The sequence below is a fragment of the Rhodamnia argentea genome, chromosome 7 (assembly GCF_020921035.1).
Source record: "Rhodamnia argentea isolate NSW1041297 chromosome 7, ASM2092103v1, whole genome shotgun sequence".
Taxonomy (NCBI): domain Eukaryota; kingdom Viridiplantae; phylum Streptophyta; class Magnoliopsida; order Myrtales; family Myrtaceae; genus Rhodamnia; species Rhodamnia argentea.
In genome coordinates this window covers 12387999-12530602 of record NC_063156.1, presented here as the reverse complement: position 1 = coordinate 12530602, position 142604 = coordinate 12387999, and the positions used below count along the sequence as shown (strand labels likewise).

Below are 142604 nucleotides of genomic sequence, written 5' to 3'. Positions count from 1 at the left end.
AGAGAGAGAGAAAGAGTTTTAACAGCAAGTTTACCTCAGCTGCCTGTTGCCGAAGACGCTCAGCGCGCCACACCGGGTCCCACCACCGCTGCTCCCCGCGGCCGCCGCGGCCTCCTCTGCCGCCTCCTCCGCCACCGCTCCGGCGGCCTCCGCCGCGGCCGCTGGCGGCGCCGCCTCCTCGGCGGCCGCCCTGGTAGTTGGGGCGGTGAGACATTGCTGAAGCGGAGAAGGCGAATCGAGGAGGGAAGGCTCCGGAGCGGAGGAGGAGGGCTGGAGCGGCGGAGAGCGAGGCGCGCGGACGGACGGAGAAGAGAGTGAAGAGGATCGCAGGGAAAGCGAACATACGTACCGCACTGAGGTGGAGAGTCCGGGACGGCGTTATTTATACTTTCCCTGGAAATGGAATTGATAAGATTTTCCCTTTTTAAGATGAAATATTAAAGAATCCATAACACTTATCGTAAAAATATAATCGAATTGTAAAAAAATTTAAATAGTAAAATAAATTCCTAAAATTGCCAAATTTATATAATAAGAAAAATACAATCAAACCGCTTCAGTGATCCACTCACAAGTTTTTCGGATTTCTTATCTAAACTCAAATTGATATGCTTGCATGCATCTTCGCTTGAGAAGATGCTAGAGATATTTCTCTACGATGTTTTACTCTGCTCGACATAATTAGAATTTTATCGTTATTATTCATACCTCTCTAGATTATACATATATTTACCTTTAATTTTGTATATTTTTTTAATTAATATGTTACCTTGGATAATTATCTACTGAATGCTATGAGACTCATGTACTCTTCAATGTTCAATCTGGAAATATACAAAAACTTCACATTTCTTATTTTCGCATTAGTTTTATCTAGAATTTCGGTCTATTCCTTCTTTTTCCCTTTAGAAGAAAAGTGAGTAAAACCTTTGTAATTCAGGAAGGGAAGTTTTGCTTATAGGTCAACAAAGCAAAGAAAAATGGTCCAAATATTTTTTTTTTTTCAGATTTCTTATTATGAAAAACCTCAAATTAGTACACATATGATAAATTTACCTAAAGTTAATTTTTTTACCACGACAAACTGGTATACTTATGACAAAATTGGCTGGCTACCATCAATTTCTTTTTGTTCGTATTTTACCAATCATTGGATATAGCTAGAAATCACTCACATAATCGATATAATTTTTATAATTTTATAATAAAGTGAATATTAAAAAAATTTAAAGACGTGAAAGTTGGTTGGCCGACCCTAAGTGAGAGGGAGAGTGGGTTTTCAAAGCTATTCATATTCTTCTCCCGATGCACAAAAAATTACCAAAAAAGTTCTAAATCTATTGTAATTATGTCAATTCAGTCTTTTTTACTTTTTGGCCGCTTGAATTCCAAATTTTTTACAATTAAGCCAATTCAGTCCACTTTGCTTGCCAGCACTGACGTGGCATCGTCCATGCTAACATGAATAATTTTAATAATATTTTAGTAATTTTTATTTTAACTTATTTCTCTTATTTTTTGTCTTTCATTTTTTTTCTGCCTACTACTACTGCAGCCAGCGAGGGCTTCACGGCCCATGCCCGGCTTGGGCAAAGCAGCCTCACCAGCAGTCACGCCCCGCGAACCCTAGCCCTAATCCACCATCTACCTTCTTTTTTTCTTTCTGGAAATTATTTTCCCTTGTCTTTGTGTCGTCATTTAATTTTTCTGGTAGTAACAATCCTTGTCTGAAAAATTGACATAGAAAAACGACATATTTGTACTCGCTACGATAGGGATTGCATACAAAAATTTTGTGTAAAAAGTACTTTTTGCTTTTTATTTAACTTTTTCATGTGTCGTAATTTTTAATGTGATATAGTTAAATTCACGCAAAATTGACGAAGTTTATTCTATATTAAACGGACTTCGGCAAGATCATACCCTTCGATCTAATGTTAATATATAAACCGATCTATTTACGTTATCAAAATTATCGAGTAAGACGACGATGAGTTTTTTCCATGAAAAGTAGGTTATTGGCTTTGATGCGACAATCGGTGTCTCCATCCCTTTTTTGTAAGTTCAATTTATCGGAAATTATACAAGAGAGAAAAAAAAAAAAAAGGAAAATATTTTCGAAGAATTGACACGCTTTTGCTAAGTATAAAATAATTTTAAAAAAGGGTACAAATAATTTTATACATAAAACTAAGCAATCCCTCGGTGGTCGGCCCTTGCTAGAAGGGACAGCGAGGGCTCGCAAGCCGTCGTGAAGTGGCCGACGGTCGACGGCCTCCTATCAACCCTTAATAATAATAATAATAATAATAATAATAATAATAATAAGACAAAAAAGAAAAAAAATTGATACATAATAAAATAATGAAAGGAAATTCCACGTCAAAGTCGACAGTGCCATGAAAGGCAGCCACGGCAGATGGCCGTTGTCCATATCATCAAACGCTTTCGAAGAGTCACCTCCTCCGATATACCACAACCACCACCGACTCAACTCCACTTTATCTCCATCCCCAGACCTCACAAAACCCTTTAAGGCTGCCTCAACTCAAAACCATCCTTCTCAGCCGGACACAAAGGATGGCAAGTTCTCCTACCTCATTTCCGACGTCGTCGCTCCGCCCGCCGCGATAATCGTCGGCGCAAAGTAGCATATTCATAAGTGAATGGAGAGAGAGAGAGAGAGAGAGAGAGAGAGAGAGAGAGAGAGTTTTGTGTGTTGCGTTCCTTGTTCCTTGGTCTTTGGCAAAGAAGACGAAGACGAAGATGAATAAGAACCCGACCTTTCGTTGACTTTAATAAAAAAAAAAAATCAGTCCAAAGAAAGCCATATATGAACTAAAATTTACTAGAAAGGTTACACAGGACGGTTTACCGGAATTTATTGCACGTTTTGGCATTAAAGCGAGCACTGTACAAAAGTTATGATGCCCGTGATTTCATTTTCATTATAGTGGACCCTTCGTATGCTATATGCTCCTGCATAGATACAGTTTGTTTTCCGTAAGAAAATGGGACATAATATAAATTTCGAAAGTGAGAGGTGTGGTGCGCAACATGAAAGTCAGAATTGTTAGCCAACCTTTTAGAAATATTGACGTCTAATTTGGTTTCTAAAGTCTTCTGCATTAAAAATAAGGGTACTTTAGTCATTTGAAGGGTGGGCAACAAATTTGAAAGTCTTGACCATAAATGTAATGTTAGATGGCACAGTGGAGATTAAGTTAATATTGCGACACAATTCGGTCACAAACTATTTGCCAAATGTCCCACAAGAGTGCATGCAATTAGAAATGTTCTAAAGTTGGTCGGCTACCATCAATTGCTTTTATAGTTTTGTACCTGCCAAAAACCAAACATTATAGAGGACAATGTGTGAATCATATTGGGTCTCGTATCAGCTTTGCTGGTTTCGTTCGGACCAAACCCCGCGAATCAAGAAGCATGACTCAATTAGGTGCGTAATGTCGTTCGAAGATCTCGAATTGCTTGATTTCTTAGTGTTTGTTGTTCTTGATAGGCTATTGCGTTAGAATCGGTTCTTCAATTTTTGAAACCTGAAATTTACTATGCATATCCCGGAACTTAGAATCTACACTGTCGTAGATTTCAATATCTGTTCTAAGGTCTACTCAAGTTCCACCCGTATTCTTAATTGAGCGATTGCGGTGAATCATCACTTGTAATGATTACAATTTGCTGTTATAATCTATCGACCACAATTGATATTTAGTCATATGAAGAGTATGAAACATTGCCAAAATAAAAGTCTCGATCATGAATGTCACCAAAAATGGAAACTTATATTAATGATTCCAGAGTACGCACTTAATATCATACCATGGAATACCGTATGCTTGCATGAAAATATAAAATAAGAAAAACACAAAGACGGGTTCCAAGAATCTAGATCCCGTCCGTCGGAATTGATTCACTAATATTTAAAACCCGAAACCTACCCTACATACCTCAAAACCTGGAACCGGATAGGTTCCCACCGATCCCGTTCTCCGGTTCTCAATTTTATTTTGAAACCATGCTCACTCATAATCTACGGGAGGTCATTTTGGATTGACCCTTAACTTGAGTCTAACTCGTTATTTTTGTACAGCTGGTGGGTTTTGCGGGCTAGGCGTGGCTCAAACCCATTCACGTGAGTCCTCGTAACTAGAGACCCTTATTCGGGCCTCGTCTAAAATAGTCTCCGGCCCTTGAGGCACGAGTGGTTCCGTTCCACCTCGTAATCAGATCTAACCGTGAGTCGTGATTTGAATGTCGTGTTCCGAGATTTTGATCCGCCACGTCTCGAGATCGACCCCGACCTTCTTTTTAATATCAAAGTGTGGATATATATGAATTTCGATTATTTCCATACCATTTTGCAAGTGTTTTCGTGTAATAGCATCCAAAGTGAGACGAGGGCATTCCACGTGAGCCTTCGCACGTGCATAAGGACATTCAGAAGAAGTATCGGAGATAAGTCCGAAACCCCGGATCAGACCAGGTCTCTTCTTCGTCGTCTTCACTTCACTAAACGGTTGACATTGACAAGGCCCCCGCGCATCACCCCCAGCCCCCACGCGCTTTCCCACTCGGATTCTCGCCGCCCTCGCCTTTTCCCGGAATCTTCCCTTCCCCTCTCCCTTTTCCCCGGAAAAATTTTACTCCGCCAAGAAAGCTCCTCGCCACCTGTCCCCACCCCACTTCTCATTGACTTCTCGTCGTATATCTTCTCTCGAGAGAGAGAGATCTTGCAACACCCACGCTTATAACATCCAAGAGTTTTCACAGGAACACGACGAACCTTCGCTTGTCAATTCGTTCCGTCAATCAACGCGCGAAATCCCAATTCGTTGCCCGTCGAGAGCGACCCGGAACGCCGCACCACCCGCCAGCCATGAACGACCTCTTCTCCGGCTCCTTCTCCCGCTTCCGCGGCGACCGGTCGCCGCCCAGGGCCGCCTCCGACCGCCGCTACGACGTCGAGATGGCTGCTGCGGAGGCGACGACGGCGGCCGCGGCTTCCGGCGGGGTCAACCTGGACAAGTTCTTCGAGGACGTGGAGTCCATCAAGGAGGAGCTGAAGGAGCTGGAGTCGCTCCGCCAGAGGCTCCAGTCGTCGCACGAGCAGAGCAAGACGCTGCACAACGCGAGGGCCGTGAAGGATCTCAGGTCGCGCATGGACGCCGACGTCACGGCCGCCCTCAAGAAGGCCAAGGTCGTCAAGGTCCGCCTCGAGGCCCTCGACCGGTCCAACGCCGCCAACCGGAGCCTCCCAGGCTGCGGGCCGGGATCCTCGTCGGACCGGACCCGGACCTCCCTGGTCAACGGGCTGAGGAAGAAGCTGCAGGACTCGATGGAGAGCTTCAACGTCCTGAGGCAGCAGATCTCGTCGGAGTACAGGGAGACCGTCCAGCGGAGGTACTTCACCGTCACCGGCGAGAACCCTGATGATAGGACGCTCGATCTGTTGATCTCAACAGGTAAATTTTACAATATACTACGACACTAGGTATGCCAATATCGCGAAAGGATCGCGCTTCCATGTTTGAGCTTGCCTCGAGCATACACGTGCTGTTCAAGAAAAGCCAAACGCAGTGCAGATTTGAGAATGTATACGAAATTGGGGACAAATTAACCATTTCCGAAATTGAGTTTTGGCATGAGATTGGTGGTGTTGCTAAATTGGAAGCCGTCGAATCGGGAACTGGAATTGGGTATATCTAGCATTTTGATTGCTGTTTGTAAGTTGCTTGTGGAACAATGTCATTCTGTTCTGTTTTGAGGATCAACCACGGCTCTTTGTGCACTTTAGAACTCACACAATGTAGGGACTTAGAATAATTTCTGCAGTGAAGAATCATGAAAATCAAGGCAGAGGAGCTACTCTGTTATTCACTATCTCCGTTTCCTTTGTAATGCAGGACAGTATTTGAGCTTCATCATTGTAATTCTTACGCATCTCTGATTCTTACGCAGGCGAGAGCGAGACCTTCTTGCAGAAGGCCATTCAGGAACAGGGCAGAGGGAGTGTCTTGGACACGATACAGGAAATCCAGGAGAGGCATGATGCCGTCAAGGACATGGAGAAGAATCTTAAGGAGCTGCACCAGGTGTTCTTGGACATGGCCGTGCTGGTGCAGTCTCAGGGCGAGCAGCTGGACGACATCGAGAGCCAGGTGGGGAGAGCCAACTCATTCGTGCGAGGCGGGACCGAGCGCTTGCAGACCGCTAGGAAGTATCAGAAGAACACGCGGAAATGGACATGTTATGCCATCATAATTTTGCTAGTGATAGTTTTGTTTGTGGTGCTGTTTACCGTGAAGCCATGGCAAAAAAATAGCAGCGGCAGCAGCAGCCAACCAGCACCAGCGCTATCGCCTCCACCTCCAGCTTGAGGTTCCTTGGGTTTTTGGTTGATTTAGTGATATACATATTGTTCTACGGCATTGTATTTTTGACACTCAAGGCTTCCCTGTTTAAATTGATTGCTTTATTTTTTTCGCCTTCAGTTGTATGATATTGGATGTGGGTTAGCTCATCTTTTCGTTGAACTACACTCTGATTTTCATTCAGTTAATGGCAAATGTTTGAGTGATTTGGGAGGAACTTGACGCCAATTTTTATTTGAGCTACATCCTTTGCATTTTCGAAATTGCAGAAGGCGTAAGGAGATTCGTAGTTTCATGGATATTATCCGAAAGGCCAACCGGCTCTACTGCTCTTTGAAGGATGTTTCCTTCCAACTCCACCTATTTTTCACTTCTCTTTCCATTAGGTTTGTTCTTCATTGGGTTTGCACGTGATGTAGATAGATAATTCTCGATCTTCGTTAGGTTTATTCGGTAGTCTCGCCCACAGTGCCGATGTTAGATTACCCTCCTATTCCATCAGCCAGAAGAAGATCACACCTCTTGACCGTCATGCGCCCGTAGTCTCAATTATAGGTATGGTTGCAACTGAACCTACCAAGAGAATATATTAGTGCCCATCTCATCAGAATGTAGACTTGTGAAGCTATAGCCGTTGACTGAGCGATGAACGACGGTCATCGTCAGGGGCTGCTGAGACCTGACTGTTGTTGCAACTGGTGCTTACACATGAATTCTTCTGCCTAATCTTTGCTATTTCGTATGTCCTGTTCCTTGGGTCATAAAATCTGGAAATCCAATTGTCCTGCAGTGTATCAAGCAGCTGCACGAGCATGAAATGCATCGTATTTTCGAGATTGCATCACTGACTTGTGCTCAGTAGAGAAGGGATATGCCTGAAAGCCGGGCTCTAATGCAAATAATCAAAGTAAATCAGCCAGAAACCAGAACACCATGTGCAGAGCATTGATGTCTTTTTGACAGGAAACGCACGTTTGACATGCTCTTATTACATCAACATCCAGCAAGGGAAACCTAAAATTGTCGCTTTTTGATATTGTACTTTTATTAGGCATCAAGGTCTCAAACGCCTCAAGCCATCCTAAATAGCATGGTCAAGACTACCTCGATGCACATGAGCCAAGGATGATTTGCCTAAGACAACCAAATGGTTCCAGACCAAGAAACTCAGTGCAAAAACAGTAATTGCGACTAAGCCTCGACTTATGGTTGCTGCTAGGACGTGGCCATGGCACTGCAACTAGCCCCGGAACCACTTCCGTTGCCCTCAAACTACTTTGAGGTTGCAGCAGCTATCGGCTGCTGGCGCCCAGTTTCCGGGCATAACTATGTCGTGCCCTGCATTATCCACACGCAGATGTGGGTGAGCGCATGGTCGGACGTGATTGGTCAGCAAGCGATGCGGGGAATACAGGCTGGCCATCTCCAAACCAGTAACGTTGGTCCTGTTGGTATTTCTCACTTTCGTTGCATTCGAATCTCTGCTCCCAGATTGCTGAACTTCCGAGCTCTGAGGACCTTTTGGGCACGGCGATATTCCATCACTGCCAGTTTTCTTCATGCTTACTGCTGTTTCGTTCTTCAGGGCTTTTGTATTTAAGAAGCGACCTCCGCATCCCCTGGGGCGGCGCATAGCATGAAGATGGCGCGACTTGTGCATGTATGGCTGTCAATAAACAGAAAGAGAAGTGAATATGATTTGAAGTGCAACAATATCTTCCTAAGAAGCAGCGACATACTTGATCACAACGCATCACAATCCAGAAATGTTAAAGAAAGATGGTCATTATTCTACGATATATCAGACTAATGACAAATCATCGCATAGTGTAATCTTCTACCAAATCCAATTAAAGTAAAGCCTCTAACGCAGAACGTAGTATTAATCACCACGCTTAAGAACTCGCAAAATGTTTGGGACAAGTCTATTATCTTGTTCTTGTGGATAAACCTGACTCAAAACTAACAGTTATAACATTTGGCAGGTTGTCCATAGGACATGAGTTAGAGGAAAAGTTATTACAGCTATGACTTGCTGTTTCAATCCTCCCATTTCTCATCCTCAATTGCAGATGGTGACGACGGTATTATTACTAACATAGTGGAGATACCATATGGAGGTAGTACCTTGCGGGCTCTTCCAAAGTTCTCTGATTTCTCCTTTGCGCGGCACTTGAGACGGGTGAGGATCCTTTGATACTGCTTGGCATTCACGTACCTCGGTCCGTCTTCTGCTGTCAAATTCAGTGGAAGCATGATGCGGCCCTAGATGGGTTGAAGAGCAAACCATGCCATTATAAGACTTCAAAGAACCTCAATGCAACCGAAAAAAGACCAAACTTGCATATCCATGAAAAATGCACATGACTTTGTACTGATATCGCATCCATTAGGATGCGAGTAAAGAAATCCGATTTGAGTATGATACGTCTAAAGGATTGGGACTGACTGTCTAGGAAGCAAAAGATTGGGTTGTGGAAGACTGAACCTACTAACTAGTTGATAGATGAAAACTGAACATGAACGGACCTGGCATTGAGCTCCATAAAGAGGGAATAGTCCGAAACTCTGATCTGCATTCGAATATTTCGAGGACATCTGGAATGATAATCCATGCACAGAAGTAGCTTATTTAGCATCGGCAATATGAAATTATAGATAAAGAATAATATCAACGCTACTAGCACAGTAATACCATCGGTTGGCCAAATTCACAACGGAGATTAGAACCATATTCCGGTAGAGCTGACATGGTTAGCTGAGGTTTCTGCCAGTCGATGGAGCATTTGCTTTCTCCTGCATTTAACAAGCAACATCAGTCATATTTCATGATCGAGACACACGATAACGTAAGATCATTGCGCAAAGGGTTTCAACTATGCAGCAGTGTCGCTGTCATCCCGACACAAGAATAACTTGACAGCAATTGCAAGACTCCGTACACTGGCTGGTTTTGAGAGAACTGGATTATGCTTAGAAAGGCTTGCCCGGAACTCAATATGCCATTAGGAAACTCCTCCGCCTTGTGTTATGAGCGCCACATGCAGCCAGTAAAAGGAACTGCATCGGTATGGTTCCCTTGTATTGTTAAGTTATATCTCGAGTTTGAGCCTGTTTAAAAACACGACTTGGAAGAAGTCTAGCTTGTGTTTTGTATGTCTTCTGACTGGGAATTTATCTCCAAGCAAATTTAGTGGAGTCCAAAATTTTGTGGAGTCCGATCTCGGATTGAAGATAAAAAGAAAGAAAATCGAGTATTTTTTTTTCAATTTGAGATATAAAGTCACATACGAACATATGAAAAATATATTTCTGTTGGGTTATTACACACTCAAGAAAGCAAGAGTGTTTAGTGTTCATCAATTTTTAGAGTGAGTACGTTGCCAGATATTGTGAAATAACACTTTCTTTGGGAGTAAATAGGGTTACGAAAACACTTGAGTGATTAAGCGAATGTAAACTCTGTATTCTCCAAATTCGAAATGAATTTCTTGATGGTTGGCTCTCCACAGAGTGTAGGTACCAACTTTCGAAACAATCACATAAATCTCTAGTATTCTTATCATTCATTGTTGGTTTCTCTGGTAATTTGCTCTTTTCGCGTTAGACTTCGATTATATCATCCATAAGTTTCGCGTTGTTTCATAACAGTTGGTATCCGTTGGAATATAGACATATTAAATCACGGCTTCTTCTATAAGCTTAAGCTTTTAAAGTAATTGGCTGTGGTCTCATCAAATCTTTCATTATATCATAGCAGAAGATCCCGAATTCACACTTTTCAAGGCCCTATTTGCCTCCCTAATTTATATATCCACGCTTAGTACTAGGCAAAAGACCGGACTAAGCGTAAGGGGGAGTGTTGGAATATAGACATATTAAATCACACCTTCTTCTATAAGCTTAAGTTTTTAGAGTAATTGGTTGTGGTCCCATCAAATCTTCTTAAAGTATAGAAGAACATAATTCAACTACAAAATGCCAAGATCGGCTAGCTTGAGTCCTCGGTGAACTAGATAGAGAACAAAGACTTGTTTTTTACCCTCATAGTAATCTTTTTCATTAGTCTAGGTGGTCAAAGATCTTCGTGGAGTTAAGGATGGCATTTACGACGAAGGGTATGTAGATGACCAGCACGAGGGTGTTAATCGCGATCAAGGTGCCGACGGCATTCACCGTCTCGATACCTCCACAAGAAACCCGTTTGGGCTGATTCTTGGCTTGATTTTGTGCAATATTTCAAGAATAATAATAGAGAAAAAAAACATTCTTTAAAATCAAAATTATATTCCAACAAGATCAGAGCTAAGGTTAAGGTTTCGAGATAAAGATGAACATAGAGGGTTGCGGTGGCGAACAAAAAAGCCGTTCTAAATCGAGGTCCAACATTCAGAACTGTTGATGGGACACTAATGAATAGATTGTTCAAAGTACAAGGGTGAATGAGCTAAGTTGGAGTCTGCAGGCAATGGTTGCATTTCTACTATTTAATGTTTTAGGTATGTTGATTATGTGTAAGCAATCTCACGAGTTCATTAGGTGATGATTGGGTGTTTGACTCTAGTTGTCCTTATCATATGACTTTTCATAGACCTAGGGTTACTATCTATCAATGCATAAGGGTAGTAGAGTGTTTAAGTAAATAGTGCTGCTTGGGTTTAGAGATTGGGATAGCTCAAACTAAGGTGTACTATGGAGTGTTGATAACATTAACCGATGTAAGGCATGTATTGGAGCCGAGAAAGAACCTTATCACGTTATTCCGTTGATGGGTTTGGATATCAAATCTTTTCTGAAAATAAGGTCTTGACTCTCAAGGTGTGCTTATTGTGATGTGAAAGAACATAAATCGTCGGTTGTATCTCCTCTAAGGAACGCCAGTGATTAACTCAACCGCTAGATTCTCTAAGGCTTCAGGTCAAAACACGATGCACTTGTGGCACATGAGTCTCAAACACATAAGTGATAGGCAAATGATGGTTTTGAGTCAAAAGGGTCTATTCGAAGGTCACCGAACCGAGAAACCGCACCTCGGTGGACACTGCGATATTGGTAGTTAGTCTATAGCGAAGTTTAGTACATCAATTCATAGATACTCAGAGATTACATGGCGTACACTCAAACTTATGGGAACCCTCAAGTTCTGTCAAAGGGTGGTGCCAAATATATTGTCCTTTATTGATGATGCTTCGGGAAGCATTTGAATTTGTCTTCTAAATCACAAGAATGAGGTGCATGGTGGGTTCAAGGTGAGGAAGGCGAAAATGAAAAGGGAGATAAGAAGGAAGATCATGTACTTAAGAATTGATAAAGGGTTGGAGTTAAGTTCATATGAGCTTTGCTAATTTTGCATAGAGAAAGGCATAATGAAACATTGTACTATTGCTAACACTCCTTGTAGCTAAATGGAGGTGTAGAATTGATGAAGGAGATTATATTGGAGGGAGCTCGCTCTTTACTCTCCAATGCTAGATTAAGCGAAGATATATAGGCCGAAGTAGTGAATATACCCGATCGAGGTTGTTTAATTGCCTTGCATAAGCTCGTGTGAGTAATTGTGCGATGGAGCCAAGAGCAAAGAATTGCATATTTCTAGGTTGTGCACATGATATGAAGTGACACAGGCTATGGTGCACTAAGGTAGATTCACTTGAGTTTATGTTCCGTAGAGATGTTTCTTTGAGAAATTTGCTCTATTTCAAAAGGGATATAATGGATTGCTTACAAAGAAAAATCTAGGTAATATTCAGATATAAGTAGAGCCTTTGGGAGAGTCCGGATATGCTCAGAGGGCAATAGATGTAATAGTATCTTTAAAGTCATTAAATTCCATAGGAGCCGATAGTTGTTTCATGGTCACAATTGATGAAACTTCGAGGTGATCGGTAGAGGTGACTGAGTAGAGTGGCAATTGTATGCATATGTTGCCATAAAAAAAAAGTTGGTTGTAGCAAAGACAGCTTCTAAGTTTGGAGATTTGAGAGTGAAAACTAAGGAATATTGCAAGTAACTCAAAGGTGTTACGTCGGAAAAGCATCAAGACACTTCAACATGGAGTTGAGAAGTTCCAAATGTTCTCTACTTGCTGCATATTGTAAATTGTCTTGATTTATGTGTATTGGGATGGGGGTCGAGCACTTGTCCCATGCTTCAAATGATAGTTCTATGGGTTGTCCGAATCATGATGTGGATTATACTAGGCTTGATCTTTCATAATGGTTAATCTAGGTTTACATTGAGGTATGTTTCATATGATGCACTTCAGGCAGTAACTAGGTTTGCAAATGTGGTGACTTGTGCCTTTACTTTGAAGGATGGTTGATTTTTGAGTAGTTATGCCTTTACTTTGTGAGTTGTGCGGTGAGTTGGAAGGCGTCTTTGAGAGATGATAGTTTCATTGGCCACTGAAGCGAGAAACAAGGTGACAACAAAAGGAGTTGAAGAGGCGGTATTAGTGTAATGACTTGATTAGTGATGTTTAGCATTGGACATTAAGTTGATGCGGTATTGGGTGGAATCTAGTTATTGTTCACAAATAATTGAGTTCCTAGGTGACAGATATTTTGCGTCAGAAAGCCAAGAATTTTGTAGACATGTAGACCGAGTTCATTCCTTTAGACAAGTCCGAGTTGTACTTGGCTTAATAGACGTTTGAGATGGTTGAGTGCTCGTGACGTTGGGAGAACTAGCATTGTTGATGAGCACTATGACTTGGCTATAGATGACGAGCCAAAGTGTAAGTTGTTAAACCATATCTCCAATTCGAGCTTGTAAACAAAAGTTGACTCGGTAGAAGTCTTGTCAATATTTTGGATGTCTTCGAGATTTTCTGATTTAATTCACAAGTTGCATAACAACATACAAAAACAAAATTCTACTTGGTTATTAAACACTAGAGCAAACAAATAAATGTGGGGTTTTTTCTCTGTGAATTTCCTGAATAATTTTCTTTTTTTTGTGGGCCTATGATATAACACTAATGGATGTTGCTTTAGGTGTAGTTTAGGCCTTAGAAATACTTGAGCGATTATTACTTTTATATTCTCCAGATTCATAGGGAATTTCTTGGCCGGCTCTCCCTATGAAGCAAGTACCAAACTTGGACCAAACAACATAAATCTCGGGTATTATTTTTCTATCAATTCTCGTTTCTTCATCTCGTGTTAGATTTAAATAGTAGAATGCGTTAGCGTCTGCTAATTTTACAACAAAAACATGTATGATATTCAAATTTCTTTTCTAGTGGATGGCATCACCTTTACCTTCTAAAGATGTCATTCCATCTTCCCAGTCTAATAGGAGTGGCACAAGTGATTACAACTACAAACAAGTGAAATCAGGGGTAAAAGAAGGCACCGGGAGAGAAAAAAGCTAAAGTATCCTGAACTGCTAAGTCAGGCGGATGAACAGAATCTCAAGAGATGCTCAATCGACAATCTTACTATACTATCCGAAAGCGTATAACTTAACGTACACAAACCTCTAATGTAGGTCGAGTATAATTTTTGTACTTACAAATTGCCATCAGATGGCATCGTCGTCGATGAGCATGCCACCTGAAGCATGTGCTCGCTATTGGCGTAAAAGGGTTCCCCTAGACAGCAGCATTTGCATGCATATGATGTTTGCTAAATGACCGGAAAATGGGCTGCTCACCTCCTGAAGCACGAATGACGCAGAACTAGAGGTGCATAGAGCATTAAGGTTTGCTCTGATTTTGCTATACTTGCTTCTACCTAGAAATATTTCTGAGAGGACTAGGTTTGGTTCTGCACAGTCATTGTCCAGTCGGATACGTGATGGACCATCTAGCAAGTATAGTTCTACCCAATTTTTAGGAGTTGGATTAGGCCTTTACAGAACAAAGCCATTCATATACACTGCCAATGAGGGGCATGTCACTGAAAAGCATACTGATCGTGGAACATGACCTAAGTTCTTTGTTGTGACAACTAGTACCCTTTTACTCGACTTCTTGATTATCGATTTAGAATCAGACCAATGAGTCAATAAATTACTGTGGATCGGCAAGCGGAGTTTTATTTTCTCCTTTCTTGCATACTGATATGCTTTGTCGAAACCGTTCCAACTTATGAGTGCTCCACTGATTAGGATTACATGGACGCAATACATTTAGCTGTACATCTACGAATCCATGACACAAACAAGAAGAACGTTCACACTAACTAACAAAAAATCTCTGAGCAATATCCTGTGAAGTATATCCTTAAACCATTGAAGGATCAGAATTATAACTTGCATCGTTAGGCATGACAAGAATTATACCTCGTGTTCCCAAAATGGTACCTTATGATGCTCTAGTTAGTATGTAATGTCTATCAACGGCAGAACTCTGACAAGATTAGGACTGGCCCCAAAAGTGCGATCAGATTACGCTAATTGCAAGGTTATTACATGGCTATTCTTCTGTAGGAGAACTTAACTAATACAGTATGTGAGGAACTATTGAAACTATGGGAGATGAAATTAAGGCGCAGTGCATCAATTCATATTTGTGTAGTGAAGAAGCAAGAGAATTATATTTCAGTAGCATCTTTCGTTCTTCTTCTTCCTGATGAAACATCCAAGTGAAGCAATCCATTACACTAAGGTATCTCTTTTACCTTTTAACTAAAGTAATGTCCTAGCATCCTTGTTTCTATCCATCAATGTAGTCTATTTCTGTGGCTGAGTTAACAACCTTGTGAAATTAGTAGTCACTAAGATAAGCTTGACAAGAAAACAATAGGCAAGCAAGACATCTCTAATTTGATATACATGCAGTCAACGGTTGCTTCGGCTCCACTAAATAGAAGCGAAATCATACTAAGATATGACAAGCGACATTTCAGAGACTGAAATATATTCAAGATGAGTTGTCATAAACTTTATGGTCAAGGATAGCCGAAAGGGGTACCGGTAAAGATGGCGAATTGAGCCGTATCTGGCCTGTCGGTGCTTTCTTCGACAGCTTGACTCGCTTTTTTGAATGGAGGGAGGAACTCTTCGGAAGCATGTTGTTCCACTGATGAAGAACTCAATCGACCAAAGGATTCACTCTGAGGAGTTTGTGAGCCATAGAGCACCAACCAAGGCGCAAACGCTAGCGACGGCCACTGTGTATTTGAGTTATTGCGAATCATTTCATGCTCTTTGAAAGTCATGGCTTGGATTGCCAATATATCTTCCCAAATATAGCAAGGATGATCCTGTTTAGTTTACAAATAGGGTTTATTTTGATTTTACTGCAAATCAGGACCTGCAAATGTTACAAAGTCAACTTTTCGGATTACTTCACAAATGGAGTTGAGAAAAGGCAACAAAAAAGACACAAAAAGACTAGGATACTTGACAAAGTGAAGGAGCTTTAAAATTTACGACATGGGTTTCTAATTATCTCGAATCCTGAAGTAATAAGCACCCAAAAGAATTGGCCTGATGAGAAAGTTGAGCATGAACTAAGGAAAATAAACAAGCTATCACGAGGAAGTAAGCGGCAAGGCCGTTCACCAACGAAGCTGTTCTCTACCGAAGAACTCAAAATCACTGAGAAAAATCAAACGAAATAGAGAAAACCCAGAAAGGAATTTGAACAAGAGTCAAAAAGAACATAGTCTCTGGATAACTGCGTGAGAAAAACGGCAGAAATCTCACACAGCATGGAATCCTGGAAACAGAAGCTCGAGAACACAGATTGAAGATTACAGTAAGACCCCATCAACTGTTCCTACGGGACGATGTCAAAAGATATGAAACTAGAGACGAAAACAGACGTACTCAGGCATAAATGGAAGGAAGCAGGAACAGCTCCAAGCAAGGAGACACCTATTCGTTAGGAGCCATGTCGTACCGTTTGAAGCAAAACAAGAGAGAGAGAGAGAGAGAGAGAGAGAGAGAGAGCCTGGTTCGAAGGGAGGAAGAGAGAGAGATAGAGAGAGAAAGAGAGAGAGGCCGACAAAAAGCGTCGCGAGTGTGATGCGAAGTAGCAGACGACCATCAGCCAATGAGCTTGAGCTTTCATGCACTTGCATATATCAATGCTCATGAATACTATACCCAGTAGTATACTCTGTCACTGCTTTAATGAAATGACATTTTCCCTTCTTTCTTTCTTACTATACTTGCAAAAAAAAAATGGGTGGTGTTGGAGGGATGTGGGTGTGGAGTTGATCCAGTGGAGAGGTGGTGGCAGATTTGTTTAATGGGTCTTCTTCAAAAAGCATTCTCTTTTTGCATCATTTTGCAATAATCATTTGTTCTGAGCAAGTTGGGTTGTGATTTTTGGCTCTGGTAAGAAACTTGAGGAAGACAACTCGAGGTGCTTTGCTGAGGCAGCAGATGCAGTCAAATTGCAGAGCTAGCAAAAGTGGATTCATGTTGCTTTTAATGTGAAAAGTGAAGTGATTGTTTCGACCCGCATATGATGCGTCACTTAGATATTCACGACATAGATTATATGTGCGTACATTTATTTATGAGATAGTTATAATTTTCGTTGATAATTTTGTGTAAATAAAAGGTTGAATCGTATAAATAGTAGACATTATGAATTGATTTTTGGTTTAACCTAAATCCGTCTTCCCAATCTAATCAGATGCAACTCATCCGCATCTTATGTACAACTCAAAATCAAAAGTTTACACTAAAAAGTGAAACCGAGGTGCCTCATGCTTAACGAGAATTACTTGAAATCTCCGTCTCTTAATCACTTTACCGGTCTCTGAATTTTACCTCGCCTAGTGTCATTCCCTAATATTCAAGTTTATTTTGTCACCAATATCTGTGGGGGAGAAATAATTACTACAAGGTGAAACCCTAAAGAACTGGAGCAACAATACCTATAATTAGCGAAACCCTAGCTAATATCTTCTTATAAAATATCAAACAAACGTACAAAAACATAATGGGACTAAAATTAATAATGGCTCAGCTACGTGCCAACCAATGTAGGGAGAAATTCCCTTGCACCCTGGGAGAGGACAGCATCGGATTATCCTTCCACCATCACTCGTCGGCCGCCTCGGAAGTATCTTTCCTCCCCAGTTTTGCTTTATTTTATGTTGTGAATGTTTCAAGGTACGATGATATGTTCAAATGCTTTGGGTATAAAACAATTTCCCTATTTTTTTTTCTTTTGGGGTCTGATAATATTTTAAAATGCTTTGCTAAATTCTAAAAGCAGGCTTTGTATGACTAGAATGGGATTCATGGACGAATTACTTCCTCACGAATTGATCCAAAAAATAAATGCAAATTTTACGTGACATATCATATTCGATTGCTGGACTTTATAGACTTTTTATGGCCATCATATCGTAATTTCATTCATACATACATACATACATACATACATATATTAAGGTTTTCATTAAAATGTGAAAACTTGCTATCTCTTTCCATTCGCAAATATGACTGGTACGCAAAATGCATCTTGGTCATTCATATTCGTTTGTCAACTAGCATATATCATGATCATCTTTTCAGTCGAAATATATACCATGGTTTTACGGGGTGACGGAACTTCATTAAAATTAACTTCCTTCCTCAAAATTAAATCAAGAACATATTCGAGTTGCCGTATGCAGGGATTATAGAATATACGCCTCTAGAATGCGGGCCCAATAGCAGTACAAGGGGAAGAAGAGATGAAGAACCCGACAAAGGATGACTACTCTAGGGAATTTTGCAACCCTAATAGCTTTTTCCGAATGCAACGTTGCAGGTCGACGAACGAAATGGATGGCGATGAATGGATTGTTGACCGATTCATCCCCGGACCGGGTCAACTCGTTGGCCATTCCAGGTGGTTTGATTGGCACTGTAGATTCTTTCGGGCTCCAGGAATTTCTGCTGCTGCAGGAGGAGGAAGGAAAATGGATGAAAACGAGAGACAGTGACCAGGTGCCATTAAGTGAACTGCCAAGTCCTTTTCGCGCATATGTTTGCGGGGAAAAGGTCGCGGATTGGCTCGACAGAGCTTTCATAACGTCTCTCCGTTTACCCCGTCCAATTCAAAGTTGTTGCCGTTTGTCGAACATTAGGAAACCCCCACCCTCCATTCATTTTGTTGGTACCGACATCATAATATACCTAACTTCGGTTCGTTTTGTAATCCGGCTTTTTTTTTTTTTCTTGTTTAGTCAAGTACGTCAACTTTTCATATACATGTCAATGTGAGGCCTCGCTTAAGATCGCCGATGGACAATGTCGTTATGGACATCGAGCACGCTAAATAGCCATTGGCTTTCCACTTGAGATGATGCCACGTCAGCGGAGACATACTAGATGGCTGAAAAATCATCCATGTTGGAATTTAACATCGAAAAACTCTACTAACCTCTATCAACATTCGATTGTGAAATTGCCCAAGAAATTCATTGAATCACCGACGCGTCCTCGATCGAATCTTCAACCCGCGATGATCCGATATAATCACTGTGGAAGATATTCATGTTCTACAATGTAAATGCCGATCCATTCTCAAAATAACGATGGATTGTGTTTTGTGTGTTCTTGAGAGAGGGATAGAGAAGAGAAAACGAATGTGACTTTTGTACGTTATTCTTTCTTTCGAAAGTTTGTTTTCTCGTGCCCCTTAGAAGTTATCTAACTTTCTCTTATAAATAAAAAGACTGCCATTCGAAAGCACCTCTTCGTAGGGCTTCTCAAACGGTGGATCACTATTGCATTGTTTCATTGCACACCCCATCATGTACGTAAATATAACAATCCTCTCTCTCTCTCTCTCTCTCTCTCATCACCCAACATAAAAATGGATCAGCGCAAACTTTTTTAAGCAACCGACTAAACTTTTGCAGAAAAAGCGAGCCGTTTTAGCAAAATCACATGACATGGCAATTTATTTAACCTTTATAACCAAATTTGAAAAGTTGAGATACTTAATGGAATAATAAAAAGTTTAGGTATTTCATTGTGAAAAAGGCAAAAGTTCAAAATACTTGCCCTGTTATCATCCATCTTTAATTTCCTTTCTCCTTTTAAATCATTATCTTCGAATGAACAATATGATATTGGGACTGTGACACAACCGGCAATTTGATGGGACAAAACTATGTGTTTTGCTTAAGTTTGTTATTTGTTTTTTTCTTTTCTTTCTTTTTGGTTATCTCGAGTCTTATCACCGTCCATCTCTCTCTATTTATTATTCATGGTGGTTGCTAGAGTTGAGAACAGCTATGGTTAGGGGTGAGTAAGACGAACCGATCGGATCGGCCGTTTAGGTCCGTCCGTTCCCGATTCCATAAAATTCACCGGTTCGATTTCAACTGGACTGCTCAAATCGGATCAATTATTATTTACTTATTTATTTCATAAATGTAAATCTCATAATTCATCATTTATTTTTATTATTATTTCTAAAATGTAAGATTAATTTTAATTAATACATTAAAATTAAAATCCGTAGTTCACACCCCTACTAATAATTCATCGATTCCATTGAATCGCTCGAGAACCAAACTAAACTGGTCGATTCGGTTCAATCTGATCCCGAGTCATCCTGTCCAATCCCACTCGGGAACTATGAACCAGACCTTTCCAATCCTAGAAACCAGAAATTGGTCCTTCCGATCCGATTCCCGATTCTTGGGTGGGACCGGAGTAGACCAAAAACTCATCACCCCTAGCTGCGGTGACTCTTTCAAGGTCGATAAGCCCCAGGACCTCGGATCGAGGTCGCCTTACTTGGAAGCTCAACATTGTTCTGTGGTCACCGACAACCACGACAACTTCATCGGGGTTGCACGAGCTGCGTGATGATGCCAGCCATCCAGATCTACGCCTAAAGGCGAGCTGACTCGTGCAATTTTGATGGCCCCAAGTTTGAGAGCCATGGAGGAGTGGCTGAGCAGACATTTCATCAAACAGCTTCTTTGCGTGCTCCGCTTTCGAGAACTTCAAATAAAGATCAACCAAAGCGGACCTGATAAACAAATCCAGCTTAACCCCATCAACAATACCTTGCGAATGCAGCAAAGCGTCCAACTTTTGATCGGGAAAACCTGAAATAGCAAAGAAATAAGTGAAGTTGTCGGGCCGCAAGTCAGTGTTCTTCCTCGAAGTGGGGAACAAGGAGAAGGACAAACGAGGCGAATTTGTTATTAGAATAGCCCCTGATGACAACGTTGAAGCGGAAAAGGTTGGGCTTTGAGACTGAAAGAAAGAGTTAGGGAGCATTGTTGATGCCCTTGAGGTTGCCGAGCTTGTGGGTGAGCTTGGCGTAGCTCGACATGTCAAACAAAGGTTGAAGATGAACAGTCACCAGAAAGAACGAAAAAAAAAAAAAGAAACGAAAATTCGCAAAAATTAGTCAGAACGGAGTCGTTTTGTCCACATTAGATTGCCAACCGTGCGCAAAGGACAGCTTGAACAGCCGACGTTGACCGGGACTGCCACGTCACTAATTTTATGGGAGAATTAGAATTGCACGCAAATATTCAGCATTGAATTGAATTAAATAAAAAGTTTAGAATTACGTTGTGATGGATAAAATGAATTTTAAATATGAAAAAAAAAAAACTAATCGTCCCGATTATTAGGTACTAAATCTGAAGTCTCTCTTACCACAAAAGCTACAGTAACCATTATATAGTAGTAATGATCTTCTCTATGCAATAACTGTTAGAACATTTATATATTTATTTTCGTTATTACGGCATGACATGATAGTTACTTCATTTAGCATGGAGATAAAATCGTATATATTTCCTCTAAATCCTACTTCGAGAAATACCGATTACATTAGAGTGTTATGCCGTATTTTCCCAATTAAACACATAAACTAAACTATTCGATTGAATGCTCAATTAGTAAACTTTAGACAGGTCCTAAGATAAAAAAGATGCCACTTTCTAATATTAACTATTGATAAGATAACTAAGGAAAAAAAAAAAAATTCTCTCCTCCTTCTTCCTCTTCAATATCAAGACTAGCTCATCTCACAGCTTAGGCACACATCCTCCACCGGCCACGGCAAGGAATACCACCGTGCAACCATTGCCGCCACCGGCCGTCATGTGCCACCTCCCGTTAATCGCCACAATCCGAACTGGTCACCACCACTAACCCTTAATGAGATCCCAACGCCTCCCTCTCTCTCAACCTCGATCTCGATCTCGACCTCGATGTCACCTATCAACAACTTTGCTAAGATCCAAGGCTTGTTAACTCGCCAAGTCCTTCCTTTTTGGCTTGACATACTTACCACCAATTATAGATTTTCTGAAAAACCATGATAGGTAGTACTAAAAATAACATATAATTTATTAAATGATGCGACATATTGTTCATGAACATTTAAATAAATAGGCCACGTTTGATTCTCGATAACAATTTGTTACGAGTAATAAATTTTATCTTAATAAATTTATCATTTCTCTATTCCGAAAGACTCGATATTGTCTCCACTCCAGGGCCATACTAGGACAGCCTTGTTTTTTTCCGATATATCTCATGCTCGTTATCTTGTCTCGCTGCTTTTTTTTTTTTTTTCGTAGACTTTGAATGCCATATTGATAAGCAGATAACGAAAAATACTATTCACTATATAGGAGCACGGTCAAAATTGAATTTGAGTAATTGTAATGTAATTTATCATATAAATTGAATTTGTTTTTAGTTTAACCAAACATGAACTAAATTACTTATGGAATTCCCCGACCAGCCTAATTACACAATTTTTTTTTTATTTCTAATTTTTTGTAGCCCATCTAATAGGGGTAAGCAAGATGGATCAACCGGATCTGGAACCAATAGGACCGGACCGGATCGACGGGGTTTGGTTTGATTCTAAAAGTCATCGGTCCGGTCCCAGGTTCTTCAAGATAGAACCGCTGCCTGGGCGGTCCGATTTCAATTTCTAGTGGGGAACCGGATTGATGGACTGTCCACCCATATAGACAAACTTTTATAAAAAAATTTATATGATGAAGATGATGACTTTTCAGTAGGGGTGCTTGTGGGAGCCAATTTTAGTGATTTTATGAGGACAATTGGTATGCATAGATGTATATTGCTATCTAGAATTACAGCTTTGTCCTTCTGAGTGTCCCAAGCTAGCCCTCCCACAAACACCTTCGTGTACATGGCGTCCCCGAACTGCCCTGTCAAATTCGCTGGAGTCATCTTCTTCCTCTCCCTCTTCCTTCTTCCACAAGGATCTCTATGTATGCACGAACCCGCGAAGAAAGGTCAGCAAAAAACAAAAAAACTCGGATTTCTTATTTTTGTTTTCATTTTACTTTTTATTTTTATTTTATCGATTCCATTGAATTGAAAAATTTTATGAGACCACCGCCAACTGTTCTAAAAGCTTAAGGCGATAGAAGAAGGCATGGTTTAATACATATTTATTTATTCCAATACGGACCACCCGAGAATCAGATCGGATTGGTAATCCAGTCCCCGATTATTGAAGGAATCGGACCATGCTCGCCCCTATCATCCGAGGGCGCGTTTGTTCCGCGAAATATAAATAATTTAAAATATATATTTTTAAAAATGATCGCTTATATCATTTGAAACAAATAAAGGAAAAATATTCTCAACATTTACGAAAATGTTTACACATAAATTATTTTCGATAATAAAAATATTTTTCCTTCATTCATTTTTTTTAATAGATACAAACAATTATTTTTGTGAAAATATTTCTCAAATCATTAATCTTCCGCCAAACAAAGAAAGCCTAAGTATGCGTTTGATTGACGGAAAACTCTATGATAAAGGAAAATATGGAAATCATTTTTCAAAAAAATAGTTAGTTTTCCTATGTATAGTAATATGTGACTGAAAATATTTTTCGGCATTTGGATGTCATTAAAAAAAAAAATTAATCTCTTCTCTCTATCCGAGGAAATTTTTTTAAATTTTTAAATAATCTTTAACTTTTAATTTCTAATTTTTTTTCTTTTTTTATTTTCTTTCTCGGCCGGTGGCAGGCTATGGTGACAATCGGTGACCAGGCACAGGTGAAGACAAGCTCGCCCAAGGCTGGGCGCACCGTAGAGTCACCGACTTTTGGCGAGGCTGAACCTTGCCGTCATTGCGCGTGCTCATCCTCACATGTGCCGATCGCCTGCAGAGAAAGAAGCAAAAAAAATAATAATAATAATAAATAATAATGTATTAAAAAATTCTAGATGAATAATTCCGAAAAGTGTTTTCACCTCTTTAGATTTAGAAATTCATTTTTCTAATTTTATGCATGAATTTTTCATTTATCGGAAAATGTTTTACATTGATTAAGTTATTTTTGACAATCAATTCCCGGAAAACACTTACTCCCAGACAAAAGCGCCCTAGAAGAGAATGATAGATCAAATCATGTGGCCGACCTTGCACCAAAGATATCAAAAGATTAAAAATATTTAAGTACAGAGCTGGCCAAAACAAAGTACACAGATTGAAAGAAGTAAATGATTGTACTTGGAAACCATTATGTGACAGAAAGGACCTGGTCCCCTATGCAGATTTACATGCATCATATCATGCAGAGAATATGCTTATAATCAATATTCACTTCTGGAGAGAGAGATTAAAAGGGGGAGAAGTATATTATAAGTGACATAAGTTGCGTCTGACACACACTTTAGTGCCAAAACTTTTAAAACGATTACTTAAATGCTAATATCGGAGAAAAATAATCACCCAAGTGGCAAATCGAAAAAATTCTAGCTAAATGATATACGTTACTTTTATATTTAAATTTATTATTTGATGTAGATATTTTTTATACAATTCTTGCCATGTGGACTTTCACGTTGACTCTAAAAATAAAAAAGTAATAGAAGTAAGAAATTAAATAAAAAATAAGATAAAATCTTAAAATAAAATAGAAAAAAAGGGGTTGGGGAAGGAGGGGGGGTGGGGGAGGTTTCCATTTAGGCACAACTCTCGCTGCTGCTGCCGCCTCCCCTACCTTCACCGGCAAAGGCCGACGAGAGTGAGGTTTTGGCCAGCGGGGGTCGCCGAGCCCCGGCCAATTGCCGGCAACCATTGTTGACAGCAGGCGAAACCTCGCCCAACCTTCGATGAGGCTGAACCTCGCAGATCTGGAAAAGGTCGAGCCTCGCCCTCGCCCTCGCCGATCTAGCCGAGTTTGGGACGAGCAGTTGCTCGTCAAGTCGAGTCGAGGCACTCACAGACTCATCATCTCGAAAAATATCAATTTTCAGATTCAATGGTCGACGCAGTTCTGAGTGCCAAGTGTCAACGGTCTGCTTGCGAAGAAATTAGCAGTCTCATCATCTCCAATCAACTCCCTGCTTCCCGCTAACACTAGCAATTACAGGCCCACAATTACACAAACTAGCTTCCTCATTCTCGCTTGCAGTACGCTCTTATATGACCTTGGCCAGATCGGCGAGGGCTGCACAGCCATCGTTGCCTGAAGGAAAGCCCTCCCCTTTTCTTATTTTTAACTTATTTTTTTCTATTTGATTTTTTTTTTAATTTTTTAGTTTAAATCCGCGTGGAAGTCGATGTGTATTTCAAGCGAGCCACGTCAGCTCAGATATTAATGTAAAAGAAAAAAGCAATATAGGATTTCCGGCAAGCAAATCGGAATTGACACTTAACTAATCGTTTTAAAAAAAAAATTGCAGTTAAGTAATCGTGTTGAAAATTTCGACACTAATGTAAGTATCATACACAACTTATGGCACTTGTATTGTACTTCACCTTATTAAAAGGATTAAGAAGAGGGTCCACATTACCATGTTCCAGGCAAATCCTCCTTATTAAGACCACATCATTTAAGTTCAATTATAATTTGTTTTGCTCTTTAACTTTACCCGATTTGGTTAGTAATCTCTTGGATTAAACCCCCAAATTTGAAGGATGAGACAAAAATGAGTTCCCCAACCAGCTGGAAACCAGCGAACTTGGGATGAAAGACAAATTGACTTCTCGATTCTTTGCTTCTTGAAAGTGGTTGGCATGAATTAAAAATTTGGGATATGGACTTCACGCTTGATCGTGATTTAATGCCCAAGCTTCTGTTTGTCCCACAGTGCGTACTTCGACTTCGACCACCATGTCCACCATTGTGCTATTTCTTGTCGATTGTCACATTATGATAACATATTTTTATAACTCAAATATTCATCTAATATATTGAGATATAATTAAATTTTCTCATTTTCTAACTTAAGCACACCTTTTTTTTTAATATAAGTTGCACCACTTAAACGACCGCTTGAAAAGTTAAAGCATCAAAACGAGTGCCAAACGAAAGTTATGACAATGTTGATTGTCTTTTCTTTCCTTTCTATAAGCAATTATTTTATCAAATAGCAATATAAATCTGAATTTATAGCAAAAAAAAAAGAGAAAATAGAAATAAAAACAACAAGGCAAAAAATAATTCGAAAAAAAAATTAAGATATTATTAAAAATGGGCCACGTTAGCACCGACTGATCAAAGTTGACCCGATGGACTGAATTAACACAAATCCAAAAAGTTTGGGACTGAATTTGCACAAAAAAAAATATTTGGGACTAAATTTGCAAATGCAAAATATTTAGAATTAAATTGGCAAAAGCACAATAGGTTTAGGACTTTTTTTAACCAAAAAAAACAAAAATCTTTTGATACTTTCCCCCCGGCAAATGCTCCCGTGGGGCTTTACTAACTTGAATTTGTGTGATCATTTCAAAAACAATTTAAGTTACACGCATTTAACTTTCTTGATTTGGAGATTAATGTTTAAATATCCTATTAGTTCTCTCTTTAAATACTTGATTTCTAACGATCATTCCGACCAAACGAGAAAGGATGATACGCACACTATCCGAAGGACATGTCCCCTCTACAGAACTAGCATTGACACGGCGGAAACAAGAAACACACGAGTCGCCACTCGCAAACACCCATGTCGTGAGGGCAAACACATAATAAACTCTCGATATTAATTCAAAAGGACAAAATGTTCTGATAAATTCTATAAAAAAAAATCGTATTTTTGCTAAAAAGAATCCCAATCATAACTCCTAAAAAATAAATAACATCCACTAATTAATAAAATTTAATACCTACAATCTAATCACTCAATTATTTAAAAGGAAATGGCATCATCTAAAGCATTTAAATAAATGTAAAAGCCTACAAATAGGAAATTGGGATGATACTCCGATCCCGCGTCAAAAAAATCAATCTAGTCAAGTTTATTTCATTCGATTTCTTCATGATGTAGCATACCAAAAAACAAGTTTCTCAGCACAATAGTCAAGTGAAATAACAAGACGATAACGGGTTCATACCGGAACCGTAACGACAATACCGGCCTCGTGCAGTTCTTTCCTTTTTCTGTTTTTCTCTTCATTTTGCCGAACCGACGGTGTGATATTCGAAGGCTCTATTGCTGCGCGCATAGGTCGGTGGATCGATATGCTTAGTTGTTCTTGTTCGCTATGCATACATAGAAAGTTCTTGGATTTCAATCTGATCATGAGCTATTAATTTGGTCCTATCCATGTTCCCTTCCCCTTTTAAAGATTGCCAAACTCGGTCAAAATGATGCATGTCTGGCATGATTTCAAAAACGAAATCTGCAATCCGCGCAAGGCCAAGGTGTATCCAAAGAGCCTTTCATTGACCTACCCTGATTTTTCTATGCTGAATAAGAGAAACCCAAAAGAGAAAAAAGAATCTGCTCAATAACTAATATGACCTAGGCATCCTGAATCGCAAATCTATCTTCCCTAATCCAGAATTTTCGCCATTTACGGGCGCCGAACTTGCCAATTCGATTCTCACTTGCCTCAATTCAACAATGCCAGGATATCGAATCACCCTCCTCGAGTACCCGATAAATACGCCGCCGTTTACATGTCTGGGGGGCAAGAGAGTCCACATTGAGAATCAGCCAAGATGAGGAAGAAGGTTAAGCTCATGTGGACTGTGAAAAAGAACGCTAGGAGGGCCTATATCAGAAAAAAGCAGTTGGAATTGGCTAAGGAAGTGAGCGAGCTTAACAAAGAGTGCGGTGTGAGAGCATTCGTTATCATCTATGGTAGGGGTGAGAGCGAACCGGTGATATGGCCATCTCGCCCGAAGATTGAAAAGTCGCTGAAGTGGTTCCAAAGCTTCCCAGAGGCGGAAAGGTACGAATTAATGACGACCCGAGTCTTACGTCCGCGAGCAAAGAGCCATGCGCCAAGGGCTCATTGCAGGCCACAGCAGCACCAAGAACTAAATGACGTATCCTCGCCGTACAATGTCGACTCCCAATAACTTTGGGAGTCGGAATTGCAATGACCTAGATACTCTCTTGCATGGTTAGGTTTGTAACGGTTATTGTCATGCTTGGTGTTGACAACGCAATGTCCTTAATCAAATAAATTTCCTTTTATGATGACTTGAGACTGACAGTAGACGATCTTAAACAGAGTTTGCGTTCTCCTTACAAGTGACCCGCAAAACGTTGGACCAGCAAACATATCTATCGAAGGAATATTTCCCATCTACACTGAAAAGGACAGAAATTATAACATGGCTAAGGACTCTTCCTCTAGTCATGATTTGTGCCGCAAGTGTACATAATTATACTCACAGCACTAAATAATCCTTCCATCATATATAACTCCACTCACTTCCCAGCTATTTTTTTTTTCTTAATATTCCAATTACTTAGCCAAAAAATATCCATGATGTGATCTTGTCATGGAGGTCAATCTGACCCATTCTAATGCAAAGTATGTATAACAAATATGCTTTAATGTTCCTAAAAAGATGGCAGGGTAATATAAAATCGGTCTATTTCCGACATCATATCCATAGTTAGCGCATTCATCCTAGTTAGAAGCTCCAGCTCCGTATCAAGGTCACGATCAATATCGTCACCATCCTCAATATCAAATACCACTTCTGAAAGCACAATCAGGATAATGAAGCGCTCAGCTAATTTTCCTTAGAAATGACCAAAGAAGGGCTTTGTTTCGCAACCCTATTTGAAAGGGGCTTCAACAAGGGAATCACATTTACCTCTAATAAAGTTAGTTTCCACAAGCATGAGTGTCACTATAAGGATCGAATGGATTAGAAAAAAGTTCTTCAAGAAATTGCCTAAACGCACAAAACTGCAATAGCAAAATCTATACTGTGCATCCAAGGTGTTAACTGATATATCACCAATAGCTATCTTAGATGTGCGACTTACCAAGTCAAAAGAGAGAATAACGAATCACCAAGCCATTTTCCTTTCCCACTTCTAAATTCTCAAACGATAACACCACCACAGAAAGACGTCAATGAACTATGGCACCGAACAATGCGGTCAACCAACAAAAGTTAAACAAAAATGAATAGTTGATTGGCTGGATTTACTACAAGCCATGAAAAGGAGTTATAACTAAGTATATTCAATGAGAATTTGGTGCACATGTGCTACTCAGAATTGCCAAATCCAGGAACAAAAAATCATTTGCTTATATCCAGGGACAAAAATGGCCTTACTTTTCACATATCCAAAAACAAAGAATAAGTAATCTTAATCGAGGAAAAACCACCGTTATCATTTCCATCCAAACTATCCTATGTGGCAGATGACGTGGCCAATGATGCATACATGACACATTTAAGAGCTGATCTGGAGAATGATGTGGCAAGCAGCCTTTTCCACGTGGATAGGAAAGACAAAGTTAACCATTCTAATCAAAACAAAGTAAATGGAAAGATGAGGACACAGATTGAAGGGGAGAAAGGGAAGGGGGTGTGGCTGGCAACATTGGTTGATGCCACTGTCAGCCATAGGAGATCCCATGGCACGAGCCACGAGCTTGACCACGTGGTCGGCCATGTGAGCTCGACCTTGAGCTTGCATCCACGCAATTTCTGCACAGAAATTTCATGGGGTCCCATGGCCGATCTAATCGAAAACTGACGTCACCCAACCTTGATCTAGAGGCAGTGACAACCGCTGGCCTAACATCTGAGGTCAGCAACAGTCACAATGATGTTGCGCACAAAAACAACTCTTCAAGCGACGATCTTCAATGACCATGGTGCACACAGACGACTCTTCAAAGGATGCGTGATCATATCAGGAAGACGATTCCTTTTCTTATTCTCATCTATTATTTCTTAAAACTTAGGTCTACTTCTTACATCATTTAGTTTTTAACTTGTTGACTTAATTTTAAATTTTAATAATAAAAGTGCCATGACAGCACGCTACTTAAGCACCCTTACCCACTTATCCACCACATAAGATAGTTTAGACGGAAAAGATAATGGCGACAATTTGCCCCTTTTTTTTGGTTGATAACAATTTGCCCCTTGGGTAAGCACGTTATTATTATTTTTTTTTTTTGGGACATTCGAAAGTGAGGCATTTTTGTCCCTGGACTGAGTATGTGATTTTTTTTCATAGATGAGAAAAAGCTCCATGAGATGGTTTAGACATGCAAAGTTAAACCTTCATATGCTGGGATGTGCAAACTTATAACGTGGATGCAAGTTAAAAGGGGAGAGGGGAAACATAAAAGATTTGGAAAGAGACTAGAAAAGATCTCAAGTATATGGATCTTGACAATATAAATAAAGGGTTGCTCTTGTTATTGCTGTGATGGTCATCAAATAATTTCAATTAAAGTGATTCATGATGAGAAGGATCAAGTTGAATTAAAAACCGTACCTGTTTTAGTGAAGTCATTAAATCAATTAGACAGACACATTCATTATAGTAAGTACTATTATTACCTTCATCACTTCGTTGCTTGGATATCTAAACCCAAGGAAGTTTCTACTAACAATCTGGCAACAAAAAATTGGATATACATTAGTTCTGATGACATTAGCTTCAAGAAAACATTAAGATGTCAAGGGATCCCTCAAGGCATGCTTCGAGCTTGGTTCTTGCCACTTGTGAAATTAAAGAACTTGCCATCAATATAGTCAAAATCAAAGTGACTAAAAAGTTTCTTAAAGCAGTAGTTAACAAGATCGTGTTAATCAAATATCAGATGATCCATTTATCAAATTGAGAAATAGAGCATAACATTAAAAAAAGAAAAGCAACTCTAATCAAGTAGCTTTCTCCTTCTCCCTTACCATAGTTCAGATATTTTTCTTCTTTCCTTTTTTTTTTTCTTTTGGCCGTTCATAGTTACTGAAAATCTTGACAGTCACCTAACTCCTTTATAAAGACCTGAAAACAAACCATGAGAGTCTTAACCTTTCTCTTGACTAAACATAGAAGCTTACTCGTAGTCATAATTTTCAGCAGGTTGCCAGACTGCAAATGATCCAAGCAATGATCAGAGAACAGGTTCCAAACATGAAAATTTGGCTGTTCAGTGTGTTGAACATAGATGTCCCTAGTGTCTTGAAATTAAGACTTCAACTGGACTTCCTAACATACTTCTCTATGTTTATCACAAGGTCAGTATTCCATGCATTTCCATTATGTGGGTATTTCACAGGGTTGACGAGCAAGATGTCCCAAAAATAGCCAATACCATTATGAACATGGTCCAAACAACTTCAACTCATTAAGCAGCATACATAAGTTGTCAACAAGTCCTCACAGTAGCAGGAGGACAAAAAAAATAAGTGGCGACAAAGAACTACAACATCATACTTCAGTGCAAGAATTCCAACAGAAATAGGGAGCTAGTTATGAACATAAATGTACAACAAGATCGCGTCAAGCACGAGAGGATCAAAAGAAAGTTGAGCACATTTAGAATATTTTGTTATACTGACTAGTTAGAGAATCTTTTAGATTTGAATAAAGTCCATAGAGAGAGTATTGACGAAGTTTTTCAACTTCATACCAAGAATTGAGTACTGAGAAGTGCTTATCTGTCCCTGAAAATGCCAGTTGAATACCAAGGCTGCAATCTACAGAGCCTCCATGGCTTTTACAGTCTGATGTTTTGAGTGCACAGTCTTGATTATTAAGGCAGACAAAGTTTGAGTTCCCTGAACATGAAGAACACCCATCTCTTTTCCAGTACAGGTTTTGCAGCCTTCCCTTCTTAAACTCAAGCACCTGCATCAACCACAGATCGGCCGCTTTACTGGATGTTTAAGTAGAGTGATTATGACAGACGCCAAAAAAGGATCAGAATCTTTTGCTTACAAGAGTAAAGCTGGTTACGGTGTACGTGCTGTTGGCAACAAAAGCAGGGAGAGACCTTGCAGCATATTTTCGACCAGCAAATGCAACCATGTATCCACCACTATTGTCCTGAGAAGAAAACGATGCATCTGAAACTGTATGTATCATAAAGTATGCGCACTTTTAGATTTTGCCTTAAGACATGCAAAAGGTTGATGATAACACAGGATAGCGAAAGAGAAGTTCAAATTCTGGCGCTACCGGTGACTGTGTCTGAAATGGACAAACTCATTGACCAAACTTATAATATGAAAAATCAATGGAGAATGAAGAAACGGTAGCAAATTGTTCGCTAGGAGAAAACTGTAACGAGATAGCCAATCAATCGCTCCACTATGGCACTTGGAGCTAGTGGTGATGTGCACAAAAATATGCTTTATGCAGTCTAGTAGTTTTGTACAGTTTCAGAGTACTTGTAACCTCCTGTCAAAACATTCTGAAAGACATTAGTTCCACTCTGCATCTTTGACAGGGTTTGAAAGAACATCACATATCCAGAACAACAGAGTCTCCAGTTTTTTCCTTTATAGTGGTTTATCAATGAATGAAAACTTCAGGATACAAAAGCCAAGCAAACTACCTATCCACACAGTTAAAAGGATTCTTAAGTTCAAATCTAATGAGTTAGTCATTCATCTTGAACCAGATTTTTTTCCCAAGTTAGCAGCAAGAGAACACCACAAATTGAGTCAAAAACAAGGAATGACAAAAGGATGAACTTACAGTCCTAACCTAGAAAGGGCTTGTTATCCTGATCTGAAACAAAAGACCAAGAAAGATTCTGAAGGATCACGAAGCATCCAAGGACATAATATACCCAAAAAATTAGAGGAGAAGCTTCATACGAACTCATATGCCCTGCGGGTTCCTAACTTACAAGAAATGCTATCACCTTGCGAAGATGCCAGACCTAACAGAGAAACAAGACATAGGCCACAAAATCCACAGCCATGCCGTCCAATCTTTCTAAATTGAATCAAGACTCAAGATGCATAATCAGCAGAGAAGCCTAATTAAGATAATATTTTCGATTGTGTAGACACCAAGAGTGGCATATGGTTATCAACACGAAGTTCGAAAACAAAACAGTTAAACAAACTCTAACCAAACAAATTTAGACAACAAACCATGAAAACCACCAAGTTGTGGTGAAATCATTCCATTAGACAACAAACCATGAAAACCACCAAGTTGTGGTGAAATCATTCCATACTCTGTCCTCTGTGTGTGCATATATGCGTCTGTATGCACGGGCGAGTGCGTGTATTTTAAATGATTTGGGTAAATTCCCAATTAACAGCTCTTTAAAGCAAAGTCCAGCTAAAACGAACTCGCCAACTTCCTAAAATCATCAAAGAACTACAAAGGCACAATTAGAGAGAAGCATATGCAGAAGCAAGCACAAAAATTTTAGCAAATTCCACAGCTCATTCAGAAATCACATCCAATTAACCAATCATATGAGCTAACTAAAGAAAAAGGCAAACCCCAACGAAGCAGCTTCCGGGCTAAATCGATAGTGACCGTAGAGGAGGATGCAACTGACCGGAGAGAAGGAGGAGGTGTTGATGGTGAGGAGGGAGATCTCGTCGACCTTGGGCCGGAAAACGGCGATCGGAGAACTCGAGGAGGAGAGAGAGAGCCTGTTGTCACAGGGCGAGAGCTGGTGGGTGCTGTTGTAGAAGAAGGAGGTCCTCGGAGCGAACGCTATAGCGAAGCTGAACCCGTCCGATCTCTGTACGGTGGTGTCGGAGCACGGCGAGTACACGCCGTTCGTGTCGCCCGATTGAACAGCCGCCAGCCACGACGAGGCCGCGAGGACTAGCACGGCGTTCACCAGGAGATTGGAGGGCGACCCCATGGTCGGTCGGAGCTTGGCGGGACGACGGCTGGGTTTCACTTCGCTTTCGGCCGAAGTCAACGATAATCCTGCGAGTTTCTATGTCTTTGTTGTCCTACTTTGGTCTGGTCTGGTCTTGTCAGGAAGTGAAAACCTACGATGGAGAAGACGACGGCGGTCGAACCAAGGTGGGCCTGCATTTGGGCCGTACAGGCCCATATTTCACTGACTCTGGCCCGGTACGAGGATTGAGGACTCCTAGACAACAATACATCATTCTCTTCGAAGACCATGAAGAATTACATCCGTTTGTTTCCCATAATGTTACAATTCTGAAAAATATTACATGTGAAAATGCATAAAAAATAGTAACATTCTTCGATATTTGACTAAAAAAATAACAGGAATTTTTCATCGCTTGGAAAGGAAAATGGTAATATTTTCAATATTTGGCTGAAATCTGTAGACTCGAGCATCGGCACGTGATACCGTGCCCGGCCTCCATGGACCTCGGTGCCAAGGACCTAGAAATGAGCGTCTATGCCCAAGTGTAGAGTTTCCGATCCAACATTGTTATTGAGTCATATTTTGAAAAATGATTTTCAATTTTTTAAAGAGGAAATCATTTTCCTAAATGTAGGAATAGGATTTCAATTGATCCATTTTCCTAAGTGATCCAAACAAAATGAGAAAAATGTTATCGCGGAAAATATTTTCAGTGAAACAAACGAAATATTGAAAGTTAAATTGAGGGTGGTACATTTCGTATTGAATATATAAAGTTTCAAAGTGAAGAGGAAATTTGACTTGCTCAACTCATCTATGTGATTCGATCAAAAAAAAATCTCATCTATGTGAGATTTTGACGTATTTACAATTATGATCTTTAATGATTGGGATTGATTTTCTTTCCGTTGTTTCATCTTTCCCCTTTATCTTTGAAGATGCTAAATCCTTGATTCTAAACAATAAACGTGCAAAAAAACATGCCCAAACCTAACTTGTATCACCGATCGGATGATGCATCATACAAGGGACATACTATATTGTCCACTGATTAGATGTCAACTTTGCATTTCGAGAGTTCCCTTGCTTCTATTCCAATGAGAGCACGGTTCGTTTTTCTCTCTTTTCTGTTAGTTTCTTACTGGTAGAATGAATAGGGGAGAAGTTACATTGTTTCAAGGGTGATAACTCACATTTCAAAAGTAATTCAAGTAATAACTCCCTTTGCACTTATCAACAATGAATGGGGGGATGCGGTAGTCTATATGGGCAGGCCACCGTAACCCCCCATGGAACCCAACATGTCCGTATCGAAAAACGAAGAACACTTCTAACAACAATGTCGAACATGGCAAAAACGATTCAATTAGTGTATGTATGATCAAGAAAACAAATTATTAGCTACGATACCATTGAAGGATACTTAATCCTTAATTCTAAACAATAAATGTGCAAAAAAACATGCCTAAACCTAATTTCTATCAACGATCGGATGATACATCACACGAGGGACGTACCGTATTGCCTACATATTAGATATCACCTATGCAATCTCGAGAGTTCCCTTGCTTTGATTGCGGTTCAACAGTAGAATGGGAGAGCGTCGTTCGTTTTTCGTTTTTCTCTACTTTCTGTTAATTTCTTACGGGCAGAATGAATAGGGGAATAGTTAGGTTATTTCAAGGGTGATAACCCACGTTTCAAAACTAATTCAAGTGATAACTACCTATGTACTTATAAAAAATGAGTGAGGGGGATGCGGTAGTCTACATGGGTGGACGACTGTAACCCCCCATGGAGCCCAACATGTTCATACCAAAAAACGAAGAACACTTCTAACAACAATGTCGAACATGGTGAAAATGATTCAATTAGTGTACGTATGATCGGGAAAACAAATTATTGGTTCCGATACCATTGAATGATACTTAATCCTTGATTATAAGCAATAAACGTGCGGAAGAATACGCCTAAACCTAATTTCTATCGCTGATCGGACAATACATGACGCGAGGAACGTACCGTATTGTCCATAGATTAGATGTTGCCTATGCCGTCTCGAGAATTCTCTTGCTTCGATTGTGGTTTGATGATAGAGATGAGAGCGTCATTCGTTTTTCTCTATTTTCTGCCAGTACAGAATGAATAGGGGAGGATTTACGTTGTTTCAAGAGTGATAACCCATGTTTCAAAACTAACTGCCTCTACAGTTATCTATAGTGAGTGGGGGATTGTCGTAGTCTACATGGACGGACCACCGTAACCCTTTATGGAACCCAACAATCTTCCACTAGATAAAGCCATGTCTCCACTGACTTTCTTAGCACTTTTATCCCCTGCCGACCTTTGCGTCATCAATGCCAAGCAACTCCGAAAAGAAAAACAAGATGTATAGAAGGATAATTGATGAAACAGCTTTCGATATACTATGTCGGCTCTGCACAAGCAAATTAAAAATGTGAGATCCTTGCTAAAAGCTTAAATTGTTAGATGAATGCACGTGATGCATTAATTACACTATTAAAAAAAGAGCCTCGCCATGTTGCAACACAGTCAATAGTTTCTCGATTCTACTAACATCTTCGGAGCATAATAAATCTTCTTGAATCACGTGATTTTGCAGCCTTGACGCAGTCGTTAAATTCTATGATAAAGAAACCTAACAAGCCCCAGGAAAAGCAAGAAGAAGCAAGAAGGTGCAGCACCAAGTGGCTCCAAACTCGACGCCAAACCACATCACGACGGGGCATATTCGTGTCGCCGTTTGCTAGAAGCGGCCATGCACGAGCTGTAATAACGTGCACGTAACCTTTTAATAACAAAAACAACACTTGCAAGTAATGAGTTGATCAAAGTAGTAGGTACCCTTTCATCGTCGTCTGATGTTTTGCCTTTCTCACTTTCTTTCTTGGATTATTATAGCATCTTTAATTTTTCGAGAAGAAAGTAGCTAGTCTGACAAGTATTGTGAATTATTTCGCTTACACGATTTCTCAATCAATTAGCGTTTTAAACAAAACACGCGCTGATAATACGTAGATGTACGATTGGGATTGTACCGTCCATGACAATCTGTGGTTAGACGTAGATTTGATCGAGCTCTAGCGGCGGACATTGAGCTCGACCTAACTCCGGTCGACCTTGATCAAGATCCGGTCGAGCTCCTCCATCGGCGGCGGTGTCCAGCTCAACCCTTGGTCGATCCCGGCCATGTACTGGGAGGAAAAGCTGCTGAGAGATTCTGAAACTTCAAATTGACATATCTAATGATAATCACTCTAATTTTTCTGTATGTATATCCCAAGTTCGTGCAATAAAGAAAAGGCTTTGCAGGCGCAACCCCACATGGAGGCCAAAAAGCGTTGACGTACCAAAGGAGAAAAACCTAACTGATCTTCGTTTTCTATTCACAAAGTACTTCTTTCGAAGCAACTAGACTTTTGACATTTTTGAATTCATACGCATTTGCCCCAATCCAATCTCCATCATTACGTGTTCATACCATTGACTTTCGAATTCTTAATCTCCCAAGCAAAGGCCCCTTGCTTTGTGCCGTGGCCATGGCTGACATACACCCCCCTTCAAGCCGATCTCACCACCATATTGACCGTTGAATCGCGGGCCGCTTGGGGAGATGAACGCAACCACCACCGGCTCAGGCGGGTTCCTCAGCGGCAACAACATCGGGGGCCTTGGCTACGGCATTGGGGTCTCCGTCGGGATCCTCCTCCTCATCACCACCATAACCCTAGCCTCTTACTTCTGCACCCGGAACCTCCAGACGATGACGGCCTCCTCCTTACCCTTCGCCGCCAACCAGAGGGTGCGGCACCTCCACCGCTGGACGCCCCCGCCCGATCCGGAGCAAGCCGTCATCATGGAGGTGGGCCTCAACGAGGCCACCATCGCGGGCTACCCGAAGCTGCTCTACTCGGAGGCGAAGCTCGAGAAGAAGGGCTCAACTGCGAGCTGCTGCACGGTCTGCTTGGCGGATTACAAGGGCGCCGACATGCTCCGGGTGTTGCCCGACTGCGGCCACTTGTTTCACCAGAAGTGCATTGACCCGTGGCTGCAGCTGCACCCTACGTGCCCGGTGTGCAGGATGTCGCCTCTGCCGACCCCGCTCTCGACGCCGCTCGCGGAGGTGGTTCCGCTCGCAAGTAGGAGAGATTGAACCATATATAGATCCTCATGAAGAAGGGTGTAGGATTCTGAATTAAACATGTTTATGGACGAATTGGTTCCCCTGTAAATGAACTCACCTTCTTCTCTGTAGGGATATTCATTCTTCTTCTTCTTCTTTTCCCAGCTTATACTGCAGTTTTCCTTGTGCGATTAGCCTCATATTCTTTTTGGATCTCCAGAACTTCTTCAATGTTCTCTTCATGTTTTACTCTCTTTTTTCCAGCTCATATTGCACACATCTCCTTGTATCAGATTCAAAATTCCTTGGAGTATATTGATGGAGCTGCATCACCAATCTCCCGTAGCCTAAAGAGTAATTTGTTCAGAAACTCTCTCACGGATTATTCGAAGAAGACTTCTCGTTTGACGAAAATCTTTTCTTTGGCAGAAGATTCAACTGGGAAAGATTCTTGAACATGATCCGAAGCCGAACACAGCCGATATAAACCACTCCGTAAAGCACCAGATCCCAACAACTGTGTCAACCCAAAGATAACTGAACTCTACTCTCACCAAAAGCAAATGAAAAAAAAACCAGTTTTGTCCAAACACTGGAAGAGAAAGCAAAATTTGTTGCGAGAGAAGGAACATAAATGGTATTTTCTAAGACAAAGTTCAGAAACAGACTCTTTAAGTCAACCTAAAAACACCCATTGACTCGTCGGCAGCTTCTCAGTTTATTCACGACTTTCAGCTTGGTCAGACTGATTTGGTTGCCTTGTGCTGACCTATTTCCTTTCGAATCACCTGTTTATCTAACCAAGACTTATATGATTTAAAGCAGTCTTTCTTCAGTGCCCTTTCTTGTTGCAGAAGAAACACTTGACAAACTTTCTTTAATGGCAGCTTTGGGACCTTCCATACCACTATTGTGATCATCACCACGCCTGTTTAAGTCATCAAGTTCGCAAGGTCTGGTCATGGTGGGGAGTGCAGTGGCAAGCTCGACGAAGCTGGGCAGCAAATCAAGCCGACCATGCCATATAGATATAGTTCATCAACAAAATGGCGCGGTTCAAAGGCGGGATCGCGCTCTTATCGATCTTGTGTGGAGCACGACGACTAGGTGTAATCTACCTGACCATAACTGGGATGAAGCTCTTGTGACTGTCATATGGACCCTAAACAAAGTCACCCAGTAAATCTGTACCTAGAACAACTTGTGCAGTTCTGGACCGAAAGAAAACCTTCCGCTAACCATTTTCTTGTTCGGGGGTTGTCTGCTGAGGTGAACATCTGTAACCCATGTGAGAAAAGGCTGATGATAGAACTTCTCCTATCATACATCTGTCAAGAAATAAACGGTAAAAGTAAATTAAGGGTGTACCGACCCAAAAAAAAAAAATTTAAGCGTGCCTTTATTTTGCGAATAATGAATAATTTTAAAAGATATTTTTCAAAATAGTCGCTTGCATCGCTCACAAAAATGAACTAAAGAAAAATATTTTCATCGCCTATGAAAATATTTAGATATAAATTATTGTAAATAATGAAAATATCTTCCATTACCTAATTATTTCAAGTGATGTGAACGGTCAATTTATGGAATTTTTTTTTCAAATCACTCATTTTTCGTAAAACAAACAAACCGACTTTCTTTGACGTAAGCTACTCCTAACCATCTACCGGGTACTAGAGGATAGGTCAATGACTTGTTGCTTAGTATCTTTTTCATTTTTATTTTTTATGTTGGTCAACCCCAATTATGTATCCATGGAGGTAGCTCAACTGTCAATGAATCTTCCTAAAAATGTTTATCAAGTCTTAAGCATTTCAGTTCAAGCAAATACTAAATTAAAACATTATTGAACACCTAATTAATCCTAGTAATTCATTTTTTTTTTCGTGTCAAATGTCCTCATGATGCCTTTTTAGTGTTAATATATGAAATATAATCTGCATTATCTTTTACAAATTAAAATTTTACAGTAAAAAATGATACACTTTACTTTATCCTTGTATTCAAAGCTACGATGGCCTTGCCCAGTGGCCGGTGAGCTCCGGAGACCCTCGCCGGCCAATGGAAGAAAAAAATAAAAAGAAGAAAAAGAAAAAAATTTGCAAAAAATTTAAAATATTATTAGAAATAATCCACGATAACGTCGGACGGCCAAATAAACTGAATTAGTACAAATGCAAAAGATTTATTACTCAATTTGTAAAAAAAAAAAAAAGATTGAATTGACACAATTGTAATAGATTTAGAACTTTTTCGATAATATTCCCAACCTATTCAATATGTCTCGGGCTTCTTTCTTAAGGCTTTGTTAGAGTAGTTTAAACTTTTAAAACACGATTAGCTTCTACTTCACAATGTTCGCAACCGTGAGACGTTTGGCGACTTCCAGCCTGACAAAGGTCTCTGCCACATTTGGAGGGCCTAACATAATTGTTGCCGGGAAAAATTTAAAAAATCTCCGCACACAATAATCTCGCGAAATTATTCTTCATTGGGTGAAATTAATGGTGGGGTAAGTACATTAGAAGTCTTAAAAAAATGTGCAATTGAATCCTAAAACTTTCAAAAAGTACAATCAAGTCTTATAACTTGTCACGAAAGTGCAATCGAATCATAAAACTATTAAAAAGTGCAATCAATAGAAGTACTTGATTTTACCATTTCTTTTTATCGAAGATTTTACCAATTTGACAAGTTTTAAAACTTTCAAAACCTGCAATCAATCGAAAGACTTGATTTTACTAATTTGATAAATTTTAAGATTTGATTACACTTTTTGAAAGTTTTAGAACTCAGTTGCACTTTTTGAAAATTTTAGAACTCAATTGCACTTTCGTGACAAGTTTTAAAGCTTCCAACTCACTTATCTCATTAATAGTCATTGAATACGTGGGTCATAAAATTCCATGGCAAGAAACGTGAAAAGTGCGGGGACTAAAATGCAAATACAGGGGAACCGGAGGAGTCATTTGCAATAAAACTTTGCGAGGTGATGGGCCTTCTAGAGGGAAAAAAAAGAGTCGAGTCAAGCCAAAAACAAAAAGAAAAAAATACGTGAAGTCAGATAATGCTGCAAGGAGAATAAAACCCGAAACGAACACGAAACGACAACGTCCGATCCTGTTCCTCGATAAAAAGCAAGAGTCTCCTTCGATTCTCCGGCGGCATTTGCTCAAACCTAATTCCAATCGTAGGTTGGAGAAAGAATCTCTCGCGATCCGATTATCCGTGTTTTCGTTTGGATTGCGTGTGAAAATCTCTGTAATAGCTGCAATTTATGCGATTTTTTTTTTTATTTATGGTTTTGTACTTGCTTGGCAGACTGGAGAAGCGAAGTGCGTGCGTGAAGATGATGAAGTCGAAGCTGATCGTGTTGGCGCTTTGCGCGATTGCGTCTCTGGCTCAGGCCGCCGCCGCCGCCACAACCACCGAAGTCACCTACTGCGGTCAGTTTCTCTTGTCGCCGTAGCTTTCGAATGGGAATTTGACGATGTTCCGAGATGAGGACTTGGTTGTAGTTTCATCGGATGTGAACGAGGGATTTGGAATTTTGGTGCTTAATTTGTTGCGTGAATTAGTATAAGAGAGATGATATTTTGTGGTTGACTTTGATGTTGGTGTAACAAGTGATGTAGTATCCATATTTGCTCAATCGGGATGATTTTTATTATTTTTACCCCTTTTTCCCCGGTTTTGTTTATGGGTTTGTTGAGTGTAATCCAGATAAGAAGACTGAATATGATGTGAAGGTGCAAGGGGTTGAGATTTCGCCTAATCCGGTGGCGAGAGGCAGGACAGCTACTTTCAGCATCTCTGCATCAACGGGTGGTTTCTCGTTTCCTTTTCACTTTCTTTTGTCTATGGTGTCAATACCTCTTGTTTCAAGCGAAGTAAGGCACAGTCAAATTAGGAGATTTGATTCTGACCAAAAAAAACACAAGAAGTTAGGAAATTTGATACTTTGTCAACTTATATGTTGGGCAACATGCATGTGTGCTCTGCGTTACCATTGCTTTGGGGTTGTCTTTGCAGGTTTAGCAATCTCTGGAGGGAAACTGGTTATTGATGTTTCATACTTTGGGTGGCACATTCACAGCGAGACCCATGACCTTTGCTCTGAGACATCTTGCCCCGTATCGACAGGGGATTTTGTGGTTGCTCATTCTCAGGTCCTGCCAGGATACACTCCACCAGTAAGTTTATACTTTGATGGTTCGTTTTTACAAGATTTAAATCCCAGAAACTTGTTTTGCACGCTTTACTACTGTTTTGCAATATTAGGGAGAAGAAGGGCGTGATTGCAAATGATGCTCTGATGTGCAATATCTAATTGTCTCAATCCAGCTTCCTTGATATCTTTTTTTTTTTTTTTAATATTACATGATCTCGTATTTGCTAAAGTGTTGCTCAGTGATCTGACATAAAGAGGTGGAAATGAGACTAGGAACTTCTCAGTTGTGCGACATTCCTATTGCTACCACCATTTACAAGTTCTCCTTGTGTAGTTTTATACTGTTCTCTTAAGGCACCTTATTTTCGTTCAATGAAACTCTGTTTTTAAAGTTTTTTTTAATCCCACTACTTACGAGTGGCGCTCCATGTTTAGAATATTCTTGTAGAAATCTTTGATGTCAAGAATTCTGTGGTAAGGAAACAAAATCATGTAGCTACTCCAGCTGCTCATCTCCAGAACTTTCTAATCTGCAGCCTGTGGTGGTTATGTTCATGCCAAGATTTTTAAAGTGGCTTTCTTCTGTTTAAAGCACCTTAGTCAATGTCGGACTTAGATATCCAGTGCAGTAGAGCCATTTGATCAGACAGTGTCATTGAATGCATTGATATTTTCCGTTCTTCCCATATCTGGATAGTATATTCTTGAACTTTTGTTTGGTCAGTTTGATAATACTTCTGGGTCCTCATGCAAGTGAACTTTGGCAAAAAAATATTTACTGAAACTGTTGGATGGTTTTTCTTGTAATTTACTTCTCGTAGTATGGTGATGTTGTCCTAAGTGTCAATATAGCTGGTGTAACTTATTCTATGCCCCTGACTCACAACTCAATGATCTAAAAAATAGGGCAAAACCTAATAAATGCATAGATCATTGCAGTTTTGGTGCTCCGATGTTGGGTTTTTCTCTGCAATCGAGTAGAGTGCCACTGCTCCAAACGATGAAATGACTTGAACATCATATGACTGCTAAGTTCATAGTGTACTATTCCTTTATTTAAGGGTCTCTTCTCCCCTCTTTGTTTCTTTTTTCCAACCTTGTTTCTTGCTTTTTGTCCTTTCTGGCTTTGTCCTGGGGGTGTGATCTGTTTGTGCAAATTCTTTTTAGTATTCCCTTCTAGCATTACTTCCTTCTGGTTCTGGATATTCCTGGAATATTGTGTCATGGATTTCGCCTAATGTGATAATCATGTTCGGCATGTAGGGTTCGTATTCCCTGAAGATGAAGATGTATGATGGAGATAAGCGGGAGCTCACATGCATTGGCTTTAATTTCGACATTGGATTTGCCTCATCTGTAGCAGAGAGTTAAGGATCATTGTGGACTATGAAGTGTGCATCTCATCTGGGCTAGTCGGTCAAAGATGAGTCCTTTGTATTGTGTGAGTGGATAATTCTATCTTCTAGTGATGATATTGTGTAAGCATTTACTTTGTCTGTGGTAATACAATACCCTCGTTTTACGGGTATAGAGTGTTGGTAACATGATTGTAGAGGGTTTGAAACCCTGTCTAGATTGCAATCCGGCTTTATTGACTGTCTCTCTTTCTAGAGTATTATTCCCGTCATTGGTGTTTTTTGTTGTTTGCTAACAATATCACCTAGAGGAGGTGAATAGGTGATTATAATCAACTTGATAAAAAAAAATGCGGAAATAAAGAAACTTCAAGTTTGAAAGGGGTAGATATATTGAAACAGAACCGTGTGGTGCTTTTGTCACACAGTATTGTAGAGGCAAGTAGAGAATAAAAGACAATACACAACAGCTTAGAATGGTTCGACTTTTGGTAAAACCTACTTTCGCTCTCTCACACTAATAGCCTACTAGTTGGATTCCACTAAATAATCAAATGAAAGATTACAGAAATATGTGATGACTTGATTACAAGCACTTTAACAAATGCGAGTGTTGCCTTTATCAAGGCTATCTCACTCTACACACTCAAACTACATATTACACCTCTCACAAAATCTCACTTAAGCTCGAGTAGACAATTTGAAACAAATGAAGCTCCCTTGAAATATGGATATTGATCTCTTGATCTTTCTATCTTCTTTTAGAACCTTGTGCTCCTTTTGGAACCCTCATCTCCAAGCTTCTCGCTGGATATAACAACTCTAAGGATTAATCTCCAAAACTAGCCATTAGTAGATTAAATGATAAGAATCATGTAGCTGTTGAGATACAAAGAATCAGAGATTTAGAAGGATTTGTTCACCCGTACAATCAAATCCTAGAATCCTTAAATCAAGCTTATAATAAATTAAATTATCTATAGGGTGATTGTCAATCAATCAAGAGTCCTCATATTGAAAGTTATGAGAGTATCTTCGTGATTGTTAGACAATCAAATATAACTTAGAGACGAAATCGTAATAAGATAATTGACCATTAGTGAGAAAAATTTAATTTGATAATCAATTAAGAAGAAGATTGTATAAATAATGAGGATTGCATGATAATTGAAATATATCTCGCCATAAGAATCTTGTATAAGTCTACTTTTGTCCACGAATTCTGTTTCTATTAGAATAAAAGCGTTAAGCATATTAAGTACAAAAGGCATAGTGATACATTTATAAAACATCCTTAAACTATATATTAAAGTCTGTTCAACAATGTATGATAGTTTTGTTTCCTCCAAAGTCTAAAGTAATTTCTCAACAATCTTCTCTTATTTTGATTGAGACAAAACCTTTCAAGCATTACCTAACTTTGAAAAGGTTTTGAAAGTAAGATACTTGTGTGACCAAAATTGTATTCAATTTTGATTGAAAAAAAACATAAGTACTATAACACAAGCATAGGTATTTGAAATTCCTTATTGAACTTCTTGCATTTTTTTTCTCTCAAAGCACTGATGTCCGACTCCGGAAAGGTGATTAGGGGTGCTTCAAAGTTGGATCTCTAGGGTTGGAAAATACTGATGTGCAAGTCTATGAGCTGTTTTAACATAGAATTTGCAGCTCCTCTGCCCTAACCATCTGAGTTCATCTCTCTTTGGCTACTTTGGAACGAGGACTTTCCTGACTGCTTCCACAGAATGTGTAATAAACATAAAGATTGTTCTAGCCTATAGGGGATGAATCTAGGAGGGCTTTTCGTTCTAGATTATCGAGCTGAAACCCAAGCTTGATCAAGCTTCTCGAGTGTTCGATACTTTAACCCACAAGGCCGCTTGATTCAAGAGCTCATATCATGCCGGCTTCGAGAGTAAGATGGCCGCATTCCACCAGTAGCGTTTACAAGCTGAGTACAAGGGACTATACAGGCACTGGCCGGTGCTTCGAGGCAGAGAGGTTCAGCCTTACAGGTAGGAATTCTTATGGACATAAATTCGGTCTATGTTGCTCAATTAACACATGAGACAGCTTCGCAATTTTGTCAATGGTTCTGATCATAAGAACGTCGACCATGTTTTTTTTTTTTTTTTTTTTTTTGGGGTCGACGTCGACCATGTATGCTTGCCCGATTATTTTTACAAAGGAAAATTGCAACCTTTTAATCATAGTCAGACCTGGGCTAGTTCTTGTAGGCCCAATTCCTAACTGGGCTTATCCATTGATCAGTTACTAGTGCCCAGAGTCAGGGGTGATTGCAACCCAAGCCGTTCGAGATTGACAATAATTAATCTTGTTTATGCTTTAAGACTCAGTGGTTGATTCTGATAACTAGTGCTCTGTAACATGCCTCTTCTATCAACTTTACTTTTAATTGACATTTCGAAGTCGATCTTAATGTTCTTCTATTGTCATTGTTTTACAATTGGGTCAAATGACTGTAGAAGTTAGAAAACAGAAAAGAAAATAATTTGATATTAAAATCAAGCGCATTAAATATGGTCTTTTGAATTAAATAATTTCCCAAAGTGAAGAAACAATCATTTTGCAAGCAATTCGTACGTACCTACCTAATTGCTTGTTAACCATGCTCTATAAGGAAATATTTTCCTTTTTCAATGCATTCATTACACTAAATACGAGAAAGGCATTGGATGTCGAACTTTCCTTAGTATCGAGCGGACACTTGTTGACAAAATCCAAATCTCAAAGTGGATATTCAATTTCAACGGATGGGTAGGGTTAGGTCGGGTTTGGGTCAGATTGAATATGATCCGACCTATTTAAACCTTTTAATCTATTTTTATGCAGTACAAATCTAACGACAAATACCCAATCAAACTCATATTGAACCCATATCCGTCCCGACAAGTATTACTTAAATATTTCTATATTTAACCAAATCATAGAATATTTGTTGATTATAATTTATTTAAAAAAATGATATTTCTAAAACACTTTCATGCAATACAAATCTATTGATTTTTTTTATTTCTTTTAAAAAAATTATATTTTTTATTTTAAAAAGTATATTTTTATTTTCCTCTTTCTTTTCCTTTTTCTCTGGCGGCGACGGTTGGCAGCAACGGTGGTCGATGGGGGATGGTCGTGGTCTTTCTTCGAGCAGTTTTTATACTTTCTAAATTTATTTTTAATTTTTCTTTTTTTCTTTTACTTATAAAAAATAATAATAATAAACAAAAAAAATTATAAACTCATAAATTTTACAAGCCAAGTGAACTGTAAATGAGTTGGGTTTGTCTAACTAAATGGTTGTAAATGGATTCAAAGACAAACTCATTTATAACCCACATATTATTAGGCCTAAAATTCTTATCCCCACATTTACAACCCACATATCATTTTCAATAAAATGGGTCAAATATGGATCTTCAACCCATATTTGATTAAAAACATCTAACTAGTAAGCCCACCCTAAGATGAGTGCTCTCCTAATTTGACTTCCCCGGAACCTCCGGTAGCACGGCCGAAACAGCGATGGGTTCTCCACCCTTACGGGGATGGAGCGACAGAAGTTTTGAGAATTCAAGAGAAGGTCACGGCGAGACAAACTGTTTATCATTACGATAAGTGTCAAGTGGAAGTACAGTGCTGTATGCTCTAACTACCCAATACAACAAATATTTCAAGTTCAAGAGGACTTCATAGTTTGATTAAAAATGAAACACAGGTAATCAATGTTCTAGTTGTAGTTTCAATCATGCGCAGAACTTGCGATGACCACTTCCAATGTCAAATTGATTTGCAATGTTTGCTTGTGGCTTTTTTTTTTTTTTGGCCCCTCTTTACGATTTCTCCGTTTGTCATAATCAAGGTATAGCATATGCCGGATGTTTAAAAATTGAATTTATGTGCAACGTCCTGAGTCCGAAGATCGAAATCGAGCATGTCAACTGACCATAAATTATCACAAACAAAGCAAAAATATGTCCTGGGATGCTCAAAATTCCAAAGATCATTCTTGTTCAACAAGCGCAAAACCTAATTCCATATGGCATCCGCCTCGGGGCTCCATCACATCTGCGTTGCCACCTCCAATCCCGACACCACCAACCTCGTCGGTGGCCTTGCTCGATAATCATCGCTATCGCCGGAGAGAGGACGTGGAACTGTTGATGGTTCCGCGCTCTCCCGCTGTTCATCCACACTCAGGTCTTTAACATTTTCTAGATCGGGACACACGGCCTCCGGAACTCAATGTCGTTACGCGAAATCGTTCCCGTAGCCCAAATGACGGCTCGAGTCCCCCTGAAGAGGTCAGCCATTGAGGAGCCACCCCCTTTATCGTGAACTAGAGCTGCGGACTTGTTGCTTACTGTAATTTACGCTAGAGACCAATCCCTGGGTCACTGTTTCTGGCCATTGATCAGATCCTCAATAGCTTAGGCTGCGTATGGTAACGTTTCCGTTCCCGGAACAACTTTTGAAATAAAAACACTTTTTTTCTGTTTTTGTTCCTGGCAACAATTTTTGGAAACAGAAATGCGTTTGGTAACTGCAAAAAAAATTCTCTTCCTCGAAACAAAAAAAGAACAGAAACGCGTTTGGTAACCGCATAAAGTTTCCGTTCCCGGAACCAAAAAAAAAAAAAAAACGCGTTCAGTAATTGCAAAAAAATTATTCCTAATTTTTTCATTTAATTAAGGGGACTATATATATTAAAATTAAGATGTCTTTATCTTTTTAACTTACTAAACCAAATTAAATCTCATTTGTTCAATTTACTAAATCAAATTAGACCAATATATGTATAAGTAATTTATGCACGATTTATCAAATTACAATATGGACGAGATTAACTATAAAAAAAAAATGAAAGAGAAGACGAATTGGAATTGGACAACGAGAACATCAAATATATTTTCTATAGATAGGAAAAATTACAATTATGAGTCACGTGTAAATGTTCCCAAGTAGTTAAAAATATGATTAACTTTAAACAGGGACCCCTAGAAAAACATTAATTGCACTTTGAGTGAAACCGAGAACTATGACTAAAATGAAAAATATTTATGCATTGAGGTCATTTTAGTCCAATTATGCAATTTTTCCAAACATAAGGACTGCAATGAGATGCAAGGTATCAAAGTCTCATGTCATGACTCTAAAAGTAAAAAAATTTTGGCCAAAATGATTTAAAATGAAACTTTTTAGTCAATTTAGGATTATGCTCAATGAAGAGGCATGTGCTCCCAAACTGAATTTTTAAAAATTTAAGAGGTAAAAATGAAAAGGGAATTAAAATAAAAATATGGACTATTTTTGCGCATTTTTCTGACCACGAATACTATTTTTCCTGATTTTCGGCTATTTTTATAATTAAAATAAATCCGAAAAATGTAAAAAACTACAAAAAATATTTTTTGTTCAAAATTGGTTCCTAAGGCTAGGTCAAAGCTTCCAAGGTTGATTTTGTAATTTTATGAATTGTTTTGGTATTTTGAATTAATTTTTTAAAATAAAATAATAAAAAACCAAATGTCAATATCGTGCAACAAAAGAGAAGAGAGCAATGTGTTCAAAAACAAAATTATTCCTAATTATTTCTAAAAAATGTTCTAAATATGTTTCCAAAAAGTGTTTCGGGAACACGTAAGTAAGTTCTTTTTTTATTTTTTTATTTGTGCTCCAAAAGTGTTTCTGTTTCTCAAAAGTGTTCTTGGAACACTCGAAAAGTTCCTGCTAAATTGGAGAGATGAATTTCTGTGAAGGATCTAACAGTGAAACTGGGTTGCACCGAAGCTTTCAAGAGTCAGAAAAAGGCCCGAGTTAACCGCGGGAAATCGGGTCAAGGACTTCTAGCTAAGAAATTCGAACTCAGGATCCAGCAATGACCATCCCTCATGCCTATCATTCTCTTTCATTATGCTCCAAAGCTTTTTAAGTTTGGGTCCATACTCCACATAGATTGACACTCGCCGGTCATTCATTACAGCTATGTGAAACCATGGCAACCACCTTATGACTTTGAGCTCCTGGGGACCATCTAATAGGGTAGGGTAGCCTGGGGTCATCATCCCTCTGAAGTCGGTCGCTCCTTTCAAACCCGCTGAATATATATCATTCAAATGAAAGATTTAAGGGAGATTTCTTTCTTTCAATGTAATCAAATGCTTCCAGGCCCTTTTCTAACCATGTGTAATCAGTAAAGGAAATCAGTAAGGCTGCGTTTAGTCGTCCGTATAAAACTCGGGATATGATATATTTTATCTTATCCCGTGTTTGGTAGGTGTTCCGGATAATATAATGTCGAATATAGGGGGGATATAACCCGGATAAAAAAATCCTAGGGGAGGGGGTAGGATAAGGTCGGATAGGATTTCTCTTATCCGTCATATAAAAGCTAGCTTTCTTGTCTCATTTGTTTCTATTTTCATTTTATTTATTTTTTTTGTAAAAAGGTTTGAAAATCTAATAAAATGTGTATATTTTCAAGTTTTTTTTTTTTTTTGTATGAGAACATTATTTTTATAGTAATAAGATCGGAATATTTCATGAGCATCACGTAGGGCATATATGTCCTTTATATTGATATACAATTTCTACCAAATGCGGGATATGATAGGATATGAGAATATCCGACTTTAAATCCGTAGTTCACCAAATGATGGATAGGATATGGTCAAATCCCTAAATTTCTTATCTTACCCTATCTAATCTTATCCCGACCCGAAATCCCGATGACCAAACGCAGCCTAAAGGAACTTTACTGATTTCCAGGGAAATAACTTTTCTAACCATATGTAATCAGTGCCTTGGATTGCTTAACAAATCTGCTAGAACACCCCCCTGGAAACCCTCTGATCGTTTTTCGATTGAGCGGGTATCTAAGGTCGAAGTTCTCCTTACGTAACCTCAACACTGCGGTTGGCAAGAGAAATACAAGATAAAGTTCAGACTCACATAAAAAAAAAAAAAAATACTCTTAGAAGTTCATGAAAATGGAATTTCTCTGCAAGCCAGGGAAAGAAAAAGGGACAAAACAATCACACAAAATTTCGTAGTTGCCAGGGAATAGAACCGAGTCAGAATTACGTAGAAGTACGGATCCTCACGTGAGACCTCTTTTCAGCCAAGCTAAAATTAGTGTCCAACACAGACACACAGATCAAAGGATCTCTCTGTACAAGTCCCAAAACATGAGCAAGCTCTCTTTGCTCCCAAAACCAAAAATTTCGCACTTTCAACCCGCTTCACATTATGACACGACGCATATTGACAAAATCAAGTTAGTAGTAGCTAAGAATACGGTTACCACACTACAGAGTCATGTCTCCATGAGGCTATCTGTGCTGCTGCTGCTGCTGGCAAGAGTTTGTGCTGTTTCGACCATTTGTTCTGCTGGAGTTATGGTCAGCGACTGTAAGAGCTTCGTGTAGTGCAATTCAATCTGTAGCCGGTGATGAAGAGGTGTTGATGCAATCAGACCTTTCCTTAAATCGTCCTGCAGTTCTCTTATAGGAATTGCAGCCAAGAAGTTCTTAATATACTCTTTACACGACTCCTTCCCCTGGCATAGGACCTCTTCCTTCTCATGACTTTCAGTTGGCTCTCCAGGATCGAGTTTTACTTCTTCCGTCACTTCCAAATTCTGCTGGGGCTTGATTTGTTCAGGCACAGGGGTTTTTTGTTCCACAGGAACCGAGTTTTGCTGAGCAGCCGTGTTATTGCCAGATGTTTGGACAGGTGGCGGCAATTTGAGAATTGAAGCACTGTGGTCGAATTTTAAGATGAAGGCCTGAGTGCAACCCTCGTAGAGTCTCTCTCCCAGTGTATCAATTATGTAGTAGGCTTCTGGCTCAACCTTAAGGACAAAAAAATGGTCATTCCAACTGACAATGTACACCTGAGTTTCATCCTCGCATGTTTGCGACGCCGTTTTGCTTATCTCTTCCCAGATATCGTCAAAGGACATTGCATCATCAAAAACATCGAACTTTCCCTCTTTCATACATTCTGGACGGAAGAACCCAATGAATGACTTCCCAGCATCCACAGAAAGGGGGCGAATCTTGGCTTGAAGAACAGTTTCGAGATCAAAGTGCTTGTCCGGAAATCGTTCCTGATACATTTCATTCTCGCATAAGTTTCTCCATTCTAGTGATCCATCTCTGATCAGGCTGTCAAGCTGGGACTTGATGGGCAACAAATCACGATTGTTTTGAAACCAATCAGCTATCACAGCAACAAGAGCAGTACATGCACTTTCCCCTGCTGCAAGCTCACTTCGCTGGTCGATAGAAGCAAAGAAAACCTGAGTCTTGAGCTTCATATGTTCATCACGGCTTATAATTTCTTTTTGCTCCCAAGCGCCAACAGCAAATTTGTCATCTCCAAATTCAGAGACTGAAGAACGATGTCCAGATGAATCTTCGTCTGTCTTACTCCACTGAGAAAAGAGTTAAGAGTTAGTTCATCATACACTACATCAGTGAATAGATTTGTAGCAAGGAAACTCACTGAACAGACAAGGAGTACTGTATCATAATTTGCAATTCATTCCTTCGTATGATCTTAATGTGAAAAAGGAATGCGATCCACAAGCAAAGAAAAGAAAATAGGAAGCAAGTTCATACCCCAAAGGAGAGTGATTCATCTGAGCTAAGCTGACGACGGGCAAAATCAATGTCATCTCCACCTTCTTCAGCGTAGGCCTTCTTTAGCAATGGTTCGCCCTTTGCTTTAGGAGACCTGAAACTCAGTTTCCTTTTCCTCCAAGACAGAAGGCCACGCCTTGAAGTATGTGACTGTGATTGCTCAAAAGTCGATGCAGCCAAATCCTCTGAAAGCGAGGAACCAAAATCCGATTTGTGGTTGCTATAGTATACCCAATCCTCAGCGTCAGCATTTATCCTCATGCTAGAGTAAAATGAGCCTCCAGCACAGTTTGCATATGCCAGTGTCCCATAGCTGAATGAATTTCTAAAACCGGATTCTCCCTTACTTTCATCCAACTCTCCTTCCTTTGTATCATCAAAGGAATCAGAGTCACCTGTATAGTTATTGTCGCAATCCTCGCTCTGGCCAGAATATCTTCCATCACTGCCCTCATCCCTATGACAAGCCTTCTTTGTTCTTCTGGTGGAAACATACTCGGTGAAAATCTTTACTTTTTTCAAACCAGCTTTAAGAGCAGAAAGCTCATCTTTTCCCGCTGAAACAGCTTCAGCCGACTGTGGTGGTGGAGATGCCACAGGTGTAATTCGCGTCTGCACCATGTCGATTGTTGTTTCCTGGGTAGTGCGCAGTTCTACTAAGCTGAGAACAATCTGCACGCATAAGCTCTAGACGTTAAACGCAGAACAAGAAGGACCCATAATTCTACAGAAAGAAGAAGCCTATCAATAGCATATAACTGGAGGTCGGGCGAGAATTATGCGGCAGCACTCACACAGAGCAATAAAGATGAATTTGCAGTGCCACCAGGAGTAACCAGAGGGACACTTAGCTCGAATTCTTCATGCTCAGTCGCACAAGCAAATTCGGCGAGGTTCAATGATGCTGCTCCAACAACCGGAACTTTGTTCTTCGTGGGCTGATCAATTGCCTGTGCAACAGTTAAGTCCTGGCACAACTGAATTTCTCAAATTTACTATAAATCGGCACGCCACATGTAAGGAATTGCCATGGCACATAGCGTAAGCAATACCCAAGGGAAAAGAAACACAACTAAGATTCGACAGAATTCAGAACAAAGGAAAATTGACATTGCCACGAGCCAATTCAGAAGTCATAAAAGAGCCACAATAAAAAATTGTCCAACTTGAACCCCACAGGGTAGCTCGGTTCCTCACAATCACCACTATTCAAATTAGACAAAATAGACAGATTCAAAAGCTTCCCCCACGTTAAGCTTTCCCCGGTCAACCTGATTTATGAAATGTTAATTAAACAAACAAAGAGAGAGAAACATACAGAATAACGCCACTACAATAATAAAACACACGAATGGAAAACTGCCGTTTCCAGGGAAAATGACCATATCAGCTAATAAAGTCGCTTCTCAAGTGCAATTTAAGCTGTAATTTATTTGTTTTACACGGTAAAAAGATTCGCCAATTTTATGATCCGTCATCTTGATGACCTTCACTTTCTAATCTCAAGCAAGAATGATCATCAGACAAAATCAATTTGATTGCAATTTCTGCCCCCTCCTCCTCTTAATAGCGACCACTCTCGCCTTTCCGGCTGTCAGAACATCTTTGACTTTCCACGGAAAAAAAAAAAAAAAAAGAGCGGAACTTTTTGACTTTCCGGCAGCCTTAGGAACTACGAAATCGATTCACTTGATCACCAGAATCGTCGGACAATCGACTCTGAATCCCATCAAGAGTTGCAAGGACATGCATCTCCGAGAGCATCAAAGACTCGATCAAGAAAAACACCAGCATTTGCTAAAATAACTCCCCCAGAAAAACTCAATTCGAAGCAAGAACGCGACTCACATTGAAGACGGTGAAACCGACTTCCCAGGGATGGAACGCGTTGTCCTTGTGCGCCGAGAGGCTGCACACCGTCGCGAACTCCTCCTCCTCACCCCACTCGACGACGCCGCCCTCCCCCACGCGCTCCTCCCTCGTGAAGTTCCTCCTCACGGCCACCCGCCTCATCAACGCCGCCGCCCTCGGCCCCTTCCACCGGATCTCCACCGCCAGCCTCGCCCCCTCCCCCGCCGGCGCCGGATCGCACCCCTCCAGCCTCCTCACCGCCAGCCTCACCTCGTACTTCCTCGTCGCCGGGGGCGGCGGCCACGGCCGCCACCTCATCATCTTCACCCCCATTGGCCCACCGAACAGGACAAAAAAAAAAAAAACAAAAATCACGAGGTGTCCTCCCAAGGCTCGAGGCGCTTGATCCGAAAGACGACGACGACGACAACCTCGGACCGGAGCAGGACCGAGCGTGCGTTGGTTGCGATCTCCAAGATGATCTCCGCCGGAATCGCAGTGGATTACGAGGAATTATTGTCGCCCGAGGTAAAAATGTCGTCTAGAGAGAGAGAGAGAGAGAAAGAGAGAGAACATGCCGTTGGTTTTTGTAGAGAGAGAAAGAGAGAGTTGAATAGAATAGATGGGCCGGGACTAGCTGTGACCGCTCCACTGTGCGCGAGAGGGAGAGAGAGTGAAGGTGGTGGTTTAACCAGGAGGGCGTGGTTAGTTAACCCCAGTTTTAAACCCCGGTCAGTTACGGCCCGATTCCGCGGAACGGAACGGGGGTCCCGTATTTATTCAGCCAAAGGAGTCGGAAGTAACGGCGTAGCAGCGAGGCCGTTGACTATGGACTCCCGTGCATTTCCGTAACGGAACCGTACGTCAACGGGCGCCGGCTGACTCTGACCTGTTATTTTGTTTCGCGGCGACGAAACTATAGAAAATGCTTTAATGATTGTTTTTATTTTATTTTTTTTGGGCGGGGCGGTAAGAATTTGACCCGGAAAAGCAAAAGGATCCGAATTTTGGATCCTGGGTTCGGGGCATTTACGACGAGATTCGGATATTAATAGATTCTCTTCCATGATTTTCTCCAACAACAACAAAAAAAAAAAAAAATTTGCAATCAGATTTGACCCGACAAGTGTTACGGAATTGATACGTGATTATTCTCCATCTAAACCTTTTGGGATTGGTCCGACATTTTGTGTGAGCTAATACGGCTTAGCATTTAATAAATTTTATTACATTTGCACTCAAGAGGAAGAACCGTTTTCCTTTGTACATTGGCATGATGAATTGAACGTGGCTATGTGTTGGGATTTGATTCACATGGTCTTTGCCCTAATTTGGCACGTGCGTTAAATTGGAAAATGATTGTTCCACGGCATTATGAATGCTTTCAATCAGCGAGTTATGTAATGGATAAAAATCCGCTACGCAAAGTGATTTGTTGCCACCAATAGGCATGTGGCTTTGTTGGTAAATGAATTGGGGGTGGGGATGCTAGTACCACATGTGCGGAGTTCAACTCCCCGAGCCCCGCAAAGAGGCAAGGCAAAAATTAGAGAGAAGAGAGTTGAGATAGAATAGACCAAAAAAAAAAAATGTGGTTCGTTGCCCACGATGTAGATCGTTGACTTGGTTATTGTCTCTTTGATTTGTTTTAAGTATTGGAAATTATACATGGTAAATGACCGGATATTTACGCGAGAACCAGATAGACATACTTTCCTATGTTAGAGATAATTAGAATATGTATGTTGGTTTTCGGTGTCTGTCAAAATTGCACGCATATCTTCCTTTTGATTTATGCATGTTTGTTTAAATAACCATATCAAAAAGCTTATAAAGAAGCTCATAATGATAGTCGGAATGCACGGAAATTCCATGACTTTATTTTCTGATTTATTCTTATCAATCATAACTTAAAAAATCAAGGTAATATTAAACTAATCTCATAAATGTACGCCGACAGAAAGAAATAAAAGTAAATACACCAAACTAGCAACAAAAAATTACGATCATTTGAGATTAAAAAAAAAATTGAATTTAAACTTGCATTTAATCTTTCCAAATTGACTCAAATTTGTAACTACTTTATTTTTCCGCTGCGCGTCTCGTCTTTTGTTTCATACACGCCCTTAAAGGTGAGTTGCTGGATGTTCTTGGAAATTAGCTACATTTTTTTCTCAGTTGTTTCGAGGGATAATCTCATATTGTTTCAATAATTTATGTGAATTGCATAATCAATTCCCTTAACTCTTAATTTGTACAATCAAGCCCCATAATTTTAATCTAATGTTTAGTGTAGTCCATATTATCAATTTGATAGGGCTTTCTGATCTCCGGTCGGCCGGACGACTACATTAAACAACGAACGAGAATGACAGGCCTTGATTGCACAATGTCAAATGTACAGGACAAAAAAGGAATTATCCCATGATTTTATAGCAGGTAGGCGACTGTCGTAGCTGTACTTTTGGTGCGGATCTTGTCGTGCTTCTAGATGGAAAGCCAAACCAAATTTGCCATTACATTGACATTTTACATTATTGAGGGAAAAAAATACGTTTTGTTGCATTGGAACTTGACAAATAGTCCTCCCTTATTGTCAACGGTTGATACTACCGGCTATCCAAATGATATATTAATATATATATATATATATATATATATATATATATATATATCCAACTTTACGAATATGAAGGTAAAAAAATTTCAAATGAAAGAGAACCCCGATTTCTAAACTTATTAAAATGTTCATTGTAACTTTGGTTCGGATCTATATAAAATATCGACTTGGCCTTTTTTAATCTATACATGATAATGGAGTATGCAAGTTGCGAATTACTCGAGCACCGATCGGACGAACCCAGGACCAAGCTAGACCGCTATTTCGGGATGGAAGAGCTTCACCTGAGTCGAGTTCAATGACTATATGCGCTCGCCCTAGTCTCGCCCATATCGGTCCTTGGCCTCATCCGGCGCCACTCTCGACAAGTTAGTAACTTTTGGATCCTAAAATCTTATGGTACCAATCGACTCGTTTGTTTTATTTTATGGTCGTAACGACTCGTTTGCTAATCGCCCTATAAGATGTGCATGTCCCAAAACCTAATTTCCTCCTAACGGGCAGTAAATACTGCCCAAACCTTTTTTAAATGGAGCGTACATTATTTGGTTTTGGAGATATGAATGTTGTCCCAAGCAAGTAATTAACTGCTTCGATGTTCGGAAGCAATTGAAAGCTATTAACAAAATGACAAAGCTAAGGGTCTACTTCTTGACCCGCGAGCTTTTTGGAATCGAGGCCGATGGCTTTATCCGCTTTGCCCATGTCCTTTTGCAATCCGGAGCTAGAATGAAACTCACGTTTGAGAAATGTCTGAAATGGTAGAAGATCATAGTCACGTTTATGCGGAAACTCGTCCAAGAAGTCCTAAACCTATTGGAGTTTTATTAATTCAATCATAAACCTTTTAATTTTGACAATTGAATCTTAAATATTTTCACGTTTTGCCAAATGAGTTTACTTATACGGACGTGGACAAATTTTTTAAATTTTCATTTTTTTTAAATTTCTGTTTGTTTTTATCTAATTTTTTAACTTTTTTTTTTCTATTTCCTTATCTTTTTTATTCTTGTTCTTTTTTTCTTCCTTTCTTCCCTCCGCTGGCCATCGACGATCTCAATGATGGCCGTCGGAGGTCACCGCACTGTGCGAGGGAAGCTAGGGCTTGGGCTGGCTAGTGCGACCATTGCCGAGGGCCAACAAAGGAAAAAAAGGAAGAAAAGAAAGAAAAAAAAATAAGTAAAAGAATGCATAAGAAAATGAATGAATAAATAAATAAATAATCTGTAAAATATTGAAATATTATCTAAAATTATTCACGCCAGCGCCGATTGTGTTACGTAGGACAGATGACATTTATGTCAACAATTTTCGACCAAAATTATCGAAGTGAACTCAATTGACAAAACTAAAACATCAGATTTGGTAAAAAAATTGGGAAAACTATCCCCGCACTATTAGCCGAATTCAGATTTGGTCCCCGTGCTAAATCTTGTTATAATTTACTCCCCCAACTTATCTACAACGACAATTTAACGACGAAATTCAAATTTTCGGCCAAAGTTTAGACGGAATATACTGAGTCAACACGAGCGAATCGAGATGTGGCGTCTACATGTGCAAGTCTCTAAAAGGGTTTACGCTTTTTGTTCCACATGCTTTTAGAAATATTTTTGTTCATTTTTGTACTTTGGTTTTAGTTACATAATTAGTTCTCATATCGTTTTTTCAGCAAAAGCTTAATTTCTTTCGTCAAATCTCAATTCAAAGTTCGCTCGATCCGATCTAAAAGCCTTATTGAGATAAATGACATCGGGTGCGGGTCTTTAAAATCAATACAGTGTGGAGTTGCTAATGATACTGTGATTCGAAGGTTTCCTATGAACTTTCTCAAGGACTTTTAGGGTGTGTTTGTTTCTGGGATAGAAAGTGTTTTCCGGATTTTCGTCCGTTTGGTTCGCAAAAAATAATCTGGTCAATGGAAAGCACTTTTCAGTCAACGAAAACTTTATTCAGCAGATTAGGAAAGTGAATTCCCCAAAACAAAAAGGTGAAAACACTTTCCCAAATCTCACTCTCTCGCTCTCTGCAGAGGTACGACGCTCTTTCATTCCTCCAGTTTCCTTTATTCACTTCTTCTTCACCGACGCTCACCTTCTTCGTCGTTGAAGGTCCGGCTCTTCTTCACCGACGCTCTTCATCTTCACCATTGAAGCTCGTCATTGAAGCTAGCTCTTCTTCAACAACGCTCAACAAAGCTCCAGGTTCTCTCCCTCTCTCGATTTGAAAAAAACCTCCGAGATTCTCGTTTCTTCTTCTTCAAGCGAAATCTTAGAAATCGGTTTTGAAATTTTCATAGATCCTAGAGTTATCAAGCTTGATTGGAGATTCTACCCTACCACGAGAGCTATAAGGTAGTATATCTAACGATTGACCTTTTTGCTCAATTTTTTGCTGATCTGTTTGAAATTTTCAACGGCATGTGCTTCGATGAAACAATATGAGTGAGATTCGGTTGGTGCTTCATTGTTTGATGAGTATTTCAATTTTATCGATGTCTGCTTTATGATTTCAATTGCACGGGGCTTTTGTAGCATTGGCACTTTCTTTGGCATCCTTTGGAATATTATTTGGCTTCTCGTTGCGTAGAATTTGATTGAAAGAACTTTTTACGCTTTATTGTGTAGAATTTGATAGAGAAGGTTCATGATTATGCATCTCATGTTTTGGTTCACCTAGGAGATAGACGTTGTTATCATTATTTGTTTCCTTGAACTATGTGATCCATATTGTTAAAAGAATGCAAGGTGTTTGTTAAAATGTCAAGATGGAAAGAAAACCATCAATTATAGTTTATTATAGGTTTTTGCTGCCTAGAACAAATAAAAGAAGGTGCGTGTGCGGGACTTGTTAACAATGTTCTGTTTATTTGTGTAATTTGAACTTATCTTCTGGTGATTGGAATTTGCAAGTAGTAGTTGCAAGAATGGAGATTCTGCATACCTTTGCTCTCTTTGATTACTCCTTCAAGGGTAATGTTCCATCTTTATCAAAGAACTTCGAAACCCAACTTTGGGATGGTTTGGGTCTGCTTATGAGTTCATATGCATTTAGAGTTCCTTTAGTAAACTCAGCGGAACCGAATCTTAAATCCCGAAAAGTCCGATGCTTGCTAAAATGACAAGTTAAGCTGCACTTATTTTCACATTTTGATGATATATATATTATTTCATTTGAATGTTCGTTGTTGGGTTTATCTTTGAGATAAAACATATGTCTTGACTGGCTTTGAGATTAAGAAGCAAAAATTCTTATTATTGATTGTAGATGGAAAACAATGATGTTAATGGAGCAATAATGGGTGCATCAATGTCGGTAATGGCGGTTGGTTTGTTAGTCATGGAGGATGAATCTTCAAGTAGTCAAATACCTAGAGTTCCACGGGTCGAAAGAGATTTTGAGAGAGAGTTATTCATGAATTGCATTTTTCATTCTGGAGATACTAATTGTGTTAGTCAAATACGTATGAGACCACAAGTTTTCTGTGAATTGTGTAGAGTTCTTGTGTCAAATAATTTGTTACACGAAACAGTAAATGTGCCAATCAAAGAGCAATTGCTAGTCTTTTGCCATATTTTAGGGCATAATGTGAGGTTCGGAGTAATAGGGTCAAGGCTGAATAGGTCTATAGAGACCATTCACCGATACTTTAGAATTGTCTTACAAGCAATTCTAAAACTACACAAGCATGTTATAAGACCACCGGATGGCACTACACCCCCGACAATATCCAAGAATAGAAGATTTTATCCCTACTTTAAGGTATGTGATATGACCAATATCATGAACTTCATCCTGAAAATATGTTTTTACATTAACTAATTTACTTAAATACATTAGGATTGTGTTGGAGCTCTTGATGGTACTCATGTCCGTGCATCGGTTCCCCGAGAAATTCAAGGAAAATTTCGTGGTCGAAAAGACAAAACAACGCAAAATGTTCTTGCAACAGTTACTTTTGATTTAAAGTTCGTTTATGTGTTAGCTGGTTGGGAAGGCACGGCACATGACTCTTGTATTCTAACAAATGCACTTTCAAGGCCTGGAGGAATGAAAATTCCTGAAGGTATAGAATATTCCATGTGTTTATATGAAATGTTTACCCTACTTTCTTGAAACATTTTGTTAAAACTTTACATAAAATTGGTAGGTAAATACTACCTTGCTGATGCCGGATATGGCATCCAACCGGGAATTATTTCACCATACCGTGGAGTTCGATATCACGTAAAGGAGTTTAGTGACCGCTCACCCGAGAATGAGAAAGAGTTGTTCAACCATCGTCATTCATCTTTACGGTCTACGGTAGAAAGGGCATTCGGTGTTCTTAAAAGGCGTTTTCGTGTATTGGATGCGGAACCCTATTGGTCCTTTGATACTCAAGTTGATGTGGTCTTAGCATGTTGCATTCTACATAACTTCATTATGGGAGTTGACCCAAATGATCCTTTTATGCAAGAACCTAATGTAGAGGTTGAATCTCAAAGTCAAGAAAGAAGGCATCAACAAACACAAAGAGAGGAGAGGGAGGAAAACAGAGAGTGGGCAGCAAAAAGAGATGATATCGCATGTGTAATGTGAGATGACTATAGTACGTATAGAATGAATGTTTAGCACTTTTCTTAGAAGTTGCATGCTGCTTTTAATGTGATGTGAAGTATAGATTACTACTTTGTGATTAAAGGAGTTTTTGTAACGTGAACTTGATTTGCTACTCTAAATCATCATGATGTTTCCCTTTTCTCATTAGTAAAATGACATTTATTTTTGTGTTATCCTTTGTTTTTCTTAATTTCTTGTGTTGGATATATTCGATAATGTAGCAATGGGCAAGACTAGAGAAGGGAAGGCCAAGCATTTTAGGTGGTCGGTTCCAATGGAGCGTATGTTTTTAGAGATACTAGCTGATGAAGCTTCAAAGGGGAACAAACCTTCAGCCACCTTTAAACCATCTTCATTTGCTCAAGTTGCTCAAGCTATAAATGATAGATTTGGGACTGAATGTGAGCCCGACCATGTGGACAATCATCTTAGAACTATTAAAAACAATTGGGCCACCATCCAAAAATTGCGGATTAAGAGTGGATTTCAGTGGGACCATAACTTGAAGATGATCACGGTTCTTCGGAAGGAAGTTTATGATGAAGAAATAATGGTAATATGCTTTTCAGATTTCAATGTAACTTATACTCTAAGCATTGTTACTCATGGAAAGGGATGCATGTACCTATGATATTGGTTTTTATTATATCTTTACATGTCTATTTGTCATATTAGGGTCCCTAGAAATTCATTGAACCATGAGGTTTCTTTTGCAGCATGTTGAGATATGCAAGAATTGGAGGCTGCTATAGTTTTTTGTTTGCTTATGCATCACATGCTCTTTACATATACAAAACTGAGAAATTGGTAGATGATGAGTAGATTGTATGTCTTGCTATAATCATAACCGGCTTAATCTACTTGTTTATATACTTGTGTTTTTATGATTTTTTTTGCAGGCACATCCTACCCATGAGAAGTACTTGAACAAGAAAATCGAAATGTACAATGAACTCGCTCTAGTGGCTGGAAAAGACATGGCCACGGGAAGCTTTGCAAAACAATTTGGTGACATCGACTTGCCTCCTACTGTGGATGTGGACTGCTCAATTGATTTAGATGATAGTAGTGATAATATTACAAAAGGAATAGAAGATCCATCAAGAGTTAATAGAAAGCGAAGTCGTGCTCCTAATAAGGATGATAAATTTGCAATGCTCTCAGAGCAAATTGGAGAGGTTGCTTCTGCATTAAAAAAGATGAGTAAAAATCAGTTGGATGTTGCTGAGCTCTACAAAGAAGTGATGGAGGTTGAAGGTTTTGATGAAGCCACCCTTGTATATGCCTTTGATTATTTGGTGGACAATGAGAGAGTTGCAAAAGCATTCATTGTCAAGAGTGCCAAGCTAAAGAAGTTATGGCTCGAAGATTTCATAGATAAAAGAGGAAATGGAAATTAACAAGTGTCGGACTTTGGATGTTTGCTCTTCATACTATCGGATACTATCAGAACTATAGACTTGTTCTTTGATTAGTTGTTGTAGTAGCTATCCATTTCTATCCCTTGAATATTGTCATTGAGGTTTTGTGTGGCATTGAGTATGTAAAGTTAAAATTCACATCCTTCCAAACCATCCTGTCTTGCTGGAGCTAATTGGATGTTTGCACAATAAACAAGTACGTCTTTACGTTACGTAGTTTAGGCACTTCACCTTTTCAAAGCATAATCTCATCAAAGCATCACTTCACCTTTGATTATTTGGTGAAAAAAAGGAAAACGTAGAAGATGAATCAAGTCAAATCAGAATAGGGGAGAGAGAGAGAGAGTTCAGCTTTGGCTTTGGATAGTTAATTTTTTGGTTTTCCTTGTGCGTGGGGGGGTATATGCTCGCTGCGTTCCTCTGTTTCATCGTCGTGAGTTTTGTGTTTGGGGGGGAAGAGCTTTTGATTCGCTGGAGCTTCGTGGATTGGGTGATTCGTTGAGGGACGAGGAAGATGAACGGATGGGAGAGGGTGAAGTCGTCGAAATCCAGATTTGGCCGCCACTCGCACATCGCCAGCGACGACCATGCGCTATTGCCGTCGCCGACGGTCCAGCTCGGCCGCATCCAACCTCGAGCCCCGACTTACCGCACCATCTACCGCAATGATCGCGAGGCCAATCTGCTGGTGAAATTCAAGGTCGGTCGCATTTCGTTTCGTTTCTTTCCGATCCATTCATGTTAGGTAACATCGACTCAATAAATTAATTTGGGCCTGAGAGAGCCACTATTGTAGCCGGTCGCACGAGGCCGGCGAGCTTGATCTCATGTGGCCGGTCGCTAGTCATCACCGAGACCAGGTGACTAGCGGAGAAAGAAGAAAAAGACAAAAAGAAAAGGAAATAAAATAATTAATTAAAATTAATAAATAATATAATATGATATAAAAAGTATAAACCTTTTGTGCTAATAAAATCATATTTTTTACTTGAGATTCATGACATTGAAATCGTTTTCCAAATGAGAACCAAACACCGGAAAACATTTTCGGTAACATATTACCAAACAAAGGAAAACAAACCGTTTTCCGAGAAAATGATTTTCGAGAAATCGCTTTCCGGAAAACGGATTCCCGGAAAACATTTTTCTTGAAACAAACACACCCTTAAGCTATAAAATAGCGAGTTAAAGTTGTGGTTAAATAATCTTAAAATGGTTTCTTCATTTTTCCTATAAGATACTCCTTGATATTTTTTGTATTGATTTCTCAGGTGCCATTCAAATCTCACAAAGAAATAAAAGAACAAAAAATTTTTGTTGACTTGTTGACCATGGTGTAGCTGTTGACTTAGGTCAACGAATCTTGACTCCCACGTGCATTCCGAGCCTTTGTCTATATTGACCAAAACAAAAATGCAAAGGGAAAGATTCCCGATTCCTGGCCCCCCAACATAAACAAGTTTGCTATGTAAGATAGAGAATTGATTATGCGACCGTTTTTGGGCGGCTCGTAAGACTAGCAATCTATTTTGTGCCGCAAAATAATAACAGATAATTAAAACGTAATGCGGGGTCTACTCTTTTAGGCGCCGTTCGAAAGAATTCACACGTGACCACCGGCATTCTCGGAAAATCTCGGGTCCTTGATAGAGACCGACCTCCAAGGTCGCAATTCGCGTTACCCGCGCTTGAATGGAGTTTTCCGATGGATTGGGTTCAAAGAGTGGTTGAGGCATGTTGACGAGAAAAGTGACAACCGAGCGGAAAATACAAACTAAACCTATCAAGTTAGGTAGAGCGTGGTAAAATTAGTCCACCTTGTTCATTCTTCAGGGTTAAATTCGCAATACGAACAGCGCCTGGTGGAGTTTTATGTAATTTTATCAAGAAGGGAAGGTTCATTTCGTAATTTCGCAATAGAACGGTGGGTCGAGAGTTTCCGTAGGCGGCGCTGATTTGGGCCGTCCCTGGGCCAGAAGAAGTCTTGCTTTTGTAGAAGCGTTTCTGGATTGCGCCAGAAGCATTCACAGAGAGAGAGAGAGAGAGACAGAGAGCGGTGGAAGCATGGGTTGGGTTTGGCGGGACGACGGCGACGACGCCGATTCACCAATCTCCGGCGAAATCGCCAAGTACGGAAGCTCCGACGGAAGCGCAGGACCCACCGACCGGTGCTCGACCCGGAAGGTCGTGAAGTCTCGCTGCCGGACGGAGGAGGTCGAGCCTGGCAGATTCATCCGCAAGTGCGAGAGGACCGAGGAAATCCTCCGCGATTGCGTCGGAAGGTACTCCTTTTTTTTTTGTTTTCAATCCTTTCCTCCGTATGTGTGCCTGCGGTTTTCGCATGTTCTTGTCGCTCTCTTTCCCCTTTTTTTTTTTCTTGTATTGTGGTTAACGAGGATGTCGTTTGTTGTCCTGGGGATTGGATCGTGCTGTGCGTTTTTATCGTTGCTTGTGATTGTTCTAGTCGAGGATGATTATTCGGATGCTCAATTTCCTTGATCGAGTTCATGGGCAGTACGTTCGATGCTTTTTTTTTTCTTGTTTTTATTTCCTGTTCCTGAGCGCTGAATGAATCGTAGCATTAGTCTTCGCAAATTTGGACTTTCTGGTATTTCCCTCTTACCAGGGGAAAAAAAATAATTAGGTAGGAATTGGGGTCTTGAGGGTTGGCCTCGGGAGCAACATAAAATAATTCTCGAGGTTTGCAGCCCGTCTGGTAGGAGACAGGTGGAACCGGCCTCAAGTTGCAATGATATCTGCATACTTCATAACCACAAATCCCGGAGGGAGTTTCCCGGTTACGAAGTTACGAAGGTTCTTTAACCCTCATGAAGGCAAAGGAATGTGCTTGCTTACGATGTCGAAAAGTTTGCCGAATGGCTCATATTTGAACATTGTGATTAGATTGTTCTTCTTTTGCTTTATTCTGTATTTGGGTCGTGACGGGATTATATTTCTGCAAGTGGTCATCTCGTGGTTGTCTACTGATCATGTTGTCTAGGAGGTACCATCCTAGGGATTTATGATTTCTTTACTAGGTTACCTAGTTTTTTATGGAAACTTTAATGGACCGAAAAGAGGAAAAAGATAAGAAAGACGAACCGAGAAAAGGATAGGTCTGTAATCTGTTTAGGTAAAAGTTTAAGCAAAGCCGGGGCTTAATTTTTGTTTTGTCTCTGGTTATCGCGGTGTCTTGTCAAGGAGATGTTCTTGGTTCCGTCTCGGATATGTGGACCTGATCTCTTAGCTGACTTGTGCATAAGTCTCATATTATGAGATATCAGTAGGTGTTGGAGGAGTATTCTCCCTGTTCTTATATTCTCATATATTTGTGAAAGTCACTTAAAGGTATGATTTACATGACTTTGAGAGGGATGGAGCATATTTTTGGAGCACCTGATAATTCTCCCCATATCATATTCGCCCAGTTGCTTAATTTATTAGTGCAGCAAAGTTACTAGGAAGGTTTCCGGTGGCTCTTGGAAATTCGACTCTTAGTATCTTTCTCATATGTTGATAAGGTTGTGAGTTAGGATTCTCAGATGCATTATGATGCCTTTTTTTTTTTTTTTGGGGGCGGAAATGCATTATGATGTTCAGCAGTAAGCTTTTAGTTTTGGTTAGGATATCTTCTGGACAGTGAGACATTTTCCTTGTATGAGCAGCTTTATGTTACCCAGTAATGCGCTATGTTACTCTGTTTGGAATCTAAGATCTGGGTGTGGATCCTTTCTGTTTGTCAGGCCTATTGAAGTGGTGCAATCTAACAAAGAGTATACGGAAGATGATGTGACCGAACTGGTCCTTAGAGGGTCTTTCTCAGCCGGATCTCCAGACCATGGAGTGTTCGACTTTCCAGGACAGCAGAGCGACATCGATGCAATCGGTCGGAATCTCTTTGGTAACTTAGACCGTTTCTTCAAGGGGGCTGAGGAGATGAAGAAAGGGTTTTTTGGGATGTTTGACAGCCCTTCCTCGTATGATGGAGATTCGTCTTGGTCATCTATGAGACGAGGGGTACCGATTGAAGAGCCTTCTCCCAGAAGAAAATCGCCTGGAGCAACTGAGGCAGACTCTGGACTTGACCTTTCTGGAATAGCTAAGGACGTTTAGACCAAGCCTGTTAGTCATCAAGATGGTATATTGCATTTTTGCAAGATTTTCCCTTTTACTTTTAAGTAGGCAAGAATGACTATTGCATCTTGAAATACATGTGATGTTGCGGAAGCTGTTTGTGAACATTTTGGCCAATAAAACAGTGTTTCCTTGGGAATGATCAAGGTTGAAGTTTTGGTCAATTCTACAGTGAGCAATGTATCGTCTAGCAATAGATAAAATGATAGAATGTAAAGAATGTTGTGAGATCAAAGTAGGAAAAAGAAGCATAAGAGGTAGTTTCTTGATCTTGATACTGTGCAAGAGTCTGATGCAGGAAAGGCTCTTTTTCTCCTTGCGAGTCAATCCATATCGTCAGGATTTTGACACTCGGGTTGGAGAGTTCTTTGTCTTTATAAATCAGATTCATTCTTGCAAGGAAAGAAGAATTGCTGAATTAGTGACAAAAATGGTACTAGTACTGTTTCACGAATTGGTGAATCTCAGGGTGTGTTATCAAGGCTGACATTACTAGGCTTTCAACTCGGTCAGTTGCGATTTTCTCTCGAAGATCTTTACTTACCGGCATACTGAGCAATTCCTTCACCGGTTGAAGCTGCGTGTTGCTTTTCCTAATTTCTCTGAATCACAAATGACGTTGTCCGGCGGGAAAAGCCTTGAGAGGGTCCTTACTGATCTTGATTATGGAAGTTCTCTTCAGGTTATTCAGTGCTGGCGCTTCGAAAAGGCTTTTTTCCCAGATATGCTGATCAGACTCGACCCTTTTGTTATCACGTTCTGTGATTACTCAATGTTTGGATTTTTTTTTCCTCTGTCGAAATTCAGGTGCATCGAATCTTGTCACATCCTAGGTCGATCCTAGAACGCTAACATTTCCTATTTGTTCGACGTAGACATGCCACGGCACATGGCCTGACTGGCTTCATCAAGCGTCCCTCAGCCACAACATGCCTCTGTATCCTCAAAAGTTCGCACACGATAACTGCTCATTGGTCTTCTTGACGGTGTCGATGGGGAATGTCGAGTTTTCTCATATTTACAGTCCACACAAGAGTTGAGCCATTAATACAAGAATGTCGGCAAATCCGCTCAAACAGTCTACTCAAATGTTTATTTCAAGATTTTACAAATTGAGGAATATCTTCCCACTGTATCAATTTCAGTTCTTGCCATTGCCTTGCATGAGTAAATCTAAAGTATGTGTATCTGACCTGCCAGATGCCTCTTTTAGACCATGTCTGAGGTAGAACCCTTTCCATCCATTCATCATAAATCATCTCTTCACGACCCAGCAGCACCCAAACAAATTTCAACCAAAGCCCCTCACAAAACATGCTGAACCGAAGAAAGTTAATCTAAGGAGGGGCTGGAAAGAGAAGACAGGATTTGCTAGATCCTGATCGAAAGATTCAGACCAAATCCGGAACGAGTGGAGATAGATATACATATTCAACTATATATGTGTATTCCATATATAAATGAGAAATTACCCTCCAAAATGGCAGCATAATAGGCATATATAATCTTCTGAGTTTCATGCACATAAACAAGATTTACATAGATGTACCCATTATGAGTGCCAGTCCACATCAAACTCTTTCCCTCTCTTATCCATTCAAGATGGCAAGGACCTCGCCCGACTTCTGACCCAAAGCATCTGGTCCTCGGCATGTCATATCTGGGACTATACTCGTCCTGAAATTTGAAAGCAATTCGGTTGGAACTATCCTGAAGAATGTTATGCAAACCAACTCAGTCCAATTCTATAAAACAAAATAACAGCAGTTTGTTTGATACTTTGGTACAGACTTCAAAAGCCATGCTACAACAGTCTAATATGACCATGAAGCTAATGCCTACAAAAGCAAAAGTCAATCCAAAGGAAACCATTATAGAGGTTTCAGATGTTCATACAGACAACAAAAATTATGGGGAGAAAAATCCGTGCGTTGGCGTTGTCGTATTGGGGGCAAGCATCCTGTTCAGCTTCTTGAACAGCCGGAAACAATAAAACATAGCAATGGCAAGAAGCCTTTTAATCAGATCCTCAAACTACGTACTCGTTACCTTAGAATGTCTTCAAAATCAGATTGAGAAATTGAATTGCAGAGGAAGGAAGACTTCCATTCCAATCATTGGGTATGCCTTTCCTTAGCCATTTGAGCATACCTATATCAACTGGATTAAAATTTAATCCTCTTTCTGGGTGCAAAAGGGTCCACGCGTTGTTGAACTCCAGAGGGCAATGGGAGTTTTGATTAATCATCACCGATATCAGAAATTCTTTGCTATGTACCGGTGCAAATTTGTTAAGAGCAAAAGTTCATGACAAATGACAGGCATGAGTTCTCTTAATTCTATAATCTGTCTCTTTAGATGCTTCAGGTGTAAAGAACCTCACTTTTCCTTGCAAGATGAAGCAGTACACAGGACAATAATAAGCAATGCCAAGGACTTCCCAAGATTAGAAGGTCACGTGGTTAGCATTAGAAACCTTCAATACATCAATCTATTATAACGTTTCTGCATGGTGCGGGTGTGGGATCAATCTTATCTATGGCCAATTAGGATACGCTCTTCATAGAGCATAGTAACACTGGTTGTATTTTTTTTTTTCCCCAAAAGCTTAAACTATCAAATATGTATCTCCATGTATATGAAGCACTTACATGAAATCTTCCATGCATGCGTTAGTCAAATCTTCAATGAGAAAACATATGACCACATCAAATGACAATGGGAGTGCAGAGAGGAGTACTAGACAAAAATGACAGGGTATGTCAAGAGGCGATTCATGATTCGAAGCTCTAATACTGTGCCAAACAACCATTTTTATTATAAGAGGGCCAAACTACCGATTTGGAACTAATCAGTCCGACAAACAAAATCTTCTATGCTATTTAACCACTTTCCTCCAACAATCTTTGCCTCAATTATGTAGTTTCATATGATTTGACTTCATAATTCTCTTTACATCATCACTGCACAACTTTTCATCCAGCAATAGCGTCCCTTTCTCATTTATTCTTCCAACTACACTAAAGGTTCCATCCTCATCTTTGCACTACCAATCACTTTTTTATCGATCAGCTTGCTCCAACTTTGAGCAATGTCTATTTAAACATCAATCATGTTTCCGTTTCTTTATTCTACGATCCTATCATTTTGCTCTTTTGTAAATTATAACTTTGATAAGTATCGTCTTTTTCTTAATCTGTTCTTCAAGCAATAATAAAGTCCACACATTCTCTAGACAAGTTCGTTAGTAGTGGTAGTATCATTAGTCGGGTATTTTGGCATAATTGATGGACCAACTACATTCTAAATAAATTAACATTAAATGATGGCTGAGGTGATATGCCTAACCTCAGTCTTCTCTATATAGTAGTTACTTCTATACATGTTTACATTAGGGGACATCTGATATGAAAGCTACTTTAATTTTGTTTTCTGATTTTTACACTATTTTCCCACAAAAGGAAAGTTAGATCTGACAGCAGTAACATGAACAGTCTAAATAATCTTACAATACAGAAATTCTCTAGACCCAACCAGTTCTGCAACTGTCTAAAGTGAGTTTGATTATTTGGGTCATTTAAAGGACTGCTTCATTACAATATGGAAATTCTCTAGACCCAACCAGTTCTGCAACTGTTTAAAGTGAGTTTGACAAGAAAACAAGTCGCACCTTGTATCTGATTTTTGAGACTGTTGGTTCAATTTGACGTTCTTACTAATGAAATCATTAAATTGCTTTTAATTAAGTGGGACGAGCTTAAGCAAAGTGCAAGGACTATTCTATTTGAGAAGATCTCGAGAGGATCTAAGCCATTGTGAAACAACACAATACATCTGAACTAGATGCAAACATCATTCCAATCTCATTGTCACCATAGCTTACCATTGTCATAGCTGAAAACAACCATCAGTCGTGGCCTTGACAATATATAAAAGTCTAACAACCTGACCTGAAACTGTTACCATCCAAGTCCTCATTACACAGCTATGACAATTACCGCTGTGACTAGAGAGGTATGATCATCGTTAATTCAGTATTTTGATCAGTTCCAGATAGCTGAGCAACCATCAGACAAAAGCTCATATTGCCATGTTAACCAGACAGTGAAAACATCTGTTCAGTCAGTGATACTTAACCAGAAGGACGCATCTTCCATCCATTATCGATCACCATAGTGTCCAAAAAAATAAAAGTACCCACTTCTCTGCCTATCTTGATCAATTTGTAGTGGAGCGCCATGTTACATAATTTTGAGATACATGGCCAATCTTTTAATGGCTATAGAGAAAATAAGTTTGGGTCATTTTGTCAAGAATACATCCCGTGAGAGAAGGTTATCACAACAGATATCTGCATATGTAGGTGAGATTTGCAAGTGCCGAGAAAATTGAGGATTACTAGCTGGCTAACAACTGTAATGGCAAACATGCATCGTGATATCTCAATAGCATAACAGGTCTTAAAGATTTTTGCTTCAAGATGAAGACTCACCTACAGATATGACATGTCGAGGATGATGCAACTCCTGATGGATTGACAAACTAGATGGACACAGAACCAGCAGTACCGGCAGCAGATGAATTGACTTCATTTGATGGATTTACTTCTCGGTTCTCTGCACTGCTCTGGTTGGCAGCCTCATCAGCTGAATAATCGGCAGACTGGTTTGATGATTCAGTACTACCATTACCATCACTGTTGTCCCTGATTTCAAGGTTTCCCATCATGTGAGGCACATCGTTAATTCCCGCAATCACTTCCCTTCTAACTTCAGTATTATGATCAGCCACAGAAGTGTGACGGGGAAAAAACCGCTCCCTCCAACCCTTGGTGCTTTTTGAAAGGGACTCTTTATACCTGGCATATGGCAACATAAAAAATAAATTACCACAAATTGTTACGAAACAATGTCATCTTTTTTCCCTTATGAGATAATTAACGAGGTACCTCATTGAGACTGCATTCCATTTAGATTTTAGAGAGTCTGAAAGCGTTTGAAATTCTGATGGGCCTGCCCTATCCTGAGATGGAGAAGAAGGGTGACCAGCAGAGCTCCTGCAAACAAATGAACCACAGTCTAATGACGATGTATTGATCACAATCATAGTTTGATTGTATCCAATGACCGAATTACAGTGAAAATAAGGTCGACAAAAAAATTTTGTATACCGACTGTGAAGGGATATCCCTTGTCTATTTGTGGGAGTAAGAGGAGACCCAGAGGCAGAAGAAGAAACTTGATCAGTTTGAATCAAAATCTGCCGAGGTGAATCGTCACCAGTGGATTCGAGTGGTACTGATGGACGAGCAACAGCCGCTGGCTGACTTTCCCCTTCTACCTGTACCAATGAACCAGAGACGGGACCAGAGTGAGCACCGTTAGGATGAGCAGAGAAGACCAAGAAATGAGGACGGCCATGACCAGACGGTCGTCCCCTATGGCCTTCCCGCCTGCTGAGGTGGTGGGCCCTTCCCATTGCAGCAGCAGCTGCCAAGTGTTGGATTATGCGCTCTTCAAGTTCAGCATCATTTGCACCGACGGGTAACTGCATTAGAATTCGAAAAAGATGTAAGTTCCAACTTAACAAAAGAAAAATGGCAAAAAAGGTATTGGAGGGAGAACAACGGACATGCTGCAGCTCAAAATCACCGAGGGCCGGATGATGAAATATTGTTGGATTTCTTGGAGTGAGCCTAATGTTCCTTTCTCGCACCACTGCCTCCAGCAGCTCCTGACTGCCGACACATGCTCCTCGAGTTACTCAAAGATCCACTAATAAGAATGTCAGAAAAGCATATTAAAACAAACCAGAGGTAGAAACCTGGAAGAATCCTTCAGGCTGATTGGCTGCCAGCACATGGGACACTGAGAGCTTCTCTGACACCTAAAGGCCAAGATTAAGAGTCAATAAATGCTTTCATTCTAACAATGATTTGGAACAGATACTTATTGCCCATGTTTATAGAAAGCGAAACCAGAGGGACAAAAACGAGTGCTAGACAAAAAGTGAGGTGAAGAATTATTTCCCAAACGTCTAAAGGCATGACTTGCAAACCAAAGAGAAACTAAATTCCATCCATGACTTCAACAAATGAAGATGATTAGCTACAATAAGGTCAGTATCCTTAAGATGTCAAACATGAGAAACTATACTGAAAAACGCCAATGTTATTGTTGGTCAGGCAAGCTGAGCCATGGAGATCCACTGAAAAACGTCAATGTTATTGTTCATGCATAGCTTTGTTCCCCCTGAAATCCATTCCACAAAACCATTTCATTCGCTAGGGAAAAGGGCAACTGCCGACACAGTTTTCTTATTGCATATTTAGGTACTGTCATATCTATGTAGCCTTATTCTTTCAGTCCATAGACTGAGTTAGGACATCGTTTCCCATTTCTTAAACTACCTTCAAAACCCTCTTTCAATTTCTTCTTTCAAAGGTTTCTTAACTTTCGGGGCCAGCAACTATGGTTTGACCTTGTGACTCACCATTGCATCAAGCTCAGCCTCACCACATGATTCATGGATTAGAAGCAAAGGAACAGAGTGAAGCTGTATTTATGGAAACAGGCATATCAAAAGATCTTCCATATGGAATATGAATCCACATGCTTGTATGCATACAACCGCTTGTTATAGAGAGAGAGAGAGAGAGAGAGAGAGAGAGAGGCAGTGGGAAGGGGTTTCAAAGAAATTAACAAAAGACAAGCATACCATTCAAGAATGCACTGAAGGTGAAACTCATGCTTGCAACAAGTGACCTGAGAAGAGGGAAAAACATAGAGAACACAGACTAATTAGATATAACCAGAGCAATTGAACAGAAGGCACCGCATATCCAGCTTAACAAGCAAAATATTAGGTGCAAATTCATCATGTTCACACCTTAGTCACTTGGATTCTTACAATTCTGCACATGTTGCACACTTGTCTTTTCATTATTAATATGCAAAAAAGCTCAAATATCGAAGGAAAAAGAGATATATCATCGGAATAACAAGAAGCACCACAAGTACCTATGCCTAATGCAACGACATCATCACCAGGATATAGAACTTGTGTATGTGGGGATTACCGTTGAAGGATCGCTGTCGCAGAACTCCTCCAGGCATATGCTGCAAGCATCATCATTAGCCTCTTGTATTCCTCCTTCCACAAAAGCTGCTGCTGATGTCATATGATCTCCAGCTCTCTTTGCCTCCTCGTCCAGAACCTGAACGCATTTCATATGTCAGACTTAAAAATTAAGAATGCATACGCAATTAGTTTGGTGGCAGATGATCTCGGAAGTTATATATCCCATATAACTTCTTTTCATAAAACCCATAGCCACCTTTTAACAAAATTCAAAGTTATAAGTCTTCCTCCATTCACTAGTCCAACATACTTGCCTAGATTTCTCTACACAGTATATGTACTGTATTTTCTCCTTGCGATATTCTTCGAACTACAAGTTTTCCTGATGAATGACCTCCCTCTACCATCACAGTTTCCAGCTAATTATCAGCAAAACCCTTCCAGACGTTATCACTACACACACCCTGATTCCAGCTTATCACACTTCATAAATGCTCAACAACTTCTTCTCAGAAATTAGTTCATCATAATTTCACCAAAGCAACAAGACATCACAATTTTTTCTTTTTTCTCCCAAACGTGAATGCATAATTCAATCAGAATCCTAACCCTTCCGGACAGAAACCCCACGATTGAAAATCAGAACTAAGCCAAAATACAAAAAAGGGCAAATGAGAGACAGAAAACCCAGATGTGAAATGGTCACAGGTAGATGAAAACAATACGTGAAGATCGTCAATCGAGAGCACAACCAAAAAAAAAAAAAAAAAAAAGAAAATCGAAAAAAACTTGATGGTTCGGCAATTTAAAAAAGATAAATCCACATACCTCCATTCAGAAAGATGAACGCCCCGGAAGATGGGCAAGAGAGATTGATCCCTCCAACTGGGAGAACGTTAGAGATCCATGGCAAGAAAGCGAAACCCCAGAATTTCAGACCATCTAATCAAACAGAGGAAAAGAGAGAGAGGACAAAAAAAAAGGAAGGAGCAGACATGTAAGCTTTATCATTACCTTTAATAATGGGTTGGTTGGTTCTTCTTATTCGTTTGCTTTTCTATGTTTTTTTGTGTGTTGGAAAACACAACACTCTCTCCCTCCTTCTCTCTCTCTCTCTCTCTCTCTCTCTCTCTCTCTCCACACAACCAGAGCATCAGAAAATGGGACCTCAAAAGCTTCGTCTTTTTCCACGCAGCTTTAAATAATTGGGCATCTTATCACATTGGGTAGCCTCCAATGATCCTGTACCCACATAAATCTAATTCTCGACATGACCCCCAAGATATTATTTTTCCCTGACGAGGATTCGCAGGTCGTCATGTCCTATTAAGGGGATCTCTTTCAATAATGGCACTTCCTTCCTCGTGGCGTCTGTGACGAAATCAGAAGATTACTTTAGGAAGCATTCCACAAATTTCGTTTTTTTTTTTTTTGCGACCATAATAGCAAAACGATAATTAATGGTCATGCCTGTGGAATAGTTGTCATCTTGATTGAGACGTCTATTTAATGGGGTTGAAGCAGAATTCTTCGCCCCCAGAGAGCGGGTCAATGCCGGACAGCTCCGTCCCACTGGCTTACATAGAAAAGGTCCAAACTTTGTATTTTCCTCATTCATTCTCGGGTGTTTATCTCAACTGTAAGCCGCTCGTTCATCTGTCAATCCTGAGAGGAAGTGTGTGTTTATCTAATCTAAACATATGTTTCCATCTGTTTAATCTATCCTAATACATATAGATACGGCTTTCAAATTTGATATGCGAGGTTCAAATGACCAAAATAATCCCATTTTCATATCACATTCCGCGATCTACTCATGAATGTCCAAACTAATTGAGAGAGTATCTGCTACGGAAGGAAAATGCGATCGTATTTGTTTTCACTCAATCACTTGCTATTTTAATGGAGACTTTATCAACCGATGGAACTTCGATGTCTTTTGACTGAAAACCGAAACTAAAAAGATATAGAAATTAGAAAATAACATCATTTCTTACCCTCGCCGGCATTTTTTTTTTTCAATAGAAGTTCATGAGGGTAATTTACTTTCCTTAATACATAAATCCTCGTCGGCATGGACATTTAGATGCTAGAACGAGTAAAATAAAAATGAAGCAAACTAATTTACGGCTCATTTTCAATTTCGTCTATTTCTCTTCCATTTCGGTGTCCAGCCTTAAAAATTCGTTGCGTTTGGTCGTTTTGCTTTGAATCGGGCTAGGGATTGTGAAAGATCCAATCATATGCTCGGTGCTACTTATGACAGGATTAAAATCTTTAAAAATCCTCCTCGTTGAGAAGGGAACTTCTCCATCCTCCTCGAGCTAAAGATTGTTCTCATCCGTCTCGCGCGCAACTGCCAAATCTGGACAATAAAAGCTAGCTACGCCAAACCCTAACCTTAAATCCACCACCACTCACACCTCCACAGCTCCATATGAAATTCAGCGCTCTGGAAAGATCACCAGAACTCTGTAACAATGCCCTCCAACACCCCCAATTCAATCGTCCCTCGTGCAGAATCCCCATTGAATGTCCGCAAGTAACTCCAATAACTCCAGGCACAAAAAAAGAGAAAAAAAAACAGAAATGAAATCATCAGACAATGGTTACAGATTGGTTGAATTTCACAGTGGTTATGCCAAGATTGTAGGGTCGGAATCGAGATTGGTTGAATTTCACAGTGGTTATGCCAAGATTGTAGGGTCGGAATCGAGGTGCTGATCAGTGACGAATTGGGATTGAGTGGTGAGAGCAACCATGCGATTTTGGAATCTGTTAAATCTTTTTTTTCTCATCTTTTTGGTTGTACTTCTCCCTCTCTCTGGTTTTCGACTGGAACAAAGAGCGGAGAACGTGTTGATTCTATTTTTTTCTTTTTTTGGTTAAGTTATTTTTTCAATTTTTATCCGATCCAGATGTGTCCCGTCCCTTATCACTGGTTTTTTATCTGGCATTTTATCCGGATGAAGGAGAAATCTAAAATATTATGACTAACTTAGTATCATGCCCGTGCCATGAATAAGTTTTTCAAATACGCTTTTTAGGCCTAATTCTCTAAAAAAAAAACCTAAATTTGCACCTACTTTTTTTTTTATCTAGAAAGAAACATCATATTTTAGGTTCAGTCCAAATCCGCCTCGAAATTTTCTTTATCTAAAAAAAAAAACCCAAATCTTAAGTTCGGTCTTAAATCTACCCAAACTCTTTTCGTCCGAGAGAAAAATCATCAATTTTTGCGCTAATCACAAATTTTCCCCCATTAGCCCCCTCTCCAAAAATCGCCGTTAGATGTCTCTAATTTTTATATCGAAGAAATGTTTCATTTAGGAAATGTCACCTTGCTGGTGTGGATTTTTTGTTGACATGAAAATGCTACGTAAAAGTTGGGACTAGATCGTGAAGGTAGACTTGAGAAATAGATTGAAAGTTAGTATTTTTTTAGACAAAACAAAATACGAGGTAGATTTGGGATTATATCCAAAGGTTAAGGGTTTTGTGAGACAACAAAAAGGTTTGGGATAGATTTGAGATCGGACTTTAAGTTTTGGATTTTTTTTTTCTTGAGACAAAAGGAAGTTCGCGACAGAAATAAGGGTGTGCAATCAGACCGGGTTTACCCGAAACCCGGATCAGCCCACCCGAAAAACAGGGTCGGGAATCGGTTCCTTCTCAAACCGATCTGGGAATCGATTTCAATTTTTGGGAACCGGTTGAAACCGGTCCGATTTCCGGTTCTAGGTGAAGACCCACCCGGACCGATTTTAGAACAGGTTTTTAGTTACTTAAAAAAAAAAAAAAACCCCTAGTGTCCAATTTAGCGTCGCTTGCCTTTTGGTTGCCTCACGGCTCTCACCTCCTCTCAGTCCTATGTTTTTTCCCATCTCGTCGTATTATTTATTATTATATTTTGAATTGTTGCTTTTGGTGGATTGTAATTTTTATTGCTTGTTTCATCGATACTCATATTATTTTGATTAAAAAAAAAAAAAATAAGTTCTCGGATAGACCCTGGAACCGGACCAAAACAAGGTCTGTTCCAAAACAGGTTCCAAGACAAACGGGGTTGGTTCTCGATTCTAAAAATTGGGAATCGGTTATAACATGATCGGTTTCGGGGTCTAGGTCTGGACCCGGCACACCTAACCTATTCTCACTCCTAGGCAGAAGTTTGAATTTTTTTAGAGAGCTGTGCCTATTTTTTTTTTTCATAGAAACTTAGGTAATTATCTTTTTTTCTTTTTACCTCCTAGTTTGGCGTGTCTTGGGCCTCATATACTCACTTTACTTCTGTCCCTCAAGCCTGAGAGTCAATTTCACTTATTCTTGAGGACTTGACCCTAATTTATCACATATAGGGAAAAATATATAGTCTTTGACAGCTTAATCAGTGCATCATAAGCTTTGTAGTGATGACCTTCCAACTATCATGTCTTGGGTATTGTACAGTTTTTAAGAAATTAAATCCTCGTTAAATTAGATTAATTTGTTAAACATAATCACTAGATTGCGTTTGGTAGTTCGGATAAAAGTCAGGATATGATATGTTTTATCCTATATTTGGTAGTTGTAAATGACAGGATAAATGAGGACATAAGAGGATATAGCCCGGATAAAAAATCCTAGAGAGGGAAGTTGGATAAACCTGGATAGAATTTCTCAAAATATGCACATTAGAAGAAATGGGTTTTTCCCACAACCACCGCTTCTCCTCCACGCCCAGCCCCCATTCTAGCGGCGGTGATCGTCAAGTGTGGCGTTGAACTTGAGCGGACACGTCGCGATTAAATCTATCAAAGCAAAGGGTGCAATGCAATGGGAGCAACAACCTGATAAAATTCTGTATACACGTCTTGGAATTGAATCTCAATCTGAGAAGACAGAAAGATCAAGACCCACGTTCTAATTCCTTTCTCGGATGGCCTCACCCGGTTTTTTCCTGATTTGCGTGTTGCATTCGCTGGTGGCTGTCACGAATGGAGCTCTCATGATGTTCTATTCAGCAGAGATATCTGCCATCAAATCCCAAGGTTGTACCTCTCATGATCATCTCCTGATTCAGACGTCTCTCATCACCATCGAGTCCTTGTTGCTGATACGTGAAGGAAAAGGAGTTCCAGAGCTTCTTGGCAAAAGGGTGTGTGGTGTTGCATGTGGGCATGGCGGTGTGGAGGTTTTGCTTTGAGAGGAAGCTTGAGGGGCTTGTGCGTGAGTGGCCCAAGCAAAGTTGTGGGTGATATTGCACTTTTAGTTTCATGGATTTTCTTTCTCGTGTATTCATGGAGAGAGAAGTGCGATTAGCTCGTGGAGTAAATTACGGTGACGCAATTGAAAGAGAGAAATATGAGTTTCTGTGGATTGAAACAGAAATATGGTGCTTGGTGAAAACATGTAATGCTTTGGGAAGATCCAAAATCGAGGTTTTGAGCAGGAAGTGAAGTAACTCGGGAATTTTTATTTTTTATTTTTATCTATATGCATCTCTTGTGTTTGTCCTTTGCTTCGAAAAAATTTTGCAAGACGGGTCGATCTCAGCCACGTCTTACCTTTGCTTATTTGAAATCCGTAGTTCACCGGACTAGGGGTGAGCATGGTTCCGGGGTAGAACCGAGAATCCGGAACCGGAACCCGTAGGATCCGCTCTAGTTCCAGGTTCCAAGGTATGCGGGGGTAGGTTCCGGGTTCCAAAAATTGAGGAACTGTTCCAATGGATAGGTTCCAAGTTTCACTACCTAGAACCTGGAACCCGAAATCTGGACTCTAAATTCTAAAATAATTTTTTATATTTTTCTTGGTATATATTTTTGCATGATCATACAATGTTCTATGGCATTCGATGATGAGTGTATAATTTGGAGCCAAACAATTTTTTAGGTTTCGGGTTCCAAAAAATGATAAACGTGTTCTAATGGATTGGTTTCGGGTTCTAAATGTAACTTGTACAAAGCCTAAAATCACTTACATCTACTTTCTCTTAGCTGTTGTAGCATTCACTCTCATTTTGCTTAACTAAAAATGAAAAAAATAAAAGAAAATAAAAGAAATTGATAGGTTCTCGGATACCACGGCCCTGACCCTAGAACCTGTGACGGGGTAGGTTCCGGGTTCTAAGGTATGACGGGTAGGTTTCGGGTTCCAGGTGGAACTTGTAAGGAACCCGGAACCGCTCACCCCTACACCGCACAGTAAATAGGATATAACAAAATTTTTTGGATTTCCTATCCCACCCTATTTAGTCCTCTCTTAACTAGAAATCTAGACGATCAAACGCAGCCTACATATCAAGTGATGAATAATGCAGTGTAATCAATAGATGATACAAGTTTAGGACATTTTATATAGATGGTGAAAGCACAATCCTTGATTGCTTTCTCACTCTCTTTTTTCCAGCTCCTCTATTGTCCTCAACCAAGACAATCTTCCCATATTCTCAAGTCCTTCATGAACAAAAGTGGCTACTTACTCATCCACTTCTTGTATTAACCATCCACCATTTTCTATGCACAATAATCTTTCTTCAATCATGCGCATAGTGCGTGCCTTCGCTCTAATGTAACTAATAAGAGGAACAAATGGATTCGGAGCCCACGTACTATAAGCACCTTATACACTATCTCCCCACATTAGACTCCGTTTGTTTCGCGAAAATGAACGATTCTAAAAATATTATCCTAAAACAAATTGCTTATATCACTTATCAAAATCAATTAATGAAAAATATTTCTATCGTCCACGAAAATATTTACACATAAGCTGTGATCATTCTTTGAAAAATATTTTTTAAACCATTCATTTTCCACAAAATGATCGAATTCGTAGTGTGTTTTATGCCTTTTCAATTACATGTAGTTGGCAATTTACTTAGAACATTCGTTGGTTATTGACTAACATGTCATTGAAACTTAGGGTGTGTTTATTTCGAGAAAAATTTCATGCTAAAGGAAAATATTTTTTGAAAAATCGTTTTTTAGAAAAATGAGGGAAAAATATTTTCCTAACTTTACGCATTTATATTTTCTTTAGTTGTAAATGATTTTTCATTGATAGATCATTTTCAGTAAACAAAATGTGTGAAAATTCAAAATACTAATTCCCGGAGAATTCTTTCATTCAAATAAACACACCATTAAAGAGGTACCAATACATCATTTATTCCAAAATTTGTTTATGGACTTATGGTATTATGCATATCTTATGCCTGATGTCAGATTTTATGTGTATATTGATGATATACCTTTATTAGCCGAAACCCTCTAAATAGGCTAGAGGTCGAAATATTGAAATGAGATAAGCGCACTGATTTTTAAAACTTATAAAAAGTGTATTCAAATTCTAAAACTTATCAAATTGATGCAATCGAGTCTATTCGCGAACTTCGTCGAACTTGACCATTGAAAAATATTGACGTGATTTTTTTAAAATATGTTCTCTTTCTATGTGACAATGTCGCGACTAAAACATAAAAATATAATGCTAAAACTATATCACCTTGGTCCAAAACTGATTTTTAACACAAAATCTATTTAAATTAAATAAAAACAAGTTAAATTTTAAAAAAAGGAAAAAATAAAGAGGGGTGAGAAAGCAGGCAGGCGAGGGCGGCAAGCCCACGCCTGCCGTCGGCAAGGCTCGCCGGGGCCCCTCACCAACCCTCCCCCACCCTCGTCGGTTGCGACGCCCCAAAACGTCACAAACAACATGTGTCCTTTCTATTTATTAATGATCTTATTCACTAAGCATGCGGAAGCATAAGCAAACATTTGAGACATCCATTACAAAAAAAAATTGCGCAAATTTAATTGCTTACATATGCCTCCTTATTTATATTAAACATGAGTTTTACAACTTCACTACATCATCCAGCAAAATACAAAATATCAAAGTCCTAGGAAAGGTCATGGTCACCTATCTCCAATGCTACTACCATGCCAAAGAACTGCCTATACAAAAGTCAACCTCCACACTATAGGTCGATAACCTCTCTCATTGACGGGTCGTCGTCATCATCGAAACCCCTAACGGACTAACCAACTCTCCACCGATGTTCATGTACCAAGCGACAAAACGATAGGGAGTACACTCTATAAAACTCACATCGACCCACACGGTGTAACTACACTTAGTGTATCCTATATTCGTCCTAGGTATTTGCACATCTTCACAAACACGATCCACATACATTGAAGATTCAAAAAGTAGTGGCTGTGGATGATCTATCTTACACGTCTGAAAAATAAAAAAGCCCTAATTCTAAGGTAGAAAATCACTTTACCACTCAACCCCATACAAACAATAGGAGTACATAATAAATAAGCATATATGCCGAGTACATAAATAAATGTTTTACCTGTCCTACTCTGATATGCCAAAGTATCCAACTATCAATATTGCATAACGTTATTCACTCATATGCACGCTAATGTCATAACATATTTTCATGCATTGACCATCATTTAGCTTATTTATTGACATGAGTGCCTATATATATATATATATATATGCAAATACACGTGCATTGGATATTTTACTTCTCCCAAACACTCCCGGGGCATCCCGATATACGGAGCATCTCCACTACTTCATTATTATGTTGTCAACAATGCAATGAAATGCTTTAGCCAAGTAACCGTGTAATAACCAACTTATATTCTTAATCAGCATGTGGATATCAACAGAAAGTGATAATACTCACGTGGTAATATGTGAATATGATCAGTAAGTGGTAACAAGTAAATATTATCGTTACATGATAACAAGTGAATATCATCGATGCGTGATCAGAAGTGAATATCATCGGTATGTGATAACAAGTGGATATTAGCAAAACGTCGGTATACCTCGTAAGTGTCAAGGTTATGAAGATAATACCTTTTAAGTCCGAATTTATCTTTTTCATAGTCAATATGCTCCCACACCTCAAGGAAATCAACCACATACATCTTTAACATGTAAGAACTCATCAATACAAATTGAATTATCACAATGTTTCAACATACCACCATAACGGCTTGCTCACACTTACCATCAAACTCGATCAAAATTAAAATTAATAAGCACCGACCAACCAAGTCTATAGGGCTAAGTAGATTAACCCAACTTAGCCCTTAGAGTTTCACTTACCTCAAACAAAACTTGATTAACCCAAAGCTTAAACCACCTCGTAATTCTTAAAAGATAGAACTTTTCCCTTTCAATCCTAGAATTGGAAAGTCAGGAGAGTAGAGGAAAATTTCTTTGGTAGTTTGAAGGTGCAAAAGGCTTACAGCCACGGTGGATGAACTTCCGATATTCCCAGGTTAAAAGAAGATTGAGTTGGAGTAGAATTTCTAAATGTAAGTTGGCCTTACATGTGGCAAAGTCTAATCTATTGGATGGCCAAGTGGAATGAGATTAGGATATAAGAGTGATGACTAATACTAAGGGCGATGATAACTGAGCCGGCCTTAGGGGTCATAAGACATGTAAGAGTCTAAACTTATGAGAACAAATTGCTTAACATGTTATTCTTTTATAAGGGAAGTTTGAGAGTCATCATGGTGAGGAAAGAAACCCTTCACCTTCGGCCAAAATATATTCCATGACATCTCGAACTCACCAAAATTATGGGCAAACCCATACCGAATGCTAGGAAAATCTCAATTTACTACGATTTAAAACTTGACCATCATTAATCATAAAATTCGAAGAATGTCCATCCCCACCAACAACTAAGATGTTGGTCAATGAATTAGGATCAGTACCACAAAAAATTCAAAATTAGTACATATGTGATAAATTTACCTCAAACTAAATTTCTAACCACAAAAAATCTCAATCTAGTACGTTTGTGATAAATTTATTTCAAACTAAAATTTTCACCCAAAATCGCAAACTAGTACACATGTAACAAACTTATTGTCCCTTAGTTTCCGTTAAATTGAGTTTATATTACAAAGAACCCCAAACTGGTATACCAGTAACAAACGGAGGATAAAAATCTTAAACTAGTATACCTGTCAACAATCGGGTGTCATTTAACTCAACAATTTGACGGTACAATTTAACTGAAACTAATAAATGGCAAATTCATCACATGTGTACCGATTTGAGAATTTTTTGCAATAAAAAAATTAGTTCGGGATAAATTTGTCATATATGCACTAATTTAAAATTTTTCGTAGCATTAACCCAATTTATTATCGTCACTCTACACCATCAATGTACACGGTTACATCTACCAATATAATTCCAATGCGTCGGACTCCAAGTGATTATGGTTTTGAAAAATCATCCTATGCATTTCCGCATCTAACAAAATTAACAACCTACACGAAACCCGAAATTTCAAGACAAAAACTTTCTTAACTTAATATTCTTAAAATTATTACGAAACAATGTAAATTTCGGATGCCACACCAGCCTTCTCGACGGTGGTGGGGCAAAGGCAATGAGGGCTTGCGGCCCTCAGCCGCATGGTTTCTCACCTTTTATTAGCTTATTGTTTAATCTAATTTAAACGAAATGACATTGTTTAAAGCCACATCATCACTACATAGGATAGAGAAAATAATGGAAAAAAAAAATCACGTCGACATTTTTATCAGCTAAGGTAGATGGAGTTAACGGAAAAACTCGATTGTATCAATTTGACAAAGTCTTAGGATTTGATTGCACTTTTTACAAATTTTAGTACTCAATTGCACTTTTATGACATGTTGTAGGACTTCGGTTGCACTTATCCCTATTGAAATTAGCAATGAAATTACTCTTCTTTTTTTGGTTAGGGAAATTATCCTCAATTCAGTTGTCATTATATTCTACGGATGCCAATTTTGTCTTAAAACACTTCAATTTGGCCCGTGTAGTTCTAAACATATTGGATGACGTGTTTAGATTTGTGCTCATCCTTTTATTAGAAGCACTGGAGTCTCGCACTTGTAAAAGGGCTCGCTCTTACTGATTTCAGATATGAGTTTATTCAACACGATTTTGTTGTTTTTATTGCACGGAACCAAGCGATCGAACAATAAAATAGACAGAACAAGAAAATAAATTGGACACCGGATGTACATGGTTCGGTCGTAGAGACCTACGTCCATGAGGAGAGCAGCAACGAATTTCACTATAGAACCAGCGATACACAAAGATTACAGACCAAACCCCCAATTCCTAATGAAATAATCTCTCAATCTCGTAAAAAAATTAATACAAATCTAACCCCAAGATTTAATCGGCTTCAATACTTGAGTTCTTGATGTAATTCCACGAACAAAGACCAACGGAGAAACCCCAAGCCAAGTGCTCAAGAATGGCACTTCCAGATATCCTCCAAAAGTCGAGACCAACTATATATATATGCATGTATATCGCATAGAGGGATGGGCAGGCCGACTTCCTTTTGGATCATGTGCTTCGGTCAACCCAAGAAAAATCCAACATTGACTTCTCTTCCTGGACGCAACTTCAAAAGAAATAGAAAAGCAAATCTTCTTTTTAATTCTTTCTTGTTGATATCTTCTGGCCACCGTGAATAAATATCCCATGTCCAACTCAAATTCAAAGTCCCAACAGAATTCGGCCAAAGTCAACTTTTCCTTTTTACTTTCCTTGACCAGCTCTAACAACTTAAAAGGATAGATATTGACGGATTTCAAAAAACAGATTTCGTCCCATATAAAATTTATGGAATCCGAATATTAATCGAACAATATATACCCTCTCTATTTTGCTTGGACGATTCTAACTTGATATCAAGACAAAATAGAAAATATTTAATTTGCAATATTTAGATTTTCGCTCCGGGCTCAAACTCGAGACATATTTTAACAGTTTTCGTATGTTAATGATGTTGAGGACGTCGAACCTACGCGCACACGATCGAAAGGCAAAGCCGTAACTACGTATGAAGATTCCAGCATGTGCCCATCATTGATAATGATGCGTGATTCGGTGATCGGCCGTTGATCCTTTTGCTTGGATGCAGTCATAAATCTGTTCTTGAAGGGCGAACTTGTACTTAACTCTGCCAACTATGCTCTGATGATATACCTTAATTTCTAGGTTTTGGTTTGTTTTGCTGCTTTATCAACTCGCTTTGTTGTGGTGATTTCTAGGACATCCCATTAATCCTTCATGTATCATTTTCATAATGAATGAAAATTTCCTTTGAACCCCTCCCCTCCCCCCCTCCAAAAAAAAAAAAAAAAGGAACGTGATTAGTTTCAAGTTCTTCATTAAATCACTCACATGGCAAGTTCAATTTCTTTGTATCCACAACTTGGTTTAATGAGATTGACCGAACATTTGGTTGGTCCGAAGTTCACCTATCTTAAGCGGACTTCCTCGTCCCCTCCCAAAGCCCCCGACCACTACTGCAGACTAATCTAGAAGCCGCTCATCTTTGACCCGTGATGAGAAAGGTGAATTAGGGTTCATTACATATTCGAGTGATTCAATGGAATACTCATGATTATGGCACAAAAGGGGATATTTATGATGAGAGCATATAATTTACAGCTCAACAATGAGGGAAAAGTACAAAAAAAAAGAAGTCTAAAACATATTCCGTTGATACCCCATTTAGTCATAAACCTTTCAATTTAGTCAATTTAATCCGAAATTCATTAGTACCAATTCAGTTCTAAACAATTCAATTTAACCAATTTAGTCTTAAATCTTTTTATATTGGTACTAATTCAGTCTATCTAGTCAATTTACATCGAAAATTGCTAATGTGGACGTGGATACTTTTTGTATTATTTTTATTATTGTATAATGTTTTCTTTCCTTTTATTTTCTTTTCCCTATTGTTTTTGCAATGGCCAGCGAGGGCTGGCCTCGCCTATTTCATTTAGGCAACGAGATTAGCAAAGTATTCCACGAACTCGATAACGTAGCTAGTTCCTGACCAACATTTCAGGATGAAAGAAAGCTCATCTGTCCCCTTTGATGGGTTATTTTCGATTGATTTGGTCAACAGATGGTGGAAAATCAACCCCTTGGCCTGCTCATATATTCAATTGAAATCATGATGAGAATCCCAAAGGCAGGTTGTTCAACAGCAAAACTCCAGCATCCCCATTATTTTTTCCTGGGTCGATCATTCCACATCATATGGTCTCAATTTGCAGTCAAGCCCTAGACATTTGCCATCGGTTCTGACTCCTGCCACGTTTTATTTTTATACGATGGAAATGAAATGGGTGATCCAATTTGTGGACAAGGGCAGGCGAAGACAGATAGAATGAGCCGAACAACTAAAGTTAGAAAAATAATTGTAGTAGTTTATTGAATGAATCTATCTATCTCTTTAGAGGAAGCAAGTCAACAATTTCTTAGGACTATATCCCCTTTTGTCTCTCCTAAATATCCTTAACCAGATTTATTGAAGCATAGGTATATGAGGATAAATTTGGTCACGCACAACTATGCACACGCACATCTTCTGGTTCACATAATGAGAACCATACCGAATTTCATAAGTTGTCGTTTCATTTTATTTGGGCCAATATCGTTGTGACTTACGAAATGAGTTCTTGATCGTCAAATTTATTTGGATCAAGACATCTCCGATCCTCTAACTTCTCGACTTTCTTCTTCTGCTATCAAATCATCTCTAAAATACCAGCAATTTGTGTGTGTGTGTGAAGAGAGAGAGAGAGAGAGAGAGAGAGTTGTTGGCTATTGAAAATGCCTAATTTTTTACAGGAAATTTGACAAAACTCTGACCTGAAGGCAACCTCACCAAACTTTTGACCAAATGGTACGATTATTAGGTCGCGCTCCGCAAGAATTACCTCATGACCCCCCAATTTTTGACCAAATCAAATAGCTAGATCATTGATGTCATGATTTTAAACCATAACCATCTAATCTCGATAGGGTTGGCAAAATCACGTTTTTCGCACTGTGGGTAATGAGATCATGTAAATCTGGTCATAAGCTTTACAACACATCCGAGAGATTGTGAATTCCCGTCCATTTGACTCGATTCGCAGAATTACATAATCCCACTTGCTTAAAAAGTGAACCAAATTTCTGGAAAGTTCACGATACAACCTTTCGATAGGCAAAAGATTAGGTCAAGTGGAAGTTGGACCAGAGAGAAACAGATGATCAAAATTGGGTCAAAAGTTAAAAAAAAAAAAAATACAAAACGAACAAAGAAAAGGAAAAGGTAGCTTTTAAGCATCCGTGAGTTTGTAAAAAAACAAAGCATCCGTGACCGTGAGTCCAAGTGGGCCAGGATGGCCTGGGGCTGCGCAGTGCCAGGCCCGCGCTACCCTAGTTGGCTGGGCCTTGCTCAAGATGGGCTGGGCCCAATGTTTTTTCTACTGGACCCTATGTTAGGTTGGGCCGAAAATGGAAGTTTCTCGCCTTTCCACTCTAAGGGCAGCATAGAAGGTATTTTATGGACGTTCTTGATTTTTTTCAGGGTTAGGGGCTGTCTTAATAGTCGAGATATAAGTAACGAAAGGCTTTCAAAAGTACTTTCGATTGCATGCCTGTATTGAGAATACGGGCCGTTTTGAAATCGCATGCTTCCTTGGAATTACATGTTGGTTAAGCTGCCTCGAATTTGCACGCCAAATTCGAATTATCCGTCCTCGTCGTGATGAAAGCGAATGAAACTGAATGTGAATTAAGATTGCGTTGATTGGTTATGTCGCTATACTCGCATGAAAAGTTTGCATAATCAACTCTTGGTTGTGAAAAGGAATGCTACTTTAATTCTACCTTGCTTACTAATAATTCGATGGCTCCTCATTATATCTAGGCAGTGACTTTGCCATAAATGTCTTCTGCTTTCATTTCTACTGTCAAAGAGAGGGGAACGAAGATAATTTGGCTGCCTGCTCTATACTTGCAATGGTTTCGCCTCTGGAGAAAATCACAAAAAAAAAAATAAGCAAATGACAGAAGTTTAAGCTTTCTGACAACTTCCCCTCCCTTCCAAAAAAAGGACAGTAAGTTTAAGCTGAACACAACACATGTTTCTGTGCAGTTGGTGGTGTTTGGTGGGCTGTCTCCTTTATCTATCCCTCGCTTTCAACTTGTTATTAGAAATGGGGAATGCTTTGTTGAGCAAGTTAGGGCTTGTTTGGTAACGGTTTTATTTATCTTTTTTTTTTTTTCCCTGAAATAGAAAAAGAATATAAATCTATTTGTGTACGTCAGTTCATTTTGCTGTTCCCCGAAACAAATGGCTAGAGAATAGATTTAAAATAAAAACAAGAATTAATTTTTTTTTCCAGAACAAAAAGAGAAATAAGGTCATTTTAGAGAAATAAGCTCAGCTTAACCCTACCCGACCCGCATATACCTAGGTCGTCGAGTCGACTCCCATTGAGTGGGTCCGATTTTGCCAGGTTTTTTTATTTTTATATTTTTTAGAAGGCTATTTATACTTTTAGCTTTCTTAGTATTCTTGTCATCAAAATAATTGATTTGATTTTTATTTTTAATTTCTACGTTAAAATTTTTTCTTTCAGATACATTTTACAAAAGACACATAAAAAAATTCGTATGCAACATGGAAGAATTGACAACAATGGAAGAACACTTAAATTTTTATTCGAATTTTTTGTATCCACATATATAAATAATATTAAGACTTGAGTTTTATTAAGTTAAATATTTTGTTTATCAGAGGTGGGTGTGGTGGGAGTTGACGAGGAGGGCGAAGTAATAAATTATCAATTTTTGGATTGAACATTTAAACATTATTTTTTGATTAATTATAGTGCTTTTTTTAGAATTCTTGAGAATGCAAGTGAGAAGGGAAGAAGAGAAAGTGAAAAAAAAAAATGACCCAAACCGGCCCAACTCGACCCAAACCGTCAAACTACCCAAAATCCTTTACTCATTACCCAACCCAACCCGACCCAAACCGAAAGACAATGAAAATTTCAAGTCGGGCCTGGTAGGGCCAGCTCCGGTATTTTTGGCCCCCTACTAACTATTATGTTGGATTCTTTGAGGTCATATTAGAATATCTTGATTAGTTAAGTCTTTACAAAAGTCTAATTTTATCCAAATACGAATTGTTAAGTCTGCATCGAAATCTTTTTCACTAAATGAAAAAAATTTGAAAATAGAAATTTTTAGGATCATACCAAACGCATTTATGTTCTTTTTCAATTCCTAGAATAAAATTTTTATGAAGTTACCAAACACATTCTTCCGCTCAGAAATTCATCCAAGGAATAGAAATAAAAAAAAAAATTTCTGAACATAAATTATTTTTAAGAATACAAGTGTTACCAAACGCATCCTTAGCGACCCGTGATTCCTAGACACACATATTTAGGGAGCGCCTAGTTGAGAGGATCTTGTCTTCTACGGATCATTCCTAGTACCTTTGGAAAGCGAAAGGATGCTCTGTTCCAGTTAGAAGGGTTTCATCACAAATCCCAGAAAACATTTGGCAAGACAGGCAAGAGAGAAACCTCTTTTGGGATATTCCACTAATGAAGGTCAGTTCCCCAATGTGTTAAAGAGAGAGAAAAAAGAGAAGAAAAGTAAGGTGAAATGATCAGCAGTGAGCAGCACGGGCTTGTCAGGCCCATTAGGCCCAAAGACATGCCGGGCGAGATGGAGTATTTCTCAAATCTAGCCATGAGGGAAAAGTAATGTGGAAACATAAATTAGGCCGAGCCCCACCTGGTGTGAGCAAAATGTTTGGGAAGAGGCAAAGTTTTCCTTATTTTCTTCATGAACATGCAGGAAAGTTTCATCCTTTTTTGCACAAGAAAGGGAATTTGAGAAAGTAAGGTCCTTTTCTTTTGCAACATTTGACGGAATTAAAGTCGATGTGGTTTTATGGTCCACACGAATTTTGACATGAATTGATATGTTTTAACACGATTACTTGGCAAGCACGATGGCGGCACATGTTGATGGTGAGTTCGACGTGCACAAGTTCTATAGTGTAATTAGCAGAAAGATAGCGTGCGACTCCATTACACGGCCTCTGGCTGGGTATGGTTCATACTTTCTCGCGATAGGAAAGCACGTGAATCCCGCTTCACGCTAAGCATGGGGGTCCGGAGGAGCCACCTCGGTAGGAGTCTTGAGGAGGCGGCGCCTCCCGAACACCAAAGGACTTTTACAATTTAATATCATAATTTTTCATTAGTAATTTGAGGTTGATCTCATGAATATCTATTGCTATATATATATATTCTTTTTTCGCTTGTAATTGAGTGATGTAACGAGAGGTGCGATGTGCCAATTATAATGAAATCCTCTGCTGGACGTAGTCTTAGTTTAATGGTGAATCAAGATAGAATCTCGTGCTTCAAATTTCTCTTTCTCGTTCGTTTTATTTCGCCGTGATTGTGCGCCAATCTTAACGGGCCCGATACAACCGAAAAACCTAATTATCAAGGGCAAACACGAATCGTGAATCGTGACCGAGATCGGGTTGAGATATTTTTCAATAGTAAGTGGCCCGTTAAAATCAAAAGGAAATCAAAGTTGCCTTGGAGAGACTAAGATAGTGCCCTATGGCCCTTTGTTTGACTAAAATGATGGGAATTTGCCTTTGTCAATGTGACGTGAAGTCCACTTGGCGGGTAGAATGTATTCCCGTTCGTACTTTTAGATTTTTCTCCAAGGGGATCTGCTCCAAAATCTTTCGGTTTGGCACTTTAACATGGTGTTTAAACCACTTTTCTTCTTCTTTTTCTTTTTCTTTTTTCAATAAAAGTATGAAAAGGATTTGGTTCTTCTTGGATTCATTTGACCACGGACAGTAATCATTTGAAATTGCTAACGTTAATTATATTGCGTGGCGTCCTTATCCCTCTCATGAATTAACACACTTTAAATTTCAAAATTAATTGATACCCGTTAAAAGATTAAATCTCCTTGAAATCTTGTTTGGGCTCAATTTACGCAGATGATTAAGGGTATAGGCATTTGTACAGTGATCATTGAATGCACCATTGGTGAATTCGAATCGAATTAGAGGAGGCCGAGGCGGCCGGGCAAGGGTTTGGCAGGTTTGCGACCGTTTAAGCTTTGGGGGTAGAAAATGATTTGTTTAAAGTGGTATCGGAGCATGGGTCGGTGCTCTTTTTTACTTGTTATCTTGCTCGGTATCCCTGCACCGACTTATAGCGAGAGGAGGTGTTCTAAGCATTACGCTCTTTGTATATTGTCCGGTCCCGTTTTCGAACAAGTTAACCGGGGAGAGCTGTGTCGACAGCGACGCTTAAGAAGGCAATTGAAAAAGTAAGATTGATGCGAGATTCGAACTCGAATGTGGATCAGAACAAGAGCTGAAGTCGTGGCTCGTATGAGCTGCAAAAATGCAAAATGAGGTCGGGGAGAGAAGTTGCACCTGCCGACAAGGATGATCCCACACGTGTCTCCGGACATGTCTGAAACAGGGGACCCCGCCTCTCTGTTCATGGAGTGAAATTGACAGCTTACACGCCCTGTTCCTCTGAAGATCTCTGAAGCACCTGGAGTCGGTTTCATCAATTCAAAAAGGCGAAAAAAAAAAGAAAAGAAAGAGTAATAAAGGAGGAAGAAGAAGAAAAATTGGAGCTGGGGTCACTGGTTAGTGACACATCAACATCAACATACATTTCAAAGGGGAACAGAGCAGGGCCTTTCCCAGCAAAAAATTTCTCACTTTGGACTCCAAAAGAGCGGTCAGCCGATCCCCTGGAGCTTTCTCGTATCATCACACGGACATCACCGAACACTTGAACAGGATTTGGCGACGAGTCGTGATCAAAAGAGCTCCTAATGTATGCAGAGAAGCGAACATCAGTTCGTGATTGCCGACGACGCGAGAGGTGGGTTCACATGGGCGGCGAAAAGAAGGGCCGCAAGTTGAAGCGCTTACTTAGGTTAGGCCAGCGAAAGCAACACCGTCGAATCGAAAGACTGGTAAAACGTAACAACCAAAACGTTCTGTCGACATTATCATCCCCGAAGAGTCCCGAATCATCCCGGCAATCCACCGCACGAGAACCGTGAGTTCTTTTCGCATGGCCCGGGAGGCGGAATGCCGTGTCCGATGGGGACTCATTTCTCTAGAAACCTCTCCGACTTCTACACCCACTTCCCTTCTTTCAGACGTACTCACTCACTACTCATGTATCAAAAATCGCCGCAGCCACCACAGCCATCTAGAAGAAAATCGAGTCCAACAGGTAGAAATGGTCAAAACCCAGAACGTTAAGTACTACGATCCGACGTTTTAATATCATATCATATAATCTTTTACATATATATATATTCATAATTGGAAATATATACACGTTCATGGCCGTTTCGATGCCGATGGGAAGCCCTGCTGTCAAACCAAAGACCAGAACGGAGTGCATGAAGCTTTGATGGCACCAAGATCTAATCGCAAAACAATCACTAGAGTTTGAGAGATTTAGAAGAAGGATCAGGGCCAATTCCTGATCGTTTCAAATCATAGAACACTGACACAGATGATGCTCTTGTACAGTACAGGCGATTTTAACATCCCCTGTTTCTAGTCGACCAAACGCCGTCGCCCGTCGAGGAGGTGGTCCTTTCCTTGCCTCTTGCCATCTTTTGAACTCCGACATGAGCTAGTATCACTCTGCCATTGCAGTCGCCGCCGTCGCCGATGCCAAGCTCGAAACTTTTTTTTTTGTCCTTTTTATTTGTCTTTTCGGGATCTTTTCCCTTGAAATCGTTTCAATTTGCGTTTGCGATATAGCGGGGTCAAAATCAATGGCACTGAGCCGACGGGGGCTCTCGCTGAGAAGGGCTCCTCCAGAAGCCGGTGCCGTAGAACCTCTCCAACATCTCCTTCTCGAGCTTGGCCACCTGCTTCTCCACCTCCTCGTCCTCCGCCGCGGGCCTCTTCATCTCTGCCATCGCCTCGTTCACCTCGAACGGGTGGATCTGGAGCTCCTTCTCCTCGCACCCGCACGTCAGCCGCCGCCCCTTGGCCGACAGCAGGCCCTTCTTGATCAGCCTCTGCCGCCGGGTCTTCCTCCACGCGCGGCGGCACAGCCCGGCGGGCACCTTGTAAACGGCCAGCAGTATCAGGTTCGCGATCCCGCAGGGGCAGCAGCAGCACACCACCGCGCACTCCGCCGCCGTCCCTCCCGCCACCTCCGCGAACCGGACACTCCCCCCGCCGCACGAGGAGCCGGAGGAGATGGAGGAGGAGGAGGAGGAGGAGGTCGACTTGCTCGCCTTCAGCAGCGGCTCCCGGCGGCTCGCCGACGGGGGCCGCAGCATGATTTGGCGAGTCATTTCGCAGACGATCGGACTCTCACGGGGGGTCCGTCCTCCTTCGCAGGAAAAATCACGATGTGGGCGATTGAGATTTCGCAAGAAAAATCGATCGACCGTTACGAATCTGGCATGAAAAGAAACGCAACCGCAACCGCAACCTTGAAGAGCGAAATGTGCGAATAGGAAGGAATCTTCTGTTCCCTCTTCGGCTCCCCCGATCCCCCTGCTCCAGGCAGGCCTCAGGGGGCGAGGAGGAGGTTCATGGCGGCGGCGGTGGCGGTGGCGGCGCCGTCGGAGAGGTATTGAGAGATGGTGGTGGGAACAGAGAGAGACAGAGACAGGGAAGAGGGGGGGAGGGCTGAAGAAGATGATGACAACACCCAACGTTACCACGCTGGCCCGATTGCGGAGGACTCGGAAGATTTACCAGGAAGCCAGCGAAGATTCAGAGAGAGAGAGAGAGAGAGAGAGAGAGATGAGTCAAATGAGCTATGAATCGGTTTGTATTTGGGAAGAGAGGGGCGAGGCGAGGGGAGTAAATGGGGTCGTTCGTTTGGGGAAGACGTCCACATCGCATTCCGCTCGAGTGGGGTTGGCTTTTGGATTCATTAAATCTCTCTCTCCTTTTTAAAAAAATAAAAATAAAAATTAAATTTGTTTATCATCCGAACGTTTTCCACAATTAAATTAACCCTTAAAAACTCCGATTTGATCTTCTCAGGTAAACCTCGAGATTTTTCTTTCCTTCCGTCTAGGAAATGCATGCCCCGAACTTTTCAACTGGACCGAGGACGGTGAAAATGTCTCTCCCAAACATTGAAACGAGCACCACGCGCTTCACCATTCAATCGAAAACCTTAACTTGTTCTCCGACACTACAAATCGAGATGCACAACGATAGATGTTTTCGTTTCAAATTCGTCGAGTCGTGTAACCAGACTTTCTCAAAACATTCAAATCACACGGCTAGATAGATCGGGTACTAGATCCGATACCGATGGGGAGATTAAAATAACATCGGATCCCCTGGTTTGATGCTTATTATTCTTCCGAGCCCTTTTGTTCATTTGGGAAGACAAAAGGACCAAAGTAAGGTGATCTCAAAATTTGAGAAAAACCAGGTTGCTTTGCGTCGCGGGGCACACTTCGACACAAGAGAGAGAACGGTGAGCTTTCTCGAGACAATGATTATAAAATTCCGATGCAGTCCTGAGCTAATTTTTTTTTTTTTTTTAGGTTTCGGCAAATATGGTTAAAACTGAAAGCAGTCCAACGTGGAACGCACTGTTTTCAGATATGGAGGACTTAGTTGGAATCTACTTGGATAGCTTGGGTCTTTGTGGGAAACCAATTCTCGTCTTCTGCTTCCCTTTTGGGGGGGGCCAGTAACAGAAAATTACCAACAAAGTTCTGGAAAGTTCTAATAAACCTGCTGTAATTATGTCAATTCGATTCTAAATATTTTTTCTTTGCTAATTTAGTCCATCCTACCAACTTTGGCTTTAGTCCAATTTTTTAGTTTTTTCTTTTCTTTTTTTCCCTTAGACTTTAGGCTGGTGAAATTTGAGCGAGGCGTCGCGCACCCTCGCCGGCCTTGAAGTCTAAAGAAAAGAAAAAGAGAAAAAGAAAAAAAAAGTATAAAAAACCAAAAAAATCATTAAAATATCATAAAAAATTATTCACGTCGGCGCAGCCCGACGTCCATTTCAACCTCGACTAGCTAAAATGGCGGATGGATTGAATTGACGTAAGTGCAAAATATTTAGGACTGAATTGATTAAAAAAAAAGTTTAGGACTGAATTGGCATAATTACAATAAGTTTAAGACTTTTTTGATAATTCACGATGTTGAATTCGACCCGCTTTCTCCATATACCCCGAAAACCATGCACATGCATCCCGGCACGTCGCTTCTCTTGTGGATAGGGCCAATTGATTCGCGCTTGTCAAGTGCAGGGAGTCTATTGAGAGAAAAATTTTAGTATATGGGGTGTTTTTGCTAAAGTGGGCTCTATTCAGGGGGCTAAGTGAAATTTCTCACCTTTTGGTGTGCCAACGAAGGAGTCGTGGGGGTTGCTTAGGATGAGCTGCGTTGTCATAACCGTTTTGTGATATTGGAAAATGAAAGTTTGGAGATGCCCACAAGCTTTCCTATAATCGCTTGACGTGATAATTGAGGTATGTGTCTAGTTTGATTAGATTTTGCCCAATCAACAGATGTCGTGCGATAGTTCGAAGGAACAAGAACTCCAATTTTAAGAATAGAAAGAGAGTCGTTTAGGTTTTGGATAGACTTTGCTTATCGAACAAGGTATATAAGCTAGGGATAAGCACAGTTGCGATCCCACCCGGAAACCGAACTGGAACGAATCAAATCAAATTGACCAATTCTGACCGATTCTCGATGGTTCCTAGAATTTGGAACAAAATATAACTGAAATCGGACCGCCAGGACCAGTATCCATAAATTTTTTTATTTTTATTTTCTGCTCTTCTTTCTAAAAACTAAAAGAGTAACCTTAGTAAATAACTTGGAAACCCAGAAACCCTAGACTCCTCCTCCTTGCATGATCATCCTCTCAATCTCTACTCTATCTCGGTTGCCTCATTGTAGTCGCTTGTGGCCTCGCCAATCGCGGTCTTGTCTCTGACCCCCCCTCACAATATCAACCTCACCCCTGGCCCTCCAACACGGCCCTCCCTAATAGTTGCTCGAGGCCTTGCCTCCGACCATCACTTTCGTAGTAAGACAGCTACAGATTTTGTTTGTACGTATGACGCTTTGATATTGGAAAAAAAAAAAAAACAAAAAAGGAACGGATAGCCAATCGCAGTCCAATTCAGGAACCGGATTGGTGGTCAATCCAGACCCTATTTTCGGCAGGTGGGAACCGATCCATTTTAAAATCGATCATCTCTAATGTAGGCCGTCTTCTCTCTCATTGTATGTTTGTTCATTTACTAGGTTCACTGCAGCCTCTGGACACCTTGCTAGTGAAAATCTATACAGAGCACGAAATTACTAGTGATGTAACCCACAAATAAAGTGACCAGCATGGCCTAGAAGTACGCTTTAGGTTGAGCAGTTTTTGCAATTAGGTCCTCAAACTCTTTATGTTGCGTATCAAGTACTTTAACTTACTTGATTTTTCCAATTTAAGTCCCTTTTTTGTAAATAAAAAAATCCATACAGCAACAGTTGTAATACTACATCGCAATAATGACAAATTGGCATATACAAATCTGTATGGTAACACTCGAGAAAAAGTATTTACGTTCCCAAAGTGTTCTCATAATACTTTGGGAACAGAAACACGTATGGTAAAAAATTGTTTCAAAAGTGTTCTCGTAACACTTTTGAGTAGACATTGCCAAATGGAACTGTGGGCTCGGAACCGGCCCGTTGATCGGCCCGACACGGCCCTTCGACAGGGCCCACGGTTTCAACCCGGAACCGGGACCGGAGCCGGCCCTCAAGGGCCTGTTCCGATTTCTAAATTTTCGGACCTGGCCAGGAACCCGCGGTTCCGAGTCGGTTTCAACCCGTTTTTTTTTTAAAGGAGGATGCCCGGGGGAAAAAAGTCATTGGGCCTAGAACCGACGGTTCCACCTTTTTTAGGAATTGGAACCGCCGGTTCTCGAACCCGAACCGGCCACGTCTACTTTTAAGAAACAAAAACACTTTTGGAGCAAAAATGAGAAGCCCTAGCTCCGGGTTTTGAAACACTTTTTAGAAACAATTTGAGGGCGAGCTTGTGCAAGTCACCAACGCTCACCATCATCGGCGAGGAGTTGAAGTAGTCGCCGACCGCCGATTGTAGATCCTTTCTTTTTAGTAAAAAAAGTATTTTTTTTTGTACTTGCCAAACGCGTTTTTATTCCCGAAAATCGTAGATAGGAATAGAAACACAAAAAAATATTTATATTCTAAATATATTCTCGTGAACAGAAATGTTATCGTACATACCCTACTTCTATGGGGAAAGGGAGATATCCTCTCCACCAAAAGCTAGGGATAGGCATGATTGGGCAGACGTGGAGGGGGGTCCCGATTCGACGTGTCAATCTTGCGCGTAAACCCGGAAAAAAAAAAAAGGACACGTCACCTCCCGAGCTGGGACAAAGAAACTCGTACGAGGGACCCCACCGACGATGTGACGTTCGCTGCCCTCGTGAAATGCCGAGCCAAAAGCCTTTCACTGTTCTGCCACGTGTCACGCTCGTACGTTCCGCTCCAAATGCATCCCCACGCGACCGCACCCCCCGAATTCAATTGCCCGCGCGAAATCGAGACAACGCAATTTCTCGAGTCGCCAAGTTAGATCCATCTCAACTGTCGATCATAAAAGTCTCATAATACGTGAACGTTCTGGTGAGGTTCACGTGATCGGCATCAGCATCAGCATCAATTTGGTGGTTTGCATTTGAGCAACGTTTTTGTTTTTTTTTTTTTGTTTTTTTTATTTAGAAAATAACATAAATGGTCATTGAATTTTAACACAACATACAATACCGTCTTTGAACTTTTAATTTATTTCATATGATCCATAAAATTTTAGTACATGTTCAATTTATTCCTTGAATTAGATAATCCAACGACTATATTGAATTGATGGATATGGTGATTCAATAGATTGAACATTTACTAAAAGTTCATTGACTATATTTAACATTTACCAAAAGTTCAAGAATACAAATTAAAATTCCAAAGACAACATTATTGCATATTGAACCAAAGTTTATAGACCACAATAAATAAATTAAAACTTCAGGGAATAGTCGATCGTAAATAGGAAACTCGTCTATTATGTGCGTTCACGATCTAGATTTGAGTTATTGGGATTTTATATATTTTATTGGACTAATGTTTAGGAGCAAAGACCTAGTTTGTGTTGGAAAATATCAATTGGAATGGGCTGAATTGGAACAGCTATTGAGGCGTGATAACACTCTCTTTAAGAATTTATTTGCCCTACAACGTTGGTAATGACTTTTAGCAAATATCCTCTAGTATACAATAAAGTGTCGGTGAGAATAGCAGATAGCAATTTTGATATTTTTTCAAGATCTCTCAAGAAAAACAATAGATAAGAAAGCTGTGTTTCTTTGAGAAAAAAATGAAATTGAAAGTTCTGAAAAATTGAAGTTTTTAAAATAAACAGAATTACTCAATATATAATAATTGAAGAATACAACTTTTCATGTCTCAAAAAATCGTAATTCGGATAAAACTCTTCCCGTTCGAGGAACAATTAATTTGAACGCACCTCTTTGCGTCCGAAGAGCTGTTATGTTTGAAAAGTTACAACCACTCTTTGTGTCCGACGAGTAGTTAATTTGAACGCATCTCTTTGCGTCCGAAGGACAATTAATTTGAACAGTTAAAATTCAAAACTAAGTTTATGAAAAGTTGCATGAACATAGTTAACTAATTAAAATTCAAAACTAAGTATAATAAAAATATCTGCAAATCTTACGTGAAAACGTTAGGATAACTTAATAATCCCACTTGTCCATTTATTTATTTCGAAAGATCATAGTAGCCTTCTAACTAATAAAGATACTTACACTCTTCTTTCCATTCTATGTGGGATTGGAAAAAAGGCACATTTATTTGATTTGCGAACAAACTCCAACAGTTTGTCTCGTAATTACCTGGTTTAATTGCAAACTGGCTTCGGATGCCGAAAGAGGAACTTGAAAATGAAAAAGTACCTGAAAACATGGAAAGAATTAGGCCCTTGCAGAGGAAATCCGTTCGTTCTTTCGTATGCGCGCTTAATTCATAGGAACAATTTTAGGGTAAATCCTAGAACTTTCTCTCGATCATACAGCTAAACTCTCATATTTTCGTTCCGCGCGTTTAAATCTCAACGCTGCATGGCAACTTCGAGACACTTGAGACTTTTTTTGTTAATATCATTTGCTACTTGGCTGTTCGGAAAAAAATACATGCCACGTGGATTTTTTGTTCATAAAAAACTAACCAAGCTAACGAAAAGACTAAAATGGAAAATTGTGACGAGTTTTTACTCCTTTAAAAGTTATAGGATTTAAGTGTATCATCACGACTCTTGCGGTAATCGTTCTCAAATTTATTCGATACAATTGTACCGACGTAATGGAGGGAGAGTGTTTTCGAAACGTACTTTAAGTGTTTTCTAATGCAAGAAATTTCAATTCGAAATTGACCCGAAAATCAAAATTCATTTGTTATGAAAGGGCCTGAGGGCCTTTTTACAGTGCCATAATTTTAGCAACGGAAAAATTGTTTAACCCTTCACAGTCCGTTCAATGACTGATGATGGTTTCATCTTGTAACATTCACATTGTTAACTCATGGAAAATGGAAAAATGAGACAAACATTAGATTTTCGCTTGAATAACGCAGAGCATTTTGCATTATATTTGCCAAATATAAAGCATTTTGTTGACTGCATGAGAAAAAGAAAATTACAAAAGCAATTTCACGTGTGAACTTTTTTTAATTGAGCAAATAAACACAAAGTGATAACGAACATGTAAATGGGAATTGGGTTCTTTCTTTCGCGTACCATAACTACTCTTTCACGCTATTTGTTTCGTGAAAAATAGATGATTTAGAAAAAGTTTCCCTAAAAATGATTACTTATATTACTTGAAATAATTAGCTAATGAAAAGTATTTCATTATCGATAACGATTTATGTTTAAATATTTTCGTGAACAATGCAATTCTTTTTTTCGTTCGTCCATTTTTATAAGCGATACGAACAATTATTGTTGAAAAAAAATTATTTTTAAAATTATTTGTTTTTTGCTAAACCAGCAAACCCATATTATTGAATATTTTATTTCTAAGATGTTTTAGTGATAAAATTGTCACATTTGAAAATTCAAAGAAAGAGAAACCCTTGCTTTTTGGGGCCACAGCTTCAGATATACAAAACGTTCGCATCATACACTAAATTGTAATGGTTAGTCCACAATGGAAACTCCACTGAATTTTCGAAAATGCGATCATCGCCAAATTCATTTACTTCGAACAAAAGGCGATTAGCAAGCAAAACCAGCTAGCTAAAACCATCAATTCTGGCCGAATTTTCTCGAGTTCTTAGCAAGGAGAATAAAATATTAAAATTGGATCCAACTAAAACAACGTCGTTATCAATCAGATGTAGAATTTTTACAAATTTAGGTTAAATTTGTGCAATCCACCCAACTTGGCACTTGCCCTCACATATGGGTCCGCCGAGCGAAGATGGTCGGACCATTGACAAAATCCACGCAACATCTTCATGACAAATCATGATTTGTGAATTGTTCACGTAAGATCGCACACGATTCGGTTCCCCACGCCTTAAGCCCATGTCCAGTGCCCAGGTAAGAGGGTCGATCCGGACAGAGATAGCAATTGTTATATACGGCATCTAGCGACGCACCTCAAATGTGTGAATCTGAATAATCGGATATTGGCCTTAAGGGGTGCGATAAAACTATCCCAAGTCGAATTTTATTACGAATTCTAAAATTAAAATAGGAGGATAGACATGACTGTTGGAGGTTCACACCTGCCTTGCTACTCGGCAAGGAAAGAGCGAAGATCGGGTGCAAAATTATAGTTTGTTATGAAGTGCACAAATGGATAATTAAAGCATCTATTAAACGAGCATCACCTTAGGCAGCAGCGGTTAATTCTTGGCCTTTCCAATTTGAGATCTTTTGCGGTCGATTTAAAAAAATCGAGTGTTCGAATTGTTCTAGATCTGAATTTCAAGGCCTAATTCATCAAGTTCGCATCCTTTTTCTCCACATACTCTATGGTTAATCATATGTTTAGCCCAAGATATGTGACCTAAAAGGTTTTTTTTTTTTTCGACCAAAAGAAAAAATTGACCCGATTTTATTTTAAAAATTCCAAGTTATTAGGTAAGTTTTATACTTTCAGAAAAGTGGAACACACATCGTCATCTGCAACCACATTTTCCCTCTGTCTCTGTTTATTTAATGCGAGAAAAGATACAATCCACCAAGCGTTGTTCAGCGCATTTGGATTCTCGTTTCAGAATTTGCCTCCGATTTAAGGCGGGCATGGGTGGGTCGGATCATAAATGGTCCGATCTAAATAGATCCATTTATTGTAATACAAATTTAGCGATCTATATCCGATCGATTCGGCTCATATTCTTAAATGAATTTCATATTTAATTAAATTTAGGAAAAATCATATCTAAATTGATGTGAAAATACGGAGTGAGTAAACACGAGATCAAGTGAGGGCGAGAAAATCATAAAGGTAAATTGTAAACCTATTTATGAATCACTTACTATTATGATTAAACATATTTATTGAATATAATTAATTTATATTATGATCGACTTCGACAAATCTAGAAATAATTTAAAGTAGATCGATTGGAGCTTGGAATATACGCTCAATACTCAGTACTTAGCACGAGCCGTTCTCGATTGGTTCGGTTTCCAATTCCATGTATACGAGCCTTGGATGCCTCCTGCATCAAAGTGCAAAAGGCCAAAAAGCGAAAGCTTTTCGAGACGTCAAATGGATGTCCATCTATCAATCAAAGAAAATAGTGTGTCGACCATTATTTTGGGTGGGCGTGGGCCAATAATATGCTGATTGCCTCGAGACAGCTTCGGTACGAGAGAGCCCAGTGATGTGATCTCACAGGAAGGAAGTACTCTCGTGACTCATTTTTGCAAATGCAAAGTTAAGGTGCCATGTGAGTTGCTTTGAAGGCGCTGTAAGTGCGGCCGCGGGGGTGCTGCTGGGCTTGGTGTGAATTCGGAGGCCGGAAAGTTCGGAAAGTGTTTCGAGGCCCCGCATGACAACACTTCTGCTTTAGAAATAACTTCAGAAGAAAAAGTAGATTTTTCTACTACTACTTCAGAGGTTGATTTCTAATCAAAGAAAGACGTCCGATAACCGAACAAAATTTCTACGAAAAATTATTGATCTTAACGTAAAATGCATTTTATTCAAGACAAGTTAAATGCAAATACCGACGGGTTTTCATGCAAGTCGGAAGATTAATCCTACCAATCACATTCAATAAAATAAATGCTCAATCAAGTGCACAGATAAAGCACATCAATACAAATCAAGGCTTCCCTAATATAGCCCTAAGGGTTTAGAGAATGTGTGATTAGAGTTCATGGGTCATTTGGGAGAAATTGAAGACAATTTGCCAAGAAGGACAAAATCGTCAATTTGGAAAGATCGGGGATCAAAAAATCCAAAATTGGTCTTAGCCAGTTGATTGTGGCCATATCCTATTTTTTGGGATTTTTTTGGAATTTGCAAAAATTTTCAGATTTTTAATAATTTTTAATGATTTTTTTTTATTATGATTTTTTAAGAGCTCACGAATTTTTTATGAATTTTTTTATTACTTTTGGCAATTTTTTATGAATTTTTTAATACTTTTTAATGATTTTTTTTCCAATTTTCCTTTTTTTATTTAAATTTTTTATTAAAATATTTTTCGGACCAAGTTAACCCGGCCCGCACCTCTCGAGAGTGAGTAGAGAGAGAGAGAGAGAGAGAGAGAGAGCCCCTAAACAGAAGAAAATATGAAGAAGGAGGAGTGAAATGGAAAAAAATAGCTTACGATGGTGAGAAGTAATTTTTTTTACTTCTCAATTACTTCTCAAAAGTGTTGCAAAAATCACTTCTGAAGTAAAAAGTTGTTTCAGAAGTAGAAATTTAAAGTTGTGAACGAAACGGGGTTTCTGTTTCGGAAGTTACATCACTAAACATATTTCTACTTGAGAGGTACTTCTGAAGTAGAAATTACGCTTCAGAAGTGTTATCATGCGCGCCCTAAATCTAGTGGTGAAATTGTGTTGATTCATCTATGAGATCGAGGGATTATTTTGCGAGAAATCTCGGTGAGATTAAGCACTGTAAGTTATTTGGCTGTGATTGAGATTGCAAAATGTTGGGAGTCTTTGATTGAGTCGAGCGTGATTGTAATTTTCGCTACATCGCGTGATGTATGGTTGAATCTTGTGGTGCTCTTCCCGTGGAGGAGGCTGCACCGCCCGAACCACATAAAATCGATGTCTAGTTCGTTTCCTTGTTCTGTCCATTAATGTGCTTGATCGCTTGTCTTCGCTGCATTTGGTATTGGAGCCGGGCTAGGCTGATGTGATGCGAATCGATGGAACTAGAGAAAGGAAAAATGAAAATTGATAGATCCAAGTCGATGAATTTCGATTTATGAAAAAGGGTCATTTAAGATTACTTAGATCAAAGGACAGTATATTTATCCCTATCTAGGGAAAAGCCGGAGTCGATGAAATAAGTTGATTGGGATTTGTTAGATCGATAAGCATTAGATGTTTTGGCTCCTTATATTGCGTTTAAAATCATGAAAAAGAAGACCATTGCGGATTTGATACATGCGCTATTGAACATGCATGGGACACCTTTTGCAATCAACACTGTTTATTCGATGCGCAACGTCTATTTCATTTAAAGATGGGCGAAGGTGTGCCTAGTCAACGACAAGTTTAATGTGATCATCAGTCAATTGAGTTCGGTTGAGATTAATATTGCCATTGAGGTACACGCTTTAATTTTATTATCTTCATTGCCTAATCATAGCAGTGCTATTGTTACTGCTGTTTATAGTTTCTTCGGGGTTAAGAAAAATTGATTTTTTTATTATGTTCGTGATCCGATTCAAACCCATCAGAGAGAATCTAGTGAATTTGTGTCTATTGTTTTTGTACGCGAATGTATGTAGAGGAAGAACTAATTATCATGTTACCAAGAGTAGAACGAACCCGAATAAAAATAGTTAATCCAGAACTGATAGTGTTGGGTGTTGGACCTTTGGCAAGAGGGAGCATTATATAATGGATTGTTTAAAATTGATAAATGAGAAGGGTAAAGAAATTAAAGTTAAGTTTAATGATGGTATTGCTTTAATAGCTGATAGTAACTCAAATAGTATTGATTACTTGTTGTTTGTCACTAAGAATGCGTTATTCGATAAATGTTTATTGGTTTACTATTTATTACTGCATAAATAATTGTAAAGTTTATTAGAACAATGTTGAGTACAATGTTATAGGTATCAATGACGTTATAATCAACATACATGATGGTATCATGCAAATGTTGATTGGTGAGGCGTGTTCCAGAGTAACAGAAGAAGTTGATTTGTTTGAGTGTCATAAATTCATATGTGTTTTCATAATACTTCAGAAGATGGAGTTTTGAAGGTTGCTTGAGGTGTTTTAATGATAGTAAAAAGGCATAATTTTGTGGTTCGAGCGCAAACCCCAGAACTTGGAAAGCTACTGGAATCAGCCTCAACCATGGATGAAAGCATAGTTCGCTGAACAGCAAAATCCAAAAAGAGAACAGATCTCAAATCAGATCCAAACCGAGATTGAACACCGCCAAAACAGGGTGCATCGAAGCTAATGTCGATGGAAATTACCCGGAAGGGACAAATGAAGGAGCCATTGTGAGTGTGTGTCGTGACAGCTCGGGTCTTCTCGTAGATGGCTTCACACGAACATAGTGGCCCAGGCCCAACTAAAGCACTATTAGGACTATAAATCGGCCTATTGCAGCCGAGAAGCAAATAAGGTAGCAGACTGGGTTGTCAAAGCCTAACCGCAAAAAAAATCCTTTCTCCAAGTTGGACCTTATATGCCCCTCAAGTCCTTTGGGTTCTTAACTTCTTATTTGACCTGAAGCTGCTCCTATGTATCCTCTAACTTTATCCTAAACAAATGAGAACTTTATTTCTGACCAACAATAAAGGAAAAAAAAAAAAAAAACGCTGTAAGCTAGCTATTAGGTGCAATTGATTGGTGGAAAGCATTGGGTTTATATGAATGATTCGAGTACGATTATAATATCCGTTATATCGCTTGCTCTTATAGAGTAGGTTGCCTAATTACATAAATCTCGTGTCGGATTGATTTCTTTGTTTTGTTTGTTATTGTTTGCGATCACTCGTTTCTTTATATTCGTCGTGGAAACAATCATAAAGCAAGCGCGAACACTTTTACGGTACAAATTTCGTACCATGCAACTTTACGGTGTAGCATCGTAACTTAGTACAACAACATCGTACTAAATTGTTAAATTAGTTACAATGTGTTATCGTGATCAAGTGTAAAATCACAGCATAACCGAATTTAGCCGGTGTAAGGAATTAATTTCAGAAATTTCCATGTCCTTTGCATAAAAGAAACAGAAAGAAAGAACTATTTTCGCTTGACAGTACAAGTTTTGAGATCTGATAAGATCTGTGTTAAAAGAAGACATCTGAGACTTCTATACTACTTCACATATTTAGCAAATCGATGACAATTTTGTGCCATTGCCTAAGTAGCTTGGCGATTGGAGAAGCCCACGTCTCATTGTTTAATCTCGTCCGGAAGAGTTCGGAAACTCATGTTAATCAACCTGCATTAGAACTCGCACACACCTTGTTCATATAACTGTGGCAATCATATCTTCAAACCAGTTAAAACAATCCTATATTGTATGTAGGACCGTCAAACGGGCGAGTCGGATGAAAAATAATATGACTGGAATTAACCCATTTTAAGTTACTTTATTGTAATAGGCTCAAATAATGTGGCCGATTGGGTCCCGAAGACTCATAGGAAACAAACCCTTCATCATGATTGGTTAGCCCATCCTCCGCAGGCTCTTAGCGAACCGCTTTGTTACGAGACCTCGTTAGTGGGTGCGTTTTGTTATCGTTAATTAGGTGATGTTTTAGATAAGAAAAACCCATATCGATCCATTTTGTCCAATGCGGTTTTAACGATGCATAGCCGACCTAACCCGGGCTCCATTGTTAGTAGTTTTCTCTTCAAATTGTGGCTTTTCAAGAATGAGCAACTCCATGAATCGGCTCGCCGAGTCAATGAGGGAGCTCGGGATCGGGTTATGGATGGGGGCATGAAGCTAGCGGAGAGGCGAAGGATGGTGGATTTTGGCTACGTTTGGGAAGTGCTTTTCCAAGGAGGCTTTGGGTGTCCAAAGACCCTTAGACTAAAGTTCAGGTATTTGGGAAATATTTTTGAAAGGCCATTAGCTAAAAGACAGCCTTTTGATGGCTCAAAGCACCCTTAGGCCTTAGCATTCCAGCATCCTCGGCGTGCTCTGTCGAGAATGAATAAGTTTTTTTATTTTGCCTTTATTGTCCTCACAAATTTTTTATAATTCCAAATTAGCCCTTTAGAAACCATGACCTCCCATTTCTTTTTCCATCATCAGCTCCGCCTCCCTCTCCTCCCAGGTCTCTCTTGCCTCTCTTTCCTCTTCTCGCCCGCACGGCGCTGTCGCGCTCTCGAGCCACCGCAACCGTCATCATCGGACCTCTCTCGATCTCTAACCTCAGCTCGTGCCCGCGCAACCTAGCCGCCACCCCTTGCTGGCCGATTGGCCAGTGAAATCTAGGTGAGTCTCGTTCCCTCCTTTGTCTGTGTACTTGTCGGATCGCTAGTAGTGGTGTCCCCCTCGGGGCAATCAGAACTGCCGGTGTGCACGAGAGGCATGGTGGTGGTGGGCCAGATTTTCTACGTAAGCGCGATCCCCATCCACATCCCATTCTGTTTCCAACACTAATAGAATGGGCCAACTGCGGGCGGGCGAGCTTCCTCCACTTTACTTGCACTAAAGTCACTCACCCGTTTTGTGTCCCCCCCTCTGTGAATCGCAATCTGTCCATCTAGGTTGCTTTAGATTGTGAGAAGCTTCACGCCCGATGCTGGTTTTCTTGGCATGTACTTCCCAAGCAAAGTCGGGCTTCAGCCATGGTTTGTACGAATGCAATAGCGAGACCAGCAACATTCCCTCCTGACTCGCGATTGCCAACTCAAAGAGCTTGCTTTCGTGGCCTGGACGTCTTCCCTCCTCAAATTCGGCGCTTCCCGGTTCCATCGGCTCAGCGGGAAGATTAATAGAGCTAGAAATATCTCGGCTCTTCCCGTTATCAGAGCCGAAAGCAGCACCACAGGTTCATGGGGAAAATGGGTTTCGATTATTTGGTCGTTGTGATATTCCAAGATTGATCTGGGCTTCTTGTTGGTATGATGGTTTATGTGTTCTTTCTTTGTTCATTCAGAGTATCTTCCAGATGGCAAATTCTACAAAATAGAAGCGATTCTAAGGTATGCTTCTCAATTCTCCTTCTTATTGTCAAAATTGGGCTGTGATTGCATTCTTGCATGCTGCAATGAACGTGCTTTCTGCTATACTTGAACAAAAAACCCAATTGAAAGAAGTTTAGTTGGTTTTTTTTCCTTCTTTTTGATGGATGAATTCAGAATGACACAGGCCATGGCGTATCCCTCAAGTTTCCTAGGTAAGTTCCTGGAGCAAATTTCCCACATTTTTCCTCTTTCTTTGAATTTAAGAAATTGCACTTGTGGCATTATGATAGAAGATGAGGAGCATATTTGGCTTGCTTGGATCAGCATTTGAATATTGCTTCGTTGCTAGCTCAGAATATTGCGATTGCATGCCTTTGGGTTGAAGCTTGGTCTGTGTGAGATGCTGTTGATAGTTTTGATTCGCAATTCTTTTCATCCACTGCATGATATGAACTGTCCGAACCCTTCCAGCCGGTAGGGACAATCGTCATTTGATGGTCATTGCTTGACTTTTGAGTGCTTTGAAACATCACTGCCCGCTAATGAAAAGGTTGTATAAATTGTGAGAACTCTTCAGGAAAAAAAAAATATGATTCTGTATTAAGAACTCGTGAAAGGGTGAAGATTTCTCGATAGTTTGGTTAATAGATAAGTGTTGATTCTGGAAATGTATTATCCAGGGGTATTACACATGATATATTCAATTAAGGTGTGCGGGGGAGCAAACACTTGTTGAAGTGGGTCGAAAGATGATAATGTTGGTTGTTTGTCCTTGAAGTGAGGAGCTTTAATTTTGCCGGCTCCAAATGGTTGCGTCTAATCTAATTTTCTGAAGATAAGTTCCTAGCTAAGGTCAAGATGGAAATTGTGGTGGGCAAGGAGCAGGTATCATATTACTAGCCATTAAGCTGCTCTTTGACTTAACTTTCCTGGACGTGTATATTTTGCATCGTCGCTCAGTGTGCTGAAACAACTTTGGTTTCTGGTGTTGTGATCTCATCAGTTCCATGATTTACTCTTCCTTAGGTTGAAGCAGTAATTGACAAAATAATTGAGGAGGCAAGAACATGGGAGATTGGCGACGGAAAAATTTTCTGTTGGCCTTCCCATTCATTTATCTAGCATGCATACATTGTCTTGCGGTGATCCCTCGATGCTTTGGCTAATCTTATCATTCTTGTATTCTTCTCTGGTGGCTACCCATATGACATATCGGTGCTATCTGCAAAGTTAAGAGAACATGGAATCAGAGTAATTAGATACAACCAGCATTTCGATAGATGGGGAATGTCTATTATCCTGGATTATCGATCTTGATAGATGAAGATGCCTTGATAAAGCTGATGTTCAGGTGAGCGTGGAGATGAGGCCAAGAGAATGAGTGGAGGCTGCGCCAACATGTTCTTGACTTCCTAGCTTTATGTGAAGCTTTAGTTAGCATATGTTACGGACTCCATCCTTTTGTAAGGTTCTGAAATGTTACCCTCACCGGTCTTCTGTGCTGTGTCCGAAGAACTTAGCAGTCCGATCATTGGACCATGGTTAATTAGGATTAATTACTAATCATGTTCATGCATGTGTAATTGACCATACTGTCCAAGAGAAAGACATGGATTTGAATAATTGGCTACTTAATCGGGTTGCCTTGTGTGTACGAAATCATTTGAGCATTGCTAATGGTGTCCAAAAAATTCGCATAGCGCGAACAATCGGGCTTCTATTCTCATTGCTAGTGTTGTGCATCTCCAATAAAGAAATGAGCTGCAGCACGAATAAGTGCACCGAATAAATCGAGCCAATTTCTCAAATTAAACATGATTTGCTCAAATGATATCCTGCGAAAAAAATTATAAGTAGTTGTGTACAACGCATGAACTGCTGCGTTTAGTCTCTTCTCTTTTGAAGGTTTTCAAGTGTTGCTCTCTCTAGAATCCCAAAGCTCGCTTCTCACATGTTCGCCTCTCGAGCTTGAATCTCGCGTGGTTGCCTCCCGAGCTCACATGGGTCTCTTTTACATTATTCTCAATGCAAACGTATAAACATAGTAGTCATTGTTTTGTTTTTCCAAATTTAAACAAATTCAAATAAAAAAAATCTAAATATGTCACATTAAATGACTTTCTAAATATATATTTATCAAACAACATTTTTCCAAACTTTCTTCCCAAGGAACTTTTCAATTATAGTTTTACCAAATAGCTTTTGCTTTTTATCAAATTCCTTCAGACTAATGGCATTTGCATTTTTTCAAAGGCTTTCCCCAAAAGCCTTTCTAAACGCAGCCTTTATCTGGGTGGTGGGGAAATGATTGAATAGAGCTCAATGTGGATTCTTTTCACACGAGACATCACTAATTATTCGAGAAGACGTTTAGAATGATACGCGTTGGAGCAGAAAAAACACGACCCATCATCCCATCACAATCATTATTCTATCAAACACACCGGACTCCTAAACAAGGGAAACAAGACACCTCAACAAGCTCTAAGTTTCAAGGACACCGACTCTTCTTGATATACGAGAACTATGGGATACAAATTAAGCTAAAAACAGGTCTATCTAACACCATATTAAGTCGAATTTGATAGGAATCATGAACTAAATTATGTTACCTTAGTGCGCCGACTAGAGCATACAGACAGCTCTTAAAGAACTCGCCTCTTTTAGTGTCGTATAGTGAATTGTCGATGGGAGCATTTGATTGAGCATAACCTAAATCACATCATACGCGAGAAAATGAGTTGATATAGAGTTCAATGAAGAGCATTGAACAAAGAATAATGGAAACTGGAGAAGGAATTGTCACGATAATCTCACGAATTATATGATAATCTCAAATTCATGAAATTTGAAAGTCGAGGATAATGCCGGCGCACCATTTTTCGTGATGAAAGACGTGGTGCTGATAGTAGGAGTTGGCCCTTCAGGCCTAGCAGTCTCCAATTGTTTATCTCACCCCTCGATTCCAATCATAGTTTCAGAGAGAGAAGACTGATGTGCCTCACTGTGCAGAAAGAGATCATATGATGGCTTGACCCTCCATCTTTCTAAGGAGTTGTGTTCACTGCCCTACATGCTCTACATACCCCTTGTCTTGTCGTCCTCCACCTTCACGCCTAGAAAATCCTTCGTCTTAGTACATCGAGCCCCGGCACTGTCGTTCCCTCGACTGAAGATAGGGAGGTCTATGTGGCGAGGTTCTTGGTCATTTGCAATGGGCGAAAATGGCAAGGGTTTTATCCCTGAGTTGCCCTAGTGAGACGGTTTTGAAGGGAAGATCGTCCACTGGAGTAAATATAAATCTGGGAAGATTACGAGAATAAAGAAGTTTTACTGGTTGGCGATGGAAATTTAGGGATGTAGATTAGCTATGATCTATCGAACTTTGGGCGCTTATATTTCCACTGTGATTAGGAATTCAATATGACCTCTTTTCTATTTACCTATTTTTCTATTTTCTGTCATTTTTGCTCCATTTTTTCTCATTACTTGAAGGCATTTATTTATCTATTTTTAATTTTACCCCTCGGAATGGGCATGCATGACACGTACTTTACCTAATTCAACAGTCTTTTTTTTCCTTTTAACATGTAAGGCTTACATAACGTTTCCCCTTGCATTTATTTAGGACAATTAATATGATCTTTTCATCTAAACCTTCTTATTGAGATTTTGAATCTCAATTTTGTTAGGATTCATTGCATAATCACAACGAAGTAAATCGTAGCGAGAAAGAGAAAGTCAAGATATGAGATTTTATCCTAATTTAAATCAAGATTACATCTAGCAAAATATTCTACTATAATTAGTACCTTGCACCTTTTGTTACATCACTCTATAAGCGGATAAGCGTATACATAACCGTAGCTATTCATGGGACCCACGTGCTTTCCTTTCATTGGGAGTATGAACCACACAAATATTTGTCACGGGATTGCAAAATCTCGGTGAATATCTATCATTTATAGTAAAAGCATAGTTGATTTACGGTGAACAACATCCAGTTATAATTAAAGAGTCTGTAATCTGTACAATACTTTGCCATGATATGATCATACTGTGATTTTTGCTTTCTCTGGAAAAGAGTTAGAATCATTGCATCAAACGAATAATCTTTGCTTCTTTGCTCCCAATTAGAGAGATGCTGCAAAAATGGCTGCCTTTAGTCCATTTTCTAAATGGCTGGACCACCCCAGTAATGTTGCTAAATAGAAATATTCGCGTTGCAATTGCACATGCTTGGAAAGCATTCAACAAGTAGATCGTTATTACGGGAATATGATCCACCCTCGTTCATGGTCCTCATATGTGCTGCGAATTATTACAGAAATTCAATCCACACTCATTAAAGCTACTCGGTGACGACGAGGTCGATGGAGACGAAAGATTTGGCATGAGCGCGTCTGGTGACTAATGGTGGAACATTCTGCTTGTGGCTTCTCAGGAACGCCAAGCAGGCGTTGATTGCCTGCGAGGCCATCAGAACATCATAATTTGCAGACAGTCTGTCCATCATAAGTTTGCGGCTCGCGGCCGAGAACTCCGCAGCCACCTTGTCGAAGTTAGCTTTACAAGTCTGGAGCGCTGGCTTCCATGAAGATCTCGTGTTCGGGTCCGCAAGCATCCGGTCCACATCCTTTCGACTCCTGGCAGTGTCCGTTGCCGCCGCTTGCAAAGCGATCTCGCTGAGAGAAAGAAGTGTGGTTGCTTTCGTAGCTCGCAGGTCGAGTTGAAGAGCGGCGATGCAGCTCGGGTAGTCGTTAGTTCTACTGCAGACCTCGTTTACCAGTTTGGATTCCGCACTGGCGGAAGATGCGGAGAAGACGAGGGCAAGGGAAAACGCAAGCAATATCACAAGTTTCTGGCTCGGTGAATCCATTGAAGGATGTGTGTGGCGAGAGAACATGGTCAGTGATTTTCTGGTGTATTTTTGTGTTCTTGTGAAGGAAGGGCTGGTTGTTTATAAGAGGAATGCTGGCGTGAGTTGTCAATTTATTTATTTATTTTTAGTTTTTCTAATTTTATGTAGGATTTAGTTACCAAAACGAAAAAATTCTCATGTATATTAAAAGGCACTAATTTTTTTTTTATTGTTAGATTTTACTTGCATAAAGTTTAGCTCTGTCAAAAATCGAAATTTCCAAAAATCCTACTTCTTTCTCTACATTGTCGATCAAATGCATGGATAAATTGTCGGGTTGAATCTAAGAATAATTTAACATAGACAAAATTTTTAGCACCATCACACGTTTATAAATTTTTACTTTTGTTGTGCGTAACACCATCAAATTCCGTCTTATCAGGCTCCCGGGGAAAGGAATTTCTTTGAAGACTTTCCAAAATAAATCATGGTTGCATGAATTGATCATATCGAACAAAAGTAAAGAGTCGACAAAAGTAAAATGTGTGGACCTAACAAAGGCTCCATCAGGAATTATGCAGCGATCGTTGGAACAAGCAGTCAAGTTCACATAACACGGTGCGGGATTAATTTATGAATAGCTTTCCCCTAAATTACGTTGACAACTTCAGTGCGGTTTCTTTTGCCCAATTGATTCTCTCTAGGAATTAGCTTTAGTATGGTAAAAATGGAAAATTATGCCCTCAATTGAATCAAAACCCTAACGATAATAAACTTTGTCCGCCATTTGTGCTAAGCAAACTAGCAATCTGTAGTTTCATAGTTGTCTGCGTCAATCCCTGGTGATTTCTTTATTCGCGATTCTTCTGAATGGCAGCCTTTAGAAAGACAGAGGAAGGACTGATATGGAGGGTGCCTTTGTTTCGCAAAAAATGATTGATTTGGAAAACATCTTTCTAAAGATAATCGTTTGTATCACTTATAAAAATGAATGAATGGAATATACTTTCATCATTCATGAAAATATTTGGATATAAATTGTTATTGATAATGAAAATATTTTTCATTAATTAATTATTTCAAGCGATGCAAGCGATCATTTTTTAAGAAAATTATTTTTAAATCACTTATTTTTCAAGAAATAAAGGTAGTCCGTGACTCACATGGACAAAAGCTTTCTCAAAGAAATCATCATCTGAAATAACACAACGAATAAAAGGCGCACACAAAAAGCGGTTACCAATAGATAGCTTAGCGATTGTGCTATAAAATCATGTACAAGTGATAGTACCACTTTTATTTTGCGTTCAATTTCTACTAGACGAAGAAATAACTCAAAACAATATGCCGCAATCTTGCTTTTGTGCTCACACAGGTAACTACTAAAAATTAGAGCGCTTTTAGAAGATGAGAATGTTTCAAGTTATATCTCCGTCACGACATTATTAAAGAGTGATTTTGGGCAACATTGTAGTTGTGATCTCTCCTTCTAGCATTTTTGGGGATGATTGGTTCCCGATTCCCAATATCTCGGACCGAAAACTAGATCACCGATCGCTTTGGTTTGGTTCCTGGGTGGTCTAATGAAGCCCATGGATTATTAGTAGAGGTGAGCAACATGAACTTTACTTTTAACATGTTAATTAAAATTACATTTACATTTAAGAAATAAAAAAATAACCGATGAACTATTAGGATTTCATTTAGAAAATAAAATAAATAAATAAAAAATAATCGGTCCCGACCTAGTAGTTCTAAAATCGGGAACCGGACCAAAAATCATAGGTTCCAATTTTATGGATCTGGGAATTGGACCCAACCAACCGGTTCGATCCGGTCCGGTGCGGGTGGTTCCCGATTCTGTCGATTCGTCTTGCTCACCCCTAAGCATTTTGAGGATCCCGGTCATCAATGGTGGATCATTAGGTCTCGATTGTGTACAACATTGAGCAACAATCATTATCTTCCTCGTCGTCTCTCTTTCTTCTTCTATGTCATCTACCATCTCAATGTCCTCTTCTTTGCCAAGTTCATCATATATCCGCCAAGGATAACAGATTTGACTTGAACCATCTGCATTTGCGTTTACATTTCTTCTTGTACCGGCCATTTCCATCAATAGTAAGAAACGCCACCAATGTCCTTATAAATTAGCTTTGGGACCATATATACTAAGGTTCCGTTTACTGCAATCGACAATAGTATATTGTGATTGGTGGAATAATGTCTTACAAGTCCAAAGTCAAAAACTTTGAAGTGGAACTTTGGTGTGAGAGAATGTTGTGAGGCTTGATTGTCGAAGCATAGAATTTGCATGTCATCCCCAATGTAGATACTTATCTTGCTTGCTATGACAAATTGGGGGTAATCGATTTCTGGTTCAGTTTGGTTCCCCTCAAGAGCCGAAACCGATGGTCCTGGTTCCCATTTTCGGAATCGGGGACCGGATTGGCCACCCTGGAAATCGAGAATCGGACCGGACCATTGGTTCCAAGAAACCAATAACACGACAAACTTTTGCACGTGCGCAGGACAGAGAGTATCTTTTCCTTTTCCAGGATTCATCGCTATTTCTTTACTCTAGTTTTAGCTTCTTGAATGTGATTTGATTACTCGTCAAGATTTTATCCTTCTCGATGTGAGAAGAAGGCAATCACAAAACAACAAAAGAGAGAAGCAAACCATAAACAATAAACGTTATGGTTACATTTTTTTTTGTTTAAATTCGATTGGTCCGATCCTATGTCCCTGGAACCGGGAACCGAACCACTCGGCTATCGGTTCTAATACTAAGAACCGGGAACCGGACCATCGATCCGGTCCGGTCCGGGCGGTTCTCGGTTCGAGCGGTCTAATCTGCTCACATCTAGACAAGAGAGATCTCATACATTTTCTTATAATTAAGAAAATTATCACCATTCGCATGAAAATGTGCTTATTCAAAGATCCATTCAGCATGAAATTGTAGAGAAGAGTTTGATTGGAGTAATCGATCCATCACAAAGTAAGATTTGAAGAAAAGATGTATTAAGGATAATAACTGATAAATAACTAATGTTACATTTGCATGATACAATTATTTAAATTACAATAATCAATGGTCCTGTATATAACAACTCTCTTGTCTCAACGTGAATAATTACTTATGTGTCATGTTGACTTGAAAATGATTTTTTTAAAACTCTTTGTGACTAGCTAAATTACATCTCTCTTGGAACCGATGATTGATCAAGCAGGGTTGCATCATTTTTTAGACGTTCTTTGAACCTAAAGATTTTATCTTGAAAATTATCTGGGCGCATCGCCACCTAAATATAAGAAATCAACAAGTTTAGTTTTTCAATAGATTCTGCATGATTTACATACTTTTCATTGCTAAGAGAATTGAAAACTTTTTGTGACTACATTTGATTCATTTCTAAGGTAGGATTAACATATCTTGGCCTCCGCAAAGAAGCACACCATTTAATTGACAAACACCCGACGTTACGAGGGCAGTACCAGTTATAGGGACATGGAAGTGGGCGATGTCGGGCTGCAAAAGGGCAGTTGTTCCTACCTTCCTCTCCATAAGTTGATGCCCTCTAATTTGAGTGGTGAAGAAGATGAACGGTACTACACCAGTTATGGAGCCAAGGTGACCATTATGTGTTGCTCGAAGTAAGTGAGAACTCCTTGATGAGCATCCGTAAGATCGGGAATTGGACCGAACTAGCCATAAGAATAGGTCCAGTTTTAGTTTCCTACAGTCAATGCATTGATTTATCAATCAAGGGAGAAAAATTAAATCACAAGCAGATTCTAGAAAATACTAAAATCGAGGTATTGTTAGTTCTTGTATTATAATGATCTTTCCATTTATTATTTCCATTGTTGAACTATTTCCTTATAAGTGTAATACTTCGCCACATATTATATAGTGGAAATTATCTCAACATATTGTGCTTTGATGTTAACAATCAAACACCTTTATTCTTTTATGGTATGAGAGAATCTTCTTTGAAAGAAGTTGATCCTTGACCATGCCTTCGACTAATAACTTGTGTCATAAAGTATCCGTACCCCTTGTCTTTAAACGTAAGCAATTTTGACGCGAACAAACTATTCTTATTAGAGAGCACTGATGCTTGCACTGATTGAAAGTTGAGATCTGACGGGATTCATTGATGGTGAGTATTAGATGCCGAGTCCAACAATAATCACCTCTAGAAAAGAAGATGGAGTCTAGGACGAAGTGACAAATCCAGAGTTCTTCTAATAGGGACGTTCAGATTGCATTCTACGGGGACGGATCATTGCGACGCTCTATGATGTTGTCCTTTGCTCAAGTAATAGACTAGGAGACATTTGTTGAAGTATGATTAACATTACAAAATATTTTTGCCAAGTATCTAAGGAACGTGAATTTTCAATTTTTCTACAAATACAAAATTGTCGTAGAGATAATTTCTCATCACTTCATGAGTATCTTAGTACATTTCAAAAATATTTTTATGAGTTATCTCTATTGGATGACCCCTTAAGGACAGAAAGAAGGCCTCTTTATTTTGAATGGCTTAGGTAATCGATATGATTTATCCACTACATCCATGTTGAAGTCTTCTATGCCAACCTTCTCCGATCTGATTTCACAACTACAAAGTGAGTCTCGAATGACAAATAAAAGTGCCTTTGGGAACGTCTTTCTTCGATTAGAGAAGTAATTTTAAGAGTAACAAGAAGGGAAAACAATTCCAGCATTCCAGCAATAATCGTTTTTTCTTCTCAAGGAAGGGCGTTTCCTCACAATAGGCCAAGAATGAAAAATTCTTGGTCGATTTTATCCATTTGCAGGGTCAGAAACCACAATTCAATCAAACCAAGACCGAGAAGCTCCAAAAAAGAACGGACAAAGTCATTCCCTGTCAATATGTAACAAGCGGGGACATTAATTTAGATTGCTTCAATCGGTTTAATCAGTCTTTCCTCCCATCAGATCTACCAAAGTCATATTTTGCGCTTACTGTTGAAAACATCCCTATGGAAATTTTTTGATTACTAAACTATCTATGTCATTAATGACTTTAATGATCAATGTAGATAGTGAAACAGTTTATCAATATCAATGACCCTATCTATCAGCTAAAGATGAGATACTTAGTCTGTGACATTTTGGTAAACAAGCACCAATGGGGATGAAATTTCATGGTAATTGAGATAGTATTCTTGTATGTCTGCAATATGATGAAGATGGAAAAGATCATTGATCTTCATCTTGTGCCAAACAATGGTATTTTCACTGAAGATGATCAGTCTAGTCACAAACAATTTGCACTGGTGATAGTATATTTTAGACTAAAGAAGCAATATTTTGGGTCTGATGATTGTGAGATACACACTGCAATATGACCGTTGATGGCTCAGAATATTGCCATTGCAGGTGTGGATTTCGTAGCAGAAAAACCGAGAAAGCAAATCTGAAAAGCAGATGTCAATTCAGATATTTGCAGTTGCAGCAAACTCCATTTTGGGAGAGCCACGCTGAAGATGGAAGCGACTGCAGAAGCACTCCAGATCCTATCAGGCATAGACCCCCAACAACTCTAAACGGCTTGCTAATCTTCTCTGAAGATCTCCAACGGATAACTTGAAGAGATCAATATATAAGGGGCAGGGAAGCTGCTATTAGAGTTAGGCACTTTGATATTTCGCGAACATCTCCACACCTCCCATCTCTCTCACAGCCCCCGTCACCTCCTCGCTCAGCTCTAGCTCCTCGAAACTCCATAACTTCCTTTGGGCTCCTCATCATTTCACTCCTGCTTTTGCTTTCTGGGGTTCTACTTTGTTGTGGTTTTGGAGTGTCCTTCAAGTGCCTCAGCCTTAGCGTCTCGAGAAGCATCATGTGCTTCATTTGTATTGCCGCATCCAACTCTGTGGTCGCCCGTGCGGAGGCGGCGACAGCGGCAGTGGAGCACATGGGCCTGAGATTGAGCCTCACCAGCGACGTTGTTGCCATGGCAAGGAGGAAATTGGGGGAGAGGGAAAGGGATAAGATTTCATGTGGACTTGTTTCTAATATAAAAATAACATGTCAGATTTATTTTATTATAAAAGCCACGTAATGTTTTTGGCCGAAATTTATCGCCGGAGGCACTTAAGTGATAGTTTTGTCTCTAATTTGTCATTTAAGTGATCATGACGAAAACTTAAGGCACTAAAATGAGAGTCATACAAAACTTTTGACATTTTTGTTGTCCTTATGCCAAAAAAATAAATAAATAAATAAATAAAAAAATAAAAAATCCTAAATTGGTACAATACGGTGACAGATCTACCAATATCTTGGGGCAAAGTGATTTTTGCCATAGGAGAAGCTTTTTTCAATACTTATTTTTGGTCACTCTTTAGGAAATGAATTGTTGTTTTATTCTTTTGACCAAAAAAAATTTGTTGTTTTATAAAAAATAAAAAATAAAAAAATAAAAAGAAGAATCGTAATTGATACAATTCTTTGCTAGGATCTGATCATACTGTGATTTTAGATTTCCTTGGAGAAGAGTTAAAGAGTCACGGGATCAAAAGAATAGTCTTTGTTTCTTTGTGCCAAATTAGAGAGAAGCTGCCAAAAAGGCTGCTTTTGCTCTATTTTCTAAGCGGCCGGACCACCGCAGTAATGTTGCTAAACAGAAATATTCTCATTGCAATTGCACATACTGCGAAAGCATTCAACAAGCAGATCATTATTACAATAATATAATCCACCCTCGTTAACGCTCCTCATATGTACTGCCAATTATTACAGAAATTCAATCGACGCTCATTAGTACTCATTGGTAACGACTAGGCCGATGGAAACCTGAGTCTTGGCGTGAGCGCATCTGGTGATCAACGGTGGAATATTCTGCTCCCTGCTTCTCATGAACTCCAAGCAGGCCTCGATCTCGTCCCAGGCCATCCGAACATCATAATTCGCAGACATTGTGTCCGTCATAAGCTCACGGCTCGCCATTAAGAACTGCCCGGCCGCAGTGTTGAGGTGACCCTTACACGTCTCGAGCACCGGCTTCCATGAAGACTGCGTGTTTGGGTCCGCGAGCATTCGGTCCACGTGCTTCCGACTCCTGGCAGCATCCTTCGCCGCTGCTCTCAAGGCTATCTCGCTGAGAGAAAAAAGTGTGGCTGCTCTTGCAGCTCGTGGGTCGAGGTGAAGAGCGGCAACGCAGCTCCGGTAATCGTCGGTTTTACTGCAAACCTTGTGTATAAGTTTGGATTCCGCACTGGCGGAAGATGCGGAGTAGATGATGGCGAGGGAGAACGCGAGCAACATTATAAGTTTCCGGGTCGGTGGATCCATTGAAGGATGTGTATTTGTGGGTTTATGTGAGGGAAGGGCTGGATTTCTTATAAGAGGAAACCCTAACGAGAAGCACCATACGTGTAGACAAAGAAGAAGGTTGTTTTGATGGTGGTTGAAAGTTGATGATACAAGGGAGGAAGTCGGCGAGTGAAAGACGGTGGTGCGGTCAATTGCACGAACAAAATCGATGTGCCCGAACTGTCTGCAACTATTTTGTAATCTAGAAGGGGCTTGGCCTCTATTCAAACTAAATGTTTATGTGCCTATTTTTTGGGGATTTTTTCCAAGAACGAAGGTAGTCTGGGAAATTCGGACATATTTCTTCAAGTATATCGGATGTCAGATTTATGTCGTTCGATCAATGTGATATATTTTACTGGGAAACCAACCCTTAATTCAATTACAGATCAAGCGGTATAATCGAGATTATAATTATACTCAATTTGCCTAAACACCCTCAAAGTTTATGAGCCCCCAATTACACATTACTCGCACAATGTTTGGTTTTCACAATTTCTCGCTAAGTAAATTTCTCAATCTTACATAGGAATAGACAAAATCTTTTCCACTAGGTTTGATTGACTTCAACACTCTCAGATTGCTTTAGGGTGTAATTCACGAGTCGGCCCTACCTTGAAGAGACGCCCAACTGTTGCACACCAAGGCACACCACTCTGCACCAACGACTTACGTTGGAAACACATCCTATGATATTTTGAAGTTGACAAATCATACATTTCGCATCTGTTATTTGATAAATGCAAATGTTGTTTATTTCAGATAACGTTGATATAAAGAAAGGTTTGTCGCCATTAACAATATCTGAAGCACGAAATGGAAGGACGCCTAAAAGTTGGATAGACCTCAATAGAGGGTGAACAAGTTTAGGAGAACGCAAAGTTTGTAAAGACTTGGAGGGACCATGATAAGGTGAATAGCTGAGTGAAGTCATGATCGCTGATGTGCTCGAGAAGATTGATGGATAGGAGTTCATAAGTCGATTTCCAGAAGGAAGCTTGGATGGATTCACTAAATTGTTGACAAAGGAAACTCTCTCTACATGAACTATGATGAATACGTTTATCACGTGCTTGCGCTATCTGGATAAGAAGATCCAGCTATTCATTTGACTTAATTCGTCGGTCTTAAGAATTAACACCTAGCTTCTGGACATAGAATTTTGGAAAGAAGAACTGGTGCTAAATCAAATCAGTTTTTACCTATTTCACTCACACATTAAGAGCAACGGACAATTCACAAAAATAGCTGACATTATTCGGGAAACCTCACTATTACAGTAATATCTAACTTTGATGCTCTTGAAGATTCTCCAACCTCTAATTTGGAGATTCACGATTGTATAAGAGAATTATACAAGCTTAAGGGTACACGAAAAAACGAGAAAGCTACAAAATGCTGAAAGTCCTTGTGGATTGTAATTGTGATTTGAGAAGTGTACAAGTGTATGAGCAGTGCTGGTGTACTGATTGTGGGATCTATCAAGGGCAGAAGGAACATTTGCTTTGTTATAAATACTCTAGGGAATACAAGTAAATTCCAGCCTTTTTAGTTGCCGTTCGTTTGATAGAGTAGACGTAGACTTGATTTAAGCAAAACCACGAGTACAACTTCTTCCATCTCTTTATTTATTTCACTATTTATCGCATAGAAACATCATGCATATGATATTATCAAATTGTTCTTATATCTATCAAACTTAATTTGAGTTCTTCCGCGAAAAATTGTTAAGCTTTGCGAATCAACATATTCACCACCTCTTAATTGTATTGTTAGCCTTAACAACCTAATGGCCTAAAATCCATAATTGAATGTGAATATACGCTTCCAACAAAGCGAGGAAACTGGCCAACTTCTAAATCCAACGAGAAAAGTGATTTTTCCTGTTTTGTTGAGAATCTTGGTCCAACCGGTTCGGATGTCCGTTACAAAAATTTTTGGAATACGATATCTCCCATGTGAATTTGGAATTTCATTTACGAGTTCAAACTCGAGTGACATTCTAAAATTTTTTACATTAACTCGACATTTGAGTCAAGTCATAATTACTTTGATAGAATTTAATCACTACCACTCTCCCTAAATTTTTTATGACCTCAACCGCCACAGTGATCTTTCAAGTCCAAGCCGCCACACTTTAACTTCATTTGTGGACCTCAGCAAGACAGCAACTCTATCTGCAAGTTTAATCGCTCCACAAGGATTCCCGGACACATCGAGCTTACAAGTACTCACTTAAACATAACACGGCCAGCCAAATATTTTTACAAATAAAATAATTAGCATTGTTACTTGACCACATTTTTTCAAAAGCCGGACATCGAATCGCAATCGATGAGGATCTATTCATTAGGTATGTTGCCATATTAACCATATCCGTAAGGAACTTCCTAATCTTACTAGAAACCATCTTCAAGCATGTGAACAAAAGTATCGCCCGCTTTGAACTCCATGTGATTATTGGCATAGCAAGAGATCATGGAACTCCAAGAAACCAAGGCCTTTTTATCATCCATGTCCCTAAAGATCCACTCCGCTGCAGCCCGGTCATCACAGATTCTATGGCGATTTCGAACAGAAGTCTCAATAGATCATAAGGAATGGATATGCTTTGACGGGATTTAATCGATGACGAAGCGCATAACACTTTGTCGAAATGTGATCAACGACAAAGTATGATGATAGAGAGATACAACAATGGAATTTAATAGACTATGAGGTATCCAAAATTATAACTAAACTACGGGGAATTGGAAGATATGGGAATGTAAAAATGCAAAAAAGATGAATTGTAAAAAGTAAAGATAAAAGTAAAGCACGTTGAGTTTTGTCATTCTTTGAAAAAAAAAAAAGTTTGCAAAGAGTACATTTGGAATATCTATAACCTTACAAATGGTAGTAATACATAGCGGTTATCAAATTAGAAAGAACAAAAATAAATCCCTTTCGGTGGTTATCGGAAGCTACTGCACGAACGTATAATACATAACCAACCAACGATTTTCTTTGAATAAGTCCCTTTGGTGGTTACCGAAGCAACTTCATGAACTAATAACACATAATTGACAAACACTTATTTTCAGGTCGGTTGCTTATCGTCAATACCGATGATTTTACGAGAAACTTCAAGATTCTCATCGATAACTTCACATTGCATTATCAAAGACTTTACTTGTTGACTTGCGATTCCATTCAAGTTGTCGGTAACTCCATTCGGTATTGACCACTCTTCCCATATTTGCCAAGTCTGATACTTACCAATAACAACAAAAAGTTGGCCAGTTTTGAGTGTTAACAAATGCCCTCTTAAACAAAATCAAATGATTTGTCGATCATTCAATTCTTTTATATTAAATTATCGAGCATCAACGTGTGCCCCCTTGTCACTAGCAAATTCAATTTTCCTCTGTCGAATGTTATCTTGATTTGATTCATCATATGACACATTTTTTTTAACGGAAGGTATATTTTGTGTAAAATCTTCTTGCGGTCCTCTAGCTTTGTCCTTAAATAGTTGCTCATAATTAGGCACCTTCATTGCCCAAATGAATCGGCAAAATTTTTGCCTTTGAACTTTTTTTTGAGATTGAATTTCAATCCATTGAAAACTGAATTCGTGGATTCTTTCTCCGAGAGTGAAGTAAAGAATTTATTTCTAACCTTTTCAAATTGAGCAACAAACTGATCAACCGACTCGTTATTGTATTGATAGAGTGTAGCTAAATTAGAAATCAATATCTCGGGCATTGTTCGCTAAAAGTGAGAATGGAATTGTTTCTCCATCTCTACCCGCTTACACACCGAATTTTTTTTTCGTAAGTTACACACCGAATTAGGTGGTAAGTCGGTGTACTAATCAAAAGTAGTTTTCGAGAAAGACAAAGGAAATAACATAAGTCTTAAAAACTTGTTTCTCTCTACTTCTCCGCATTGGGTTATAAACCGACAAATATATTCAATAGTCGATTGTTCATCTTCGCCGATAAAAATGGCAAATTCAGAGATTTCAAAGTCCCTTGAAAATGGCTGGTTATCGACCATTCAGGATATGACTTCCTGCATATGGGCCTAAGGATAATCCCGTTAATACCCATTCGCTGCAACACAATCCCCGTTGCCTGTTCAACCAATAATTTATTTTCTTGAGGGTCTTGAAATTGTTGACCCCATTGGACCTGGGCATTCTGCTCACTGGGAGGAGTAGGCAATCTAAACTAGTTATTCATTGGGTCTTGGGGTCGGTATAGCATATCTATAAATTCGGTTGATTGACCACACCAAGATTTGGTGGTACTGCCACACCAACATTAAATTGTACAATCACACCGATGTTCGACAAGTCAATCGCACCAATTTCGGATTGCAATGTTCCCCCACCGTTTAGGGGCATTTCATTCTTGATGAGCCGAGCCATATCGCCCGGGGTCATTGACAATATGGACATTTGATTTTTATTCATTTGATACCAGCAAACTTTGATTTGCAGTTACATTATTATTTTTAGTGGCATTGCCTTAAATTGGATCATTTTGATTGACAATATCTCTCACGCCAATTAAATTAAGATTACTTTGGTTCTGACCATTGACAACTTTAGGCCTTAGCAATATTTGACCATTGGTTGGGGCTTTGTTTGGCCTAAAATATTGATATTATTTAGATGAGAAGAGGAGATCAATGGTATGTATCCAATCCCCGCCCGGATTCCTTCATTGGAAACATCCGACTTGATGGTCCCGACCACTAACCAAGTTTGTTCACCATGTTTAATATCATGGGTTAAGCACTTTCGTAAGATGATTGACTACATGATTAGCTGGATCATTTTGTTGTTCCTCGAACATCCTTCTTATTATGGCCAACATATGAGGATAGTGCCACTTCTCTTGATTGATTTCAATCGGAGGTCGAAAAAAAATCTGCCCCCTCGCGTTGGCCTTCTTCTACCATTTGATTGATAGCTGAAGATCTAGAGTACATAGACTTGTCATTGCCATTGGGATCTTTTCCCATGGCATTATCAAGCTCTAGATGATTCCTTATTGTCGACATTGAATTTCCTTGAATTGAACTATAAATTGTCCCATTGGACCTGCCAAAAAGATGTTTCGATGAAAATGGTTGGCGATGGAAATTTAGGGATGTAGATTAGCTATGATCTATCAAACTTTGGGCGCTCATACTTTCGTTGTGATTAGGAACTAAGAATGACCTCTTTTCTATTTACCTACTTTTCTGTTTTTTGTCATTTTTGCTTCATTTTTTCTCATTACTTGACCGCATTTATATATCTATTTTTAATTTTTCCCCTCGGAATGGGCATGCATGACACGTACTTGACTTAATTCAACTGTCTTTTTTCCTTAAACATGCAAGGATTTCCTAATGTTTCCTCTTGCATTTATTTAGGACAATTAATGCACAATACCATCATGATCTTTTTCATCTTAACCTTCTTATTGAGATTTTGGGTCTCAATTTTATTAGGATTCGGTGCACAATCACAATGAAATAAAGTGTAGCGAGAGAGAAAATGAAGACACGAGATTTTATCATGGTTTACCCTTAAACTAGGGTTAGGTCGAACAGAGGATTCCACTATAATTAGTATCTCGTACCTCTTATTACATCACTCATTTACAAGCGAATAAGAATATATATAACCGGAGCTATTCATGAGACGCGTGTGTTTTTTTGTAGTTGGGGAGTATGAACCACACACCAACAAATTTATCACGTGATTGCAAAATCTCGGTGAATATATATCATTTATAGTTAAAGCATGGTTGATTTAGGGTGAACAACATCTAGTTATAAATTATGTAATCTATACAATCCTTTTCCATAATATGATCATACTGTGATTTTAGTTTTCTTTGGCAAAGAGTTAGAATCATTGCATCAAGCGAATAATCTTTGCTTCTTTGTGCCCAATTAGAGAGATGCTGCAAAAATGGCTGCTTTTGCTCTACTTTCTAAATGGCTGGACCACCCCAGTAATGTTGCTGAACCGAAATATTCTTGTCGCAATTGCACATTACCGGAATATGATCCCCCCCTCGTTAACTCTCATATGTTCTGCAAATTACTATAGAAATTCAATCCACACTCGTTAAAGCTACTCAGTAATGATGAGGCCAATGGAGACGAAAGACTTGGCATGAGCGCATCTGGTGACTAATGGTGGAACATTCTGCTTGTGGATTCTCATGAACGTCAAGCAAGCATTGATTGCCTGCGAGGCCATCCAAACATCATAATTTGTAGACAGTCTGTCCATCATAAGTTCAGGGCTCGCGGCTGAGAACTCTGCAGCCGCAGTGTCGAAGTTAGCCTTACAAGTCTGGAGCGTCGGCTTCTATGAAGATCTCGTGTTTGGGTCCGCGAGCATCTGGTCCCCGTCCTTTCGACTCTTGGCAGTGTCCTTCGCGCCACTTGCAAAGCGATCTCGCCAAGAGAAAGAAGTGTGGTTGCTTTCGCAGCTCGTAGGTCGAGTTGAAGAGCAGCGACGCAGCTCGGGTAATCATTGGTTTTACTTCAGATCTCGTGTACCAGTTTGGATTCCGCATTGGCGTAAGATGCGGAGAAGACGACGGCAAGGGAAAACGCAAGCAATATCACAAGTTTCTGGCTCGGTGAATCCAGTGAAGGGTGTGTGTGGCGAGAGAACATGGTCAGTGATTTTCTGGTGTATTTTTGTGTTCTTGTGAAGGAAGGGCTGGTTCTTTATGTTAATTTATGTTTAGAGTTTAAATTGTTTTCGGATATAAATCGGTTAGTTAAATTGATTTAAAGAAAAATCTTGGATATGTGCAAGTTTTGACCGGTTGACCGAAAGGTGGGCATATGCAGTGGACGTCTTCAAGAAAAGTGATGTTAGCCACTACAAGACAAAAGAGTTTCACTTATTCTAATTATATTTGCTTGTGGGGCCCAAGGTTGTTTCTTTTGGTCAGAGAGAATAGATGAAAAAGTAAATATAAGGGTTTTACCCTTGACACCTGCTGCAACCGTACAAAAAAAAAGGGAGGACCTGTTCTATTCCAAAAAAGGAGACCGAGACACACCACACGAAAGAAGAAGCAGAGAAAAGCCGCACGAACAAGAAAATAAAAGAACGCAAGGGACGTTCTAGGTTTTGGCCGTATGCGAGCTATTGCTTGGGCTTGAACACCAAGAGATTTTGTGCGTGAGTTTTACATCTGAGTTATTTTAGTATTTATAAATATTTGGGGCTTGGGTGTAATCAAGGGTTGGGAAACATGAGCGTATTGAGCGATTGTAATTTCGATTCTCCGATCATAGTGGATTATTTATGCTGACTCTCCCGTGGATGTAGATATCGATATTCGGACCATACCACGTAATCTCCGATGTCCTTTATCGTTTTTCGTTATTTCTCTAGGCTTTTCGTATTGACTTATTTACAAGATCTTGGTTAGCTTCCGCATTATATTTCAACAATTGGTATCAGAGCCAAATTTAGATATTCTGGATTGTAATTTGGGGCTTTTGCTTGTTTGATTATTATCTGGATATTCTCCGATTGCAATTATGTCCGGAGTGAAAGCTGAAATTGAGAAATTTAACGAGATAAATAACTTTAGGTTATAGAGCCTCAAGATAGATGCGTTATTGACAACTCAAGGTTTAGCAGAAGCATTAGAGGGCAAGACCGAGTTGTCCGAAATGATGACAGATGCTGAAAATGATGTGGTAATTAGGAAAGTTAGAAGGTTAATCCTGTTGAATTTATCGGATGAAGTGTTAATAGAGGTAAGCGAGGAGAAGGATACCGTAACATTATGGGTAAAACTTCGGGCGCTCTATGTAACGAATGGTTTGAACAATCGCTTGTATATGTTAAAGAGGATGTTCCGGTTCAGATATATTGAAGGTACGTTTATCAGAACCCATCTAGATGAATTTAATAAACTCATGATGGATTTGAAGAACGTCGGTAAGACACTTGATGATGAAGAGCGGGGTATGATGTTGTTATCTTCCCTACCAGAGTCATGGTAGCACTTTACTAATCCACTGTTGCAGGGGCGTACTACGATTACATCGGAAGAGGTAAAGTCCGCCTTATTTTCTAAAGAGTGGCAGAGAAAGTTGCGAGATGATAGTCTAGCGGAGGATGTAGCGCGAGGACTAGTGATTTGGGGTAGAAAGCGGCAACGACGGTCCAATAGTAGCAGAAGTAAAAGCAGATTTAAGTCACGCCATAAAAAGTCTAAGGGACGCGTGAAGTGCTTTGAGTGTCACGAGGAGGGGCACATCATGAGAGATTGTCCTAAGTTGAGAAATAGAGGTGATAAGCGAAAAGCCACAACCAAAGTGGTGAACATTGTCGAGGACAGACCCGGTGATGTAGAGGCCGTCTATGCTTGACTGCAAGTTCTTCGGGAGATGAATGGGTGCTAGATTCGGGACGTTCTTATCATATGATGCATAATAAGAACTGGTTTACTACTTACCGGACTGCATATGGTGGTAGAGTTACATTGGAAATAATGCAGTATGCAAGGTTGTGGAGATAGGGACAATTCGGATTCATATGCATGGTGGTGTAGTACGCACATTGATAGATGTGAAGCATGTACTAGAGCTCAAGAAGAACCTTACTTTTCCGGGGACACTCGATGATATCGGGTGTAAGTACACCGCTAAAGGTGGAGTGCTGAGGATCTCTCGAGGTGCCATGAGAGTGATGAAAGGGAAGAAAGTGAGTTCTCTCTATCATCTATTGGGAGAGACCATGACGGGAGCTACCACGGTTTCATCGGGTGAATCAGATTCTGATTTAACTCGTTTATGGCATATGCGTCTAGGGCACATGAGTGAAGCAGGTATGACAATACTAAGTGATAGAGGGTTGTTAAAAGGTCGGAAGACAAGTAAATTAGACTTATGTGAACACCGCATCTTTGGGAAGCAGCACATGATTAAATTTGCTACGGGTATTCATTTGACCAAGCAACCGGTAGAATATATTCATTGAGATGTCAAGACCCGTCTCCGTTTCCTCCGAAAGGAGGTGCTCATTATATGCTGACATTTATCGACGACTATTCTAGGAAGGTATGGGTATACTATCTAAAGCACAAATCTGATGTGTTTGATAGGTTCAAGAAATTTAAGGCATTGATTGAGAAGCGATCAAATAAACAAATTAAGTGCCCGAGAACCGACAACGGCATGGAGTTACGTGGTAAAGATTTTACTGAGTTTTGCAAGAGAGAAGGGATTGTGAGACACCGCATAATGCCCAGGACACCACAACAGAATGGCGTGGCAGAATGGAAGAACAGAACCTTACTTGAGCGGGCTCGGAGTATGCTTTCGCATGCTGGAATAGGCAAGGAATTTTGGGCCGAAGCAGTGAACATAACATATTACCTAATTAATCGATCTCTATCATCCGCTATCGAGTGGAAGACTCCGGAGGAAGTATGGTCGGGGAAACCTATTTATTATTCCGGATTACGAATATTCGGATGTCCACCGTATGCTCATGCGAGTGATGGTAAGCTTGAACCGAGGTCAAAGAAGTGCATATTTCTGGGTTATGCACATGGGGTGAAAGGCTATCGGTTGTGGTACACTGATCCCGGATCACCCAATTTTCCGATCAGCAGAGATGTAATCTTCGACGAGACCGCAATGCTTCAACAAAGGAGTTCTAAAACACAACTAGCAGAGCGGACGGATCATGGTATTAGTAGTGAAGTGGAACTTCAGGTGGAAACTCCGGATACCTCGGAGGTAATAGATGTTGAGGCTGCAGATGAGGCCATAGTTCCTGAAGTCGGTGATAGTGAACAACTAGTATAGCCGCAGCGTAGTATAGCCGCAGATAGATAGATAAGGCAAATTAAACCACCGGACGTTATGCTTATACAGATTTTGCTTATGCTTTGACCGTAGGTGACGAGGTGGAGACAAATGAGCCTTCGTCTTACTACGAGGCGATGGCTAGGTTTAAGTCATTACGGTGGCTAGGGGCTGTAAGTGAAGAGATGGAATCACTCCATGGAAATTAGACATGGGAGCTAGTTAAAGTATCCAAGTGCCAGAAAATTGTCGAAAGTAAATGGGTCTACAAACGAAAAGAGGGCATTCTTGGTATCGAGGCAACGAGGTATAATGCGAGGCTTGTTGTAAATGGGTATACCCAGTGAGAGGACATTGACTACAATGAGATGTTCTCTCCTATGGTAAGACATACTTCTATTTGTGTTTTACTTGCCTTAGTTGCTGCACAGGATCTCGAGTTGGAGCGACTTGATGTGAAAACCGCATTTCTTCATGGTGAGTTGGAGGAGCAAATTTACATGAGGTAGCCAGAGGGATTTGCCATTCCGGCTAAGAAAGACCATATTTGCTTGTTAAAGAAATCTTTGTATGGGCTAAAACAGTCTCCTAGACAGTGGTATAAACGTTTTGATATTTTCATGGCCGGTCAAGACTATTCAAAAAGTCGGATGGATAGCTGTGTTTATTTTCGGAGATTAGGGAACAGGTCTTTGATATGTTTGCTATTATATGTTGATGATATGTTGATAGCAGTGAAAAATATGTTTGATATTGATGTGCTAAAGAGGCGATTGAGTGCTGAGTTTGAGATGAAAGATTTAGGTGCTGCGAAGAAAATATTGGGTATGGAGATTTTGCGTGACAGGACTGCATGATTATTACGTCTGTCTCAAAAGAAATATATTGAGAAAATTGTTGCATGTTTTAATATGCAATCGGTGAAGTTTGTGAGTACACCATTAGCGAAGCACTTTAAACTTTCAGTTAAGTTATCATCGCAGATCGTGGAGGAAGAGGAGCATATGTCCCGTGTTCCTTATTCTAGTGCCGTGGATAGTGTTATGTATGCTATGGTATGTACTAGGCCTGATATTTCACAAGCTGTCGGTGTAGTTAGTCGTTATATGAAGCATCCTGGTAAAACTCATTGGGAAGCAGTAAAATGGATCATCAGATATTTGAAGGGGACAGCAGACGTTGGTATAGTATACCGAAGGGAAAATAATGGTAGTTTTGTGGATTCTGATCATGCGGGTGACTTGGATGAATGCGGATCTTTAGCGGGGTACGTATTTACGCCGATAGGTGGTGCGATTAGTTGGAAGGCGTCCTCACGGGATCAAGTAGCCTTGTCATCGACTAAGGCGGAGTAAATGACACCGACCTTTGTAGCAAAAGAGGCGATATGGTTACAAAGTTTGCTCTTAAACTTTGGGTTAGAACAGAAAAGTATTGACATACGCTGTGGTAACTAAGGTATGAATTATCTAGCATATAATCCAGTTTATCACGAGTGAACGAAGCATATTAATATTAGGTACCACTTCATCCGAGATGTCTTAGCGAAGGGGTAAGATTGTTGTGAAAAAGATTACTACATCAGAGAACCCTGCGGACATGATGACTAAGCCTGTTCCTTTGGCGAAGCTCAAGCTTTGCTTGGGCACTATTGGCGTCCGTATAGAGTGAGCGCCTGTGGAGGTGTTTGGAGAGCAACATGGATGATGAGCATTATTGACTTGGTTTTAAACATCGAGCCAAGGTGGAGAATTGTTAATTTATGTATCAAGTTTAAATTATTTGCAGATATAAATCGGTTAGTTAAATTGATTTAAAGAAAAATCTTGGATCTATGCAAGATTTGACCGGTTGACCGAAAGGTGGGCATATGCAGTGGACGTCTTCAAGAAAAGTGATGTTAGCCATTACAAGACAAAAAAGTTTCACTTATTCTAATTATATTTGCTTGTGGGGCCTAGGGTTGTTTCTTTTGATCAGAGAGAATAGATGAAAAAGTAAACATAAGGCTTTTACCCTTGACACCTGCTGCAACCGTACAAAATAAAAGGGAGGACCTATTCTGTTCCAAAAAAAGAGACCTAGACACACTGCACGAAAGAAGAAGCAGAGAAAAGCCGTGCGAACACGAAAATAAAAGAACGCAAGGGACGTTTTGGGTTTTGGCCGTGCACGAGCTATTGCTTGGGCTTGAATACCCGGCGATTTTGTGCGTGAGTTTTACATCTGAGTTATTTTATTATTTATAAATATTTGGGGGTTGGGTATAATTTAGAGTTGGGAAACACGAACGTATTGATCGATTATAATTTCGATTCTCCGATTATAGTAGATTATTCGTACTGGCTCTCCCATGGATGTAGGTATCGATATTCGGACCGAACCACGTAATCTCTAGTGTCCTTTATCGTTTCTCGTTATTTCTTTAGGCTTTTCGCATTGACTTATTTGCAAGATCTTGGTTAGCTTCTGTGTTATATTTCAACACTTTATAAGAGAAATGCTACCATGAGTTGTCAATTTATTTATTTATTTTTAATTTGTGTATTTTTACGTAGGATTTAGTTACCAAGACGACAAAATTCTCATGTATATTAAAAGGCACTAAATTTTTTTTATTGTTAGATTTTACTTGCATAAAGTTTAGCTTTGTCAAAAAGAGAAATTTCCAAAAATCCTACTTCTTTCTCTACATTGTCGATCAAATGCATGGATAAATTGTCGAGTTGAATCTAAGAACAATTTAACATAGACAAAATTTTTAGCACCATCACCCGTTTATAAATTTTTACTTTTGTTGTGCATATCACAATCAAATTCCGTCTTATCAGGCTCCAGGGGAAAGGAATTTCTTTGAAGACTTTCCAAAACAAATCATGGTTTCATGAATTAATCATATCGAACAAAAGTAAGAGTCGACAAAAGTAAAATGTGTGGACCTAACAAAGGCTCCATCCGGAATTATGCAGCGATTGTTGGAACAAGCAGTCAAGTTCACATAACACGGTGCGGGATTAATTTATGAGTAGCTTTCCCCTAAATAACGCTGAAAACTTCAGTGCGGTTTCTTCTGACCAATTGATTCTCCCTAGGAATTAGCTTTAGTATGGTAAAAATGGAAAATTATGCCCTAAATTGAATCAAAACCCTAACGATAATAAACTTTGTCCGCCATTTGCGCTAAGCAAACTAGCAATCTGTAGTTTCATAGTTGTCTGCGTCAATCCCTGGTGATTTCTTTATTCACGATTATTCTGAATGGAAGCCTTTAGAAAGACAAAGGAAGGATTGATATCAAGGATGCTTTTGTTTCAAAAAAATGATTGATTTGGAAAATATCATTCTAAAGATAATTGCATGCATCACTTATAAAAATGAATAAATGAAATATATTTTCATCGTTCACGAAAATATTTGGATATAAATTGTTATTGATAATGAAAATATTTTTCATTAATAAATTATTTCAAACGATGCAAGCGATCATATTTTAAGAAAATTATTTTTAAAGCACTTATTTTTCACGAAATAAAGGGAGTCCACGACTCACATGGACAAAAGCTTTCTCAAAGAAATCATCGTCTGAAAAAACACAACAAACAAAAGGCGCACACAAAAAGCGGTTTTCAATAGATAGCTCAGCGATTGTACTACTAAAATCATGTACAAGTGATAGTACCACTTTTATTTTGCATTCAATTTCTACTAGACGAAAAAATAAATCAAAACAATAAGCCGCAATCTTGCTTTTGTGCTCACACAAGTAACTACTAAAAATTAGAGCACTTTTAGAAGATGAGAATGTTTCAAGTTATATCTCCGTCACGACATTATTAACGAGTGGTTTTGGGCGACATTGTAGTTGTGATCTCTCCTTCTAGCATTTTTAGGGATGATCGGTTCCCGATTCTCAATTTCTAGGACCGAAAGCTCTAGTTTGGTTCCTGGGCGGTCCAATGAACCCGTGTGGATTATTAGTAGGGATGAACAACACGAAATTTAATTTTAACATGTTAATTAAAATTACATTTACATTTAGGAAATAAAAAAATAACCGATGGATTATTAGGTTTTCATTTAGAAAAAAAAATAAATAAAAAATATTTGGTCCGGACCGACCAGTCCTAAAATCGGGAACCGGACAAAAAATCATAGGTTCCAATTTTATGGATCCGGGAATCGGATTGGCACCCACAGGAATTAGACCCAACCAACCGGTTCGGTTTGGTCCGGTGCAGGCGGTTCCCGATTATGTAGTCCATCTTGCTCACCCCTAAGCATTTTGAGGATCCCGGTCATCAATGGTGGGTCATTGGGTCTCGGTCATGTACAACATTGAGCAACAATCATTATCTTCCTCGTCGTCTCTCTTTCTTCTTCTATGTCATCTACCATCTCAATGTCCTCTTCTTTGCCAAGTTCATCATATATCCGCCAAGGATAACAAATTTGACTTGAACCCTTTGCATTTGCGTTTGCATTTCTTCTTGTACCGACCATTTCCATCAATAGTAAGAAACGCCACCAATGTCCTTATAAATTAGCTTAGGGACCATATATACTAATGTTCTTTTTGCTACAATCAACAATAGTATATTGTGATCGGCGGAATAATGTCTTACAAGTCCAAAGTCAAAAAATTTTGTAGTGGAGCTTTGGTGTGAGAGAATGCTGTGAGGCTTGATTGTCGAAGCGTAGAATTTCCATGTCATCCCCAATGTAGATACTTACCCTTCTAGCTATGACAAGAGAGATCTCATACATTTTCTTATAATTATGAGAATTATCATCGTCCGCATGAAAATGTGCTTATTCAAAGATCCATTTAGCATGAAATTGTAGAAAAGATTCGAAGAAAAGATGTATTAAGGATAATGACTGATAAATAACTAATGTTACATTTGCATGATACAATTATTTAAATTACAATAATCAATGGTCGTATATATAACAACTCTCTTGTCTCAACGTGAATAACTACTTATGTGTCAAGTTGACTTGAAAATGATTTTTTAAAACTCTTTGTGACTAGCTAAATTACATCTCTCTTGGAACCGAAGATTGTTCAAGCAGTGTTGCATCATATTTTAGACGTTCTTTGAACCTAAAGATTTTATCTTGAAAATTATCTCGCCGCATCGCTACCTAAATATAAGAAATCAACAAGTTTAATTTTTCAATAGATTCTGCAAGATTTACATAATTTTCATTGCTATGAGAATTGAAAACTTCTGTGACTACATTTGATTAATTTCTAAGGTAGGATTAACATATCTTGGCCTCCGCGAAGAAGCACACCATTTAATTGACAAACACTCGACGTTATGAGGGCAGTTCCCTTTATAGGGACATGGAAGTGGGTGATGTCGGGCTGCAAAAGGGGGGCTTTTTTCCAAATTAGGATAAAAATTTTACCAAAATAAGTTAAAAAAACATATTTACCAGTTTGAGGTCCGCTCGGTAGTCGGACTGCCGAGCGGGGAGCCCGGCCTTTTCTTTTTACGATTTTTTATAGCATTTAATTTATTTATAATTTTTTCTTTTGAAGCTTATTTTTATAACATAATTATCAATAATTAATTAATTAATTAATATAATTAATAAATAATTATGTAATTAATTAAAATTATGCTTAAAATAAAAGTGTTGGGATATATGAAAAACATGAAATTTTCATAATAGATAACAATCGTTAACCGCAATTACATCTACTGACGATGTCGTCTTCCTATATGATCTCCTGTTTTGCAATCGGGTTGTCTCCGATGCTCGCGAGATCCAGTGTTATACCGATGAGGACGAGGATCTGGCTGGGTAGGATGTGTAGATGATGAGGCATATTTTGTGAAAATATGCCATACCCAAACAGTACATATCCTACTATAGGAAGGCTTGGATAAAAAGAAGAGAAATCGGATCCATATGATTCAAGAGAAGTAGTCGGAGTCTGCGGTTATGGATTATCGGGAAATGCAAAAGTAGATCCCTCGGGAAATGGGCCGGCAAACCGGGTGAATCCTACATCGAAATCTGCCCAGCCTAACCTTGGAGTGAACCTTGGAGCGAAATCTGTCGTATGATACTCCAAAGTGTAAGGGATGACATCATCAACTAGATGAGCTTGAGGGGTCCTCCGAGTCGGCTAAACAGGACTCAGTGGGTCATCCTCGTGCGGCCCAACGGGTGCTGCTATAGTTACTGGTTGGGGTGGTGGTATTATTGTTAGCTGTCTCTCCTCATTTTGGGTGTATAGCATTGCCCTAACTATCCTCCCCACATCTGCTCAAGCCCGACGAGATAAACGTGAATTTATTATATGTAAGATTTGTTCGATGCCATCATCTTAGTAATGATATCAAAAATAACAAAAGTTATCAAACGCCAATAATTTATATTATTAAAAAATAATTAATCAATTAAATTGAAAGTGTTTGCACGAATCATTGAACCCATTGCGGCTCTTATAATAGAAATCTACTTCCGTGTATGTTTACGGAACCACTCCATTTATCCCGAATGAAAGTGAAGTTGCTCCGTTGCGATATCACCATAGACTATATATTCGGCGGGTTTGTTCCACATAATGATCCACTGCCTGTGCTTAGCTGTCCAATCCTTTCCAGGTGGCTTGTTATCAATATCATGCAAGGCTTTATGATTGCCGGGAGGAGTAGGAATTGGCTACTGCATACCAAATTGCTGAAGTACTCGGTCCGGATAATGCCACTCAACTATCTAGTAACGGATAAGTGGGACACGAGCCCTCCAAATGTTTTGTCCCTGCAGGTAGTAATACGGTATAGTCTCCAGAATATCCCCGGTGTAGGGCTCCAAAGTAATTTGTTATCGTAATAAAACATATCAAATTAAACGAAGAATTAATTTAAAAGCTAACATTATATTAAACTCATTCGTTGTTATCATTACTTACATTTTCGGATGCCAATCTATCAAGTTGGTAGTGGGAACCTCCGTTATGTGTCGGCCTTGACTGCAGCTGCAAAAATAAAAAACATTGGATTTTCATATATTATACGCATTTGAAAGAATTAATGACGCACTAACCGAAAAGACAATATATCACATACCGACTACCGAAAGGTGCATATGGTAAATGATCATCAATCGTTAGGGATGTGGAGACACATCCGAGGCATTCCCACGCCCAAATATGCGGTACATGTAGGGCACCGGCTATTTACTTCACTTTTGGGTCGGTTGCATGGCATAGCTCCCGATACAATTACGTAAGTGCTGTTGAACCCTAACCGCACTGCGTAGAGATGTTGAGGTTCGACAGTAGTGGAAGAAATAACAAACTAACTTGGGTACCTGATTTATCCGTGAAAATAGGGTGGTGGATGTACTAACGGCAAAATGGGATTACTGCAATGGGTATTATAGTAAGCCTCCATATTGCCACATCCGACATCTTCTCCATCACTGTCATCGGTGTCCATCCAAGGATCATCTTCTAGATCACCATCATCATCATCATTATAGTCATTATCCTCGGACTCCACGTGCTGATTATGCGGACCATCGTCATCTTCACCAATATTCGAACCTTCTCCAACCGAATCATCTATTATTTGGTATTTAGCTACATTTGCATAAAACTATAAAAACCCCGTAGTACCGGCCTGAAGTGCAAATTGCTGGATCATCCTAACCGTAACATCATCATGCACCTTCATAATGTCATATGTAATACAATCGCGTGTTACAATCGGATATCTATACATCATTGTTTGAATATACTGGTTTCCTGTTATATTCGACGCGCTCCCAATCGTAGCACGTAACTTATCAAATGTTGATATGTTTGCAAACTCGAACATGGTAGATTGTCCGCCTTCGTAATCAACTCCATATTCAGTTCGTACTATTTTACCTCCCCAGTATACAATCGCAAAAGATGTAGACGGCATTTTGCTAAATAAAGAAATTAGAAATTACTTCGCACCTACAATTTAGTAAATAGTATCCCGTATACATTAACAAATTAACATTATAACTATCAATATATCAAATGAAATAAATGTCCTAGTATAGCCCTAAGGGCTTAGAGAATGTGTGATCAAGGTCCACCGACAAATCGAGAAAATTTGGGAGACAATTTGCCGGTAGGGTAAAATCGTCAGCTTTTTGAAAAAACGGGGGCTAAACATCCAACATAGTCCATGGCCGATTGATTGTGGGCATTTCCTATTTTTTGAGATTTCTTTGGAATTTTTACTATTTTCTCGGGAGACAATTTGCCGGAAGGGTAAAATCGTCATTTTTTTAAGTCGATGGCCAAATACTCAAAATAGTCCATGGCCAATTGATTGTAGCCATTTCCTATTTTTTGGGATTGCTTCAGAATTATTTCAATTTTTTCGAGAGATAATCTGCTAGAAAGGCAAAATCGTCGTTTTTTGAAAAATTGTGGGCCAAATATCCAAAGTAGTCCATGGCTAGTTGATTATGGCAATTTCCTATTTTTTGAGATTTCTTTGGAATTTTAACTAAATTTTTTTGGGAGACAATTTGCCAAAAGGGAAACATCGTCATTTTTTGAAAGTCGCCGGCCAAAATATTCAAAATAGTCCATGGCTAGTTGATTGTGGTCATTTCCTATTTTTTGAATTTTTTTTTGGAATTTTTACTATTTTTTTGGAAGATAATTTGCGAGAAGGGAAAAATCATCATTTTTTTAAAGTCGCCAGCCAAAATATCCAAAATAGTCCATGGCCGATTGATTGTGGCCATTTCCTATTATTTGGAATTTTTTTGGAAATTTTACTATTTTTTTTAGACAATTTGCCGGAAGGGCAAAATCATCATTTTTTTTCAAGTTGCCTACCAAAATACCCAAAATCGTCCATGGCCGGTTCCTATTTTTTCAAATTTTTTCAGAATTTTTTCAATTTTTTCTAGAGATAATTTGCCGGAAGAGCAAAGTCATCATTTGTTTTTTTAAAAATAGAGGACCAAATACCCACAATAGTCCATGGCCAGTTGATTGTGGCAATTTCCTATTTTTTTCAAATTTTTAAATAATTTTTCTGAATTTTTTTGAAAGTTTCTATGATTTTTCTACATTTTTTAATCAATTTTTCTATTTCTTATTTTTGTTTATTATTCAAATTTTAAAATTATTAAAAAAATAATTTTCGGACGTGGTCAAACCCGACCCGCGCTTCTTGGGCCATTTTGATCACCTTATTTTATTTTATTTTCCTAAAAATTCATTTTAAACTCCTAAAATTATTTTTAATGTTTTGAAAATCGCTAAAATGAATATGGACATAGTTGCAAAAATGAGGCCGAAAAAATTTGTTTTTATGAGATTAGGGTGGTTTTTTTATTTACCTAAATTCGTAAACATTATAACTATTATCAAAACATTAGCAAAAAATTAAAACATATTATTAACAAACTATAAGTAACATAGATGATTCAAGTATAAATAATAACAAAATAAATAAATCTATACTTACGAAACTGCAAAAAATAATTACAGTAAAATTTACCTTAAATTATTGAGGGTAAGCACGTGTCGAATGAAGAGCTCAAACTGTCAAGAGAAAGCATCGAGTAAGGAGGCTGGCTTTCCTTTTGTCTCAACTTTTGCAAAATAAAAAATTTGCAAATTAATTTAAACATGACGAAAATATTAACAATAAAATAAAAACACTAACAACCTATAATAAGATCAATAAAGGCATTTGAGGTGAGGGGGATGTCCTTCAACGAGAGCAAATGAGGCCAATGAATAGCAAGAGCGAGAAAAAATGAACGATAGCAACGAAAGGGTGTCCGAGAGAAAGGGCGTTTTGAGACTAGGCAAGGGAGGATTCTCTAATTGAAACTTCGTGAGTTGAGTGAAATGAGGGAAATTTACGAGAGTGCGAGAGGGTCTTGAGAGTTGAGTGAAGGAGCAGAGCCTTCAATCGGGCCCTATAGTGCTTGTGATAGAGGCAAGGGCCCCCTCCCACTTGGCGATCCGGCTGATGAACGGGACGAGGCCCCCGCCCTTTTGCTCGCCCCCTACCCGCTCGACAGTGTATTTGCCGAGCGGGAGGGGGGCCCTCCCCCTCTTTGCGGTCTACACATAGTTACCCGCTCGACAGTCTGGTAAATAATTTTTTTTACTTTATTTTGGTAATTTTTTTAATCCTAATTTGGAAAAAAGCCCACAAAAGGGTAATTATTCCTACCTTCCTCTCCATAAGTTGATGCCCTCTAATTGCGGTGGTGAAGAAGATGAACGGTACTACACCAGTAGGGGAGCCAAAGTGACCATTATGTGTTGCTCAAAGTAAGTGAGAACTCCTTGATGAGCATTGGTCAAATTGGGAATTTGTCACGCCCCGACTCTCGAGCCCGCGACATCCCTACCAAATCGCCACGAGGTCACGAAGGATAACATCCCGGGCGCGTTATCGACCTTTCAACTATATACGCATGCGGAAACAGTTTACTCCCGGACAACATATAAACAAATAGGGATATCATAGCGGGAGATACATACCAAGGCAAATAATCAAAATGTAACATGTGCGATTACAAGGCGGCGGATGAGTCCTAACCCTACCGAGCTACGAAAATACATACAACCCCATACTTCGGGGTAGCTCACTAAGACCTCAAAAGGTTACTAGGTCGGATAAGGTCAAATTCTCATCTACTCCAAAAGACTACCCTCATAACCTGGCCTTGGTACTCGCAAAGCTCCATCACTTGTGACACGAAAGTGGTTCCCACAACGGGGTGAGATATAAATCTCGGTGAATCAAGCCTAAGCTCGGTTAGGACACCGATTCACCAGAACCTCCTAAACACGAGGATTATAAAAATCACGATATATACATATATCCAATCATCATATCACATGGCAATAATCACCCACATGCATACTTACCACCCTTTAGCCACACATGATGCAATGCTTGACTCCACTCAACGGCCACATCGGACAACCAACCGAACACGCATCACACTCACAAGTATGCACTGGACACCACACAAGTCCATTTATTAACGATGATCGCGCCCTTGGCGTCACAGTGATGAGGATCCACGCGACCGGCGTGATCGACTCTCACAATTAATGCGATCCCGCATTCTTCCGGCGGGACCGGGCTACGTTCCTTTTCTCTCTCGGCAACGGCTACTACAAACAGTGTATCCAGTGCACCCCGCACGGCACAGCAAGTAGGCATCCCTATACGGGGCTTCGGTCCATCACAAGCTGCGACCGGCATCCGATAACCCTTTAAAACCGTACGTACCATACGGGGCATGAATTATCGTGCTTCTGGCAAATCGTGTGGTTCCATAAAAATGGTACGGTGTGTACTATGTGTACAGTATGGACTTGCCAGGAAAACCCATCATCGTTCCTTCATATGACCATACGGTACACCCGACACATCAATCAATTTATTCTCTTTGATTTAGGCCGGATGCTCACACAACGTGCTCAAAGACTCGGCCCAAGGCCATTTTCATGCTAAAATATGTCTTTGATTTGCACACGGTCATATGCATATGCAGACTACCAAATCAACGCCGCAACGACACACGGGACAATTAACTCCCAAGCGAACGCCAATTCACTCAATGAGCATTCAAGGTACTCAAATCAATATTTCAACGAGGCGATCCGCCCACACAAAGTCATCAATTCAACACGAATAAACCAATTCGATTAGGCCACATAAAGGCTCAATTTCGTGCCAAAGTCATTGATTAGCCAATTCGATTTATAATCGCCAATCGATCGCTCGTCCTTAACCTAACGCTCGCTCCCGATCAAATCACAACATACGGTCAAATTCATTTAATAACAATTAGCTACAGACAATTCTAATTTAATCGATTATGGTCATTTACCATAAACCGGGTTTCTAACTAATCCGACCATAATCAAATCTACCTAAATTCCCTACCGACTAGCTAACTAATTATAGGCGCAATTAGCGCCCTAACCAAGGATTATGGTCAACTCACAATTTTAACTAACTCGGGCGGTCTCAACTCGAACGACGGCGACGCGAACTCGGCCCGGCCCAACAACGATCGGCGACTCTTGAAAATTCCTCGGCACGAACTTTGAGACCGGTGTCGAAAATTACTGTTCACCACGGAGTTACTGTTCACGGCCGGGCGGCGGCACTATTCACGCCGGGGTTACTATTCACGAGCACTGTTCACAGAGCACTGTTCATCCGAACACTGTTCACGGCACTTTTCATCCGAACGGAAAAATCTCGGCTCTACGCTCTCGGGACGACGACGAGGCTGCGATTCCGGTGGCGGAACACCCAGATCTAGTGGGTCTTGCGCGAGGGGCAACGGAGGCCGAGGTGAGGGGCTCGGGTCGGCGTCGGGTGAGGTCTCGGGTCCTCGGATCTCGCGGCTTGAGGCGGCTGTGGCGGTACAACGGGCTGGCGGTGCGGCAACGGCGGTAGAGTGATCGGGTGGCGGGTGGAGGTTGGCTCGGGAGAGAGACGAGGGTGACGAGGCGGCGAGCTACGGCCTCGGGCGCCGGGAATGCGGGTCCTTGCGACTCGCGGGGGGCCGAGCTCAGCGAGCGGCGACCGATGACGGAGGAGGTGAAGTGGCGGTCGGGATGGCGTGGTGATGCCACGGCAGCGAGGCGGTATGGTGGTGGCTGGCGGAGCTGTGGCTTCGGGTCTGGGGAGGGGGCGTCGCAAAACAGAAGACTAGAGAAGGAAAGGAAGAAGAGGAAGAAGAAGGAAGAGGAAGGAGAAAGAAGAGGGGGCTCG

The 142604-nt window shown here is 39.6% G+C and overlaps 13 protein-coding genes and 3 pseudogenes across 18 annotated transcripts in view; 8 read left to right on the top strand and 8 right to left on the bottom strand.

Annotated features, from left to right (window-relative positions):
• Positions 1-365, bottom strand: part of LOC115741828 (DExH-box ATP-dependent RNA helicase DExH1) — a 9345-nt gene extending 8980 nt beyond the window's left edge. The window contains exon 1 of the mRNA XM_048282304.1: positions 35-365. Coding sequence (XP_048138261.1) covers positions 35-343 — 309 coding nt within the window. The 5' untranslated portion in view covers positions 344-365. The remainder of the gene's footprint in view (positions 1-34) is intronic.
• Positions 366-4747: 4382 nt separating this feature from the next.
• On the top strand, positions 4748-6655 carry LOC115741829 (syntaxin-121-like). The gene is made up of 2 exons (XM_030675834.2): positions 4748-5483; positions 5980-6655. Exons 1-2 carry the CDS (start codon positions 4898-4900, stop codon positions 6396-6398), a joined length of 1005 nt encoding a protein of 334 aa, XP_030531694.1. The 5' UTR covers positions 4748-4897; the 3' UTR covers positions 6399-6655.
• Positions 6656-7329: 674 nt separating this feature from the next.
• On the bottom strand, positions 7330-16270 carry LOC115741830 (nuclear transcription factor Y subunit A-10-like). Of its 4 annotated transcripts, none has more exons than XM_030675836.2 (6): positions 16170-16270; positions 15310-15651; positions 9088-9188; positions 8922-8990; positions 8520-8657; positions 7330-8058 (listed from the first exon to the last, which is right to left on the bottom strand). In XM_030675836.2, the coding sequence occupies exons 2-6, from the start codon at positions 15554-15556 to the stop codon at positions 7660-7662; spliced, it is 954 nt and encodes a 317-aa protein (XP_030531696.1). In that variant the 5' UTR covers positions 15557-15651; positions 16170-16270; the 3' UTR covers positions 7330-7659. The 4 variants fall into 4 exon arrangements, with proteins under 4 accessions (XP_030531696.1, XP_030531695.1, XP_048138387.1 ...); XM_030675835.2 differs by having other exon boundaries at positions 15771-16257; XM_048282430.1 differs by having other exon boundaries at positions 15876-16257.
• A 14581-nt stretch (positions 16271-30851) lies between these two features.
• On the bottom strand, positions 30852-33505 carry LOC115741831. Its single transcript, XM_030675837.2, has 3 exons — positions 33081-33505; positions 31496-31603; positions 30852-31405 (listed from the first exon to the last, which is right to left on the bottom strand). Exons 1-3 carry the CDS (start codon positions 33393-33395, stop codon positions 31094-31096), a joined length of 735 nt encoding a protein of 244 aa, XP_030531697.1. The 5' UTR covers positions 33396-33505; the 3' UTR covers positions 30852-31093.
• Positions 33506-36828: 3323 nt separating this feature from the next.
• LOC115741832 (RING-H2 finger protein ATL70) lies at positions 36829-37742 on the top strand. Its single transcript, XM_030675838.2, has one exon. It carries the CDS (start codon positions 37015-37017, stop codon positions 37552-37554), a length of 540 nt encoding a protein of 179 aa, XP_030531698.1. The 5' UTR covers positions 36829-37014; the 3' UTR covers positions 37555-37742.
• Positions 37743-40592: 2850 nt separating this feature from the next.
• On the top strand, positions 40593-43276 carry LOC115741947 (putative phosphatidylglycerol/phosphatidylinositol transfer protein DDB_G0282179). The gene is made up of 5 exons (XM_030675996.2): positions 40593-40718; positions 40846-40970; positions 41248-41349; positions 41557-41717; positions 42959-43276. The coding sequence occupies exons 2-5, from the start codon at positions 40874-40876 to the stop codon at positions 43064-43066; spliced, it is 468 nt and encodes a 155-aa protein (XP_030531856.1). The 5' UTR covers positions 40593-40718; positions 40846-40873; the 3' UTR covers positions 43067-43276.
• Positions 43277-50087: 6811 nt separating this feature from the next.
• LOC115741824 lies at positions 50088-54256 on the bottom strand. Its single transcript, XM_030675819.2, has 4 exons — positions 53562-54256; positions 52508-52663; positions 51693-52385; positions 50088-51505 (listed from the first exon to the last, which is right to left on the bottom strand). The coding sequence occupies exons 1-4, from the start codon at positions 53895-53897 to the stop codon at positions 50384-50386; spliced, it is 2307 nt and encodes a 768-aa protein (XP_030531679.1). The 5' UTR covers positions 53898-54256; the 3' UTR covers positions 50088-50383.
• A 6625-nt stretch (positions 54257-60881) lies between these two features.
• Positions 60882-62186, top strand: LOC115741826. The gene is made up of 2 exons (XM_030675828.2): positions 60882-61339; positions 61686-62186. The coding sequence occupies exons 1-2, from the start codon at positions 61010-61012 to the stop codon at positions 62184-62186; spliced, it is 831 nt and encodes a 276-aa protein (XP_030531688.1). The 5' UTR covers positions 60882-61009.
• Positions 62187-64195: 2009 nt separating this feature from the next.
• On the top strand, positions 64196-66526 carry LOC115741827 (fra a 1-associated protein). The gene is made up of 2 exons (XM_030675829.2): positions 64196-64489; positions 65951-66526. Exons 1-2 carry the CDS (start codon positions 64272-64274, stop codon positions 66318-66320), a joined length of 588 nt encoding a protein of 195 aa, XP_030531689.1. The 5' UTR covers positions 64196-64271; the 3' UTR covers positions 66321-66526.
• Positions 66527-67769: 1243 nt separating this feature from the next.
• LOC115741825 (E3 ubiquitin-protein ligase RHF2A-like) lies at positions 67770-74519 on the bottom strand. Of its 3 annotated transcripts, XM_030675824.2 has the most exons (10): positions 74436-74519; positions 74250-74317; positions 73420-73557; positions 73059-73105; positions 72165-72227; positions 71973-72078; positions 71512-71888; positions 71290-71397; positions 70834-71199; positions 67770-68018 (listed from the first exon to the last, which is right to left on the bottom strand). In XM_030675824.2, exons 2-9 carry the CDS (start codon positions 74253-74255, stop codon positions 70884-70886), a joined length of 1161 nt encoding a protein of 386 aa, XP_030531684.1. In that variant the 5' UTR covers positions 74256-74317; positions 74436-74519; the 3' UTR covers positions 67770-68018; positions 70834-70883. The 3 variants fall into 3 exon arrangements, with proteins under 3 accessions (XP_030531684.1, XP_030531681.1, XP_030531680.1); XM_030675821.2 differs by lacking the exons at positions 74250-74317; positions 74436-74519 and having other exon boundaries at positions 67770-68051; positions 73420-73575; XM_030675820.2 differs by lacking the exons at positions 74250-74317; positions 74436-74519 and having other exon boundaries at positions 73420-73575.
• A 3820-nt stretch (positions 74520-78339) lies between these two features.
• Positions 78340-78802, top strand: LOC115741865 (annotated as a pseudogene).
• A 14320-nt stretch (positions 78803-93122) lies between these two features.
• Positions 93123-93656, bottom strand: LOC115741950. The gene has a single exon (XM_030675998.2). It carries the CDS (start codon positions 93654-93656, stop codon positions 93123-93125), a length of 534 nt encoding a protein of 177 aa, XP_030531858.1.
• Positions 93657-107431: 13775 nt separating this feature from the next.
• Positions 107432-107982, top strand: LOC115741904 (annotated as a pseudogene).
• A 2675-nt stretch (positions 107983-110657) lies between these two features.
• On the top strand, positions 110658-111184 carry LOC115741864 (annotated as a pseudogene).
• A 937-nt stretch (positions 111185-112121) lies between these two features.
• LOC115741863 lies at positions 112122-112649 on the bottom strand. Its single transcript, XM_030675881.1, has one exon. The coding sequence runs from the start codon at positions 112647-112649 to the stop codon at positions 112122-112124; it is 528 nt and encodes a 175-aa protein (XP_030531741.1).
• A 6784-nt stretch (positions 112650-119433) lies between these two features.
• LOC115741862 lies at positions 119434-119967 on the bottom strand. Its single transcript, XM_030675880.2, has one exon. It carries the CDS (start codon positions 119965-119967, stop codon positions 119434-119436), a length of 534 nt encoding a protein of 177 aa, XP_030531740.1.
• Positions 119968-142604: the final 22637 nt, after the last annotated feature.

Coding starts and splice junctions, on each gene's coding strand:
- LOC115741829 (XM_030675834.2), top strand. CDS start 4,898: ATGAACGACCTCTTCTCCGGCTCCTTCTCCCGCTTCCGCGGCGACCGG. Junction 5,484..5,979: donor CGATCTGTTGATCTCAACAG/GTAAATTTTACA, acceptor ATTCTTACGCAG/GCGAGAGCGAGACCTTCTTG.
- LOC115741830 (XM_030675836.2), bottom strand. CDS start 15,556: ATGACTTTCAAAGAGCATGAAATGATTCGCAATAACTCAAATACACAG. Junction 9,189..15,309: donor TCAATTCGCCATCTTTACCG/GTACCCCTTTCG, acceptor TGTTAAATGCAG/GAGAAAGCAAATGCTCCATC. Junction 8,658..8,921: donor TTTATGGAGCTCAATGCCAG/GTCCGTTCATGT, acceptor CAACCCATCTAG/GGCCGCATCATGCTTCCACT.
- LOC115741831 (XM_030675837.2), bottom strand. CDS start 33,395: ATGGGGTCGCCCTCCAATCTCCTGGTGAACGCCGTGCTAGTCCTCGCG. Junction 31,604..33,080: donor ACACCTCCTCCTTCTCTCCG/GTCAGTTGCATC, acceptor TTTTCTTCTCAG/GACAATAGTGGTGGATACAT. Junction 31,406..31,495: donor CCGTAACCAGCTTTACTCTT/GTAAGCAAAAGA, acceptor TGGTTGATGCAG/GTGCTTGAGTTTAAGAAGGG.
- LOC115741832 (XM_030675838.2), top strand. CDS start 37,015: ATGAACGCAACCACCACCGGCTCAGGCGGGTTCCTCAGCGGCAACAAC.
- LOC115741947 (XM_030675996.2), top strand. CDS start 40,874: ATGATGAAGTCGAAGCTGATCGTGTTGGCGCTTTGCGCGATTGCGTCT. Junction 40,971..41,247: donor CACCGAAGTCACCTACTGCG/GTCAGTTTCTCT, acceptor AGTGTAATCCAG/ATAAGAAGACTGAATATGAT. Junction 41,350..41,556: donor CAGCATCTCTGCATCAACGG/GTGGTTTCTCGT, acceptor TTGTCTTTGCAG/GTTTAGCAATCTCTGGAGGG.
- LOC115741824 (XM_030675819.2), bottom strand. CDS start 53,897: ATGGGGGTGAAGATGATGAGGTGGCGGCCGTGGCCGCCGCCCCCGGCG. Junction 52,386..52,507: donor ATTCATCTTTATTGCTCTGT/GTGAGTGCTGCC, acceptor TTATGCGTGCAG/ATTGTTCTCAGCTTAGTAGA. Junction 51,506..51,692: donor ATGAATCACTCTCCTTTGGG/GTATGAACTTGC, acceptor CTCTTTTCTCAG/TGGAGTAAGACAGACGAAGA.
- LOC115741826 (XM_030675828.2), top strand. CDS start 61,010: ATGGGCAAGACTAGAGAAGGGAAGGCCAAGCATTTTAGGTGGTCGGTT. Junction 61,340..61,685: donor TTTATGATGAAGAAATAATG/GTAATATGCTTT, acceptor TTTTTTTTGCAG/GCACATCCTACCCATGAGAA.
- LOC115741827 (XM_030675829.2), top strand. CDS start 64,272: ATGGGTTGGGTTTGGCGGGACGACGGCGACGACGCCGATTCACCAATC. Junction 64,490..65,950: donor CTCCGCGATTGCGTCGGAAG/GTACTCCTTTTT, acceptor TCTGTTTGTCAG/GCCTATTGAAGTGGTGCAAT.
- LOC115741825 (XM_030675821.2), bottom strand. CDS start 73,572: ATGAAATGCGTTCAGGTTCTGGACGAGGAGGCAAAGAGAGCTGGAGAT. Junction 72,228..73,058: donor CTTCAGTGCATTCTTGAATG/GTATGCTTGTCT, acceptor CTTGGCCTTTAG/GTGTCAGAGAAGCTCTCAGT. Junction 71,200..71,289: donor TGGAATGCAGTCTCAATGAG/GTACCTCGTTAA, acceptor GCCATATGCCAG/GTATAAAGAGTCCCTTTCAA.
- LOC115741950 (XM_030675998.2), bottom strand. CDS start 93,656: ATGACTCGCCAAATCATGCTGCGGCCCCCGTCGGCGAGCCGCCGGGAG.
- LOC115741863 (XM_030675881.1), bottom strand. CDS start 112,649: ATGGATTCACCGAGCCAGAAACTTGTGATATTGCTTGCGTTTTCCCTT.
- LOC115741862 (XM_030675880.2), bottom strand. CDS start 119,967: ATGGATCCACCGACCCGGAAACTTATAATGTTGCTCGCGTTCTCCCTC.